This window comes from Dermacentor silvarum, chromosome 11 (genome assembly GCF_013339745.2).
Source record: "Dermacentor silvarum isolate Dsil-2018 chromosome 11, BIME_Dsil_1.4, whole genome shotgun sequence".
In the NCBI taxonomy this organism is placed as follows: Eukaryota; Metazoa; Arthropoda; class Arachnida; order Ixodida; family Ixodidae; genus Dermacentor; species Dermacentor silvarum.
The window spans coordinates 63740334-63884512 of NC_051164.1; the positions used below are offsets into that span (position 1 = coordinate 63740334).

The 144179-nt window shown below is 48.3% G+C and overlaps 2 protein-coding genes and 1 non-coding gene across 4 annotated transcripts in view; 1 reads left to right on the forward strand and 2 right to left on the reverse strand.

The window, feature by feature from the left end:
- Positions 1–3974: 3974 nt before the first annotated feature.
- On the reverse strand, positions 3975–100309 carry LOC119433876 (inactive pancreatic lipase-related protein 1). 2 transcript variants are annotated; one of them, XM_037701158.2, is made up of 10 exons: positions 99669–100309; positions 53602–53885; positions 36150–36296; positions 26450–26558; positions 25360–25479; positions 13210–13287; positions 10881–11141; positions 9354–9486; positions 6325–6555; positions 3975–4246 (listed from the first exon to the last, which is right to left on the reverse strand). In XM_037701158.2, the coding sequence occupies exons 1-10, from the start codon at positions 99775–99777 to the stop codon at positions 4144–4146; spliced, it is 1575 nt and encodes a 524-aa protein (XP_037557086.1). In that variant the 5' UTR covers positions 99778–100309; the 3' UTR covers positions 3975–4143. The 2 variants fall into 2 exon arrangements, with proteins under 2 accessions (XP_037557086.1, XP_037557085.1); XM_037701157.2 differs by having other exon boundaries at positions 13174–13287.
- Trnas-gga (transfer RNA serine (anticodon GGA)) lies at positions 65839–65913 on the reverse strand. The gene has a single exon. It is a non-coding gene; the product is annotated as a tRNA-Ser (tRNA).
- A 43537-nt stretch (positions 100310–143846) lies between the features above and the next one.
- LOC119433733 (inaD-like protein) overlaps positions 143847–144179 on the forward strand; it is a 233597-nt gene continuing 233264 nt past the window's right edge. Inside the window, 1 exon segment of the mRNA XM_049658330.1 lies at positions 143847–144006. The gene's annotated coding sequence lies outside the window, so the exon portion shown is untranslated.

Genomic DNA, 144179 nt, shown 5'->3' on the forward strand with positions numbered 1-144179 from the left:
AAAAAAAAAAAAAAAAAGATAAAAGTGGCGTATCCGAACATTCAGCCAACACCGCCTAGATTTAATACAAGCATGACCTGTGCATTATGACAGTCTACGTCACAGCCGATATCTCAGCAGCTACATAGCCTGATAGGTCATTTGATGTAGATGTGCGCGTTGATGTGAATTGATATCACCACTAGCGGCCAGTGACATGCTACAAGCTACCGTTTTGCAGCAATGATATCGAGGCGGGAGTGTGAACAGCCAGCGGAAGCGCGGCGCCCTTTCCAATTTGTTTCCAAAAGCGGCCGCTACAAATCGGCCGATGTAGGGTTCGAGGCTATTTTCCACGCACTCGCGTGTTCGAGCTCATATTGCTCACGATAGTACTTCGGACGAATTGCTGCATGAACGACGGAGGTGTATCCTTTGAACTGCAAAAGTTTTGGCAGCTCGAAAGCTTAGGGATCACACATGCTATTGAATCACCCTCCCATGATAAGCAATTTTGAAAGCTTTCAACGAAACCATTGCGCTGCGCGATAACAGATATGAAGTTCGTCTGCCTTGGAAGCAGAAGAACTTTATATCTGTTATCACGCAGCCCAAGCACAAGCAGACCTGCGTGATAACGGTGTGGTAGCTATCAAACGGCTTCGATGCCTCCTTCATCGGATATCTCAGAACAAAGACGTTCTGCTTAGCTATGATGCAGCAGTCAGACAGTATCTTAAGGATGGCCATGCCGAACGACTTCCCGTCATCGATAATGCGGCTGCCACGAAGTGTTATATGCCACATCGGCATGTAATCGGGGAATCGTCCACCACGACTAAACTCAGGGTCGTCTTCGATGCATCGTCCTATGGCACCGGAATGACTGAACGACCACCTGGAAAAAGGCCCGAACCTCAGAAAACGGTATGTCGATGTTGCTGCACTTTCTCCAGCACCAGTTCGGAGTCGCGGCTGACGCCCAGAAAGCCTTCTTGCACTTTGGATTTGAGCCATGCGACAGGGACGCCCTGAGATTACTTTGGTTTGAAACAGACATGCATCAGGTTCGCGATTACCGCATGACCCGCGTGGCCTTTGGAACTACGGCAAGCCCCTTTTTACTGAGTGCGACATTGCAGTATCACTTTCAGCGCGTATCCGAAAAACACCGTCGACCAGCTGAGAAGTTGGCGAGTTGCTTTTATGTGGATGACATGGTCGCCAGCGTTCCTAGAGCCGAAACATTCTGTGCTTTGTGCACGTGTTAATCTTCTCTCATTGGACGACTTAGTGTACGACAACTCGCTGTCCCTTCACGGGATGTTTTAATGCGATATTTTATTACGGATCATTCAAGGGCTCTCGGCGTTTGTGGGTTATGTGGCAACCATCTGTGATATTAGGAAAGCCAAAGAAGGAGAAATAGGTCACCCGATATCTTGAAGGCACATCATCATTCTCATCATGACGTCCAATATGTCAAGGGGTGACAAAACAACACTACCTAGATAGCACAAGGCTCCGGTCCATGACGTCATGCTACCGAAGTATATAATTTGAGGAAAGGTGGGGATTTCCTATAGTGCAATGCCTTTAGTGGCCCAAGCTATCGGGCAACTTGGGCCACTGAGTCGCCGTAGAAGGCGTGGCGACGAACGACGACATGACGAGATGCATATAACGAAGCTGGAATGACGGTGATCGAACGACCACGACGTCATCACGACCAGGAGCACATACGTATACAGTGGCCCTAGCTGGTAGACAACTTCGGTCACTGAGTCGGCGTAAGCAGATAGATAGATAGATAGATAGATAGATAGATAGATAGATAGATAGATAGATAGATAGATAGATAGATAGATAGATAGATAGACAGGCTAAAAGGCTGAAGTAGGCGAAGAATGCTAATCGCATTAAAAATCATTCTTAAAAAAAAGGGAAACCGTACTATACACGGCTGCAAATACGCTGTTTTAGATTATGTTGCTTGTCGTTGTTTATCTTTCAATGCAGCTCGTCGCCGCAGCCTCACGTGCGTACATGCTCGCGCGGCGCTTCGCTGTTGGCGCGAACAAGGAGGTTTTGGTCGCGCAGTGAAGCACAGCATAAACTTTTATGAAACATTACATCCAGGTCCAGTGGGTGGGTCCCTCAGTCCAGGCATAGACTGGACAATAGATACACGTTCAGTGGCAACGCGGAAAACGTGGCGGGAAATTTTTTGCATCAGTATATTTTCAATCTGTAGTCGTCATCGCGTGTAAGAAATCGTGCGCTGGAAACAGTGTTAATTAGGTGTGCGCGATGGCGATTGCACGCCGACAATGGTGGCGAGCGGACAAGTGGCGGCCGCTCTAGCTGTAGCAAATTAATAGGTAGCTTATGAAGCCGATGCTCATGCGATGGCATGTTGTATTTCACAGGGAGACCAGAGTACTCGAGGTATTTATTCTCAACATCGCGCGCGCACAAAAGCACTCGTGTACGTCGCCATGTAACGAGGAAAGCCACGGCTCGCCATTGTTGCGCAGTTCCACTGGTGATGACGATAACGATGATTTATTGGCATCCCCTTTGAAACGGGGCGGCGATAAATACTCACCTATAGCCCGCTTAAGTTAATAAGGTATGCTATAGTCGGGTACAACTTAAGAGGACAGGAGAGGCGCCGCCCAGATGACCGAAGCGCAGCAGCCGATTGCCTCCGCGACTAAAGAAATAGTCCCGCTGACGCGACTCGGCCCAGCTTGAAGCGCGGGCTGCCATGTTTTTCGTCGGCGGGGACACCGTCCGTCCGGCTCCATGACGTCAGTCTAGAGTGCGCGCCCATTGGTGGAGGCTCGTATGCATCCGCCTTTGAGGGGGCAAATGCCACTGCCTTCTAAAGTTGTACCCGACTATAGACGTGCTTTTCATTCTATAGCATTTGCGTATGCATCTCCTTAATATTTTTTTTCTCTTCCTCAAAACTAAACTATCTACCTTGTATCGCTACTTATGCCTGGGACAGTTCCGGTCGTATCGATCTCTTCCCTTTCTTTTTTTCTCACCGATACTCTAAACGTATTTCGTTTATCTCGGCTGCTGACCGGTTGATGCTTCCGTCCACTTTAAATCCTAGCGCTTCTGGAAGGTGTACGTTACCTACGGGTCTCATTAGGTGAATCCCTTCGCATTCCATTAGGATCTGCCAAATTGTCACCGGATTTTTGCAGCAGCGTACACATGCCTGGTCGCCGAGATGGCAGCGCCGCTTGTGAGTGTGAATGTTTTTTAGATCGTAATAAGGCATAGAGCAAAGAGCGCAAACGCGCACATAATCTAAATTGTGTGATTTTAAACATTAGATATCGTGCGGTTAATAACAGCCGACTTACGTATACTACAGTAATCTGTGGTTACGTGGTCAGCAACCGGCTCTATATAGAGTAGAATCGCTCGATACGATCTTCTCGGAAACCGGAAAATAAAACGTATCATCCGAAAATCGTATTATCCAACCAAATCGTATTATCGGGAAAGGGAGAAACGTATTATCTTGAAATAACGCATTATTAAGAATTGTAGCAACGAGATTTCACTGTGGTAACAAGGTATCCCCGTAAAGAGGCGCGACATACCGTTTTTCGCGACTTTCAGTGCCATATAAAATTATATTTCCTGCTCTTAAACCGCGAATAGCAGGCTCGATTTTGTCGTTATAAATCGCGGTCTTTTCATTTCACACCAAAATCTAGTGACACGTTGTGGGCGCTTGTCGGTCCATTTAATAGGAAATTTCAGCGACAGACGACGGTGGCGGGCCCTCGGGTCTCCCGGAGGAAACGGTGTCAAGACCACACGAGAGGCGGGTACTTCGTAACAATCGTTGTTTTAATTGGCGACGTTTCAACATTATACGGCGTAACAATTCAGGGGAGGGCCCCAGTTTTTACGGAGCCCATTGTTGTGTCCCCCCCCCCCCCCCCCCCTGCGTGTGTCATCTTTACACACACCCCTCCCACTCCTCCTCCCCCAAAAGCCCGGGAGCCTCGTCCCGAAGGTTGGCGAGGTCGTGTATGGCACGGCCGACGACTACTCTTGGTTGACTGTCTCCTCTCCTTTTCCTCCTCCGTCGCGGATGATGGCAGGCGAGGAGACGCGCCGGCGCGCCTTGCCTCAAGGGCTCGAGGAGCCGACCTCGAACTCGCAGCTGCCTCCGGTGAACAGGGTCTTGGCGACGCTGGGCTGCAGGAAGGTGCCTTCGCCGCAGAACACGAACCTGCGGCGGGGACGCGCGCAAAGACACGTGACTAAGGCGAGACCGCTTTCAAGTTATGAAATTGGCGGGGTTTAGGATCCCGGAGCTGGCACAGTCGTTTATCAGGGACACCCGCCGTGGTTGCTTAGTGGCTTTGCGCTGCCAAGCACGAGGTCGCGGGATCGCATCTCGGCCGCGGCGGCCGGCCGCATTTCGATGGGGGCCTAAATGCAAAACCGCCCGTGCGCCGTGCATTGTGTGCACAGTTAAAGAACGCGGAGTAGGTAAAAATTAATCGGAGTCCCCCACTACGGCATGTCCTCAGAATCAGATCGTGGTCTTGGCCCTTAAAACCCCAGAATTAATTATTTAATTTTTAGGTTTCTGAGTGACGCCGTACGTAGGCACAGGTCGGCATACGCACTCACGACTATACGCTGACTCATGCTCGTTTCGCACTCATTTCGCGGGTGTGATATTGAGCCTTAGTGAGTGACCAAAGGGGTCACGTGAGTGGACGCGAGTGTCAACGAGGGTGAGTGCGGGTTTAACGTGAGTGTGCGCGAAAGTTAGTGTCGATGAGTTTGAGCATCATCGTATATGTATATAGTATCAACATGGGCATCTGTAAGTGGACGGGTGTACGTATGTGTGATTGCCGACGACTGGGAGTATAGAACGCCAGCGTGAGCGTGAGTGACGGTTGCAGGCGACTGTGAACGCGAGTGAGTGTTCGTGAGTGTAAACGGGGCGCGAGTAGGGGACGTGAGTACCGACGAGAGGTGAATGCACGTGAGATGCGAGTGCGTATATGCATAGCCTGCAAAAATATTGGTAAGGGAGCATCCACTTATTCTGCCGACCTGTGTGCGCCTTGTATAGTAAAAGGCTGTAGATTAATTTTGACCAGTGCACCTATAACCTAAGTACGTACGAGCCCATCATCAAAATTTTGCCCCCATCAAAATGCTGCCGCCGCTGCCGGGATCGAAACCACGACCTCGGGCTCAGCGGCGAAACGCCATATAGTGACTGCGCTACCGCGACGGGACGGCGAGACCGTTTCTATCGGCTCGAGTCTCCAATGGCGACAAAGGGCGTCACCCTCCCATGACAGCGCACGAGCCCGCACATAACGAACCTGACAATTCCGAATTGTTGACAGCATCGATAAGCAGGAACGACAGTTTGAAAGCTTTAACACTGCGCGGTCAATGAAACGGACCATATAAAGACCAGCGTCCAGTAGTCGGTTACCATTGTCGTTTTGGTTTGTAAATAGGCTCTATGTTTGGTAAGCAAACAGGCATAGTGCAGGCAAAACGAGTAGACTGCCCTGACACTTTAATTCTTCGCTTTTCTCCACTTCTAACAACAATCTTACCAAAGTAATTGCATTTGAAAACTTGGTCACGTACGTTAATTTTGCCTGTCAAGAACATTCACGCCAATAGAGTTCACACGCTATACTTTCCATAGACAGCGCAATGAACTTCAAAAAAAGAAAAAGAAACTTTAGTGTGCTTAGCCATTTCTGGTTAAATGATTCCAGTAAGAATCGTATTGTTTTGCAGAAAATAGCCGACGTGGATGAAAACAACAATTCTGGAATGCGCGTGCCAGCAGTGCTGTAATTACATACTTTGTGGATTTGTGCCGCAGATAAACACGGTATCTCACGAATGTCCGTGCGACGCATCACGCTGAGGTTGTACACCTCTGCGCTCTATTTCTGGCCGTATGCCGCCCAATAGCAAATCACGCGCCGTGGCTGGCACAAAACTGGTCTTCAAATATTCTGTGGCCATGTTTTTTTTTTTCTCACACCATTACGATAGTGAAAGAAGAAGTCTGAAGAACCACAATGCTGGAAGACCTTGAGTTGTCGGCAATTCACGACAAAAACTTTCGATCAATCGCTAAGAACACCATCGGAATTTTTTTCTTTGTTCTTCCCCACCTTTTGTCGCTAAGATGCACGTAATTTGCAATTTTCACTTCATTAAAAAATTCGAACCAGCGAAGGTTAATTTCCCTTTCGCCGATTGGCTGTTTTAAAAAAATCCCGCGTCCCTTAATTCAATCGGTTCCACGCTTACTTCTCTCCGGTGGCGAGGTTGCGAACTTGGACGTAGTCGACCCAGAGCCGGGGCGACTCGAATGCCGGTGTGGCGGCGCCGGGTTGCTGCTGCTGATTGTAGACCTGGTTCTGGTCGGGGTAGAACACCTGGTCCGGCCTCCACTCCAGGTCCAGCCGGATGATGCGGCCCAGGTCTCCGGCGGTCACCAGGAACTCGGACTTCTTGCCCGAGCTGAAGTCGTCGTACTTCCTGCAAATCCGTCCCGAGAGTGGTTCGTCGTCATACGGGATTGCGATTAGACTGGAAGCACACATGTTAATCGTTCGCAAATCTCACTGGCTTGGGCCGAAGCAAAGCGTGAATCCACTTCGTGGCCACGGAGGTTAAAACTCTCGAAAGTAGAATAAAATATGAGAGAAGCAGTTACTCCCGCTATATAGAAGTGGCCAGAATTCTTTTGTTCTCAAGTGTATATATGAGTTTTGCATACATACTATCGGCTACAGGTAGGACTGGGAAATGCAGTAGGCTGGAAAAATTAGTAATGCAAGAAGAGCACGAAGTGAAACCAAGAACAGATGCTAAGGCGCGGGATAATCCCCCTTAGTGGGTAGGTCCCACTTCCATTAGGTTAATCATCATCGTAATCATCATTACTGATGGCGTCACGTTTGACGTTGTACATTGGCGTGCGTGCGTGCGTGCACGTGTGTGTGTGTATGTGCGCGTGCATGCGTTAATTCAACCAAAACGCCACCTTTACTGAACCTTAGTGTGATGTGCTCGGAAAATAACCGCCCCTTCAAATCCGTGAAGATGGTCGAACAGCGAAGCTGTGAACGGTGCTACTTGCGGGGGATGGGACGCGTCGACGTCCACGGGTGACGGCATTCCTAGCGCGTTGCGGGGGATGGGACGCGTCGGCGTTCACGGGCGACGCCGTTCCTAGCGCTTTTCTCACGCTTTTCTCCGACGTTCTCAGACAAGAGTCCTTGACCAAAACTCTGTATATACAACCAACGCTAAGGTGAACTCCTCTCACACCCCTCTCCTCCGTTGACCTGCTTTTTTCATACACCACCACTGGTTCGCGCGCCTCACGCTCTCCCCTTCCAACGCGAGTATTGGACGGCGCGACTTACGTCAACCCCGCTCCCCGTTCTCCTTTTCATCTGCACCCTCTCACGGCATTCTCACAGGGTTGAGCTCTTCTTTTCCTCTCCTCTCCCTCTAGGTCACGTGGGTTTTAGCGAACCGACGATGGCACAGGGTCCGCAGAAACAGCTACGCTGTAAAATTCGTGGGGCCGCAACATTACCATGGGGACGGATTACCAGCGAAGCTGTTAGACTGCATACATGGGTTGCCTACATTATGAAATCGTACATTTTTTCATACGCCACCACACTACACCGACGCAAGCGCCACCGCGGCCACCGCACCTCCCATGCATCTGCTGCAACCGCTGCTGTAACCGCGCCGGCACAACTTCAGAAACATCAAGCTGTTACTGCATACATAGGTTGAAACATCGTAGTGCTGAGACCACCGAAGCGTTCGCTGTCGGTGCGCGTTAGTGTCATAATGCGGTACTTCTCTTTTCTGCTTAGGGCGGCGGCACCGCCCCGAGCAAGAGCGCGGGTCGGAGTGTTAGATATATACTGTGTAGCTCTCTGCAAATGCGTTTGTGGCGCAATGGGTTAAACGCTCGGCGATCTATCGTCGCGGACCGAGAGGTCGTGGGTTCGATTTCCAGATTTTGCATGTTTGTGGAACTTTTTCTTCGTTTCCTTTGTATTATGTTCGTGTACATTGTAAGCTGACGTATTTCCGTGACGGAAATACGTCAGTGAAGTCTTGGTGGACCCCGGCATAAAACACTTTCGTGTTAAAAAACTGCTTTAGCTTTATTATTACACAAAAACACGTTTTGTTTAATTTTGAGGACTTACTACTGGATGCACAATTATATGAAACGTAAAAAGTACCAGCGACAGGATTACCAGACTGCAGGTAATAGGTGCCACATTATGAAATCAGTACATTTTTTTCATACGCCACCACACTACACCGACGCAAGCGCCACCGCGGCCACCGCACCTCCCATGCATCTGCTGCAACCGCTGCTGTAACCGCGCCGGCACCTCCGACGCACGTGACGTTATAACCACAGATGCGCAGGCCACGTGCACAGGCGCCGTCGCCATGCTCTTACTTCCTCTCCCCCTACCCGTCTCCATTGCTGCAGCTCTGTCTCTGTTATGGTGGCTAGAGGGCATCATAGCGCTGTCGCTACACTCTCCGTCTGCATTCCTGTCCACGCGACGTGTCCCCGATAGGGACGTAAGCCGCCCAGGGCACAACCCCCCCCCCCTAGGAACGCAGGCGGGGGATGCATACGGGGGCTAAAGGAAAACAGCTTCGCTGGAAAAAAAGAAATGGGTGCTTGTGCACGGAGAAACTATACGGGGCTGGAACTTCTAGGCTACGAAAGTTGAGAAGAAACTGAGTACAGCTTAATGAATAGTGGGACGGAAAACGTATAGGGCTGATATTTATTAGTCAGCGGATGTAGCTGATATTCACGCTGATATTTAAAAAAAAAAGGAGTGGAATTGGGCAGGTGATGTAACGTATGCATCGGATAGCTGGTGATATATTAGAATAACATAATGAGGTTCCAAGGGAAGAGAATCGCCGTCGAGGACGGCAGAGGGACAAGATTGTGCGATGGGATTAGAAAATTCGCAGGCATAGCACAGAGTCAGCGGAAGCGAGAGAATGGCAAATGGAGACCGCTGGAAGATGCCCTCCTCCTGCAGTGGACATAAAAGTGATGGTGGCTAAGAGCAGCCAACCCAAGTAGCCAACCCGAAAATTGTCCCGCCACGAGCCTTCAAAAGTAGCCAGTTTGGCTTAACGTAGCCAAACCTGGCAACCCTGGCTATGACAAGTTGCACGTGAGCTTATCCTTGACTGCGGTGTTCGCGATTGTAGTGGCGTGTGTTGTGACTCGTGAGGAAGCAGTGTGGGCAGCGTGTTGGCACCTGATGACGACGTTGGCGAGCGACGCCTCTGGTCTGGATCCCTGCAGGTGGACGTACAGGTTGCCCCGGTTGCCGTGCTGCTTGCGGGTCTCCTCCGTGCTGGCTACGCCGATCTGCACGTGGTACTGGTTGCCTGCAGAGAGGAAGTGGAGCACAGTGCTTTGTGTAAGTCCATTTACGTATGCACTCGATCGTTTATCTTGTTCTTTCTGTCTCGTGCTTTGTTACTTTTATGTGTAAAACTGCTTATCAGTTTGAGAATCAGCTTACTAGTTCGAGAAAAGTAGCTATACTGGACTCCTTGAAACTTAAATTACTGACGATAAGTTCGTTGAACGCTGCCACATCAACCTATTACACAATATCAGAAATAATTTTCATAAATTGATACATAGACAAAAATAACAAATCTACGTGCTTTTGCACGACGTACGTATACATATTTTTGTCTGTTTATTAGCTTAGCTGTTCGTATTTTGCAGACGATTTTACACGCACGTCTTTCCACGCTGAATATCGAGTCCTCGAGTCTACTAGGGTGGCCAGCAGCGTTAAATCATGCCCCCGATCAGGTGATCTCTTGGTTTCCGTTGATGACGTGAGCATCGGGGGTTTAGGAATGGCTCCCGTAGCTCCACGCATAAGGACAGAAGGCGACAACGTTGACATATCGGCCCATACCTTTGCGGGCAAAACTTAAGTGTATTGTTAAAAGAAGGACCATATACGCCCTCGCTGAGAAAACCTTGTGGAACTCTGCCTTGTTTCGGAGTTGTTTCTGGCAGGCACCTACGGGCTCTATTGAAATGAGTTATAGAGAGAATATGCAGGAGGCTTCTGCAGAAAGCTACTAGACTCTAAAACGAGGATTATGCAGTGCGGGAGGACACGACACAAGAAGAACCACACTCAGCGCTGCCTTGATACGAGAACTCTGCACATTTAATTTAGCTCGCCGGGCTGGTTGGTGATAGTGCGTCATTAAATAGAGCGAGTAGACACCGACACAAGAAGGATCGTTCCTTCTTGTATCGTGTATTCTCGTGCCGTTTGTATTCATCCCGAACAAGCCTGATATAGCCAACATGCTAAGATGCACTTATGTGTCCTTAGGTTTCAACATGCACGTCACATGACATTGTCGCATTGTCAGCAATTGGTCATGTGACCTTGCAACTTAAGGTTAATTCTTACTTGGTCACGTGACTATGTCACATGGCGGGCTCGAATTGGGCAAATTCAATTTTGAGGGGGGGGGCAACCAAATTTTGGGGGTGGGCCAAGTCAATTGTGGGCGTGGGCTAGGTCGGTTTGGAACGCGGATGAACTCAATTTTGGAATTAGGCAAAGTATAATGTTTTGGGAGGGGTGGGCCTGGTCGGTTTTCACTGACATTGAAACGTGACGTCATCACTTGGTCACGTGGGTTTTGGTACCGTCGGATGTTAACGCCGGACACCGGATTTTCCGCTTCATGGGGCATACAACGCATTCGCATTAAAAATCGGATGCCGAGGAAGGACTCACGGCAGTAGGGCGTGGTGCTGGACGTCGTGAGGAACATGCGGACACTGCGGCTCTCGTCAGCGAAGCGGCGCCAGTCGACGGCCCGGTAGCCCATGGGCGCGCACTGCATGCCGTCAGAGCCACAGCCGGATCCGCAGGCGCCCACGGTGAAGTTCTCGTAGCTGTCGCAGGCGAACCCGTAGAAGGGGCAGTCGCTGTTCACCGACTCGGTGAAGTACTGTTGCGAGCGCTGGTCGTTGCAGGTCACGTAGCGTCTCACGCCTGCCGGTTACAGGGGTGGGCGAGGATGGTGTTTGGGAGGGCGGGAAAAAGTGGTTGGTTTCAAAGAAAGTGGGTGGGCAGTGCAATGGTGGTACAGCCGGGGCACACGGTATAGGACACACGGGTAGGCAACACCAGTGCGTAGGCGGATGTGGGGGTTTTGTGGGCGTGGCGTGGTACGCAGTGGCCGAACATGAAGCAGGGAAAGAAGGAAGTGAGGGAAGCAGGAGGAGAGGACAGGGGGGGGGGGGGGAAATGAGGAACGATGGACAAGAAAGTAGGGAGTACAGACAAGGGGCACGTAGATTGGTTGTGAAGCGATCCAAGTGTTGATTGGGAAACCAATCAGCAGTGGACGGGGAGGGGTACGCATAGTGCGTCGAAAAGAATGATTAAGGTAGTCAACGTAAGAAGGTTCGGAAGTGTGAGAAGAGTGTTCCGAGAGAGTCGGGTTACAATTGTAAGAACAGTGTAAAAGAGAGGAATGGAGGTTGGAAACGAGGTGAAAGCGCCAGAGGGGACGCAGTCAACAGAAGAGGTGGCAAACAAGTAGACGAACAAGAGAAACGCGGTTTGTGAAGGGGGCAAATTTTGAAGGAAATTCGAGAAGAAAAGGGCGTCAAGGACGCACGAAAATGTTGTGGACGAAGCAGGAAGGGGTGAAGGTGTTTAAAGACATGTGGCAGGGGCACGAAGATTGCGTGGGTGGCAATGCATGCATGCAGGAAATAAAACATGGCACAGGGTGTGAGAGAGAGCGTGCACAATGATTCAGGGCAGTGCGGCGTGCAACAAAAGATTAGGAGTAGGGAAAAACAGGGAGTGAGGGAGACATGGGAAGAGTAGGGAAGATGAGAGTGAGATACAACAAAGGGTGCTGCAGAATGTATGGCTTCGCTGTGTGCTTGTGACAGTGTTAAGCATCGAGTGAACAATAATGGATGAACTTCTCACGGTATATATACATGGACGCTTCCCGCTGTGGATTCACGTGGTGCAAATCGTCGTTGACGTTCAGAAACTTGCGTCATGGGCGAACAAAAATATTGCGTGTAAACCAGTTATATTACTTGGTATTACAACCGGGCTCTCATTTAGAGGGATAAATGATTCCTCCAGACATGTGCTGACAGCTACGCGACAACGCGACATGCGCTGATCCTGGTTTCATATTACGCGAAGTAAAGCTTTCAGATCTTGTGACTTATGTTGGACACCATGCAATTTTACCTACGGACTCCTGTCTTGCTTACGGCAAGCATTTACAGTGGGCCGCAATCTCTCAACGAACTACTTATAACTGACTCTTTTAAAGGCGCAGACCATCCTACTTTAAGATCTCGGGAGAAAGATATGAGCTCCAAAGCTGGAAAGGATGCTTCTGCATCATGGGTGAGACCCTTATATTTGTGGGTATCGCTGGACATGAAAGAAATTTCATGCGCACCGCATTCCTGATATCACCGCCCTTCCACTGTTGACAGACCTGCATGGTTAACTCATGACGACTCCAAATAACCACACTTCGCCATTCCTGGGAGTTTTAAAAGAAACGGCAATTCAGGGAAGAAGGAATGCTGGATAATGTACCACAAACATTTAAAGTGGATCATCTTTCACGAGATGAATGAGCACTTCGTTTTCTCCCGTGTGGTTTCATTTTCCCGTGTGGCTACGGAGGTCGTCCCGGCATTTCAAAATTAATTTGCGTCCCTCCTTGATGTTCCAAACGTCACACTTCGCGTCATATTTAGCTCAGAGTACACCCCGTCCGTGCATTCTACCAAACACGAGTTATCAACTTTGATTGCCGGCAAACCGTTTTGTTAAAAAAATATACACGAACAAAAAGAAAACCGTGGCTTCAGCTGGCAACCAAAGTCAACGGTTGTATATGACCGGCACAGATGGAATCGGCGAACCGTCGATCCCTCCGTGATTAGCTTACACAGACGTGAGGAGCGTGCATTCTGAGCGTGAGTGTGAGAGTGAGTACAGAGCGCAGGCAGAAGCAGCAGCAGTGGCAGCCTACCGTAGACCCAACCGTCCTGCCTGAGGAACTCCTGACCTGGTTCTTGGCAGTCCAGGGGCAGGCCACCGTTAGGGTAGAAGTCCACGTGGCCGTAGTCCTGCACCGTCGGCCGGTCTGCGATAAAGAAAAGGACAACAGAAGCGCTTTAATGCACATACGAGGTGATCGTTACTTGCATTGCAGGCGATCAAAAAAAAAAAAAAAAAAGACGGCGCATCCATCCTTCGGAAATGTTCGACGACGTTAATATGCTATTAGCAATCTCTCTTATGATGTGTATGTAACTGCTGATATTATGTTTTGTACGTTATAATGACTATTATGATAATTACAGTATCCTCATGCCGTCCGTGAATCACGAAACCTTACGGGCGCATCGGCAGACACACCAAGTGGTCATCTCACTGCCATCCACAATGCAGAATGATGCCACGAGGCAGCACATCTTGCTGTAATCACAGCACTGCCAATTGAAACGCCGCGGCAAACCCCAGCACGCTCTCTCTTTACTTTCCTATCACTTTACCTCCCCTCTCTCCCCAGCGTAGGGTAGCAAACCGGGTCTTCCCCTCTGGTTAACTACCCTGCCTTTCCCCTTTCTTCTGTCTCTCTCTATGCTCGTCGCAAGTGCTATCCATTAAGCGGCCGCACGCGACGTGGAGTGAAACGCTTCAGACGGCGTTTATCGAGGGCGCACTCAGCCGTGTACGCGAGTCCTTGAGTGGTTTTGGCGGTTCCAAGAGGAGGAATGAGCATCAAACTGCAATTCTCATTTCGGTCGACCTTCAACCAGTCGTAGCGGCGAGATTGTCGAAAGGGTTCGAAAAAAAAAAAACAAAAAAAAAAAAAAAAAAAAAAAACGAGAGTCGTCGGTACACAATTGACAAGATTTCGGAAGCTGCTGGCGTGAGTTAGAACTTTTTAAAGTGGATTCTGAGTGCGTAATGAGGCATGAGATACGTTGCCTCGTAGTTTCATCACGCCTGCTCACACGAAAAAAAATAAAAAAAAGAACACTTGTTTGATTGTTTGCCAGTATTTGAAAAATCACATCGATCGTGACCTAGACCTCCTTTCGAAGTTTATCATGGGTGACGGTATCACGGTCTATCGGTATCACCCCCGAAACCAAGGAATTACGATGCCATATCGCCTAGACCGAAAATAAAAAAAAGATAGACAAATGCGCTCGTGGGAAGACGACTATCATCGCTGCTTTTCTGTTTCTTTTTATTCTTAAGCGTTTGTGAAATTCTCCAGCGGGAACTTGTTCCTCCTGAACAGACTTCCAATTAGCTATGTTAGCGGGAGGTATTAAGGCGACTGAGAAAAAAAATGTGCGAGGAAAACGCCCAAAATTGTGGAGTGCGGGTAATCGATTTCTCTATCGCGACAGCGCCGTAGCTGACACTACTATAACTATCACGTGTTTTTATTGCAATAGCAATTATATGGACACTCCAGGCGCATTTCTGCCGTCGCCGTCACCGTGAGGTTCCGTATAAAGTCGAAGGGCGATAAAATCGTCCCCGCGCGCCGTATGCGCTGTATATGCGAGAAAGGGAGGGGGGGGGGGGGGGGGGGGAGGTTCTATTTCGGGCCGGGCAGCCCGGACCGCTGTATCTTGAAAGTTATCTGCGGCGGGGACAGAGTCCGCCCTGCGCTGTGTTTTCGCGGTTTAGCTCGCGTTGACGCGAGCAGCAACACGAAGGTCAATTCGCTCGCTGCTGCTGCCGCCCTTCCTCACTCCAGCGTTTTGACAGCAAGTTTGCGCGGTCATCAAGTGAGATGTGTTCATGTTTGCTTGTGCGCGCGCGTGACACCATGCTTATTAATTTAGTTAGTATTCCTATGTTTACCCGTTTATACGGCCGATAGAACTACTATCCTTAATTCGTATATAGCTGTCCACTAATTTGCTATCGCAATCGATGCTTCGCCTTTCGGGCGAAACTGCGATATTTTTTTTAAGACTCTGAGACACGAGCCAGCGCTCCCCACGCATCCAGGTAAAGCCAACTTCGCAGGGGCCACTCAGCAGCATTAGGATTGAGGAGATCCAGAATTCCTTCGAACAGTGGGAGACCAAAAAAAAATGTGGTTGATCCCTCTTATATAGGAATCGGTATAGAACACGAAAGTGAAACGTGTCTTCACAGAAGTAGTGTAATGTTTATTGCACATTGATATATAATGTCTATTGGTGTTTTGTGGCTAAAGCGCCCTTAGGCGTTGATGCACCCACGCTGACGCCTGGTGGCACGTCTCCTCCATCACGACTACCAACGTCGATGACCATGAGCAACCGTCGTGCATATGGAAGCTGCACTACGCTGCACACGCTAGCACAACGCGAAAGACGAAGCACGTAACTGACACACTAATACAACGCGCAAGACAAAGCACGTAACTGAATCGTCACCGAGTCAAATCAGCGCGTACAGCGCGTCGTAATTGCAGCCTCCGCGATCAACTTCAGAAACATTTTCAGAGCTAATTGCGGAGGCCACGCTCCGCTGTGCTGAGTACGGTGAACGCCACCTAAGTGGCGTTGGTAGTGCTTCTTGATGCCAGCGTCCCTTCGAATGCTGGCATCGAGGCGTCGTAGTGCTGAGACCACCGAAGCGTTCACTGTCGGTGCGCGTTAGTGTCATAATGCAGTACTTCTCTTTTCTGCTCGTATGGATGGATGGAGAAAACTTTATTTCGTCAAAAAGCATGTGCGGACGATTCCGTGTTAGATGGCCATCAACCCATGGTTGACGGCGACCTGGGTGGCCCACTCCACGACGCTGGTCTGTACGACCGGGTCTGAGCTGGCCAACACGGCCTCCCACTGCTCGAGAGAAGGATCAGGCATAATATCCACCGGTGGCGACAATATGCTACATTCCCATATGATGTGGTCATAGGTTGCCAGTTCCTGGCACCATCTGCATTCCGGCTTAATCTCCTCCGGGTATATTTTGCTCAACACGTATGGATTGGGAAAAGACCTAGTCTGCAACCTTCTCCATATGCATTCCTGCGCCTTAGTCATCTTCTTGTCTGGGGGTGGGTAAATCCTCTGCTCGTAGGCGGCGGCACCGCCCCGAGCAAGAGCGCGGGTACACGGAGGAGTGTTAGATATATAAGGCGCGTCTGTGTAGCTCTCTGCAAATGCGTTTGTGGCGCAATGGGTTAAACGCTCGGCGATCTATCGTCGCGGACCGAGAGGTCGTGGGTTCGATTTCCAAATTTTGCATGTTTGTGGAACTTTTTCTTCTGGTTTCTTTCTTTGTATTATGTTCTTGGTGGACCCCGGCATAAAACACTTTCGTGTTAAAATATAATTTGAGCTGTATTAGTGAATTGTCTTTCTGCAATAAGAAAAAAAAAGAAAAAGAGAACGGTTTTATCGGGATAACAAGAGGCACACACGCAAAACGGGTGGCGTTGCCGCGTTGGAGTTCCGGCACCAGCACGCCGTGACGTCATTAATTTGGAACGGCGTCACGCTCGTGGCAAGTTAATTTTTTATTGGGAAAGTTAGATCTCATTGTATTCTAAGGCAGCTGAAAACTGAACTTAACAACCTTCAGGAACTGTTACTGAACCATAACGGCGCAAACACAGTAATAACCAAGGGCGGAAAAAAGCTTCGGGGCAGGAAAGAGCGACAGTAATATATATTGAGAAATCACGTGACAGTGACGTACCAGCGGGGACATTTTGGCACGAAGTTAAAAAAAGCGAAGAAAAATGGGCACTTTGACATTCCCCCCCCCCCCTTTTTTTTGTTGTTGTCTATAGTAAACAATCATTTACCGATAAATTAACGACGAGAAACTTTTGAAAGAATAGTTGATCAGTCTAAATTGGTTTATTGCTTTAGCTTTAGTGTGCCTCTAAGTACAACCAAAACAACACCATCTGGCGCTGTAGCGAGAACGGCATGAGCCACGAACGGCGACAATGATAACGTGCCGACGATGACGCCGCGATGGCTGACACGCCGCTGATCATGATTGGGCAGCATGATAACGGTAATTGTGACAAGGGGAACGAGAGTTGAGGAAGTATATGCCCTTGACGGATGTAGCTGTAAAAACGCAGGCGCATAAATCCGCCATTGATAATCTAGGGCAGAAAAGTGGCCGCGAGGTTCTAATTTCGCCTCGCTCAGGAAACCGGACACTGTCGTTACCGCAACTAATTAGGACTGCAAACTCATTCGCGCATCGATCACGACCGCAACACATCATCGTGATGTCACGTTAGCGTCATGTATGCGTTTCGAACGGTATGTGCAGAGGAGACACGTCACCGCACATTCACGTAGGGCGCTAATTGATTTCGCGCAGAAAGCAAGTCGAGCGCGGAACGGACGCAAGGAAAATGAAACAAGGCGAGAAGTAGGAGCCGAGACGAGATGCTTTCGCAATACGCGTTTGCGAGCGCTTGCCGTACGGCCCTGACACGCCTGTGCGTTTGCAAAAAAAGAAAGAAACGAACAGTTAGCAAGGAATGCGGGATTAAAAACACAATAATGAGCAACCGGCTGCAAGCTATCACGGCGCGGTACGCAACTGCATGCTGCAGTGCAATGAGACAAGATCGCTTGATGCGAGGTTGCTTATATGCAAGCTATTCGTCCACACCTGGCTTTGACTTTGTTGGCTTTGGACGCACAAAAATCAGGAAAATTAGCAGGTAATTCTGCTAGCTCGAACGTGGTGTGTCATGCAGTAGTTCAGCGTTCGTTCGTCACTTTGGGGGAGAACACCAATACCAGATCTGTTCCGAATGTTAGCGAAAAGCAACGAGCTCTTCGTATGACGGTTACCGAGAGTGTCATGCGCTACATTTCACCTGAAGTACAAGGAAGTGAAGCTGAGACCATCCGAGGCTGGCTGCCGTAACAGAGCGGGCACTTCCCGAAACCCGGACATAAGGATCCCCAAACAAAAGCGTGAATCAGCTACACTGGAGCGTTTCAGCGTTATCGCGTTCGCCATCAGCCGTCTTCGTTCCTTGCCCTGCGTGGCGCTTTGTCTTAGCCATCGACTAACAGTGGGCGCGCGTCTCTGCAGTAAGCTCGAAACGGACTACCTGGTCCGGAGCCGCCGCTCTTCCAAAGTAAACATTTGACGTTCTCCGAGGAGATGCCAGTTCTGAATGCTAAGTGACCTCTCGAATACAATTTGTCGCATCCTAGAAAGCATTTCTAGTGTCAAGCACGCGCCGATACCCCGTGACGCTTCTATTCTCGTTGTATAGTCTTTCCACTTGAAAGGTTCGCCTATTCTCCGGAGTTTGTTTAGCGCACTCGTGATCGGGCCGAACGCTTCCCCATAGTGACCTGGCGCCAGTACCTTTGCCGCGATGAGGAATTTCTTTTGTTTTACGCGCCGTGGGTTCCAGCGAGGACCACGTTCGGGTCTAATGAAGACATTGTCTCCAGCGCCTCGTGGCGGAAGTCAGCGGCGGCGTTGCGACTTTCCGTTCGCCTCGTGTGCAAAGCACGCGTATCGGCCCGCGTGCGACAAAGGAAACCGGATAGTGGTCCCCCGAGCTTTTGTTTTTCTCTTCCCCGCGGCGCAGATGACTTCCGCGTCATAACTAGGCTTCGCACCTCAGGGCCACACCGCCAGCTCACCCGCCCGCGACGCGCATCTTGGAGACAAAAACAGGCGAGATGAGGTCACGTGGTGGTGGCCGAGAGAATCTTGCCGAGTGGAGTATATATGTAGTTCCTCCGTTGGCCGAACGGAGCGGCAATCGGTCGATTTCTTTCTGTTTAATTGAGACAGTAAGTTAATTGTACTTAGTGTTTGCACTGCATGGTTCGTGAAAAAGTTCGTTGTCTGAAGCCTCTTGTGTATCATACGTGCCTCCGAGATGTCTGATGACGCAAAATTTTACTTGCGATAACAAGATATACGCATACTTCGACTTTGCACTAGTTCGTGTCAACTTGTCTGAAGCCTGTTCTGTGTCACATGTCAAAAAACGCAAGAAACAAAATGAAAAAAAAAAAAGACGCGCGACTTTCACCGAAATCTCTGAGGCCACTGCCATCATTCGTTCACGCTCCTTTGTAAGCTCTTTGTTTATTCAAAAGCCGTTGTGTGAATGCGTGCACCTGTGTAGCTTTTCTCGCAATGCGTCGCGTCTATCCCTTGTTAATATACATGGAGTTCGAAACATAGTCACTCACGGAGCTGCCGAGCTGGCTTTCACAGACTCCATGGAGGGGGTCCGGCGTGCTCGAAATGACCACTTGCCAGCCCCCACGGCCTCAGCCATCACTGAGTAGTTATCGTATCCCATAGAGATAGTATGGATATCAGACCACGCTGCAATGCCTACTCATGCCAGAACTGACCAGCTTGCCACGCTGCTCTTCACTGGGCGCCTGTCATAGTAGGGTCTGCACAGGGCCCTCCTCAAAGTTCCCTCATCCTCGGAATCGCGGAATAGACGGCGCATTCAGTGCCGCCTCTTAACTTTCCTCGAAACATTTCTCACAAAGTGGCAGGGAACACTCCTTCGACAAATCCGACAGGCTCAAGCAAACATGTTACTTACTCATGCGCCCGGCGCCGTACGTTATTTATAAGCCTCTTTACCCCCTTCGGTGTTTTTAAGGGTGCAGATGGGCCTATAACTCGCTCTCTTACACCCGTAAAGGGTGTGACTTGCACCGCAGTGTTTACGGTGCGGCGGATGCACGGAAGTTCTTGAAACGCGAAACTTGTCAACCCAAAGTGCAGCTATAACTAGTGTATAGAAGCTTCGCATTCGTTTGTTTCTGGTGAAAGGTTCCCGAATGGTTTCATTTTAGATGGCTTGCAAATTTCCATCTTGCTGTAGCACTGAGTTGAAGTGAGCCGGTGAAAGGGGCTGGGACTACTGGTCTACTATGCTTCTTTGGCGATCGCCTCTGTGCGCGCCTATGCCTACTACATTCCGAAACTAATCGTGCGACCCCTTAGAACACTCGGAAACGTGACGACGAGGAAGGGTACGACGAAAAAAGGCGACGAAAACACGAACACGAGAGGCGCGCTATTATTGTTAGAGCTTGTTTCGGAGGGACAGGCCGAGTCCACCGGTCATGACCGCCGTGGGGGGTATTTAATTAACCGCGTACAGCCGCTCCGGCTCACAACCTGCTAGACACTTCGCACGCACGAAAGGAGACGCGTCACCCGAGCGCCGAAGACAATGAGCTGCAGCCACGCAATGCTATCGGCGCCCGGCGACTCGCTGCAGGCAAATGTGGCGTCCACGCTGGCGCAGCGCGAAGCGGAGCTGGCCACGTGCGCTGCTGCTGCTGCTGCCGCCATAGGGTTTCCAACAAAAATTTCTAGAGGGATCTGCGGCGCTAGTGCCTAAATGGTGATAATAGGAGCAAGAAAGGTGACGAACTTGATGGCATCCGCCAACATCCCGTTTCGAAGTGTTCTTCTTCTTTCTGGGGTTTTACGTGCCAAAACCAGTTCTGATTATGAGGCACGCCGTAGTGGAGGGCTCCGGATTAATTTTGACCACCTGGGGTTCTTTAACGTGCACTACAACGCAAGCACACGGGCGTTTTTGCATTTCGCCTCCATCGAAATGCGGCCGCCGCGGCCGGGATTCGATCCCGCGATCTCGAGCTCAGCAGCGCAACGCCTTAGCTGACTGAGCTACCGCGGCGGGTCCGTTTCGAAGTGGATGCTTATAATATCCATACATGCAATATCTATCTATCTGTCTGTCTGGAACCGCAGCGGTGGCCCAGCGGTAGAGCATCCGCCTCGTATGCGGAAGGTACCGAGTTCAAATCCCGGTGCCGCCGGGAACCCACCGGTTTTTCTAATGGGTAGAGATGTCCCCTGGCTTGGTGCTCGGCTGTCGTGGGGGTTCACATCTCGAAAGAGGGCCCAATAGAGATTTCAGGACTTGTCTCTGGGCGCCTCTTGTCCAACCTGCAGACGACCTTATTGACGAGCATCCGCCGCGGCTGTGGGAGGTAATTGCTGCCGCCGGGTACCTACCGGCAAAATAGGTACGCGCGCTCCCAGCCTGGTGCTCGGCCATTATGGGACCTCAATGCTTGGAAACCTCAACCCGAAGGCGTCCCCACCTCAATAGGTGCTTGGGGCGCCACATGGGGAAATGGCCGCCATGGGAGCGGCCCAGACATCACTTTTTTCTGTGCTCACGAGGGTTTCGACGGTAATTCAGGCCGGGGCACGCTTGCGGCCATTTGTACCAGTGGATGCCCGGCAGCGGTGGGAACTGAACCCACAACCTCCCGCAGCCGAGGCGGGCGCTCTACCACTAGGCCACGTCTGTCTGTCTGTCTGATGTCGCTGCGCTGATAAATATACATCCGATGAGGATGGATATCCACCATATCCATATATATGATATAGAACACGCTACACACAATGCACGTCCAATGTTACACATAAGATTCCGGTGAGCTTTGGGCCCCAATATATAGGCAGACCGGACGATGTTTTAATGAAAGAGCAAAGGAACACAATTTGAATGTGCGCAACAAAACGTAAAGCCTTTTAGCAGAACATTGCAAGCGATACAGTCTTCACCCAGTTTTTAAAGAAAGAAAAAGGCAAAATGGAACGTGAGATAGTGGAAGCGTTCCTTATCAGGAAGGCGAGTGACAGTTGCGTCAGCAGGCCGTCTGTTTAACTCACTGACGCTAAGATCGACTATCTCAAAGGACATCTTTAGTGCACCTGCTTATCCCTGTTTCCCCTTGTTGGTCATGCACCATTTCTGATTCACACGTGAGGTCTTGTTCTGGTACGTGCGTGCCTTCATGAAAAAAAAAAAAAAACTGGCATGTTTGTCAAGCGTCTTGTTGATTTTGATCTTTCTTGTGTTAAGCTCCTGTTGTAAACCGTTTCCATAATCTTGAACGTAATGGTTACGTACGCAAAGCGCTATCAAAGATTACGTGCAAACGTTTGCGTCTTACCGTAGGTTCTCTGAACAAAGCAGGCTATTTTTGTCGTTTGAACTGTGATATGGCGTTGTGCACTCTGTATATAAAAGGCGTGGTTGCTGCAATAAAAATTCACTTGCAAGTCAGCGCTCGTCCAGTGATCCGTGTTTCCTTTGTCCCCGTCTTCTTTGCGGTGCATTCTCCAACTAGCCAAAGTTCCCTCTCCTTTTTATCTGCTTTTTTTTCTTTTTTTTTTTAACGAATCGCTGCGGCACGCATGCGGCCTGTTAATTCCACGGCCGCGTCCGAGTCGCAGGCAGGAAGTTCGGCGACGAACCCCCTCAGCTCACACGTTTGCCACGCCTGCGGAATCGGCGCGCCGGCTTCTGCTGCACCTCCGAGCACTGCGCTCGCAGGACACAATGACTCTGCGCGTAGGAACCGAGCCAACGTGAACCGTTCGCCAAGGCGGCTCACGTCACCACCCGAGGCATGCGTTGGCAAGGGCCACGACCATCTCCGCGTTACACGTCGCTTCCTCCCCGATAAGGAATATGCACCTGCGCTTCGCGTCACGCATACGCACACAAAGAATGTAAAAAAAAGCTGGATAGCGAAATTGCTACCTCCAACGAACTCATAGAGTCCGCACGTGTACTCGCGGTTTCTGCGAACGCTGGACGCGCGATGAATACAAAACAGGCGCGGTATATACACGCTTATAAAACGTTGCCGATGGAGAGGGCCTTGGGGGGGTAGCCGCGGTCTGTCGACACCCAGAAGCGAGTCGCTGTCGAAGAGAAAACGTCGAAAGCTCATCGAGCTTTGTCGCAGTCGTGTAGGTTGGTCGCTTGAGGCGGCAAGCGTTGCCAAGTATATACGCCTGTCGTGGTGCTCGTTCGAGCAGTTACAGCGCGCTCTGCGACATTTCCTGTCGCGAAGAGTCGAGCCGCTGCAGGACACTCGTTACCTTCGGCTCGATGCAAATGGGCGCCGACGCAAGTCGCAGCCCACAGTTGCTCACGAGGGCGTGCCATGAACAAAGGGCGACCACGTTTTTTTACCAGGACGCCGACGTTCGAGAAGCGCTGATACATTTCACTGTAGCCTTAATAAAGCTTTTGCATTGTTACGGGGTGTTCCACTTGTATACAATGTCTCTTTCTTTCGTTTTTTTTACCTGTTGATAAAGAAAGAGGTCGCTAATTTTGTACCGGGACAGTGTAAGAAAAAAAAAATCTATACAGACGGGAGGAACCGAATCAGGAAGGAGTACGCTCTGTTGCCAAATCCGGGTTTGTCTTGCGTCGACACCGAGGCCTGCTTAGTCCGGGTAGTCTATATACGCGGCGCATGCGAAATGCGCGACACGTGTGGGGTTTTTCTCTTCATTGCGCAGGTGAGGCCGAGAGTACCGGGAATACAGACTTGCCAATAAGCTCCTGAAGTGGAAAGACCTGATATGCATGTGCCGTTTCCGCAATCGTGAGGATGACCCCTATAGATTAGAATTCTTTCCAGCGCGCGACAAACTTTTCAATGTGACATAGAAGTGGTATGCGAGCCAGAATAAAGCGGCGGATGATAACAGTTCCACGGGATTTTCGTATAGTTCGTCGGAAACCGGAATAGCTTTGCTAGGCCTTAATGTGGCCGGCGCCCCTTCCGCCGTCTGTCTATCGACACCCCAAAAGGCTCACGGTGGTTATTTATTTATTTATTTATTTATTTATTTATTTATTTATTTATTTATTTATTTTGAATTCTGATGCACCGTACAGATATATAAAGCACTCTCGGATAACGCTGTCGGAGAACGATAGTTTGCCTCTTTGGGCCGGAGTATTCTTCGGCAATTTGAGGCTGTGCGGAATACAGCCGACATTACAGCGAGTTACAATACAATCGAAAAAAAAAGAAAGAAAAAAGTGTACAAGTGCCCCCAAATACAAGTTCGCGTCGAAGTGATTTCAAATGTTACATTGATAACAAATATTAATAAAAAATGTGTCGTGAACCATCACATCAGGTATAATGATATCTAGATCGTATTAAGGCAACCAAACAAGTGCGTCATCAGTACCCCTTTGAAAGCTGATAATTCAAAGGTTAGTTCATGGAAGCATTAAAAAGTATTTGCTTACTGAACAAGAAACTTGACCGTCTAATGCCTGATCGGGCCGTACGTGTTACGTGCGCGTGGGGTTATAATTTCATTTTGCCGAGGACTACATAGGTTGTTCCGTTGAGATAGTAAGGGCTATCAAGGTATTCGCAGTTCACTACTCTTTGTTGAAATGCTTCAACAGCGAGCCTATACTGAAACAGCACTTGTACTGGACGTATGTTAGAAAAATACACGTGGTACATACTGAGTGACCCAAGTTGCTCCGACGGTTGGTTTCCAACCCTGTTGCCTCACCACAGCAGCTCAATGCTCTACGATTAGACCACTGACTACCCAGTGAGCCAAGTTGGTCGTAAAACGGTCCGAGACCCAGCCAGAGCGAAACATAGTCCCCTAAAAGCGCGGGAAGTTCCCAAAGAATGCTAATCGCATTAAAACCCGTGTGTTCCCGTGTCTTATATAATCCCCATATGAAAATAGAGGGTCCCATATAAAGACTCGCATGTCCCCATATGTTCATATAGGGGTACGCCCAGTATTATACATGGGAACATGCAGAGTACTATTGGAACCCCCATATGTTGATACGAGATTATTGGATATAGAGCCTGTGGATTTTTAATGCGATTACCATTCTTTGGGAACCGTGTTGTGAACCAACCGTCGGAGCAACTTGGGCCACTGGGTATGCGCTGCTCTTCAATTACCAAAAAAAAAAAAAGCCTTGAAAATTTATGTTGTGCTGGGTCGAATCAAACCGACGTCATATATAATTCAGACAGGCTCCATGCGCAGGCTTCGTGGTGGTGCCATGCATAACTTCATAGCCACGCACAGCGCCACCGCTGCAAGTTGGAATGAAATAGGAGAAACACATTTGCGTATAGATGGCTTGCACTGACGTCATTGTAGCCGCCATGTTGGTGCACCAATACGATGATAACCTGGGTCCGTAACGTCACGTGAAAGCTTTCAATAAGATCGATTGGACTGAAATGCTCGTGGTCGCCATGTTGGTGCGCCAAAACGCTGATAAGGTAGGTGCGTGACGTCACGTGAAAGCTATCAATAGAACAGTATAGCGGCAAGTAAGGAATCGAGCAGAGGTGCGGCTTACTTGGACTGGAGTCGAAGCTGGAACCTCCTGTGTGGATGACGTCGACGAAGTCCGCGTCCGTAGGGTCCAGTCGCACCACCTTGTCGGTGTTGGCGAAGTACGGGTCAGCTGGGTCCAAGGCTGCGAGGAGGCGCGCCGCGTGCATTTTTGCATAAATGCGCACGCTTCACACGTACCCTATGTCTACGAGAGTTTACTTCTCATCAAACAAACAGAATCAGACAAACGGCGGGCATCTACCACTAACGTATAGGTCTATAAATGTATACTCAGTGGCAGCATCGCGCGATTATCATTATGTACGATTCTGTGCCGTTGCGTTTATTTTCGCACTTCTTCCGCGACTTTTTCAATGTCACTGACGTACCCGTACGTTATCCACTCTCTCCCCTCGGATACCAAGAGTGCATTGTTCATTAATCATGCCATTTTTTCCCCCTTCTGCATAACCAAAATAAGCAGGTGTGCTGATTTTATAATTACCCTACGCAGGGGGTGTGTCACCTCGAAAAAGAAAAAAACCGACCCTGTAAGGGCTAAAAAATATTTGCTGGGTCCATTGCGGACCACCTTGCTGCCCGTAACATGACGGCCAATGGAACAGCTGAAAAATAATGCTATTTTAGAGCAGGGAGACGAAGACAGCTTCTTCCGCGGACACCTACCGTAACTGTTTCGCTAAAGGTGGAAACCAGAACTATATACTGCGGCAGAAAGGAAGCCATCAGCTCTCGTTGTTCCCTGGTGTACTCGCTCCTAGCGACTGACCGACCCAAATGTTGCTTAGCTTCAGTGATCTGATGACGACCGACGCACCCAGCGTGGCATGACCAACAAAAGGTCGTTCTCATTCTTTCTTTCTGTATTTTTTTTTCTTTTTGCATAGAACGTGTGCTTCAGCTACCCGTGGTCTACTTTGAGACACTCAAAGCACAATCAGCGCTATGCGGACAAGCCTCTCTAACGTCTTCTAAAAGAGTTAAGTGACTCCTTCGTGACGTCGTGTACGCTTGTGAACTAAGCGAACGCGAGCAATATGCCCAGACGGAACAACGCTTTCCGAAAGGGAGATGTTCTCGGGTCGACTCACCGGTGATGCGTCCGATGCCCTTGACCCTCTCTCCGGCGTATCCCGCGATGTGGGCACCCACGTTGTAGCCGATCAGGTGGAAGTCGCTGCCGGCCACGCTGTAACGGTCCTGCGGGACGAGCGACATTTGACGACAACTGAATGTGGAGTTGCTGCTGGGATAAGCTGGCGCTTGTGATCATCATTGTCATAATTGTGTTGTTCGCTGCATGACGTATGTATCGGGGCGGTTACTTAGAGCACGTTTCAAAACTGCCCGCCTCTTCCTTCTCTCTGCACGTGCCTATTCTTTCTTTCGCGCCTCATTCTGCGGGAAGAAATTTGCGTTTTATGTGTGATTTGGTGCTGTAAGATAATTTAGTATGCGAAAATAAAAAGTAGTGCCGGTGAACGGAGGCCTCAAGAGATTAGTAGTAAACAAGTTTATCGAGGCACCAGGCTCCAGCTCTCGCAACGCCCTGGTTCCAGCTTTGATCCGCCTGGTTGAGCCTCCTTTTTTTGTGTGTGTGTGCATTGCATTGGACTGGCAACTATCCACATTAGGCTATTGTAACAAATATTTTTGTATGTGTCTTGTTTTTTGGTTGTTGAAGATAAATGCATATTGATTGATTGATTGATTGATTGATTGATTGATTGATTGAAGATGTTGGCGACTAATAGAGGATGGCGCCGGCTACTCGTTTGTTCCAACGTACAAAAAGTTAAAAACGCAACAAAAGAGAAACATCCCCAGAAGAACAAAGCCAGAGAGTACAAACGGCTCTTGAGGACAAGTTCCCGCGAATAGTTCACACAAGTCTTGACCACATAAGCCACAAGTTCACAATCCCTGTTGACAAGCGGCAACACAATCCCAATACGCAGTTCATGTGCAAAAAAAAAAAAAAAGAAAAAGAAAAAAGAAAAAAAACGAGGGGAGGGGAGGGGGAAGAAGGTTTGAAACAAAATCTGAGCTTATTATGTTGCATCGAACTCACACGTCCATAGCCTATTCGGACCCATAGTACCCAATAGGGTACATTTTAATTCTTTTCAAGCTTAGCCTCAGCAGCTATTACGTAAAATCTATTTCGAAACTATCTATTTCGCGTGCTACCCACAGTGGGACACTTCGCGGACATTCAACGGGAAATGGAAAACTGCCACAGAATATAATATTTGCGATTTCTTCATTACTTGCAATTATCCCAATTTTACATTGCATTGTGCTATAGGCTGTCGTGCAAGGTGTATTGTGTCCACAGCTTCTTTTAAACGACCTGAAACCGTGCACCAGACAACAAATCCACAAGTTGTTGACTGTCGCCCAGTCATATGCGTCTAGGTTTCTTTCCATGACTCCCCTTAGCGCAAACAAAGGCACTTAAAAAGTTGCATCTTCCTAGAAATGAGAAACCACGACCACAAAAGTGTTGCATTGTGGTTTCAAAGCATTAGGCATTAACAACTCAGGATGCTAACGGGTAATCTGAGTAAAGGTTCTAGCGCTTGCCCATCCTGTCCTCAACAGTTTAAACCGCAAAAGTCTGCATTATTTTGACCAGCGCTAAACGATCGAAGCAGAGCTGGAGGACAGCGCAGTGCCTTGCTCAACAAGTGGCAAAAAGCGCCGATGGGACATGGAACTAATGACTGTGAACACTAACCGAGCCAACCGCGATTGAAAAATTCGATCCCAATTGGGCTTGATCGCGATTGAAAGCGCCCCGTGGGACTGGGTTATTTGATGGAAGTCGTGTTGAATCTACACGCTCTGCTCCTAATTAACAATTCTCCTCACTAACTATTTAATCCATCCCACTCCCATACTAACCAGCAGGTGCACGATGAAACATCACGGATGCGTACGGACGCTTGCACATTGACTAACGAGCTTGCCGATAACTAGCGACGTCATTTGCATGCGTAATTCGCTACATATTCCTCATCGCGCGTGCAACAGCCCCGCGTAACGGGTCAAGCCGCTAGTTTGCTTCTAGGATGAACGCCCATCTTTTGCCGGTTTGCGACATGCTGAAGATTTTTTTTTTTTTTTTTTCATTCCCGCGTGGCTTTTTTCTGCGTTATCGGTGGGACGGCAGCCATAAAGCCATGCGGAAGAGCTGGCAGCTTGTCAAAGACTTGAAAGAATCGCGATTGTAGAAGAATAAAAATACGGAAAGAAAATGAATAAGGTGCGAGAGGCAGTCTTAGTAAGAGTTTAAGCTATGGTATCAGGACGCAACGCTTCTTGAATTCTTAAAGGATTCAGCCGAAAGTGCGTATGCCATTAGAAGGGAGTAGTATCCTCTCGACGCTGTTAAATGAAAGTTGTTTAAATTCGATGAATCTTTTGAAATCCACATTTTTTTCTTTTTAACATGCTGCCCTCTGAGTTACGCTAGTGAATTGCCGTGCATGCAGTTTGGCAGATGGCAGAAGGGGCAGTGACGAAAATTCCTGGGCGTGGAGCACTGAGGTGCAGACTGTGAATCTACACGAACGCCCCGTCTCTATCTGCAGGTTGACTGGTCGCCACAAACCTTGCCGCTTCCGTAATCGTGTACAATTCTGCAGCCGCTGGTATTGTAACACAACAGTGTCTTAAACACGACTTGTAGTCTTAACGTCGGTTGAACAAAAGTACACGCTGAACTCTCTTTGGTGCACGACCCGTCTGTGTACATCTTTTAAAATTTCTTTTAAACATTTTTTTTTGTGCCGGCATGCTGGTTGGACATTTCAACCATTGCTAATTGTAGGCTTTTCTCTGCATATTGCGCGTACCCACTTTGGGGAATAGGCCGAGATAAGGCCGATATATCGATTGAATTACAGAAGCCATTAGTCCTGTCTAGCAAAAAAAGAAAAAGTATAATTTTGAGCAAATCGAAGCGAAAGTAAACCATACGTAATGTGTTAAGAATTATCCAGGAGTTCGCACGGGAAGAGTTATACTCTTCAATTTCCGTGATTGTACCGCAGAAATGTTGCATTTATACGAGATACTAAAAAAAAAAAAAAAAAAAAAAAAATGGCGACACTTTGGTGTCACGTGGTAGCTCGTGGAACAAGAGACGGTGGGAGATCTTCAAGCGACCGCCACAGGCAGGCGAGATGACTTGTCGAGGTGAATTAAGCTTTGCAGGAACCGCGTATAGACCTTGCACGGATAATTAGAGAAAATTGTCGGGCTACAGCGGATGTCACACTCTTGCGCAGATACGTGTAAAAGCCCGAAATAGGGCGCGGTAATATTCTCAAGCATGCAATTAATTACTAAAGTTCCAATTAACGTTGTTAGAGGTGGCTGGCGCCGCGCCAGTCAGCGCTGTATCTTCTCAACGTTGCTAGCGGTCTTCAATGGAGCTTCTGCGCATCTGAGCGATCTTTGTAAACATTGTAGCATTGGTAAGAGAGAGAGAGAGAGAGAGCTGGTTAACTGAAAAGAGAACAGCCTTCTGACTTCACCGTAATTGCGTAGCGCGCGGCTGACACCTGAACATCGCTCAGCATTAGGGGGAAGCGAGAAGATGGAGACAAAATGCTAAGAGATATTGTAAACATACTTGCGTGCTTCTAGGGGGCCAAATGTCTTGACGTATGCCTGCTAAGCGCTTGCACGAGAGCTGCCTTTTCTTTTTTCTTTTTTTCGTCCCCTGGGCGGTTCACCTTGGAGAATTCCGCCAACGGTAAGTAATTATCCATATTATGTCGAGTTAAAGACATCTCGCAACCGATTACAACCGATGCGTTCCGAACGCCGTCTTTCGAGCTGCAAGCACTCTCCCGCACGCTATATAGGTTCACTCGTCGAGCGAAGCAGTCGACACACTGCCTCGGGCCGGGCGCCCACAGTGCCTCTTGTTCGGCTTCGAGTAATGACCAAAAGAAGAAGTATAGAAAAGAAACCGAACAAACTTGAAACGGAAATGAACGTCAGCTGTGGAAACGGAGGAACCCGCGAAGCGTATGCACGACTGCATTAGCCAACGACGACAAAAATAAAATAAATAATAATAACAATGAAGGATATACCGCCAGTTGGTGAGCGACACGTGGTTTCGGGGGTAGGTGTCGCAAAATTGGCAGTCCGTGCACGGACACTCGCGTGCACACCTTCCGAGCGGCAGGGCGTGACTTTAACAGCGCAGCGGCCTCTGCCGGCGGCGGTGATGACTCTCGCGTGGCCGCGAGGCAGGGTGCGGGTGCGATCCCTCATCGGTTATTTCAAACCGCTGTCTCACTTCCCACTGTCCCCCGCCTGCCCCTTCCCCCTCAAGGTCCACCCCACCTTCTACAACTGGGTGCGTCTCGCGCGTCTGTGAGGAACGCGGCCTTGGTTTCGAGGCGTGAGAGAAAGTGAGAGCTTGTCGCAACCGCGACTGAAACAAAAGAACGGGGACAGCGAAAGCTGAAACAGAAAAAAAGAAAAAGAACAAGATAAGAATCGAAATGCAGCAAGCACTCTTGGACTCTCGCGTCGCAAGGTGACCGCGACCTACCGCAGAATGCTGTTTAAACATACGTTGAACGGCAGGCGTGTTTACACGCCTGCGTGACCTTCTTGCAGCGTCTCTGTAAACTGCGAATTGCGGACTGTTCTTTATTCCCGCGGCATTCCTATTTAACTCTCGTCGGTGCTCTTCCACGAAGAGGTCGATGTAGCCGACTGCCAACACCGCTGGCAGACGTGGTGTCAGATCTCGTGATCCTGGCGCGATAAGCTGAACGCGTCCGACGGGTCTACAGCGTAACATTGCAGACGACAGGCTAAGAACGCAACGGCTTGACGGGCGTACTGGTGGTTTTGTCGATTGATTATTCACGACTTGTTTAAACCAGCTCACCTTAAAAAGCACCGACACTCGCGAACTGCGCGCACAAATCAATGCGCGCATGCAGTCAGCGCTTTATCTCCGTCCTTACTTAATCACTGTGCCTGCGTTAGTTCAAGTCTGCTGCTGCTGCTGCTTTAATACATATTTCCAGAATACTGCTCTACCGGTTAGCAGGAAAGCCGCGCCGCGCATCTGCCCACGCCACAAGGCGTTTCAGTGAACACTTTGAAAAAAAAAATTTAAAAAAAAAACGTTGCCTGCGACAAATAGCACAATTCTAATTCATGTGCTGTCCTACTTGAAGAGGCGGACATTACTTGCATAAAAAAATTGAAATACATAATTGACTATAACTGAAAAAAAAAAATTCAGAGCCCTTCCCCTGTCCAGAAAAGGGGAGTAAGCGAAGCTTGTGGCAGGACGACGCTGTCGCAGGCGTTCTGCTTCGTTTGTCCTAAACTCAGGGTCGGCGGCTCTTCGCTGACGTTTCGCCTATAGGCTTCGGAAGCCCTCACGCTGGAATCGGACGACAAGCTTCGCTTATACCCCCATTGTCTTGACAGGGTGGTAATTTTGTCTCTTTGAGTCCCACGTGTGACAAGGGTAATTCAAGGGCGCGTTACAAGTCCCCGAGACCACAGGGGCATGTGCCATCGAGCTTGGACCCTTTCTGCACTATCACCAGGATCGGCCCACTTTTCAGCGTGACACCACCACCACCATCTGGCAGAAAGAATATTGCGCTGCAGCATGCACAAATCAGATCCTCCGACAAAACATATTGTCTGGACTCCTAGTCACCAGGGTCTAGACGGAAATGAGGCCGCGAATGTGGCTGCCCGAGCACTCAATTCCCGGGTACCTCCCGCAGGCTCCATGGATCAGGATGAGGGCCAACTCCTCACCAGATTTAGAGAAATTTTAGATTACTATAAAGATAGTCATCGCCGATATACTATGCCCGCTAAGGGGCTCGGACGGGCGAACGAACGCGTGCTCCTGAGACTTTTCACAAACACGATGGTATGCCCGGCTATTATGAAACATTTTGACCCCATGGTCACTGGCAGGTACCAGCACTGTGGCGAGGTAGCAGATACCTACCACATGATATGGGCCTGCCAGCAAGATTCAGCCTTTACCCCCAACCCCAACCCTACACGAGGTGACTGGGAGGCGGCCCTGCTTGGCTGCTCAGACCTTCAAGCCCAAAGGGCCTTGGTCCAGAGAGATAGGACGGCGGCTTCGACCAGTGGGGTCCCGGACTAGGGACACCACCTAGTATGTAGGTTCCCACTAGGGGGCCCACACCTCTCTTTATTGTGCAATAAAAGCTTCTCACCACCACCACCCAACACCCACCACCCACCACCACCACCACCACCGCCGACACTTGTCAGCCTATAAAGCTTCGCTTAAAAGTCACTAATTAAGTTTTTAACTAATTACCGTATGGCCCATAATGCAATTTACAAATTCTAGCGTTGGAGCTCGCAAAGCGGATCCACTCGGAATGAATTCTCAGGATGACACCAGTTTCGAGACAATTATTCCCGAACTTTGCGGAGAAATGCATTGGAGTCCCAGTTACTTCCTTAACAAAACGTCGTTTCATGCATTGACGCACAAAAGTAACTGAAACGCCAGTGCATTTCTCCGCAAAGTTCGGGAATTATCTCGTAATTGGTGTCATCCTGAGAATTCGTTCCAATTGGATCCACCTTATGAGCTCCAAGCCTAGAATTTGTAAATTGCAATATGGGCCATACGGTAATTAGCTCAAAACTTAATTAGTGACTTTTTGTCAATTAGTCGATTATGCATTTCAATTTCTTGTGCAAGTAATGTCCCCCTCTTCGAGTAGACCAGCTCATGAACTAGAATTGTGCTATTTGCCACAGGCAACCTTACAATTTTTTTTTCAAAGTGTTAACTGAAAAACCCTGTATATAATGCGTAAGGCTGGCAGCTGGCGGAGACGGTGATGAATGTAACGTAGGTTTGCACCGGTAAGCTAAAACTCACTACACAGTGAGCGGAGAACGAAGTGAGCGGAGAGGAGCAAACCTGCATTCTCTTGGTCTACAGTCACCTTGCTTATCCCTCTTGCCAGCGTTAGTTATACATGACGTGTTCATAGACGTTATTAACTCTTGTGACATGTTTAACCCGGCGCACGTTAAAAGGAGACGTTCGGGCTGACCAACTGCCTGCACGCCTCGGCAAGGTTGCAGATCCGCCTGCAGCCAACACCCTCCCCCTCCACGTATATGAGGGACTCGCTACTTCTGTCGGATTTACCGCAGCATATGCGCTCCGTACACAACCGTTTTTAGACGCCCGAGGTGACGCACATGCTCGGTTTGATAGAGAAAACTGCCACGAACAAGAACGAAGCAAAGACAATGAATAATAGAGAGGGAACACCGTGACGCATCACAAGTGAGCGAGGAGCGCGCTATCTTGGCGCCAATTCGTCGACGCGCGGCTGAGAAACAACAGAGGCGCGGCCTTCTCGACGGCGGGCAGCTTGAAAGGATGCGAACCGAAGGCAAACATTGCAACATCGAAGGCTGGGCCAGCGAAAAAAAAAAAAAAAGACGCGCGGACTCCCTCTGCTATTGCACGCCACTTTGGAGCACCGAACGCCAGGGTGTTCGTCCTTCAAACTTGGGACTCTCTCGCACGGAGGACGGGGGGCCAGCCATGGCTTCGAGATGGCGATGGAAGCTGTAGTACAGCGCAGCATACTGCGCGCGCGGTGATTTTTTTTCGAGCTCACCTCCTCGAGGACCTTGGAAGTGTGTATACGCGGTCGCGAACGCCGCGCCGGTGCGCGTGTTTGCACTCCCGAGAAGCCTGTACATAGATTGACAGATGAAAAGAGAAATGGGCGAATTAAGAGCTGTTCGAAAGTGGCCAGACTGGGCTACTTGGCTGTTATATACCGTTTTTATTTATCTAGTTTTTTTTCCTCGGTCGCGTACAGCTCGACCTCTCATGGTCATTGTCAAGGGTCCGCGGCCTGCCGTGTTGGAAGAGAAATGTGCGATCCGGGCGTGCACAACTCTGTGGTGTCCTCGGCTGCTACGCTGAACTCCGCAAAATATGTGACATCAGCTGTATATCTGCGGCAAAAGTAGGGACAGATGGGCGAGTTGGTGTGGTAACATAGTTATAAATAAAGCAGCGCCCGGGACGCAGACAGAGAAGATGAACCACAGGACGGTGCGCTGGACCTGTGCACCTTCCTGTTGTTTCTTCATCCCAGGCGCTGCTTTATTTATTACTATATCTGTGGCGTTTATCTAATCGCAGTCTATCGGGCGTACGCTGCGGGCCAATCTGATCGGGGTAGGAGATCGTTTAGAAAATGGTGTGACCGAAATTGCGCACCGCTGAATCCTGGGCTTCTTCGTCAACAACAAGAGTTGCCGAGTGCGAGTCACCGAAGCAAAGCGGCCACAGACGCCTATAGCATATCTGCTATCCGCGGCTGGCGGCTGTCACGTAAAATGCAGCGCACTTTTCGTTATGCGCTTAGATACTTCTGCTGGTCCATCGAAACGATCGCGGGCCTCCTTTTCGAGTTCCCTCGTTTCGACCCGCAATGAGCAGCGTTCTCAGCCACACTGTAGACCAGCTTGACAAGCGCCCTTCTACGGAAAGTAAAATTCTTGTACACTGGCCTATACACGGACATCAGCGCGAGCCGCTATAAAAGGCGCGGCTGCCTTACTTAAGAGGTACCGAACTGTGTGACGAGTTGTGACCGTGCACTGTGCGACGTTTAATGCAGTGCTGGAACGTTGACGCTGTGCCTTTATGTGACGCCTTCGCGTACGGTGCGATAGCGCCCACAGAGACCAGTTCTGTATTGGTTTTTCTTCATTGTCTGTCACCCTTTGCACCCGTTTCTCCCTACCCCTGTATACACAGTAGCCAACCTGAGGGATCCTCTGGGTAACCTCCCTGTCTTTGCTTATGCCTATCCATATCTATCTCTCTGGACACAAGCAGACCGGTTGACGATTTTATGTGAGTTAGGTACATTCGCTTCGATGCACACCTGGGTTATGCTCGGGGCCGCAGTGGCGCGCTTAGGATTGAGATTGATTATTTGACAAATGCACCTATTCTAGAGAAAAGAATTAGCGCAGCAAACAAAGACGAACGAAGGGACGACACGACAAGTCCGTGTCTATACCTTAGTCAGTCTTAGTCATGGTGGTCCTAGTGTATGTCAGGCTGCGTATTTCCTTGAGTCTTTTGAACCAAATAGTCCAAAAACCAGTCTGGATAATGCACCTGGTACATCTGTGTACCAACGTTTTTGCATGGAACTTCCATCTGAATCCGCCCGATCGAGTGTGCCTGGAAACCATCCTGCCGGAAAGAGTGGTCTACAGGAGAGTAAATTCTCAGAGCTGTCACATAGGAACTGATCAGGCAGACAGTTATATACAGCAAATCAGTTCAGCGGAAGCCCGCGAGGTGAAGGAAAGTTCATAAAAGAGAAATATGTCACGCAATCGCGACTGTACCACGAAGCTGCAAAGAAAACCCAATACGGATTTCTTGGAAAATAGAGCTCCGCAGTTGAAGACATATTCGTCTCGTCCGGGAGAACTGCTTTTCGGGGTGGTCGTTCTACCATGTGAACTAACTAGGAGGATAGCAGATTGCCAGAGCGATCGAGGCCGAATTTATAGACAACTCAACGTACACAGGGAGGCTGAAAGTTACGGTATGTAGTACACGTCTGCCCATCGGCAATACGTTTCGTAAGGACCTTCATGATTTCTTCAAATGCCCACCGTAGGGCAGCTTGTCTTAGCAAAAAAGAAAGAAAGAAATGGTATGACGCGCGTTCTAACCTGGATGTGCATGATCATGTCGGCGATCAGGGCGCCCACCATCCGTGCGTTGGCCACCGCCTGGGTGTACGGGGGCTGAGCCGCCTGTGACCAGTCGACCACGATCACGTTGTAGTTGTCCTTGGTCAGCAGCTCCGTCGACATGTCCTGCGGATTGAGGAAGATATGACAGCGTCAACATAAATTACATTATACTGAACGTTGTGGGAATGCGCGACTCTCACGCGTCCCCTGATGTTGTTTTCCCCGCATGTCTCCTGTAGTCCGGCTTCTCTGCGTGGCTACCGGCGGTGGTTGCGGCGCGTTGCGAGAGATGGCGCTAGTGTCGCGATGCTAACGCCACCGAAACGCCGGGGTCACTTGGGAGAAAAAGGTCGGAGGCGCTCTCTTTTTGGCTGGGGATCGGCAACCAACACGCACGAACGCTTCGCGCGTGCGCCGGCCCGCTTCGCGCGACCGTCGCGCGAGGCTTAGAGCAGGACACCGGTATGGACGAACACGGATCGTTCGAGCGCGCCATCGTTAGCGTGACTGTACACGTGAACGACTAGGCGATGGTGTCATAGCATGGGGCGAACATATTCGCTCGCTATCGGGTCGCGGTGAGTCGGACTTCCTTGATTTGTCGCGCGCCCGTGTGAATGTTCTATTGGTAGCAATTCGGCTTGTATGTATTAGTGTATGAAAGGTGCAATAAATGCCCTTTTGATTGTCTGCACAACTGCGTTGTTGTTCCTTTGTCCCAAGAGCACATGTGAGACGCCACATCTGGCTGCCCAACGTGGACCTCTTGGGGCATCGGACGATAATTTTAACAGTTTTGCTCGGTTCGAGATGTTTCAACCGAAGCGTAGTCCTAGCGTGGATTTTGATCGCTAGTGTCGGCGGTGTGCTTTCTTGAGTGAGGCGACGGTTGCTGTAGCGTGTTTGAACTTTTCAACATGCTAAGCCTTTTCGCGAGTGTTTTGAAGTACACTCGTCGGTACGAGAGCCACGTGGTCTGCATCCTGGGAGAGCGAGGCCTAGCGCCCGCGGAGCATTGGCAAGCCTGAAGCGAGTGAGTACGGAAGCCTCGTGGGTGGTCCGAATTTCTTATGTAAATAGCTTCTTCTATATCTTTGACTTCGGAAGTCGAGGCTCAGGGAGCCGGGTGGCCGCGGGCCACGGGTGCCGCTACGGGCTGACTGGTATTGCGGCCTGGCACCGGGCGCTCCGACACCGTCTGGGACGGTGGGCGCCGTCAACTCGGATGCTGTGTGCACCGAGCGGAGTAGGACCACCTCACAGAGCTAACGTCTCTTCGCGGCTGCCTGTTCTTGTGCCCATTTTGGGTGTTGTTTTTTTTTTGGATGCCGGTTGTTGTCAAAGTAGCGACGCATTAGGCCTAAGGCTTAACAAAGCCGCCTGTCGCACGTTGAGGGACACAACCTGGTGGACCGTGGTGTTGAGGTGTCGCACATTGCTTCCCTCATTAGTTCGCCTAGCACGAATTGAAATTCTCGTTCGACTCAAGAAAGTAAGCTTTGTTCACGTGAACTTAGCATCTGCTATGCCGCCCGAAATTTTGCTAGCCGAATTGAACATCGTACCACGTGGGCGATGCGTATGCCGAATTCCTCTCCCTTGCACTACTTTAGTGTTTGTCGAGTGCGTTGAGTGTACGCAGCGTGAGCGGAGTCACTCCTGGTTTGCTGTCACCTGCACATCGTCAGCGCTGCTGCCCCGGACTACAATCGAGCTACCCCAGGCTTTGGAGATGCCTGTGGTCAACGTCGGCGCAGCGACTTCGGCGGCCGCCAATGTCCGGCTCGCAACCCTCGGCGGCTGGGAAAAGAGCCGGCAGTCACCAACGGCTACTGCGGCTCTAGTCAGCAGGGCGCGAGCGACGCTTGCTCGTGCCGACTTCTGCGTCGCCGTTTCCGGAGTCCTGGGCTGGAGTCGTGCCATCGAATCTGCAGACGTGGTGCTGTGACCAACGGATGCCAGCGGTGAACCCCAGAGTCAATGTCGGCTCGCACGTTGTGGATAATGCGTGGACATTTACTCGGCGGCGCCACTGTCGCATGTACTAACTTTTGTTCGCGACGCGCGCGTTGATAGCCCTTGTGACATGTTTCGCCGGCGTATGTGTAGTGATTTAAGGTTGGGGGGATGTGGGAATGCGCGACTCTCACGCGTCCCCTGATGTTGTTTTCCCCGCATGTCTCCTGTAGTCCGGCTTCTCTGCGTGGCTACCGGCGGTGGTTGCGGCGCGTTGCGAGAGATGGCGCTAGTGTCGCGATGCTAACGCCACCGAAACGCCGGGGTCAATTGGGAGAAAAAGGTCGAGGGCTCTGTTTTTGGCTGGAGATCGGCGACCAACACGCACGAACGCTTCGCGCGTGCGCCGGCCCGCTTCGCGCGACCGTCGCGCGAGGCTTAGAGCAGGACACCGGTATGGACGAACACGGATCGTTCGAGCGCGCCATCGTTAGCGTGACTGTACACGTGAACGACTAGGCGATGGTGTCATAGCATGGGGCGAACATATTCGCTCGCTATCGGGTCGCGGTGAGTCGGACTTCCTTGATTTGTCGCGCGCCCGTGTGAATGTTCTATTGGTAGCAATTTGGCTGGTATGTATTAGTGTATGAAAGGTGCAATAAATGCCCTTTTGATTGTCTGCACTACTGCGTTGTTGTTCCTTTGTCCCAAGAGCACATGTGAGACCCCACAACGTCAAATAGACACACTGTACTAAACACATATATACTGGTTAGGTATTTTGTTCAAAGTTCTGTAAACATTTCTCTTGAGAAAAAAAATGTTCCAACTGCACGCTTTGGCCTTCGCGCCCAAAAAGCTATGCAGATGGCGTCATGCCACGTCGCGGATTTAATTATATTTAAGTGCGTTTTGGCAGCTGTGCGGTAAAAGTTGCCACAAGTTGCCAGGTTTAGAGTTGTTTCGCGCGTACTTCCAAACCCCTCCAGCCTAATCTTGCTTTATTCATGAACGTTTGCGTAGCCCGGCCCAGACTTCGTGCAAATCTGTGACGTCAATGAGGTGTTGGTGCGGAGAATTTTCATGTGGGCTTCGGCATCCATATGGCCCGGTATAAGATAAAGTTTCCTTTCGCTTGGTTATATTTCCTTCTCGTCATCCACCGCCCACTGGCGGCCGATCTTGACGCTACTTTGGGCGGAACCAACACCACCTATAGATAGCACAAGGCCTGTCCACTCCGATCCATGACGTCATAGTACCTGGCCCGACTGCCATAGAATCTAACGAGGATGCTCCCGAGTAAGCAGCGGTGATGATTTCGACGTCACCACTTTCGTCACTGCAGGCTTTGCAATGGAAATTTCGGGCCTAGTAGCATGACGTCATGGACCGGAGTGGACAGGCATTGTGCTATCTAGACGGTGTTGGAGGAGCGCCGCCAAAAAAAGGAGAAGCGCAAAAGGAATAGCATTGGAATATAATCGTTACATTACCCCTGCACGTCTTCCGGCTTTGCGTCAATTCTGGCTTGCAAATAATCAATTTCTGGCTACCAATCTAGTTTAATCCTTTCATTGCCACTGGCATAGCGGTACGTTTCTGTCCCACCATGCCACTGACGTACCCGTACGTCCTACACCCTTTAGTGAGGACCATATACTAAGAATGTATTTGCCATTATCCGTGTCATCTCCCCCTTATGAATAACCGAAAATAAACCGTTGTGATCGTTATATAATGTCCGTGGAAAAAAAAACCTGACAGTGGGGATACGTCCCCTCCAAAGAAACCCGACACTCAAAGAGTGATCAGAAAGTCTGTATTTGACGTCCCCAAAACTTCACCACGCTTCCTCCGTAACTATGCTATAGGACATGTGACGTTTCGTTGACGTCACAGGCATACCTGTATACCTGTGACGTCAACGAAACGTTGTTCGGCCTCCTTTGAGAATAAATTTACGACGAAGACAGTGCAAAGAAACCATGACCTCCTCCTCCCGTTTATTAGTTGTAGTCCTCACCTACGTTAAACGTGTACACATCAGTTTATGACTTTCAAGTGGCTCCAACCAAAATAATGTCATATACAGTTCTGATGCTTTGCATTTCTCGTTGTTACGGCGGTCCTATAGCGTAGCCACTGACAACGCCCTTCCTTTGATAACCACACATTTTTTTCTTCTCCGTGCTGTAGCATAAGCCAATAAGACACGACAAACGGTTAACAGGACTAACGTATAGTTGAGACCCTGGCCTCGAGCGTCATGCGAGGCTAGTAAATCGCAGCTTCTGCTTAAAGCAGGTAACTCGACTGCGCTGCCACCTTTGAGTACGTAGCTATATCTGCCACGTGTGCCCGCACGTTTGCTTTTTGCCGGTATCGTTAATTCTACTAAATTTTGATGTCTCGTTTACCCACTATACAACGATTCTCCGACGTTTCTAAAAGTTTTTTATGCGAGCTAGCTAGTCGTGAAATTGAAGTATCTATAGAAAGTTTTTTAATGTAATTGCTGATTTGATTGATTGATTGATTGATTGATTGATTGATTGACGGAGTATAATGCCGCAAGGCAACACTGAAGCTGTACATCAGACGTCCGTGTGGTGGAGGGCTCCCGGTCAATTCCGACCACATGGCGTTCTTTTAACGTGCGCACAAAGCACAGTACAAGCGCGAATTCATTCCGCCTCCATTGAAATGCTCTCGCCGCAGTCTGGAGTCGAGCCTACGACCTCGTGGTGAGCAGCAGGACGCTGTAGACACTGAGTCACCGTGCATGGCGGGTCACGGTTGTAACGCAGGTAGACCCCTCCGCTACAGTCTGTACTCGAGGGAGCGATCACGCAGGATCTGCTCCATACTGCTCTGTATACCGGTGAGGAACCGAAAGAAGTTTAAGCCAGCGAATGATTGAAATGTTGGCGAGTTGGTGCGGATTCATAGCTGTGCCAAATACGCTGTGTATTAAAGAGGGAGCTTTAGCTCGGGGCCGACTGCAATTTCCCTTTTGAAATACACGTAAAACCCTGAAACGCTTTTGTGGAGCGTCACTTGGAGCGCTACAAGTGACTTTTGGCTGTTCCCTATACTCTGAAAATGTGCCTCGAGGGGACTCGTTTTGCAACCGTGGAGGATATCAAAGTGAATGCGACCGCTAAGCTCCGACAGATTCCGAAAGAATCCTCCTACCGCTTCTTCCAACAATGGCAGGAGCGATGGAGCAAGTGCGTGTACGCGCAAGGGTCCTACTTCGAAGATGATTAGGTAAGCATTGCCATAGGTCGTAACATTAGCACGCTGAACCACCATTCCGCGAACTTTTTGACTGCCCTTCGTATGTGCTTCGCAGAAGCTTCAAAGTTTATCAAGACAGCAGGAAGCGAAGCAGCATAGCTGGCATGACAGGAACTTCAAGAAGCACTCGGGGTACATTAGGAAACGTGAAACGTATAGCGATATAGCGGATGGGCAGATTACGCGCACTTTGACTTTGTGTAAAAGCCGCGCTAAGACGGTCGGTTGTCACGCGACGCATCAGCTCGGATGTACGACATTGCACAATTAGTAAAGACCCAGCTTCAGAGCGACTGCCTTCACCGGTACGTGTCTATTTAGCATGCCAAACCTCGTTCTTTGCAAAAACTCTAGCTCTTTCTTTTTTTACTTGCCTTGAAATAAGACAGTTTCAGCACGTTTTCCACGCCTCTGCATCTGGTATCCATGCGGAAACGGTTGGGCATTGTGCCAATAGCGCCACGCGTATTTAGAATGAAAGCTAATTAAGAACGCAAAAAGTGTTTCTAAAGGCGTGCCACAGGCCTATTTCTGTGGCGTGCTTCGCTGCCTCCAAAAGATAAAACTTGATCATTTTCTTTTCCTTCTATCTCTCTGTAAAAAAAAAAAAAATGTCCTTTTACCTGCGCTAACATCACTGATCATTTAGCGCGTCGCAATGATCAGTGATGAGCGCTTAGGTGTTGCGGTTGAGATCGTGCTCAACGTTGTCACTTGATCAATGGCCGTTGCCTGTGCCAATGACATTCGCGCCGCAAAGAAGTTGCCCTCGCAACACTTTAATTACAGTCGCTTTCGTGAGCAACGTTTACCCGTACGCCTTGGGGCAGACTAAAGCAAGTGTATGAACTTATTACTGGACATAGCTGAGGAATACAGCTGAAGCATTTCGATCTTGTTGCATATCGAGCACCGTACACCAAATGATACCAGCACCTCGTAAGATCACATTCTTGTGCAATTGCGTCAGTCTGAAGCTGTGTGCTCGACTATCTCATTGGTTAGAGGTACACATATGATAAATATCATAGGCCTTTTGACTCAGTGCTACTTCCCCGGCGAGCCTTTCCCCTTAGAGCAACCTCTTCGCGGACATTCGGGAGATGCGTATCGTGCCTTTCGATTCCTGTTTCTTCTTTTAATCGGTAAAACAGAAAGTGTGCGCTATGTAACGCCAAGTAGATGCCCATCGCTCTAAGACACGTTCTTGGCACTTTCGGCGATGTACTTTCCGGTCGCGTTCGCTTCCTTTTGGCTCGCCTTTCTTAGCCGTTTATGCCCATCCCCTTCGTGACACGATTGTTGCGAAGTCAGCGAGCTCGCGGCAGCTTCTCTCGTATGCATGTTTCGCCCATTTTCCCCGGGCCGTAATTTTCCTTTCAGGCCGTCACGCGTGTGAATCGTGTCAGTGTCGTGTCGTCTGCTAGCGCTCCCGTCGTCTGCTGGCGGTCCCAAGTCGCAGACGACGTCACGGGCCGCTGCCGCACCACGACGCCGCTAGGGGCAGCGAGCCTTTTTTTTTTTTTTTTTTTTTTGAGAAAGTAACTAAGCGCAAGTGGGCGCACGCAAGGGCGCGCCAGGAAAGCTCTTTCGGAGCGTCCCGCGAAGAAAGTGCACGCTTGGCACGTTCCCCCCGCGTTTCTCTTTCGAAACGAAACAACAGGACTCGCCGGGTAATTACTCGCCTGCGCGCGCCGCCGAGTTAAGCGCCGCATTTGTTTGGCTCGCGAGACCGCGAAATTCCGTCCCGGAGTGAACGGCGCGGAGGCACGCTCTTGGGCGGTGCTACAAGTAACGCACGCTTGCGTAAGCGCAGTGCAATGCTGCTTGTGTGTACATGGGGATTTCTTGAGAACCGCATAGGGCTTTCGCAAGGAAGCGTGCAATGTTGCGCCCTTGCTGTTCCTTTGTTCCGAAGGCATACAGTTTGCAGCGCGACACATGAACGATAGAAGGATCCGAAGGTTCTCCCATCCTTTCTCTAAACTTCTTCAAATGTGCAGCGGCTGGCAGTCAGTTTATTTGGTTAAATGAGGAAAAGACTTTGTCATGCCAGTAGAAGAAGAAACGGCTTTGTAAGCCAGCTGAAATTGTTATGCCGGAACTTATCAGCGACAAGAATAGATACTATAGACGTCTGAAGTTTATATTGTAGCATCGACTCACACACACTTGGGCGTGGCCCTGCAGGTGATTTTTGAAGTACAAAAACCGTTCAGCCAACTTAAACCGCAATGATCGTAAATTGTGTAAGCATGACCATTTTTAATGTTGGACAGTCGTGTCCGGGAAGATATAATCAATCAAAAGAAAACTGTGATGTGGCTGATCAGATTAAGAAGGCTTCAGAAACCCTGGTCCTGGTTTGTAGTTTGCATTCTTTATTGCTCTTCGTTAGGCACATTGCCAAGTCAGAACATTACTAATGACCACATCGATATGATATTATAGGTGGTATGATATATGGGCTAGAATAACGCACGTACGTACGTACGTCATCATTTCATCATCATAATCTTTATTTACCGTATTTCCGATTTGTGCAGTCGGAAGGTGTGCGCGTATTTACATCGTGAAGCAACACAGTGCAAAACAGAAACGCTGTACCTGCTAGAAAGCGTATGAAGACGGTGCACGTTTTGTAGGAGCCTAAAAAAAAAAATCCAGTGCAAGTAGTTTGAGCACGTCGACATGTGTTCTAGCAACCTTCGCGTATAGAAAGCATAGCCGCATAGCTTTGCTCAGGTCGGGACCACAGCAGTTAATTACGCGACTAAGCGTCTGATATTATGTAGACGCATACGTACTTGTTTCTGCTTCTTAAGTTAGGCGGCCATGCTAAGCACTAGATTGCGACAACACTTGTAGACATGATAGACTGCCGTTATTGTCGTTATTGTCGGCTGCCGTTATTGTCGCATGCTCAGGATGTGAGTGAGTGAGTGAGTGAGTGAGTGAGTGAGTGAGTGAGTGAGTGAGTGAGTGAGGAGGGAGGGAGAGAGTGAGGGAGGGAGGGAGGGAGGGAGGGAGTTCTTGCAGGCGGGTCTAGCTTTGCGTGCGTTGTAAGCGTCTCTTTCATGGCCCGACGCGCATATCTGCGCCACATCAACCGGTCTTATCGAGCGTCGTTCTGTCTCACTAAATGTCGCCGCAGCATTCCAGAAATGAGCGGTACGTTTGTCATTGTACGGTTCTTGCAGCAATGGCGTCATGCCGTGTTGCAACACTGTATACAGCCTTCTATTGCCACGAATGGAGCTCGGAGCGATCAACGAATGGCGATAGCATCTCCTGAGACAGCGTTCGACGACCATTAAAACTTGACGTGCGAGACTTTTTGACAAGAAAGCTCCGTGGGCACCATACACCATATCAAGCTCTGGTGACACGAGAAATGCAGCCGTATGCTAGCAACTGCACTTACGATTTCCGCTTAAGTAGGCTTGGTTGGCGGATCGATGCGAGGAATTACGTGCCGATTGCCGCTGGGAGTTTTTTTCTGAATCTGTTCCCGCTATCATTTCCAATCAGCTCAGCCAGCTTATAGCTGAAGGGTGTACCGGACGCACGGCTGGCATTTACGCGGACGTGGCAGTAATTTCAGTCGCAATTATGTCGGAAAGATGACACATGGCGAGAGACCGCACCGGGAAGCCGTGGCCGGAAAATTGCCTCTCAATTAACCATCTCGCAGGTTTTGTGAAAGAGCCTAAGGTGCCAAGAGCTCGCGGCAACCTCACGCTCGAAGCCAGCACTACAGATAACCAATTTGTCGAACTTGGGATAACGTAATGTAGCAAAGGGATCGAAGAATATTTTCGTTGTATCATTTTCAGCTGCAGAAGATCATGTTACGCAACCGGCAGGGGCAACGAATGGCAGATGATTAACAAACTTGTTCCGAGTCATTCACATGCATGTTTCGCGTGTGAGCTGTTCTTTCTTTCTTTCTTTCTTTCTTTCTTTCTTTCTTTCTTTCTTTCTTTCTTTCTTTCTTTCTTTCTTTCTTTCTTTCTTTCTTTCTTTCTTTCTTTTAACAACGTCCCTGCTAAAACTACGCGTGTTAATACACCTGTATATGCAGATATGGCTTATGGACTCTACCAGCAACAACTTATAAACTACCATGAAACTCTCACCTAAACTCCGACATTAACCTTGGACTCCGTTGACGCGAGGCAACTCTCCTACGTGGACTGTGACTATAGGAGCGGCACTCTCGAGAGCCTAGTTTGCCTTCATAACAATGACTGATAGCGGTGCTTGCGCTGTCTACAGTCGCGACGAGACCATTGATCACCTTTATTGCGACTGTCCTCAATTTGACGCGCAAGAGACAATCGCCCTCCTGTCGCATTAGCACGATTGAACGAGCGACCGGCCATTGTCTGCTCAGAAGATACCGGAGCATACCCAGCTCGACGTTCGTCGGCGCGCAAGGCCGGAAAGGCGCTATGTGTAAAGGTCCTTTGGCTTCTGTGATCGGGATTTGACTAATTGTGTTCCTCTCGCCCCCCCCCCCTCCCCCCCTCCCCCTTCCCATCCCCCCCACTAAGAAGTGCCAGCACTTCGGCGATGACAAATATGGGCGTGCAGTGACCCTGTCTTCTCTCTCTTTTTGATAACCTCTTTTTTATTCGCCACCATTTACTAACGTCCCGAGCTGGGAAATTTTTTTTTTACATTTGATTTACACATTACATTCATCCTAAATGTCCGACAGGTTGTTCAGAACAAAGAGGCTTTGTCTTAAGACAGATATGGCACTTCTGAACATTATTGCTTGGACGAGCGGTGAGGGAAGAAATGTAAATTACAAAATGTTATGCAGGAGCGCCCGTACTCGACTTCAGACACTGAGATGAGCCGGCCAGTGGTGTGGGGTTCATTCCTTGTGGTTGAAAGCGATGTGAAGGTGCCGCCAAGTGTGGAAACGTTGTTCCACTGTTGTGGAAACGTTGTGGAAACGTTGTTTCACTGTTGTGGAAACGTTGTGGAAACGTTGTTTCACTGTTGTGGCGGGGCGTTTGCTAAACACTTTTTCTTTAATAGAGAGTTTTGGATTAGGGGACGCAAGACGCTTGCGTCCCCGAATCCAAAACTCTCTAATATCCAGCGTGGCTGACGCGAGGACATGGCCCACGCGTTGCTGGAGTACAGCGCCCTTATGCCCAGCAGAGGCAACAGCTACGCCTCCAAATTGGGGCTCTGCGCAATCATCCATTGTCACTCGGGACGATGCTTGGACTTAGTGGTCTTGAAAGGGAGAGCTTTTCAATGCAGCGCAAGACTTTCTAAAGCGAAGTTTTCTTTGCCGTTTTTCGCTGGGTTTGGCATTCGTCGTCGTCGTTTCCTGGCCGGATATCTTTGTGTATATATATCAACTCGGACCGCTTGTTATCTGTTGGCTGCTGTCTTGCCGTGTAGACAACAACTTGTGCGGCTGGGTATGCGGCCGAACAGACGAACAACGTCGGCACTGGGTATGTTCAATATGGCTGTGAGCGACAGGGTATGCATGCGCTCATTCTTGGCCGATCTCCCAGTGGATGTGCTGCGGCGACATAAGGGGAACGAAACCTTAAATGTATTTAGATATATGCGTCTCACTATAGATACGCCTATCATCAACATTCTTATACTCGACAAGCCGCAAACATTGCCTCCGTCTTCGTCATGCAGACAGCTAACAGCTATGGGCTATTCGAAGCTGGGGTCGTGTCGTCCGCTATACCGTTGCAACCTCGCTAACTCAAACAAGCTTTGCGTCGTTTAGTATTGCGTTTTGGTTCTGCGTGTCTCTTAGCACGCGGACACGTGCTCAACATTCTAAGGAATATTTTAGGCGGTGACTCGCGTTCGTGTTTAATGTCTCGTCTTTTCTTTTTTCTTCGCTTTTCTTAGTGTTCGCTAGCGATAAATTGTCGTTTCATTATATATTTTTTTCTTTTACTCAATTCATTTAGTAAACAAAACTTAAACAGCCAAAGACTTGCTGCTTCCAACCTCAACAGTCAAGCCCCATTAACCCTATACCTGAGGAAGTGCGGTTTGGACGGGTAGGACTCGTCTTTTGGCCGGCAAAAACTGGTTATAACGAGTACAATTCGTGGGTGGGAGTTGAAGGGTTAAGCAAGTGCGGCGTCGGCCGGGTCACAGGAGCACTGATGTGGCGTCCTCAATGGCGTTAACCGCCCCCCCTCTCCCCCGCGTATCTCAGATGTAACAATTACATCCACTTTGCATGCGCACCGCTGCGTTTCCTTTAGGTAAGGCTCGCTTGCGTTCGGTTGCGAATTGCCCAGTTCACTACGGAATCACGCAATGGAACAACGAATGGTATACCTAGCTATCCTTAGTGTCTTGAAGCCACATGAAGTCACATCGTCTTGAAGCCACATGATTTCTTTATTGATCGATGCTCTAAATTTTCTATGCCCTAATTCTCTTCCGGGTTCGGCGCGTGTCTGCTCGGTCGGCTTCTTGTCCAGTAAGGTGGGCTAGTCCCTGCCATGGCGCGATGAAAAAATGGACCGATCCTGGATACAGCGGAACCCGTGTTCGCGTGGGTCACGTGGTGGGCGGGGTCTACGCGCTTCTATCCGTCTTGCCGGACAGGCACGAATGGCTATGCTGCAAGACGTGTCGCAGAAGATGAACGATTGTGCAGAATTTAAATAACCGCTTCACGAAAGATTCGCTTCACACGGATTCCACAAACAAGACCTCGCCAACCTCGCAAACTATAAACCTAAACACCGTTCGTCACTGGTTGTCAGTAAGAGAGAGAAAAACAAGGAAAGTTTGACAGTTGTGTTTGAGTTGGGCATCGAACCCATAACCTACTGCTTCCGAGACAGTTGCATATTCGACCAGGAGCGGTATTCTGTAAGTGTCCACCTAGTGGACGTGTCCACTTCATCTGCTGCTGAAGTGATGATTGGCTGGGGGCGCCTGTCTCCTTCTGACGCAATCCCCAGCCCAGCCAATCAGAACTTCAGCAACGGACGAAATGGACGTGTCCACTAGGTGGACACTTACAGCCTCCAAGTCATCGGCGCTATAGGATGTCTTTGAAGAAGCTGCTGCCGTTGTGAAAGGCGCAGAATGGGTTGCGAGCAGAGAATACGATGAAGTGAAGATTTGAGAGAGACTGCGGAGACTGACTGCCAAAGGAGCACTAAATGCTCCTGCTTAGGAGCGAAAAACGAAAACTCTGGAGGTGGTTAAATTTTCCACATTAGTGGACTCCTTGAGGGACCTCTAAATTTGTTTAAGTTAACTTTTTTTCTGCGCAGCATAGCATTCAGGGAGGCTTCAGAGCGACTTATACTCGCAGCAGCGACTATAGCAGAAAGAAACTTATTTTCTACTCGACGGCCTCGCTGAAAATCGTCTTATTTTTTGCGATGCGTTCAATTATTGTTGTTTTTTTTTCCTCATTTCATCTCATCTTTCTACAAACAACCGGTACTGTTCATTATAACTCTTCCTATTAGCAGTAGTTGATCTCGGTCAGTGATGTCCGACAACAAGGTTACTGTCGCGAATCTGCAACATATTCTTGGCGTCATCACCCTTCTAACTCTTATCTGACTTGCATGCTCTCTTTAGTAGCGCAGACCCTTTCCCCACGCTTATTTTGTCACTTTATTCAAATCGTTTCACACGAGTAAGTATATTTAGCTTCCAGTATATATACAGGATAACCGATTGGCCTTATTGGCAACCACTCTGCGTACACAGAGGCCTTATCTGTAGCTTTTACACTTTACTTCGTCTGCATCTCAAACGCCTCCTTCAGCTCATCACGTATACCAAATATTACTCGATCGGTATCTTCTCGCTTTCGACATTTCAATATATTTAACTGTAAATAAACTTCGTCGGTGCTTTATTTTAATTTAATTTTAGTTCGGGGCTTATGACTAGGGTCACGCTCCACTTCTGACTACTTGCGTTATCTGTTCAAAATTCTCCTCCGCTGTTGATTTAGTTCTTGCAGATTTCTCGAGAACGCTTATCTTCAATTTCTCACATTATTGGATACTTCGTCGTGTGCCTCCGGTGATTTGCAATCTTTGGGCGCGCAAAATGCGTGAACTATCTACTGTGCACCGACGCCATGGTCAAAGCCTTGAGAGCGGTTCATCCAGCCCTGAAACTGGGCGGTTTAGCCGAATAAGTTACACAAAGAACGGCCTCGATCGCGCCGCTCGTTACACTTCAAGTCCCTCGATATAGCTTTCAACGATATCCATCAGCTGAGACGAGGGTGTTTATTTTGCATAAGCCGCCGCTGTTAGTTCGAGCCAGATGCATCAATAATCGACTGTGAAAAGATCAATATTTGCTCGCCTAACTTGGCGCTAAAAGAGAGTCGGAGACGAAGTCAAGGCGAGGTCGGCAGCGGGCAAACATCGGTATACTGGTTTACTGAGAAGACGAGAGCAAACAGGCACCTACACAGAGAAGGACAGACAAAAGGGTCGTCTAGTCCATTCAACTATATATAGTTTTTTGGAAGAAAGGCATGTTTAAAGACGTCTGCTCCAGCACATATGGATTAACCATCCCTCTGTTGTCTATAGACAACAGAGGGATGGTTAATGTGTGGTGAAGTCCCAGCCGGTGTTCCGAGATACAGAGTGGAATTCAAGTTTAGTCCTATTCTAAGCAGATATACCGTCGGCAGCTATACGCACCTTTCTAAGCAACGCCTCTGTAAGTCACTCTATTCAGGTGTCGATAAAGTATACATAACGTTGATAATCTGTTCTTTGCTTAAATAAGTTCAGTACGACACGCTATACCGACCTTCGGAGAAAGTTGTATGTTCCTCCGGCGTGGTGTCACGTCGTTAAGAAAACGGGACGATGTCAGATTCCAGGCCGCATTTCTTGCACTGTCCACTATATCGCGGTCAGGCGCGTGCGCTCATGCGTGAGTGCTCTCGTGTGCTCCTTTGTTCTCCACTAAGGAAAAAAAAATGAACGATTGTCTCATTTACTGATAATGTTACACCGAATGCGGCGCCGTACCGAAAAGGGAAGTAGTGCGAAGCGGGAGCAGCCCACAGCGCGACTTCACGGAAAGTAATGTTGTACATGCTTCAAAGCCAATTTTGTATTCTACGCGGTCCAATGAGCGCGTGTCATTCTTGCATTAAAATTTATTGTGGGGTTTCCCGTGCCAAAACCACGATGTTCGCGTCGTATAGCAGGTAGAGGGCGCGAGGGCGCTTTTAGATAGAGGGCGCGAGCGGCTTGCATACGCAAGAACTAGGTGCCACGGTACTGCGCATGCGCAGACACCTACTTAGTTGTCTGCGCATGCGCTGTGCCGTGGCACCTAGTTGTTGGCGGCGGGTGTGTGAATTTTTGAATGTGTGAAACACGCTGGCGGATGTGTGATTTTATTGCGATAGCAATTATATGGACACTCCAAAGCAGATTTCTGCCGTCGGCGTCGCCGTCGTCGTCGCCGTCGCCGTGAGGTTCCGTATGACGTCAATGGAGATGAAATCGTCGCCGCGCGCCGCCGAACGCTGTATGTGCGACTGAAAGGGCGCGAGGGACGCGCGCTTTCACGGGGAGTGAACGAACGGCGGAGAACAAACGCGCGTTCTGTGCCGTGCTCCCTTAAGGGCTGCAGAAGTAGGCGTCTCTTTCCTCCTTTACAATCACCATATATGTAGAGCAAACGCGCCTTCTTCTGACGCACGAAGGGCGTGGGGGGAGGGGGAGGGAAGGGAGGCGACGTTGAGCTGCGGCACCAAGTGCCTATTTATATCAGAGGCTCCGGAAACAGTCACCAACGCAGCACGCAATTTGTGCGAACGCGGGCAAAACGCCGACGGCGTCGACAACAGTTCTGCGTGTTGCCGGTGCTGCTGCATGTCCAAGTTTATACAGCTGATAAAGCTACTATAGCTCTCTACAAATTTGCTATCGCAATTGATGCTTCGCCTTTCAGGTGAAACTGCGACAACTTTTTTGTATTTGTTTTTTTTTTATCCTCGAGGAAAACTGTGCATCGCGAAGGGCCGGCAACGCAGACAGTCCAGTCCTTATGTAGCAGCGGTGCGTGAACTTGGCCACACAGATTCAGTCCATTCATCGATATGCCAGTCACTATATCTTTGCCGCCAACTACTGCGCATATCCTCCCTCTACCGTTGCACATTTTGCAGCATAAATGGAGCACAGTGCGTTAGCGAACACCCAGTTGCATTTTCGACAGCTGCTCACAGGCTGAAGCGGTAATAGTTTCGTATTCGGGCGCTCTCACTGAGGCAACGTGTGGCGCGCCGCCGAAAGCGCCATCTCGTTTCTCTAACGCAAACTGTCTCGCGAAAAGGGTCTCTTGAAACGAAGCTTTTTTTTTTCTTTTCTTGCTTCTTTCCCCGCGCTTAGCGGAGGCTGGCTGTTGGCTGCTGTCTTGCAGAGTACACAACAACTTGGACCACTGGGTATGCGCCATTGAGCATGCGTCCGAATAGACAGGTTATGGTATGTGCATCTGCATGGGCGTGTGGCACCGAGTGTATATATATATATATATATATATATATATATATATATATATATATATATAGCTAATAGCTGGCTCCGTATAGCTCTCTACAAGTTTGCTATCGCAATTGATGCTTCGCCTTTCAGGTGAAACTGCGACAACTTTTTTCGTCACGGCGCAGATTCGCCAAGGTCACCGGAAGGTCACCTCCAACATAGACACCTAAGGCTTTCGCCTTAAAATAGATCACGCTTTTCTGCATTGCTTGGAAAGGGTTTATTTCTAGGAGCGCTCCAGTATGTCTCCCTGTCATTGTGATCCAGATAGAATACTAGCCTGTATGTACTTTCGGTACCATATTGTTTTCTAGATCAATGTAAGTAGAACACAGGATGTCACATAACAACATGATGTTGTTATGTGACATCCTGTGTCACATAACTGTCAGTGCTCGACCTTTCGGGCGAAAGTGGCGACACATTTACAGACGCTGTGGTCTCTCAAATGAATCGATGAGGAAAACGACTGGTCGAACATTAGTGCCAAAGCAATTGCTGAAGAGTACATGACTGGTACGCTTCATGACCGCACCAAACGCTCTGGCATCCTATCAAGCGTTCTTCAAATTTTTATGTGGCTTTCTTGCAGCCGAGAATTTTGCTCTGACATAGTCGAAAAGGAGCATCAATAGGTTATGCCTTTTAAGCTAATACGCTATCTACGATCGCAGGAAGTATTTTTTTCGCTGAAACTTTCCCCGTTAAATGTAAGAGTTCTCATTTCACGTTCTACCGGGGATAAGTGTCTTGGAGTTCACCGTGCATAATAAAGGATTTCAGGCCTTGTCAATGCCCTTTTTCTTGCAGTAAAACATTTTGAAAACTTTACAGTCAAGGCTGGCAGTCGCTACCAAAAACAAAAGCATTTCAACAACATTTCGATTGCAATTACGTAGACGCTCTATCGAGACGCATTCGCGCCGTCGCGCTTTCACGGTTTCAAAGCATATGTGCGGTGACCACGCGTGGAAGGTTAAAAGTTCTCCAGAGGCGCGTAGTGCTTTTGGCTGCAAAAACGACAAAGCAAAGCGGAAGCATATGCACCGCCACAAACTCCGCTCAGTAGGCTTTGCCGGATCCAGGGCAGCGTTCTGGATGGCTAGGCTCGCGTTCAACCTCACCTGCTGCCATGAACATTGTGGGCACACACATTAGCGTTCCTGCTGAACAGTTGTGCGCATGCGACACATGGCGCATACACTGGTCTGAGCTGAACGAACAACAAGTAACCGGTCAAGCTAAATCCACCTAATCCTTTCCTCGGCGCTAACAAATGCCGACGCTTATCCTTCAGTCTCATCTATAGTGCACCATCGATGTGTGACGCCTGCAACGCCACCGGCGACCCTCCTTCATGCCAGCATTGTGAGACGCCTGGTAGCTGACAGGGCGCTGTTTCTTCACCACAGGGGCTGTTGCCTTTCACGCTGCGCCCGCGCCCGCTTATACAATTTATAACGCCGTCCCAAGAGATCAAGCGGAACGCTAAACCTGACTCTCACTCTCAATGCTGACAAAACATTTCAACAAACTGTAGTGTCAACTTTGCTGGTATAACGCGCGGTGTACAAGCGGCCCATTCATTCACTCACCAGTATCCACCTGAGGTATCCGTGCTCGAGGTATCCGTGAATGATGAACATGGTGGGCCTCGTGCTGTCGAACTTCGAGTCGGCGAAGCTGTCGGCGTCGCCCGATTTGAGACGCTGGTAGTACTCGTTGTTACGGCGCGTGCGCAGGAAGAACTGCACGTTGAGCGTTTCCGGCGGAAGTGGGAACAGGTTCAGGGGCCGCTGGATGGACAGGAACGGCTCGCCAACAGAGAAGCAGCCGTACTTGCCGTAACACCGGGTCAGACTGTTGCCGCTTGGGGGCGCTGCGAGAGAGAAAGTAAATAAGCCGGAGTCAACAAAAAAGATGGTAATAGAAACCGAGACGGTAAAGTTAATGCAAACAATGGAGACAAGCAAGAAATTCATGGAGTTTTACGAAAATGGCAAGCAAGAAATCGGGAATGAAAATTTGCACGATAACACAAGTGGCAGCGGCTTGCTGTTTAAGGCCCGAGCGGGCTGACCTAGGGGAAAAAATAGAAAAAGATGAAAAAAACAGGAGGAAATATTCGCAACATGATGAGGCATGCATGCTGTTACTGAAACAGAAAAATTTGAAGACGACTCATCACGTTGTAATAAAATTCTAAATTATTCACCCAATCAGGACCGCAGAGAACGTGGACTTTCCAGAAGCGCTGGGTTTTATAGCTGAGGGAAGTATTAACTGGTCAGTGGTCGAGATAATAAATTCAAGATCAGAGTATTGGTAGGAAAAAAAAAGCAGAGAAGAGACTGATTTTTTTAGAGGCATAGGTAAATACTGAAGAGAAATTAAAGATGGGCAAAATGCTAGACGTCAATAGATAACTAGTAAAACCTGATTAGTTCAAGCAGGCTAGGTGAATATCTGTTGCCACCCCGTTTCACAGCGGATATGGTCCAGAAATCATTATCAATCAAGAGAGACGTAAAATCAGAAAACAGAACAGACAGACTAAATAGACATGTTACTTTTTATGGTAATAAATTTCTCCAAGGTCTGATGGTTTGTTAACAAGTGCCACGGAACTTATTTTGGTCAAATACACGCAGCAACGTAAATCAACGTGAGGCAGCGCTCCCCGTCTCAACCCGTCCTCCAGCACCGGTCTACGAGCAGCCGGATTACAAGGGCACGTGATTACAAGAACCGGGGACGACCCAATACAACAAGAGACGTCTTGTTCTATTTATATCGTCCCCCACTATTTTTCTTGATGACAAGGTGGCGCCTGTCACCACCCCGATACAAAGGGGCAGTATCTATCTATCTATCTATCTATCTATCTATCTATCTATCTATCTATCTATCTATCTATCTATCTATCTATCTATCTATCTATCTATCTATCTCTATCTATCTATCTATCTATCTATCTATCTATCTATCTATCTATCTATCTATCTATCTATCTATCTATCTATCTATCTATCTATCTATCTATCTATCTATCTATTTTGACCAATAACTAGGTGCCAAGCGTTTCATTTCATAGCACATCCTGTCGCGTGCAATCAGCTATCTATAGAGCATTTTGGTCAACAAGTCAGTTACTCGGCGTCACGCTTGTAGAAACACGCTAATGGGGAAAATCGTTATCGACGAAGTCGAGTCTAAAACGTGTCGTATGGAAACGAGAATCTTTGGCAGGTATCACTGTCGCATCCCGAATCTTTGAGGCTGTAACGATGGAAAACTCCGCCAAGCTTTAGGCTTAAAAAAAAAGACAGAAAGAAAAAAAAAAGACAGAAAGTGGGATGCACTGGCTTACTCCGTCTATTTCTCATCGGTCCCAAACTTTTTAACATCATACCGAGCCATCGGTATAGATATAAAAGTGACATGTTTGGTATTCTGCAATTTGTAATCTGCAAGCCTATAGCTCAAGTTGATAGTTTATTTAGTATCCCTCTCCAGCTCGCGACTGATGTAGCATGAACGATGTCTTCTCCTGGCTAGGTGCAGTAGTTTCTTGAAGTTCGGATCTTATTGCAATGGCAGTTTCACGGACTCTCGAGCCGCGTTTCCGCCGTCGCCGTCGCCGTGTTGTCACGGTATCGACGGCACACGTGCGGGGAGCTCTAGTGCTTCGGCCTTGGGACTAAACTGGCAATTTTTGTCATGGCGTGATGGCGACCACATTCGTATTCAGAAAAAAGGTATAAAAATAAAAGAAAGACAAAGTAAACTATGTGTAGGTGACGTTAATACCATGTACAATGACGTCTACTCCGTTTAGCTCAGCCGTACAAGAGGGCCGCCCTAAAAAAATTACAAATAGGACAAAGATGAGGAATAAAAGTGGAGATGCATTTGACGTATGATTCAGAGAAAGAGCGAAAGAAATGCTATCTTTAATGAAACGCTGCATATGTTTGCCTGGCCGACAGCCTGGCATACTATAACATACAAAGTGATCACACAAATGCCCAAATGGTACGTGATCCGCACACATGCACACGCACGCAAACGGCTAATATGGGCCTTTCGTTCTCGAAACCACTAGAAGCACTCACGCTGCACGCCAGTTCAGCGAAAGTTCGAGCAAGTATACACTGTATTAAAGTTGTTTAAAAGAAATGACGCAAGGAGAAAAACTTGTAATGCGTTCACAAACAATTCATACACAGTTCATTGTGTGCATCCTTGTAATCTCACCTTGTAGTCGCTTTACAAAACAATACTGTTGTTTTGAAACTTTTGCCCATCATTTTGGGTGCACGTTATATAACCTTCCAGCGCCCGCCGATCTACTTTTCTGTCTCGCTTCCAACCGCGCGAAAATCATGCGTCAGTTCGATACTTCGGTTCGTCGTTCCCTGCTTGTACGGCGCGAAATCGAGGGCAAATGCTGAGCTCGTTGGCATCATTTATTAGACGTTGTTGCATAACGCTTTCCGATTGTGCTCGACTTTAAGCAGCGCAATTAACGCAGAAAACAAAAAATACGTGAAAAAAGGGGTTACACAAACTGCGAAGAACGTTTCATCGCTGCTCCAAATCTCTCTCTACATCCACGTTCATCGCTGCTTCAGCTTTCGCAGGGGCAATAATTACTTCCCTTCTGCGGACAACTGCGCGAGCGAGTGATGATCGCTTCGTGATACTCGCTTCCGTGATAATCCCTTCTCGTGCTCTTCGTGCACGGAACTGTAGACTTTGTAACACTTGTACTTTCGGTAGCACGTTCGCTGTTCGAGCCAGAGATTTCCGCGCCACCATTCGGCATTCTCCAAAAAAGCAGGTCGCACGGCAGCCGCCGTTCAATGAACGTCCCGTACTAATCCCAAGCCTGTTAATTGAAGCTTATAGACAGCGACGTCGTCCACGCCCCCAACTTTCCGTCGATCGCTGGGGCCGTCTCTCGGGCAAAGGCAGCACCTGCTGCTGTCCTTGAATTCACGTACAGCTCCGTCTTATCTCGCCGACCATCTGGCCGTTCGATCTCGGGCACGTTCCTCTGGCCATGTACTAGCTGCCCACTATACGGAAATTTCTGCCCCGTCTGGTCTGGCGATAGCGAGCGCTCGTGCGATCACGTCTGCCCTAGTTCGTCGGTAACGTCATCCACGAGAGAGTCGAGGGGGGGGGGGGGGGGGGGGGACTATAGAGCGTGGCAGCATATAGAGAGATGACGGTGGGGGGCGTCTTAGCTCCCCACGACTGTGCACTTTTAGATAGTGTTTCTTTCCATGTGCGTCTCGTTTTATAATTCGTAACACTACGTGATATATGGAGGCTTCCGTCCCTGCTGACGGGTCGAGCTGCCGGAGCCAGACGACGTTCTGTTGGCGATCGCACGGGCTCTACTCGAAAGAGTCTTTGTCATTTGTCTTTTTTTTTCGGTACACCGAATCTCATTGTCTGGGAATTCTGTCAGTTGCCACACTTTCTTCTTTTCTTTTTCTTTCTTTTTTTTTTGCGGACAGCTGCACTGTAAACCGATTTACACCCTTAAGGGTCGTTAGGGGTACATTAATAAATTCATCATCATCATCAGCCTATATTTATGTCCACTGCAGGACGAAGGCCTCTCCCTGCGATCTCCAATTACCCCTGTCTTGCGCTAGCTGATTTCAACTTGCGCCTGCAAATTTCTTAACTTCATCACCTCACCTAGTTGTCTGCCGTCCTCGACTACGTTTCCCTCACCTTGTTATCCATTCTGTCACTCTAATGGTCCACCGGTTATCCATCCTACGCATTGCATGGTCTATCCAGCTCCATTTTTTCCCTCTTAATGTCGACTAGCATATCGGCTATCATGAATAAATTAATAGGGTGCAAATCGTTTTACAGTGTACTAGAGTCTATCGCCGAGTGTCTCCTTGACTGAAATAATAATAGTAATAATACCAATAATAATAATAATAATCGTCGCCGTCTTGTCGCCGCCGTCGTCATCATCATCATCATTACCGTCATTACACAAGAAGGATCATTCAGAAGTGTGTGATTAAATCAACTGTATAAGAAGCAAGGGCCAGTTGTAATCCATACAGTTTTTGCATTGCAAAAAGAAAAAAAGAAACAAAAATCACACACAATCGCGGCATAAAGCGGGCAGACAGAATACTTTAGGATTGTAACAAAAATGAAACTAAATTAGATTAGGTCTTACTGAGAAGTGTTCAAAATATGTTTTTTTTTTCATAGCAACATGGAGGTTGGGATTACATTTGACATCAACAGGGAGGTTGCCGGAAATGATGTCGGAGGTTGAAATCAGCGCCGCTGCAATTCATTTCGGAGGCCCGCGGAACGTATAAGTCGTTGTGACGTCATTGTCATCATCGGGAAACTCAGCGCTGTTTTGGGATGCACTTACGCATAGCTATCTTTTCGATATGACCGCCTGCAATTTCTTGTTATATGCTGTACTGATGAGCTATAGTGGACACGTTTCGTTTGCGCAAACATTTGAGTCTTCTCTGACTGACGTTTGTGTAGGTCGGCAAGAAAACCGAAGCACGCTCGAAGGAGAATGAATTAGCGAGAACAGGCATCGCTTGAACTAGCGATCAAACTGCGCTGAATACGCCATGTCGCTAAACATGCTGTAATTCTGAAGCCCATGGTGAGCTTTAACATTAACATGGTGAGCTTTAGCATTACTTTAACAAAGCAGTTCATATTGAATGCTCCATCAAGGCAGCATTATTTTTTTCATTATCTTGATTACCACTTTCTTCAATTACGTTTTTATTTTGTTCTTTTGTTGCAAAACAGAATTGGAGTCGCGGAATTATTTTTTATCTTATTTCTTTACATTAACCCATTAATAGACTATAACAGCAGTTTACTCCCTTTGGGGTGTACTTTCTTTTACCGGGCGTGCAGAGTTCAAGGAAAGGAAAGGCACACAAGATAGATGAGGATCATTAATTGTTGGGGGATAAACATACGCCCCAAAGGGTGTAAACTGTTTTTCGAGTGGGCTAGCTACCATGGGGAGAAGAAACTCTGTTGTACTGGTTGTGCCTTGGTGTCACGTTTACCAAGTCAGGCTCGTTTCTCATCAGATGGGATCGACAGTCGCACTTATGACGATTGTGGCTTGATGAAGTAATCGCACATCTTCTGTGCATCTGCTCGCGTTACAGTGAAGAGACCCAGTTGCTGGATACCGCGTTAGAGGCACTGGATACAGCCGGCCACTGTCAGGACAGAATATACTGTATATAGGACAGCGGTCACAATGGACATTCGTGCTAAAGGCAAACCAGATAACTATTTATTTCGCTTCCTGCGCTCTGTACACGCCTGCAAGATAGGCCTGCCTGTCTGTGTGTCGCCTGAGAATCTCTCGTGCTCCGATTTGTTGCGCTTCATCTTAATTCCTCCTTTCCTATCTCTTTGAATTCCTATCCTCCCGTGCATGCAGGTATAGCTGGTTAACCTGGCTGCCTTTCTTCCATTTCTATCTTCCTCTCTCACTTCACTTCATTTTATTTACTTAGACTCCGTGTATACGGGTATCACACAACGTGCGGGTATACAACGTATATAGTTATATTCAAGAACTTACCACACGAAAAAAAAAAAAAAGAAAGAAGTTGTGCTACATGTTGAACAAACTATCCTTATTTCTTTCTCTCTCTCTCGCAAAGTAGTGCTTGAGTCTGCATCTATACTCTTTTTCGTTCCGTTATGTCTGCGCTATAATGTTATCACAATCCTCCGCCAAACTGACCCAGAAGCGCGCGATTTTACACTCTCCCAAAGGAACCACGTCCGAGCCTATAGATCACGCCGTTAACGGCACGCTTTAGCAAACGCGGAAAACCCCCAACTCGCGTCGTATAATGACTTAGACTCGGCGGCGTTCGAGTTTAAGCCGGCGTATTACTATTCTATACGTGGTTAGACGGCGCACTATATACCGGGAAGATCTCTCGCGGCCTGGCAGTTGAGTGCACGTCGTTTTCTTTCGAGTATACCAATTGAAGTGTAGACACACACCCAACTTTCCATATCCCGATAGCGACTGCGATAGCCGGGTCGACGTGATCGCCGCTCTCTCGCATCGTCCTTCGCGAACGCTCGCGTTCGAAGCAGTTTGCGCTAAGCTACTGTTAAAAGACAACGCCTCTGCGGAAAGTACCGTTGATGGCCGAGGGCCGGGTTTTTACGTCCGATAATGAATGCGGCTCGCTATCGGACGGCCGCTAATGCGCGTGGCGCTCCCGCCAATAACGTGTAATATATACGTGCACGTTAACCCGTTCGGAGCAGCGCGTATGAAGGGTCATAATGCGCATGCGGGTCACGACAGGAGTATACGGCACCAGGAAAACCCCGTCGACCGGTCGCGAAATCCAGAGTCCTGCCTCGTTTCCCATTCGCCATTGCATGTTTGTCTGCACTGGCCTGCTAACACTCTGCGCTGGGGAAAGGGTAAAATGATAAGCGATGGTGATGATGAAGGGAGCGGTAAAATGTTCATTAGGCACCGTGGTGAAGCGCGCTGCTCGTGGCGTGCACTGAGGAACGCGGACACGAGTGACAAGTGAAAGTACCGACGACACGGACAAAAGGAAGCTCGAATTAACAAATGTTTGTTTTAACAACCGCCTTTTCTGACAACTGACGAACTATAACCGCTACGTGTGTCCGCGTCCCCCACAAGTAGCCCGGTTTATCATGAAGTAGCTCCGGATGTAGCATTCTACCTTAATATGTAGTTTGTTTCAGCAAACACTTTCAAAAATTTTTAAAGTTTGGCCGTAGCAGATAGCACAATTCTAGGTCATGAGCTGGTCTACTCCAAGAGGCGGACATTACTTGCACAAAAAAATCAAATGCATAATCGACTAATTAACAAAAATTCGCCAAGTACGTTTTTAACTAATTACCTTATTTATGGCCCATATTGAAATTTACAAATTCTAGCCGTGGAGTTCGCAAGTCTGATCCACTTGGAATGAATTCTCAGGATGACTCCAGTTTCGAGATATTAATTCCCGAACTTTGCGGAGAAATGCATTGGCGTTCCAGTTCCTTTCTTCACAAAACGTCGTTTTCTGCGTTGAAGCACGAGCGTAACTGCACCTGGAATAATGCCTAGTGAAATTCTCGCACTTTTAGGGGAACCTTAAGTAGCGAAGTGTCCAAGCGGGGCTGTCTGAACGGTTGTGCAATTAAGTGGCGAATGGCCGAGATGTATTTGGTCTGATGAACAGTGTTTATAAGGAAATGTGGCTGGTGGTGAAATCTACGTTGGCGTACTGTACGAGAATTTTCCGTGTGCAGTAGTTAGTTTGGCATCGCACTGCGTAAAATCCCATAACTCATATGTGCCCGCTCTTACTGCCATTCAAATTATGAAAAGACCTACATTGCGCGAAAATCAAAACCGACGGTTTGCAAAAACGACATCTCCGATGGTTCCGTTTCAGTTTCCAGCTGGCGCAGTAGTCCTGTATGCGCTTTTGACGCTCAACGACGGATTCTTCAAGCTCAACTCAGCATGTTAGATAGCAGAGTGCTCTCAGAGGAAAAGATTCTGGGACCATGGCCTATACGCATTCTTGCATGCGAAAGGCCACAAAAGCTCTTCTTCACTTCTTGAATTAGACTGGACTGTATCAGCGCTTGTGACAGTGGACCTTCCTCTGCGACTGACTGTGTGAATGACTGACTCTTTTTTATATTCTCGCTCCTTATCTATTCTTTCCCCTTCCCTCTCTCCAAGCGTAGGGCAGCCAACCGGGCACGTCCTTGGTTAACCTCCCTACCTTTCCCTTCTAGTTTCTCTCTCTCTCTCTCTGGGTTTCCGAAGTTCTTGTTTGCAAATGGTGGCACCATCAGTTTCTAACGGCTCATTAGCCGTTACGTTCAAGGACGCGCACGCTTGTTGGCTTGGACTCACATGCGTCAAAAGCAGAGGCACATATCCTTGAGTTGCTCGGGGAATTACTATAAGCGCACACGGCGGTAATGGCCGCTCCTGAGCTAGCAGTCTTTAAAAAATAATTATGCATTCAGCGATCAATTCTTTGCGGCTAAGTTGCAGAGAGAGAGTGTATCCTCACTCGGAGATCGAGCTTCTGTTCGCGTTGCCAAAACGTTTGGCACAAGAAACGCAATCACCAAAGAAGTCTTCGAGGAGCGGATACATCCGTTTTGGTATATCATAGAAAAAAGAAATCATACAGTGCTTTTTTTTTTTTGCCGTCTGCTTCATCATGAGCAGATGATGTGCGCATATAGAGTCGTCTGTCAAAGGCTCCTTTAACGTAACCAGAATAATTTGTTTTCCTAGAATAAAGAAAACCGGCATCGGGAGTGGCGTGGCGGCTTCGAAAACGACCGGAGACGTGAATGCCCGTCTCGGTTCGATAGTTTTAACCTTCACATGCGTTCAAAGACCCGCACAGAAAGGAGGCCCACACCCATGACTGGCGGCGCCGTTTCTCTTATACATACGATGCCCCGAAGACATTTCCTTCGGAGGCTGCAGTGTTCGCCGTTATCGCCTCGCGAATCGCCTGCAACTATCAACTAAACTGCACTTGCGGACCGGATCACTATATAACACAGCTGAACGGGGCACAATGCGTTCAAAGCGAGGCCGAGGTCGAAGAGCGCCACCGCTGAAGTTACGCCGATGCACGCCCGTCTGCGAGCCAATGATTCGCCTGTTTGCGGCGCTCCCGCAATGGGCTCGTCGTTATGCGCTGTCTGGCAACGAAGAAATCGAGACCTTCTGGCCGTAATTGATGGGAAGACGTATTGAGGCCGACCTGGTGTGTTATCCTGGGTGAGGCTGACACCGAGGCGACAGAATAGTGAGCACATTTGCACGCCTTCTTCTTTCAAGGACGTATATGAATCATCTGTCGTCGTAAAACATTTTACTGCGACAACAGTAAGAGCTGGAAGCTGGGTTTGCTGGCGACAACATCCGTGATTGTCGTTACCGAGTTCTTAGGCTACTTCGTCGGGCCTCATCCACGCCATAGAGTGAAGAAAAGCAAAACTTTCCCATACAAAGAAACGTAAAGCGGAACCTCCCTGAACGATAACTGTCCAATATATGCGTAGCATTATATGGCGGTCGACGTGGTGCGTAATGTGTAGTGTGTGGTAATAGAGACAGACAAAAGAAAGGAGAAAGGCAGGGAGGTTAACGAGAGGGTAAGGTCCAGTTTGCTACCCTACGCTGGGGAGAGGGGAAGGGGAGGTAAAGAGAGAGGAAAATAGAGGGAGAGAAAGAGAGCACAGATGCACAATCACAGTCGGTCGCTATCACCGCATAATATCACCGCACAGCGCAGTAGCAGTTGTGGTATAAACATCAATTCAGGCTACAACCGCTTGTCTAACAATCTGTTGTCCTAAAAAACTGCACCAGTGTCCTCGTTTCACTGTGCTGCGATGGCTTGCGAAGTCGCCATTCTAAAATGATTTCCTCAGTTAAAGGTCTCTGATCAAAGCGCGCTACCACGATTGATAGCGATCGTTCCTGTAAATTGTAGCGAGGACAGTCACAGAGGACGTGTTGAAGAGTCTCCTCGCTACTACAGTCATCCCACGAGGTGTCGTTGACCCATGTGTCGAAAGCAAGAGACTTCGCAAACGCCACTCCTAGCCATGTTCGACAAAGCAGGGTATCATCGCATCGGCTGAGTCCAGCTGGGATGCGAAGGCGGATAGAAGAGTTTATGTGGTGCAGTCGGTTGCTTTGAAAACTTCGGGTGTTCCTCATGGAGAACGTGATATCCCGTGTGAGCATTCGAAGTTTCCTAGCGGCATCTGTCCTTGATAACGGTATCGACTCCTTTTTGCCGCCTTGAAGAGCCGACCGAGCAGCGTTATCGGTGTGTTCGTTTCCTATGACGCCGCAGTGACTTGGAGGCTACTGAAATGCCACGTGTTGTTCTTTCTCAGCCAAGGTATGAATTAGTTCTCTAATTTCGAATACCAAATGTTCGCGTGGTCCACGCCGCAGGGCTGACAGTAAAGACTGCAGTGCTGCCTTCGAGTCACTGAATATTAACCATCTTCGAGGTTGTTCTTGGTTGACGAGACGAAGTCAAGTGCTATAAGAGGTGCAAGTTCCGCAGTTGTTGATGTCACACACGGTGCAGAGAATTTAATAGCCATATTGCTGCTACCACTCACCTTGAATGCTATACATTGCCCTCACGAACGCCCACTTGGAACGAACTCTCAGGATGACATCAGTTTAGCAATATTAATTCCCGAACCTTGCGAGAAATGCATTGGTGTTTCAGTTACTTGTGTGCTTCAATGCATAAAACGACGTTTTGTTAAGGAAGCAACTGGGACGCCAATGCATTTTCCCGCAAAGTTGGGGAATTAATATCTCCAAACTGGTGTCATCCTGAGAGTTCGTTCTAAGTGGATCCGCCTTGCGAACTCCACGGCTAGAATTTGTAAATTGCAATATAGGTCATAGGGTAACTAGTTAAAACATAATTAGTGAGCTTTTGTTAATTAGTAGATTAAGCATTTCAATTTTCTGTGCAAGTAATGTCCGCCTCTTTGATTAGACCAGCTCATGAACTAGAATTGTGCTATCTACCGCAGGCAACCTCTAAAAAAATTGGAGAGTGTTCCCTGAAACATCCTGTATATATCCCCAAATAGTTTCGCCATGACACCGCCATACCCATCAGCAGACACCGGCAGCAGCCACGTCAAACCCCGGAGGGTACAGTAGCCAAGGAAAACTTCGCTTTAACAACGTCGCACAGGCAAGGCTTGCAACGTGTCTCTCGCGCAGTGGCACAGACATACATATGGATGTGTTTGTCAAGAGGTGCAGCAGTTACACTGCATCAGGCTCTCGAATGTCTCGGGAGATGGTATGCATTATGGGTGTTTCACGCACCGCTTGATGTCGCGGATGCTTTCGCACGTTTATTTCTTTCATTTTCACATCGTGCATGCCAGAGAGGTTACGTGAACAAGTTCCAAGAAAGCTGTCGCGAAGCGTGGCTCTAATTGAATGGACGGCCGTGGCTGGTCTTATTGAGATATCAATCGGGAAAATGAAGACCATGCCTGGAATCAAACCTGCAACTTAATTATTGTGTTATGCTACCGCCGCCACAAACCCATCACACCAACCACTCTTCGTACAATAAAGTTTATTCTCTCTCTCTCTCTCTTTTCAGTTGTATTGTGTTCGGGTTTCGGGATTTGTATCATGTATACCGCCTCAGGGTATACTGTCCCGGCCCCGATTTTATTCCTTATTTTTTATTAACGATTTACCCTCATCTATTCAGACTAACGTAGGGTTGTATGCCGACGACTGCATCACATATAAAGAAATTAACTTTTCCAATGACCACAGCACCCTTGATAATCCTCTAAGATCAGTGTCAGAATGGCTAAGTGTTAAGGTTAAGTGTTAAGGTTAAGTGTGCGTCTCTCTCTCTCTCTCTGTGTGTGTGTGTAAGGCCGACCAAGCAGATGCGCCGAACCCCAAACCTTAGAAAAGTAGCCTTAGAAAGGGTTGCATTATAAAGGAATTTTTTGGCTCTTGAGGACGTGTGTTTGTTGTAATTAGGATATTTAGATATCATTTGTTATGTCACTGCGTAACCCTATAGAAAACAAGGTCAGCAGCCTGGACACGTGTAAGGGTATAGTAATGATGGTTAAAGGGAAACTGAGACATCCACACAAATGTAGCAATTTGCTACAATGGAAACCCAACCGGGTTCCTCGAAAGAAAGCCTCGCAGTTGAAGAAAAATTCGTCCTGGTCCGGGACTCGAACCCGGGACCACCGCCTTTCCGGGGCAGCCGCTCTACCATCTGAGCTAACCAGGCGGCTAGCAGATGGCAGGGCGAAGTCGAATTTGTCGACTTCGCTACATTTGGGTGGATGTCTCAGTTTACCTTTAATTACTTATCTCCACCTAGCGGATTTTCCGCTGAACTATTACGTAATGATGGTGCTGCCTTGTAACGTTCTGCCTGGCCTACGTATGAGCCAGTATGCGCTATTTAGCAAAAAAAAAAAAAAAACAACCAGCGGCACCCGCGGTCCGAAAAGTCTGGGCCGGTTCGCCAAAAAAGCTTCGTTGTAAAAATAAAATTGAAAGGACCCTGGAATGAGTGATCGAAATGAAAGGGGCCGGCTTAACGTTCAAAATAGGAATAGGACTAGATGTAGCTGATGAGATTAGAAAATTTGCAAGGCGCACAGGATCAGTTCGGTCGGTGAAGGACCGATGCCTTCACAGAAAGAAATTCCTGGCTACGCCACTGATCCCAGCTTTCGTACCTTCCGGTCCTACTTGGAAAGCGATCTGCGACCAGGCGGCCTTGCTTGTTTGTCCGTCACCGTGATCCAGCAATAACCGTGACCTGCCGTTCCTTCCTTTCTCTATCTTTTTCTTTTCTGTCCCCTTTCGGAGAGTTCTCTCGGCACTGCTGACAGGTCGCTGACGGCCCGTGTCAGAGGGCCTTTCCATCACACTCGCCAGCGCGCTCTCGCGGACAGGCTGTCATTTTCGACGTGCCCTCGACGACGTCTGCTCGCCGTCTGCGCTGCCCCCTTTCGCCCGCCCTCCGCACTTATTCGCTTAACGTCCGTCTCGTAGTCACGGAATAACGCCTACCGGCCATCAGAAGAGACTCGACCAACGACGTCACTGTGAATCGTCACCGCTCATTTTGCTTTCCTTTGTAACGATTCTGCGCTAGCTAAACGGCGGTGGTTTCGGTTAGTTGGTTAGGCTTCGTACTTGAAGAGAGCGCCTATAATCTGTACACTCGTCCCTGTCTTTCGCGCTTCTTTTTTTTCTAGTACAGTCGAACCCGGATATATCGAATCTGAAGGGGATCCCCGAAAAGTTCGATATATAGGTAATTCGATATTAAAATCAAAATTTTGCGCAAACATTTTCGAGGGGATTTTACTGCTGTTCGCTATAAACAATAATTCGTTATATATGTGGGTTCAATATATCCTGGTTCGAGTGTATTTATTAGTTAATTGTGGCTAGTTCAAACAACCGCCGCATTCATGTTCATTCATTCACAGTAGCTTAAATTCTGAATAAAGGCCTTCCATGGAATTATTCTTTAAACAGTTAACAACGACAATGGCGTTCTACATTCCCCCCACACGCCCAACCCTTCACTACAGCACTAGAGCCTTGAACGCCTTTACGTAGCCGGCTGCTGTCAACAGCGTCCTCTCTATATTTACGAATAAACTATCAATCCTCCGGTTTCAATCATTCATTCGGTCATGCACTCTGTTTCACATTTCCGTGAGAGGTGTCGTTGCGTCTGCGCCTCTCTGGTCGAGATGCTCCTTTTAGATTTGCCGGCTCACCACTGCTTCGTTTCGACACAACTACCAGCACAGTGCGTGGGATGTGCGTGATTGTTTTCGTTTTGTTGCAAGAGTTGTATACCACTGTCTAAATTGCAGGTGTGGCGAGAAAGTCCTCGCTGTGTGCGTGCAGTCATGACTATTTGACGTACACTGAGATCTTAATACACGGACTTTCTTGCATAGTTCAACCATATAGATGGCTCGTCTCGCCACCGATGTAAACGCTTGGTACGTCTTGCCCCGTGCTTCGGTGGCAAAGTGATGCCCTCGTGGACAGTCCGCGAAAGCGCGATGGAACAAGTGGTACAGTAGCAAAAGTTTATCGAATGTGATCCTCACTTCTTACAGAGGGCGTCTCAACTATCGTGCTCCAATATTTAAAAATATGCAAATGCCACGTAGCTGGACAGAACCAAGGTAATCTCGTTTGCCGTCGCTTGGAGGTACTCTGATTATTTTTTGCATTCCGACTAATTACACAATTAGTCTTAATTAATTAATCAACTTCTCAAGTATTGCAATTAGTGAAAAGTGTCAATTAGAACATTGCAGAGCAACACGGAAAAACTCCCGATACAGCTTTCTGTTGCTCAATAAGTGCTACATGAAAGTTTTTTTTCTTTTTTTTTTCCGAGCGTGAATAAAGCCCGCGAATACACGCAAAGTGCCTCGAGCGGCCATTCGCGCGAGAATTACACACTGGCTGTCCTCGCCTGACTTTAGGCACTCGATCACGTGTCACAGGCCGTTCTTTCCTTTGTGTCTTTCCTGCCGATTAAAGTATGCGAAAGTGGTGACGTCATTTCCGTTACACTTGTTTCGCGGTAAGTTGCCCAGCCATACGGCACTCGGGCGTTAAAGCGAACAAAACAAAAGACGATCCTGGTCGCGGGGTGCAAGCGGCGGCCTTAGCTGCCGGGTGCGCTGTTTTTTCCGCGCGCTGCCGGGAGCGTGACCTCCTCATTAAGACGTCACCCATCGATTGGGGTCGGGCGCGACCGACGTGGCCTCCTAGCTACCACGCGGCAAAGCGGTGTCCCTATTAACGGGGCGCGAACCCCTCGGGCGAACGATTACGGACTGCTATTATCGACCGGGGAGTCAACGCGGGAGCGACTACATGCGCATGCTGCCGAGAACGGTCACATGCTGTTTGCTTATATATACAGCGAACGCACGGGAGGAGGGTTTGCGAGGAGAGGACGTTTCGGTTGCAAGGAAGCAAGACGACGCCTGCCTGCGCTCAGAACCGACAGGAAGTGAAGGGAAAGGGTTGTAAATTGCTTTATTTGCGAGGCAACGGCTTGCGGGTGTAGGGTGGACAACCGTCCCGAATTTAGCGAGAAAGTCCCGACTTGACCGGGGCACTTTCGGATCTTTCGCTGTCATCGTGGTTATAGTTCCGTTTAGCAAGAATTCTTGCAATTCCAGTTGGACCATGGTGTAAAGTAAATTTAAGAGAACGCAAAGAAAGACACGGACTGCGTGGTGTTCAGTCTTGTCCGTCTGTCTTTTTTTTTTTTTATCTACGTTCGCTTTTTGGGGCGCTCTTCCAAATTGATTAGTTCTGCTGTAGGCGTTAACCGCCTCGACCATGCGATACTCTTAGAACAAGACGGCGCCATAAAAGCGCCGAGTTTTCTTATCACTGTATTCGACAAGGACTGCACCATTCCATTCTTCTGGTGTCTCTGTAAACCACCCTTCCTCCCATCTCGCCCCTCCCCCAAGGCCCCCTTTTTTGTTGTTCTTCGCGGTATTTTATAGGCGATGTTCTGCCATACCTTCCATCTCTATCCTTTAATCGTCACCGTCTCGCCCTATGCTGTGTAACGCCCTGCTGACTAATATCACCTTGCTTGCAGCCTTGACATGAGTTATTACTCCTGCAATCTCGCAACGAAGGTGACGTATTTTAGAGCAAAGTCTGCAATAAGACAACCATACGTTCTGCTCAAAACGTGCCAGAAACAACGTTGAGAACTAAACAAGCCTGTCTGGTTCCTTGTTTTGTTTCGCGCTCTAGATTTCCTGACCCTGGCGCCGTGGTAATCTCTCCCCATAAATTGCTGAATATAACGGTGCAGCGATCTTTGGAATCAACGAAACGCATTAAAAAATAACAATAATAAATTAAGTCGCCGAGTTTGCTGCGTTTTCTTGTGTGGAAAAAAAAAAGAGGAAAGAAGAACGCACGGTTGCAACATTTCTTCAGTGCGTCATGGCTGCTCATTATTAGCGCACTTACTTTTTCCTGAATAAAGATAACGTGGGACGCAGAATTACCAGCGAAGGTAATTCTTTAGATATACGTATATCGCTTGAATATTACCATTCAAAACGATTTTTTCCCTGCACGTGCGCAACGACTATTGTGACTGCGAGATTGAATAATTGTTTGATTTGTAACTGATTAATTAATTAAAAGTTAATTGGGTGATTGACCAATTTTAACTTCGCGAAGTTACACAGGAGCTGTAAGAGACGCCACAGAGCAGGGCCCTATACGGGATTTTCTGGCAAACAGCAATCTGATTAATAAGATTTGAAATGTAGATTTCTATATGAATTGACTGTTTGATGCCTGGATGCTACTTGAAAGGTTACGCTCGCGTGTTATGCGCGTAGTAGCGTTTTTATTGTGCAGTGTACACGAACTCTCAACGCGGGTGCATAGATGTCGCTTTTCCGGTATTTAGTTTGTTTTTCTCGTATTTACAGTTATTTTTGTAGGCTTAGTATGTTTGTGTGTTTGTGACGTGTGTGTTCGCGTATTTTTCAACTGTGTAATGGGATAACCGGCCCTTATGTGGCCTATACCTTCCGATAGGTGTGCAGTTATTAAACAAACAAACAGCAAGGGTCTATAGATTAATTTTGATCATCTGGAACTCTTTACGTGCACTTTGCGAGTTCTTATATATATACTTCGCTTTCATGAGAATGCCGCCACCATGGCCTGGAATGGACCTGGCGGGTACATTTCTACAAGAACATAAATTATCCGCCGGACGCGTAGTGAATCAGCTTCGTTCCCGGAAAGAGACGCTCGATCGGACCCCGGTTGCCGCCCTGGTCAGTCAGCCGCTGTGACCGTAATATGCTAACCATGATCTGCTGATCTGCTTGGCTAACCCTTATCAGAACCAGCAGCATATTCGTGAGACTGTACCAACGAGAGCTAATCGGACGTCTCCACAATGCCCTCTGGACTGTATATGTATAGAGCCGACGTGAGCACCTGCTGAAAAGCGCTGCATGAACAGCGGCTTTAGCAACCATATCAATCAATCAAATCAATCAACCAATCAATCAATCAATCAATCAATCAATCTAGATGTATTCCTTCTAAGGAAAGTGGGGTCAGTGCTGAAAGGTGCGCTTCGGCTTGACAGAGGTCCCTATCAGGGATCCATCCCTGTTACATAGGGCAACATTCCAGCGTGGTTGAAATGTATATTTTTATAACAGTCCCGTAGTATAATGAAACTTGCAGTATACAAGTAATATTCACACTTGGGAAATTTGTTCAAATGAAAAATGGGAAATACCTAAAATGCTCGCAGCGGTACTAATCTTGCAACGAATTGAAACTTTGCTCTGACAGAACGACTTGATTGGAGAATTACGGTTATGAAAAGGGTAATTTTCTTTAGGGATAACTTATAGAGTGTGTACAGAAGCGCAATGACTGTTAAATGCGCCCAAGTCCGGAGAGTAGGAAACTTCGTTATTTTCGTATAGACTCCGACCGGGTAAGGTACGCCGGATCACGATGTAAGATACACTCGCTGAAATTAATGGAATGAATCGTGTTCACTATAGGCACGTTGCACCAGGAAGATGGCCCTACGACGCTCTCATCGGTCATACCAGCATCGCCGACACAGGCTGCTACGAATGCGAATAGGCCGACATTAAAAACACCAAAGACCCACGTCCCATCGCTAGTCAGTGAATTACACACCGAACTTTGCACGAATGAAGCTCGGGATTGTTTTCGCTTCTAATCTCAATAGCAATTAAGCATGTCGAGTCATGCGGAGCGTGTACATTCGCACAGTCTTTTTTTTTTTCAGATTCTGGTATCCACTCTTGCCTGGTGATAAGCGATCGGAGATATCACGGCGAATGCTTACCGCGTCACTCCCATTTTTTTTTTCTTCCACCGCTCTCTATAGGCTAGTGTGTTCTCGTGCTGCTGTAATCAGCGGAAAGCTCTACAGCGCAAGGTGCTTCTGTAGCCTTCGAACAACTCGTCCGAGGTGAGTGGCCTTCGGTTGGCGCCTTCTTCTAATCGAGCGGGTCGGTCTGAAATTAGAGGAGCGGCGGCACGCGGAATGCGGGCGTTCCGGAAAGAACAGAGCGAAGCCGCGTCCCTGATTGATGTTTGATCATGAGCTATAAAAGAAAAAAAGATAAAGGAAAGGAAAGTAAATAAATGAAGCGCAAAAGTGTTCCTCGCTGTCGAGCGCGTATACACACACCATCTCCAACGAGCTTCCGGTTGTTTTCACCCCAGTTTTTTCTTCCGCTGTCCGGCGCGCTGTTGGACGAGCTCGAGAAACGTTCTGAAGTCTGTAGGCGTACGCGGGGTGGGGGGGACCCGGACTACCTATCGCTTTCTGTCTTTCTTTCCCCCTCCTCTCTCCACTCTTTCATCTTGATTTCTCAGCTGGGTGCCCCACGCGAGCGGTCTGGGAAAAGCTAGCAGCGATTCCGTGACACGCGGCCTCCCGCTTCGCCCGCAACACCTATAAACTAAAGCATCGGGCCGGCCGACTTGCCCTGGATATAAAACTGCGAGCCGCGATATCGCATCATCGATTAACTTTCGGTCGAAAAGCGCACGCAGAGAGCGCGGTTGGCGGTAGGCGGGCGAGGCAGTGGCCGTCGCGCGGTTTGTATACAGTTAGCCGCAGCCACGCGGCGGTGGGTGGTGAGGGGGGTGGCGGGAGATGATTTGTTCTCCCCCTTAGCCAACGGGCACGTCATTCAGCCGCGCCTTCCGACTGCCTTCAACCTCGCGGGGCTGCCTGCTACAGCGCGACGAAGACAAGCGAAACGGTCTCCGCGTTTGTGTATACCGAGCGCCCAGAAGCGGCGGGCGACCCATTTTTTTTTTTTCTTTTTTTTTTTTTTTTTCCCGCGCCGCGGCGACAGCTGAAGGGGGAGGGGAGAAGGGTTTGTTTGATCTCTGCAGTTTTTGCTACCCGCCGCGACTTTGATTTGGTTTTCTGCGGTCGGACATGCGCTCGTGCGTGTACCGAATTTTCCGGATTATAGCGGTGGCGGAAATGTTGCGCTACGGGCGGCGTTATAGCGATGGCAAACTTGGCCGGCAGTGACTGGGCTTGATCGTCTCTTTTTCGTGTCGTGAATATACAGTGGAATCTAGTTTATACGATCTTCATGGGAACCGGAAAATAAAGCGTATCATCCAAAAATCGTATCATCCAACGTATTTTCCAACCAAGTCGTATTATCGGGAAAAGAAAAAAGAAACGTATTATCACGAGAAAAACGTATTATGCGGAATCGTATTAACGAGATTCTACTGCATATGTGTTACCATGAGTCTCTCAGTCCAGCTCCTTCGTTTTGTTTTAACTAATGTATCGTAATGGGCTGGCTTAGTTTTCTTGTATGCGTGATATGGTTTCTAACATGGTTGGTACTTCTCATCGTGGGTCCCCATATACTGTATTCGGACTGCGGGAGCCTATAGTTTGTAAATAGATTTCTTTCTGTGCACTTGTACCATTATTCTTATGGTAATAAATTATGAAATGTGAGTAAAATTAGCGGGCACTGCAGTGCGGACACAATGCAGTGCGCGATATATACAAAGCTTGTTTTCCTCGCGACCCGATGGAACAGTCAGTTTACACGAACAAGCAACGCGAGCAACGTTCGCTTGCATGTCGAGAGCTGTGAGTAAATCAGCTATAGAAGATATTGCTCGCGCCCAGCCACGATCATTGCAGCTGATTTCGCGTAATGTCATTCGATGCGTAAATAAGTTTCAGACGCGGTCGAACCTCGTTTCGATTAAGCCTGCCCACGATTTTACATAAATTGAATCACATGTATAGGTTAGTACACATTGCATCAGGCGGAGAGTGCTACGACGTTTCCATTTACCACCCAGTATCGCCGACATCGGCCGTTAGGGATGCGACGAAGTAAACGGGACGCCATTCCGAACGAGAATGACCCACGGTATGTGGGCTCGTCTGCCCATGCTTTGCCGAGCTCACAAGCTCACAAATGTTAACGCTTCTGATCTCGATCGCAAGCTAGTTCAGAGCGCTGTGTGCAGAGCATACGTGCTTCGACATTTTCACATCTGGGATGACGTTCCTGTCTCACGATAAGCGATCAGAAGTGTCACGGCAAATATTTACGGTCCCCCCCCCCCCCCTCCTCCTCATTTTTCTGTTGTTGCTCGCTAGGCTGTGGGTATTGTTGCTGCTGTGAACTCTAGAAAGCGTCAGCGTAAGGTGCGCATATTGCATTGAGTTTCCTGCAAAAAATCCACTATAGAAGCAACTCTCGCGTTGGAATCATCCACCTGCTACGGGAATGACTGTTACAACATATGAATGTGTCTGATCTTCGTGCTTGTTGTTTCAGACGTTCTCGTGACTTCGTTTACTACGCATGTGTCTGCCTTGGCTGGCCAGAATTTCGAAGCGATCCTACTAACTTTTCTGGACGCAGAAGGCAACGAAAATCTGCACGCATGGACAATCAATCGCTGCGAGTTGTTGCGTTTGTAATACAATTATTTCGTTGAAAAAAAATTATCAGCATTGAAAAGTCACAAAGCCGCGTTCGAAGCCACAAGGCCGAATCTTAGGCAAATCCACGTACTAGCCAGCATTCCCGTGGTGGCTGAACTGCCGTACTTGCAACCTGTAGTACAGCGCCAGAGTATCTCTGTAGTAATTTTTGTGATGCACGCTATGACCCTTAACGGTGCAAATCAGTTTATAAGGCATTGTCTTCAGCTATACATAATCCACTCATGCACTTTCACTTTTTTTTTTTACAAAACTGTTTCCATCTGAGTGTCCTTTTACGCCATTACTCCTGTAACGGGCGTACGTCATAGACAAAAAACAGCCTTCACGGTGCAAATCGGTTTACAAGGCATTGTCTTCAGCTATACATAGTCCACTCATGTACTTTAATTTTTTTAACAACACTGTTTCCATCCGAGTGTTCTTTTACGCCATTGCTCCTGTAACGGGCGTACGTCATAGACAGAAAGCACCCTTAACGGTGCAAATCGGTTTACAAGGCATTTTCTTCAGCTATACATAGTCCACTCATGTAATTTCACTTTTTTTTTTTTTTTTTTTTACAAAACTGTTTCCATCCGAGTGTCCTTTTACGCCATTACTCCTGTAACGGGCGTACGTCATAGACAGAAAGCACCCTTATCGGTGCAAATCGGTTTACAAGGCATTCTCTTCAGCTATACATAGTCCACTCGTGTACTTTCACTTTTCTTTTTTTTTTTTTTTTTTTACAAAACTGTTTCCATCCGAGTGTCCTTTTACGCCATTACTCCTGTAACGGGCGTACGTCATAGAAAGAAAGCACTCTTAACGGTGCAAATCCGTGTACAAGGCAGTGTCTTCAGCTATACATAGTCCACTCATGTACTTTCACTTTTTTACAGAACTGTGTTTCGCCTCCGAGAGTCATTTTACTCCATTCTGTGCTCCCTTCAGTGCTTTTCGTGCAGTTGTATTTGTCCTGCGAAGAGGGCGTAGCCGGAGACGTGTACTATAAAGGCGCCAACCTCTCCTTCATATTCTCATCAATAAATATGCAGCAGTCCAAACCATGCGAAATTTAAGCTTTCAAGAATGTATACACTAGTCCGGCGCACAATAGCCTAGAAAATACGGTATATGCGCGTATAAGCGTTTCTCGGAGCAACCTCAGTCATTTTTGCGGCCCGCAGGTGTGTTTATATATACATACACCACCTTGCGCTGTAGGCTTAATTCGTAGATAAAGCGCTCAGTTTTTAATTCGTATCCGTGACCTGCTTCTCGGGGTATGTAGCCCGGAGACTGACGCGCTTTGCAGCAGCGGACAGGACGTTTTCGTGGAGTCCGACTCCTGCTTGCGACGCTGACGTTATCGATAAGGCGGGCAAAAAACACCGAAGAAAATGTCCGCTCGCTCACATTCCTGCTCAATTAAAGGTGCCCGCGCAGCGCGGCGGGCAAAATGAAATGGGAACTCTCTAATACGGCATCAGACGGAGTCGATCCTATCACGTCGCACATTAAATGTCCCGTAGTAGATCGCTCCTTATCTGTGTGCTGCCATTTTAGTCTTCACGGACGCAGCTGCAAAGGAACGCCGATGAAAGTTTGCGCGTTTAATAAAACGAAAGGAAAAGAAAATGCGTTGGGCTCTTTTAAAGTTTTTCAGTGTCCGTCTTGCGGAGCGCTTTCTGCAATCCCGCACCATGGAAGCACAAATACGCTCAGTTATTAAGATATCATGCCGTTTTCTTTCTTACTTGCACAAGATCGAATGCCAAGCACAAGATGCATCTTAATGACCGTGCATCGCGCGAGCATTGTGCGTATTCTGCTACCGTATTTGACGATCCAATTGCGTGAAGTAAATTCTGAGAAGCGTCCATATCTGTCCGGAGACACTTCTGGCATATGCAAGCTTTATATGGTAATTGCTGAATTGCCGCCACTCTCTCTTTAAGGCTATAGGGACGTTGCGACACCTGTCGACGCTATGCGTTCCGCAGCGATAAAGTAAAGGAATAGAAGAAGAACTTGTACTGGGTCACAAATTTCACCACTGCTTCCGTATAGATTCCACGGCTGTTCGGCATTGAGAGGTTTTCACATATGCACCACGCGTAGCTTGTAGATGAGGAATGGCGGTAACTTTAGCGAGCCGTTTAATTCACTTCGTACAAAAGTCGTTCGAGGAACACTGGGTCTTTTTACTTTACTTCGATAGCACTTCGCGTTTGCACTGGTTCGTGAAGCCTCTTCTCTGAAGCCATGCTTGTGTGTCAGACGTTTCTGCAACATTTGTAGCCATGAAAATCTTTGTTTGCGATAGCACACTTTACTAGTGTTTGCGCTGGTTGGTGTCATCTTGTGCTGAAGCCTATTGCGTGTCATATGACGAATCGCGCAAAAAGCGAAGCGGCGGGAAATGACGCGAGGGTGAACGCGGGTTACTCGTGGGGTATCATTTAATAATTGCGAGGGTGTACGTCTGCGACAGTGTGGGCAAAAGAGTCCAGAACTTGCTCTCGCAAGTATTTTACGTCACAGTTCACGTCACAGGATCTTGCAAGGCTAGATGTGCCTACAGCCTATAATATCCTTATCCTTCTCTTCTTACAGTTTCATGCAAAGAGCCTATCGATTTCTTTTTTTCGTACGCAAACGAAATGTGCTACAGTAAAGAACATCAAGAATGCATGTCTCAATTCCATATACAATTTCTCAATTCCCCCCCCCCCCCCACCCCCATTTTTACAAGATGCTCACAACAACTTGCGATATCTGATGAGGCCCCTCCATTGCCGGCAGATTGACTATAAGCAGCAGTTCCCAAGAAAAGAGTACCGCGTCCCCCCCCCCCCCCCCCCCCCCTTATCGCTTCCGATTTGACGTTCTAGTTACTCTCCGTGGCACTGATAAACGACGGCCCACCACGGTATGCATATACGCTCGCCGAGCCCGCTCATTTCCGGGCGCCCAACGCACGAAGCTCGGTGGTTAACGCTTAGCGATGCAGATGCGGCGCAACACATGTAACGTAGCGCTTCTCTCTCTCTCTCTCTCTCTCTCTCTCCCTTGTGTCCAGGCAGGTCAATAGCGCGCGTAGGAGAACCCACGCGAACGACGACGCGTTCTCGCGGAAGCGGTCGCTATGCGCATAGCCTGTATTACGTATATCCGTCCGGTCCGCGCTAGCTGCGGCGTCGCGGTCACTAGAGCGAGAGGACGTTGACGCTTGCGCAAGTTTATAGCGCGCGATGCGTTTAAGCGCGCGCCGCGCGCGTTCATATTGTTTGCTCCACAATCTAAGAAGACGCGGCCGGAAGGCCGGAGGAAGGGGGGCGGCCGACGCTGTTTATTCCAGTTTTGCTGGACAGCGCGGCAGTCGGCGAACCTGGTGTTCCTGTCCAACCCTCTCTCTCTCTCTCTCTCCATCGCCGATTCAGCAGTAGCTGATGAAACGCGCGATTGCCGCTCACTGGGTCGTCGTCTCGCAGGGAGAGGGGGAGAGGGGGAAAAACAAAATTAAACCACGCGAAGAGCAACAGACGCTGCAGCCAAGAGCGATCCCCGCCCCATCACGGCAGTGCCTCACCCAGTGCTGATCGCAGCGGTTCTCGAATCGCGCAAGCGACCGAGTTCTTCTTTCTTTCACTTACCCTTTCATTTTGGCAACGCGCTTGCTCCAAGGGACTCTCATGCGGTGACTCAGCTGCGCCTATGTAGAGGCTGCTGGTTCGAATCCCATGCCGCCACGACCGCGCATTCTGACGGAGAGCAATGCTACAGAACGCAAAGTGAGCTCGAGATTTGATCCATGTTACAGAATGACCCGTTGATGGGGATAAATCTGGAACGCGAAGTTCCAGCAACGAAATTGACTTCTGAGCGCATTTACGTTCAACAGAGTTAGGTATTTCATTTTATTTTATTTTTTTAAAACCAATAGATTCCTTTTTTTTTTTTTTTTTTCATTCCCTTCAACCTTGATCACTATCAGCCCGCACGAAGCCGCACCGTCGTTCCCGCGAGCGTTCGCTACTCGTCGCGACGAATGATACGAAAAGCAATCGAATGATCGGAACAATCGAAACAATCGTTACAGGGTGCGGTGACGGGGCATTGGGTGTATGTCTACACGCTTTAGTTTTGTAGATCCAAATCATCGTTGCGTAATGTCATCCGAGCCTCAAATCGGACAGTGCCTCCCCGATGCTCGCCTGTATGCGACGGCTATTCGGGATCAGAAGAACCACCTACGACATTGACAAACACTATAACTACCTGTATGATAGGTGGACGTTACCAAAGAGCCCCCCCCCCCCCCCCCCCCAAAAAAAAATGGAGGACGCTTAAGCTTCGCCTTTAAAAGAGGAACACGATAGCATTCAAAGATCCCTGGCTGCTTATCAGGCTTCCCGGCAACTGCAGCTTTCTTTTTTCTCCAACTTCGCCTCTGCATGCGGCTGCCGAGGAGGCGAGCGCCATCTGGATGGTGTTTTTGCAAGTAGCAAAACCGCGGCACGCCGCTGTATGAGTGGTAGAAATGCTGGAAAAGGGGGCCTCTGTAAGTTCTGTTTGACTTTCCGCGTAAGAGAATCATGTTTTCTCGCATATTCAAATTACAATCCGACACTATCACGTCTATGGGTTGTGGTTACGTCGTACTTTTGGATTTTTCTGACGCATTTTACTTTGAGAAATTGGATATTAGTTCACCAGCGCCTATGCGCCACGCGAAGGGCCTGCGTGGTCGGGGTGGTTCGGGATAATTTTCTTGGCCGCGGACGCCGACATCGGATTTTGTGCGACACGGGGCCTTTAACGCAATCGCGGTAAAATTAAGAGGAGGAACTCTGAGCTGCTAGCGGCGTAGACAAAGGGTGGCACACCGGGCCTGCGTCCCTGTGCACATTCGGCTCTACGAGCAACTAGCGCTCTCTCCCTCTCTCTTTCTCTGAGCTCTGAGAGAAGCAGTGCCGTCTTGAGGTGGCCGTTGCAGCGCACTTGACAGAGTTAAACCGCGGCTCAGAACAGAGAAGTCAAGCGAAGCCGCCACGGCGTCGTCAAGCGTGGCTCAGAGACAAAGTGGTTCAGCTGACAACGTAAGACCTCCGCCTTCGAGTGGGCGACGAGCATTTCCCGTGCTCTCCTCCTCCCCTTCAACTCCCTCTCCGTCGCCACTCGGTTAATTGGCGCGACTTCGATTTCGAGCGCCGTCCGCATTCCGCAAGCGGTCGCGCCTGTATACAACACCGCGATGGCTCTCTTCGGCGGCGTGTTCAACGCACTGGTGCGTTTTACGTATACGCCGGGATCGACTTGCACTCGCGCGTGGAGAGTTGGTGTGGCGAAGGAGGAGCATTTAGGAGATGAAACTTTCCACCGCAATTCGGTGCAATTGAATAACGAGGTAACAACGCCCGAAGAAAAAAAAGACAAATAATAATAATAATAATCGTAATAATAAAATAAATAAAGACGTGCATACACGCATTGTGGGTGACACAGAGCAGGAGCAAAATCTTGCAACGATTATTTTCTCAGTGCCTGTTATTTTGCCACTAAACCGTTTGCGTCCGAGAGCACATTGTATATAACAAGTTGTCCCACTGAACTTGGGACAGAATTGAGAACGCAATCCGAGCAACTAAGTACCCGCTGTTTTACTTCGTCCAGTCGAGGCCTGTATAGACGCAGTTTGATCGTTTATTATCTAAGCATGATCTTTTTTTTTTCTTGTCCATCATTTTCCACATTCCACAACCACTGCACCTTAAGCAAACAACAAGACCTGGATACAGCACAGCGGCCAACACCAGCTTTCGTTAAACTCACTCTCCCTCCCGCTACAGGCTTCAAGAACTCAAGTTTATTCACCTCACAGTGTATACACAGCCCCTGGCACAACTGCGCATGCGTTCGGGAAAGCGTGTGGCAACGTGCGTTTAATGCGCCCTTTTCTCGAGGTCAACGGGTCGAGACAATTTGCTTCCTAGCGAGTGCGCGTTTGCCATCAGATTGACAGCCCACAGCCAGCCGCAATGTCCTCTGCGCCTATTCCGTCCGTGACAGGTCACAGGAGGTCACGAGGGACGCCATCGCTTTACAAGCTGACGGTTGCTGAGGTTCACCTGGCACATGGCGGAATCGCTGATCAAAGGCAGCCATGAAAGGTCAGTCGCAGAATGGAAAGCATGAGCGGTGGCTACTAGTCGTTCTGGAAGCGCATTCCTCAGGTAAGTTGTCTTGGCCCAGCGGCCAATGGCATGTTGACGTTTCAAACGAAAACTCCTTGGCTGTCGCCATAGTGCTTTCTGAGTTGATGTAGCCCGCGTGTGAACTTGCTCCCAAAAGCACCAGCGGCAGCGGCAGCTTGGGCGCTTTACACTTACGCCGTGAACTGTAGGCGCCGAATAGACCATATATAGCTGGTCGGACTAATGAACTAATTGCGAGAAGATGCAACTTAGACAAAAAAAAAAAAAGAACAAGCAAGGAACAAGCACGGCCTAGTGTTCGATCACTGCGCCGTGGTCGACGTCTCTGCATGCTAAGGTCGAGTACTCAGGTGTAATTCTGGCCCACCTGTCCTTTTTCTTTTTCCTTCTTCTTCTTCTTCTTTTAACGTGCAAGCAATGCGCGGTTCACGATAGTTTCTGCGTTCCGCTTCGATCTGAACGCGGCTGCCGCCACCGGGCGTATATAACCCGCGTGACCTTGTGCTCGGGCAGCAGAACGCCATAACCACTACCGTGACTGTTCCTGCTGTCAAGGAAAGTGAGCAGCACGCTATTACGTGGCTTATAGAGCCTCGCAAACCTCTCGCTTTGTGGATTTAACGCGAGAACGGCGATGCCACGCCACTAAAAGCCAACCCCACTCAACGCGAAGGGCGGAGTCCCTTCGCGACTCAGTGTGAATGTAAAGCAGGTGTCGCCATCTCGTCCGGCTCTACTGCGGCAGTTTTGTTGCTAGCTCGCGGAAGAGCTCTTCCAATTCGGCCCGGGAAGATGGCCTACACGCGTAACTATCGAAGTGCAATCTGCCCGCCTGAACTGACTTGACTTCTCGTCCTCGGAAGATCTTTTCAGAACACGCGCGCGGCCTTCGACGAAACCGCCGACACACTTTCGATTCTTCATCCTAACGCTCTGTCGTCACATTCTTTCGTGTATTCTTCCGTTCGTTCTTTGATAGTCAACCGGGTGTAGTATGGACCACCACGGTACGCATGCGCGAGACGGCCGGGACCGCAATCGAAGCGAGATTCGCCACGCTTGTCGCTGCTCCACTTTCGTGGCCACTATACTGTCTGCGTGCGCGTACGAGTGCGATTAGCGTGGCTGACCGTAGCCGGTTCGTCAACACTTGTCGCGGAAGCAAAAAAAAGATAAAAGAATGCGACGTGCCTGGTACACCGGGAGGCGCAACGCGGAGGTGTTCACCGCCGGATAGCTGCTTCCGCCACCCCGATTCTCACGCGCCGACGGAGGATCGAGCGCCTTATCGAACAGACGCCTAACCCTAACTTCACCAGATGGTGGTGCATCGGTCGTTCATCGCGTCGAGCACAGATGAGGTCAACCCGCAGGCCAGGTCTGTGTCCCGCAGCGCCCTGCATATTCAGTGGGACTGCCTTCGGGGGCAATGTCGTCACCCCGCATCGTCAACGACCATTTACCACCCGCAACCATACGAGAGAACTAGGTAGACTGGATAGAAAGATGAGACAAGAGAGCCGCAGGAATACACGACATGGCGCAGAAGAGGGCCGCCAGGGCCGATGCGTTGGTTGCAACAACGTTACTAGATTAGCTAATGTAGCAACGTTGGTGTGCAGTGCTGACATCTGCAGCACACCGATTGGCGAGATGCTTTTAGTGCAGTACCTCGGGCAAAGAATTTGATTTCGGTATGGATCTGCTGTCTTAATTATTTCTTATTTCTTAACATATCCGGCGTATAGGTTGCGACGCACTTGTGTTCTGAATCAGGGAGGTTAATTGGTTTGCTGGCTACGAATTAGAGTGGCTGGGTAGACGGGATGCCTTTGCCGAGGTTTGTGAAGGGCTAGCTACGACGTGTATCGTGTTAAGTAATGTAGGAGCAGCGAACAAACATCGTTTTTTTTTTGCCGAGAATGGCAAATCAACTGCAGAAATCGTTGCAGACGATTAGACAAATGTTTATTTTTTTTTTTTCAGACGCTGAGACCGAACCATACGAAGAGCAAATTTAATGACTATGCACGACGAGCGTTGACTCGCAACAAACTATTCCAGCAAAAGATGACATATACGTATATCAGTCATACACTGTGAGAGCATACATATGTCAATGCATATTTAAAACAAAATTATGTAATTGAATGATAATGCCTGTGCAGAGACATTATCTCTGATCGGGAGTCGGAGCTCGTTCGACGCAGTTCTGTAGCACGTTGTCAGCATGTCGTTCTTTGAATGAAGAAAATCGGGGAGGTGAGCGACTGTACAACAGGCTATCTTCCATATGTACTACATATACAATGAAGTTCTCACGACGAGGCTTGCATAAAGTAAAATGTCGATCGATTTGTTAATTGGAAGGCTTTTTTTTTTGTTTACTTAAAGTGCACGGAAAACACGTGTATCAGCGTATAAAAGTGCACACCGGTGAGTTCTGATAAAAATAATAATATCCGCCCTGCCCATATATATATATATATATATATATATATATATATATTGTGTGTGTGTGTGTGTGTGTGTGTGTGTGTGTGTGTGTGTGTGTGTGTGTGTGTGTGTGTGTGTGTGTGTGTGTGTGTTTTCTCTCCTTCCTTTCGTGGCATTCATTCATTCGATGAAGGGCGCACATAGTTATCCTGTTCTTTTTATTTGCCTTACTTCTTTCTCACGCTTTTTAAGTTGCAATATTTAAATACATTTCTTTCACTTCTTTTTTTTAATTTCGTATTAATGTTTCCTTTAAGTTTCCCTCGCTTTTCATTTTCACTTTTTTTTTTCAGTGTTTCATCGCTCGTTTTACTTTTAATTTATTCTTTTTTCCTTCCATCTCCCCTGCCCGGCTCGCGGCAAGTGGACTCAAACCTTACGTATATCAGCAATGAGGTTGACTCGAAATGAAAAAAGAACATAGATCTGCAATGTCTTCGATACGTCCCTGCGACCTCCGCGCTCTGTCCACCGCTGGTAATAAAGTGCGATATTATACTTCGGCACTATAGCAAATCGTGACATCAGAGATGTATGCACGAATCCAGACATGTGCCTTGGCACATGGTTGTATTCTTCTCCAGAAGGTGTCAAATCCTCTCGAAAAAAAAAGAAAGAAAAAGAGAAAACGAAGGACGCACAAAGCAGCTAGACCCGATCGACGGCGCCGACTTGCAACTGCCGTTTATCAAAAGCCGGAAACGCGAAGAAACGGCGGTCCATAATTTCCTTCGAACACGTATAAGGAACAGAGGGAAAGTATCGCCTGACGCGACGCCATTTGCATGCCAGGCAGCTCTGGAGGCGCGCGTTCGTAATCTGGTTAATCTAGTGGCAATAGGTAATCGGCGGGCGGCTCTTGGAGAAGCAGCCCTGTTCGTTTGCACGCGACCACGTTGTCCTTGTTATACTTACGCCGCTAACTCGAACACCTATCGACCAGCCTGCTTGCGTGGTTTCGTCAGAGAAAGGAGCTTCTTCCCAATTTATTGATGCGAAAGCATCAAATGGCCCACTGAGCGTAAAGCCTGCTTCTGTGAGCTAAAAAGCCTGGAAAATGGCACCTAAATTCCCATTGGCTGCGACGCCACGTCATGAGTGACCCTCGATGGAGCGGAGCGGGTGAAAGGGAACACCGGCTGCTGCATTAGCGCACCGAGTGTTGCGTGAGGGGAGAGGGCATCGCTGCGACGCCACGTCACCCTCGCTATCGGAAGCCGGCGCGCCGTCCTTATCTCTCTCTCTCTCACCCCCACTGGGCTTAACTGCTGCGCGCGTCTGCCGGCCTTCGTGGCCGCTGCTGCTTCCTTGGTCTCTCGGTGGTCGTCGGAGGAAGTCGGTGATACGCGGCGTTGGCACCCCAGGCTACTGCTGCTTGCTGGGTCGGGCAGCACGTACCGCTACGGTACAGTGGTGAGCACTGTTAGGGTGAACACCTTGTTAGTATTCACGAGCCCTTAGCTGTTGATGTTTAGCACAAAATAAAGAAAACTGTTATTTATTTTATCGATCGGCATCACCATTAAGCGTCGTATTCGGCACATTTCCCCCTGAAGTAGAAGGTATGTTGAAGTTATAACAACTTGAGTAGTAATGAGGTGTTCACCCTAACAGTGTTCATCACTGTACATTACTCGCGACACAAAACTCGAACGACCACTCAGCGGCGTTCAAATGGAGATTAATGTTTTCACATTCATAACTCATAAGTGCTTAGGTGTTCGTGGAGCAATGGAAAGTAGCCTTCGCTACTTCGATGAAAAATTATACTTGGAATAAAACGCATATTTTCAGAAAGATGGGACTGAGAAAGCACAGTTAACTCTCTACTAGGTTTTCAGACTAAAGGTTCACGCATACTTCACGCGTACTAACAGAGAACGCCGAGGGCCCGAGGGAATACCCTCAATGATCAGCGCACTGAACAAAAGCTACACGCTCCGTAAGGAAGCAGCTTGCAACTGAGGCGCACGTCACGCAAACTCCTCGTAGGCTCCGGGATCCACGCTTAGTTCTAAAAAACGCATTAGGTCTTTCTTTTTTTTAATTATTTAGCATTGGCTTAGATACTGTGCAGGCCTTTACCGCAGTTTCCCGATTGCAAAAGCTTTTGCGGGCAGATGCACGTGCGTTTGGAGGCGGAAAAAGATAGGAAGGACTAACAAAAATCGGGCCCCTCGGTTTCTCTTCTTCTCGCTCGTTGCATAGCGAGCTCGAGCGATCAATTCGGGCAGGTTTGATGGCTTTCGGGTAGCATACGAGGGTTTATTGGTCAGCGGCCTGCTCTTATAAAAGTTCACGTGCTACGTGACGCCATCGGTCAAAATTATATTCCACATCCGCCGCACTGGCCTTGAGTGTCGCTGGCTAACCCTCAGCGAGTTAGGTTTAGTAGACATACTTAAGTACCCACGAATGTGGACGTGGGAACAGCCGCCGCCGTAGCGCAGTTGGGGGTGCAACGCACAAGTAAATTCGAAGGTTGTGGGTTCGGCCACCACCGGCCACAAGTTGTTTTTTCATCCACTTTCATTTCCTATTCTCTTATCATTTCTGCACTTCAATTAAAACTACAACTAATCTGCCCTATGCCTTCCTTGGTTTCATTTGCAGTTGGCTTCATATGGTTGTGGATAAGAAAATTCGGGCACCTAAGTTGCCCTTCTCGTACGCTGCCCTCAGAGTAACAGCGGGTAGCGCTATTTCTCAGTACAGACCCCGAAATCAACATGCGTACATTTAACGGGAAAACTTTCGGCGAAACACGTTTCCTGTAATTGTCAAACAGATGCTAGCTTAAAAGGCATAACCTACTGAAGCTCTTTGTTTCCCACGTTAAACCCCGCAAGCTAAGACTTTAATAGGTCTTTCATACCAAGGTCGTGGCTCTGGAATGTAAAACCCAGAGTATTCCAAAATTTAAAATTTCCAACCGAGCAGCTGGCTCGGACCGCGATGGCCGAAGCTGAAGCCTTGACGGCCATGACGGACCACATCCGGATATCTTTTATTTCCAAGGCAGCCCCTCCCCTCAGCCGCTCTCTCTCACTCTCTCTCTCTCTCTCGCTTATTAATGCGACATGATCATATGTCCCATGAGGCAGAAAGGCCGGCGTTGTCCTCTACGAGTGCTACCAAAAATCATCATCAGCGTGGATTAAGGTGTATTAAGGTTGGTACAAATGAGAGCAAGGCGGATTAAGGTGGATTAAGGTCGGTACAAATTATAGCAAGCTGGATCAAGGTGGAGTTGCGAAGGACACGTGGCAGTGTGTGACGTCACGTATCACGGGCGTAACCAATTAATTAGAAAAGTCATGATGCTTTCGCATTGAAATCATGTAAGGATACTTACGTGACTCAATTTTTTTTTGTCTCTCTCTCTCCACCGGCCGGACCCAGTCCGTCATCGCATTCGCGCGCTGGAATGCGTGTACTTCTCATCGAGAGTGTTTCGGCGAGATTTCCGGCTTGTCTTACGCCATTTCGGGCTGCCAAGGGCCCCTCCCCCCTCCCGTATGCGCCCTTTCTGAAATTGCATCGCCAGTTGCCTTCATTCGCGGCCGCATTAATGAGAGCAAGGATACGCGAGGCGAGCTGCCCGCAGCTGTTCGCCGCCGCACCGACCCGAAATGCTGCAGACTCGCGACGGTGGCTGGAAAGGAAAGGAGGAGCTAGAGAGGGAGAGTGATACAGACAGAAGTGAAAGAAACGGTAGCTCGAAACTTGGCCGGGCAGCGGAAAATTCTCTCCGGCGAAAATTTCTCCGCGTCCCACGACCTGGAACAAGAACGCTAGCCAACCGCGGCACTTCGAGGAGCGGCCATAGATGATGCTGGGACTGAACGCTGGGGCTACTCAATCGTCCAGCATAACATGGGAATCGTGGATCGAGACATGGATGTTGCGTAATCTTCGCGCTTGTGCTTTAGGGCGTTCTCGCGACGATAGTAATTACGCTCTATCATTCTTATATACGCGATGTTCTGTCGAAGACGATCGTTTCGTGAAATCAAAGTCGTTTCAAGCCGGAAGGACCGAGCTTATGTCAAATGCGCGTACTACACCCATCATTCCCATGCTGCCTGGAGTACCATCATTCCCAGTATACCCATCATGGATGATGGGTACTGGGAATGATGGTACTCTAGGGGTGTTGTTTTTGACATCACCAAATTCCGTCATATTTTCGAATTCTGTGATGGGAGGCATTTTGAGCCAATCAGAAAGGCCGTAATGGCCCTCTGGTCCAACCAAAGTTGACAAAATGGGGGATTCGACAATATGCCGGAACTTGACAACATCCAGAGCGTATAGCACATCCCCGTAAACGCTATCGCTCCGGAGTTCCCTCAAGTCATTCTTGTAGGTAACGCTGTGGGTGTACGGGATCTCGTGCAGGCTGCTTTGAAATTCTCGATTTGCTTACTTTATGGTTATTTATTAGCGTTAAATGAAGGTCCTGGACCTCGAAACCCCACGAAAAAAAGATACCGGCAGGCCTCAAAACGTCCTAAATAATTTACAGCATAGCGTTTCGGCGAGCCACCTTTGGTTTCGTTTCCCCGAAAATGCGTGTGTTTAATTAGGTGGGCCAGGGCGATCACGTGGGAGCAGGACATTGCAGCGACGTTTTGGCACTCGCTCCGGCTTACTCGGTGATCTGGTGTGCTGCTACACATCGGACCACTATAAGCTGGAGGCTCGCAAGCCTCGTGTGTGTATAGCGTGCCGGCCGGGCGCGCTTCAGTGAATGCCTTTTATTATTCACGGGAGAAGAACGTATAAGAGTGCCGCTCCATTTTTCTGCTTCTTTTTATCTTTCTTTCTTCGTTGTGCCTCCTTTGCAGCGTCCCACGGCGTCGGCGACCTCGTATCGCGCCCCTGTTTGCTCACGCATCGGCTACGCGCGGAAGCTTTCGTGGAAGGAGGAAGGAATGCGAGATGCTTCCGGTTTCTCGTCTCCTCTTAGTCAACTCACCCCCCAGCCCTCCCCGCCCTGCACTACATTATTACTCGCATCTCTAAGCGCCGGTACCTGTGGCTTCGAACAGCAGAGAAGTCGCAAGCCTTGTATACGCGACTACAGTCGAACCCCAATATAACGAACCCGGATAACGCGAATTACTGTCTATATCGAACGCGCGAAACTTACCGACCGATACTCATGTAAAAAACAACTCTCTGCTAACGAAGTGGACATTATATATATCGAACTCGCGAAGTTCGCTGCAACCCATGAAGGCGCTTGCATGTCAAGACCCAACGTTCAGGGGAAGTGTGTTCACAAGAAGATCTTACGTCAGGATGGTTCGTAAGAGCAAATTTTAGCCAATCCCGATTTTCGACATGTCGTTAGAGTGCGCTGCCGGCAAATGGCAACGTGCACTTACGAAATCAAAGAGAGAGAGAAGAAAGGGGAAGGCAGGGAGGTTAACCACATGGGAAGATCCGGTTTGCTACCCTGCGCTGGGGATGGTATGAACGAAAAGCTTTGCGAATTCGGCCCCAGGTCTACACACAATCTCTCGCATCGGGAACGCCATTCTTATTTGATGCCGAGAAAGATTTCAAGGCGCAGGCAAAATCTACTTCTTTTAATTCGCTCCTAACCTGCAATACCTCAGAGGGTGCGGGTTTCCCTCACATTTATTTAGGTTCTTTTTCGCATCGAGGGGCTCAAAAACATGCCTATATACTACGCGCAGATTTGTTTTTTCAACAAATGGATTCCTTGCTTGCTTCTCTTCTCCACTGGAGTTAACCAATCCGTATATGACTAACGCAGTAAAAAAGTTTATTTATCTTTGTTATAGGCGAGATTGGGTATACATGTACATACATGTGAAGAGAAGGCCATGGCGTTAATTAGCCCCAATTAACACTGGGTGTTACTTTGTATCGCGCGCACCTCATTCCTGCTGTCAACCTGTTGAATGACCGTGAACCGTTACCTACACGTGTAATTACTTGACATATCGAACTATCTTTAAATCGGAAGTCTTTTCCTTATAACCGAGTTCGACTGTACTTCGAAGAAGCCACACAACGATGTAACAGCAGAGAACGAAAGAAAGAACAACGTGATACGTTGTGATTCAGTTAGGTTAGTACGTAACGCACACCGTAGCCTCGTTACGTAAGGACGAGCGGAGCGCCACTTTGTGGCCAGTTGCGCAATGACGGCAAGATGGAAGGTCTGCGGCATGCAAGGCCATCGTGTCATCGCGGAAGAGCCCGTGGCGTGCATGTACGTGTTGCTCGGCACGCACTCTGACGCTTGTTGCACCGTACCGAGCCATTACTCATGGAATTCAGGGGCTTTTTTTTGCTTGTAGAGCGAGAGACAACTACGATTGCGTTGGAGGGGGCGGTCACGGAACAAATTCGCAGATAATTTAGAATGCTGTGAAGGGGGGGGGGGGGGGGTTATGCCCTGCCACCCATTGAAAGAGGGCAGTGATTATACCCTTCTGCAGGCGCATCCATTGGCGAACTTCTGACGACCGCGCTGCCCACAGGTTTCAAAAGAGACGTCTCTGCAGCACCGGCTCCGCTTTTGTTTGGTTATTTCACTTTCTTTGTGGTTTTGACAGCCGGCGTCATTGATGCAGTCCGAAAAGGTATGCATGTTTGCAACGGCAGATATGTTAACTCTCTGCAATTGTACGAACCGTGTCCTCTATAAGATTTCCTTAGTAGGTCGTAATGGCTCCCGCATATTTGCTGACTTACTGCTCTAGAGAGCCGACAGCTGCGGCTGGTCAATTGGTGACGTTTGGTAGTATAATCAAACCACACAAAGGCACATAATCAAGCGAGGGCCAAGGAGGATGTGGCACTAATCGTACGCCGCGTAGTGAAACTCCTGAAATGTTTGAAAAAAAAAAAAAAAAAACAGTGGCCGAGCAAGACACACCTCAGTCCGGAGGCAAGAGGATTTGTCTTCACAAGTCCTCACACTGGCCGGCGGTTCATTCAGGGCGGTTATCTATAGTAGATAGCTGCCCTTAATTATTGTAGTAAGTGCTTGTAATTGTTGATCACCTGTGGGTGCACTACGGCAGCCTCACCAGCCTCATCATAATGGCACTTGTCTTCTTTGGGTTAGTTCACTCCCCTTGTCGAAACGGCTCTACAGACGTCTTTTGTAAGACCATTGTTGATTACTTCAAGTTGGTGCCATCCGAGACAGCGACTGTCTCGGTCGGACGTGCGGTCCTTAAGGAAACCTACTACGTCACGCTTACTGTCAAGAGGACGCACCACATGGCACATCCGCCGCCATGGCCATGAGTGGTGCTTGCATGCAGGGCCAGATCCAGTACACATACGCAAATACCCAAAAAAGTAAATGGGTGGATAGCCGCAGCCATTTGCACACGTAATGCGAAAGATGTGTGTTCGGCTCCCCCCGAGCGCAAGTTATCTTTTCGTCCATCTTCACTTCCCGTTTTACTATTATTTAAACATTTGAACTAAACGCTTAGTAAATAGTTTCCGCTATGTTTCCGCTGGCTTCATTGTCTGCTTTCTGCGTGTGGTTGTAACTAACAAAAATAGGCCCCCCTCGGTTCCCCTCCTAACTTGTTCTTAAGGACAACTGCCGCGATGTGACGACCAGAGACGACAGAACGTTCGCGCTCTCCTGACGCCAATCTGGACCGACGAGTGGTGAAGTTACTGCGGCATTTGCCGTACCCAACCGTACCGCTGTGCACACCGACTTTGTCCTGTGATGCCGTCATGACGATGGCAGTTACGATGGTGGCACGAAGGCCAATGAAATCTCCACTGCACAGCGACCCAAGTTTTGGGAAAAGAGTATGGCGTCACGCTGCGTGATCTACTAGTCCTATCTAGCTGTTCCCGGTCGTTACGTTACCTGCCTCAAGATATGCAACGTTAAGAGAGACCTTGAAATCACCTGTCGCGGATACGGACGGAAAGGAATGGAATGCAATAAGATATTGGCTGGTACAAAAGATGGGTGGACACCATGGGATTATGGCGTCGTGTTGTGGTCCAGTATGACCACTACGCGCAACACTTACCGGCGCGCCAAGTGCTATACCACACGATGACCGCATTGGATTGCCCTGCCGTCACTCATGACCGACAAGGTCGCTCTTCGTTCGTTTGGAACTGGGTCCCACTCAAGCATCGCAATTATATATTCATCAGCTGTTGCAGAAGTTGAAGGTTCGTACCGTGACCACTGAAGTGACAGCTGCTTTTTTAAGCAAAACAATAAATGTAAAGGCGAGACAAGAAAGTTTGATGTTAATGCTCGCTCAAAAATAACGGATACAGAGTAAGAGTCACAAGCCTGTGATAAGGCCGATACTTGGCCTAGTTGGTTTGCACATTGCAGCCAACTTGGGCTTATTCGTCATAAGTCGTGATCCTCTAGGCTGACTGGAGGGATAAAGGAGGCCTCCTCGGTGAAGTTAGCCGGGCATGAAAACTTTCGCCTGGTGGCGGCAGCATTTTGCTCCCGCGCAACATTGAGTCTCGAGTCGCTTCTGGCCACGTTGGTTATGGTCGTTTGAAACCCGCAGGCCCGTGCAATGCTGGGGCACCACGTTTTGTGTGGCCTCTGTGGCAGTAGCGCTAGCAAGTGTGACTGCACTCATTTCGGTCACATGATGCTTCGTCAACTTCCAGTAAGGAGCCCAGTGTACCTTCCTCGCAGTTTCCTTCGCTAACTGACCTAGCTAGACCATAAAAAGAAAGACAATTCAGTGATCAGAACTGCGGTGGAGCACAAAACGTGGCTCGAAATGGAGCTCGCATACTGTGCTCGTGTCGTCCAGGGGCTTGGTTAATCCCGCCTATTTTTATCCTCGCTCAAAAATAACGGACACGGCGGCCGCACTTCGATGGGGACGAAATGCGAAAACACCCGTGTAGTTAGATTTAGGTGCACGTTAGAGAATCCCAGGTGGTCCAAATTTCCGGAGTCCCTGACTACGGCGTGCCTCATAATCAGATGGGGGTTTTGGCACGTAAAACCCCATAATCTAATCTGCACATTTGAATGGCAGTGCAAACACGGCTGCAACAAATACAAGAGGGACCACACGGGAAGACGGACCATCAGTGCCGCGTTTCGTGGGCCCTCTTCTCTAGCTGTGTTGCGTATGCGTCTTGAGCTGTCGTTCAAATATACAGTTGCGATTCTGTTTGATTTTCTATTCATATTAAATTTGGACAGAGCCAAAGAAAGGTTCAAGCAGCCCCCCCCCCCCCTTTTTTTTTTTTTTGTCTATTGAAAAAAGTACGCAGGTTGCCCTCGGCTCTTGACCTCAGGTTTTGAGCTCAGTGTATCAAATTCAACAGTGGCCAGCGACGCTTCGCTCTATGCTAAAGAACGTCTGCGCTCAGTTTGCTTCATCATCAGCGATGTGTTCTTTAGCACACATCACAGAAGCGTATACAAGCTGAATGTTTCGCAACAAAGAGCATTCTGGTACGCGGGGCGTAACCTATACACGCAGTGCAGGTAAAAATAGCAACGAATCCACTTACTACCCGCGTCATTCGCAACACACGGTTTATATCAACCCCCTCCCTAAGTCCGGTATCAGACCCTGAACAGTGAACGCTCTGCAACTGAACATTCACCCTGGTTTTCAAGAAAACGAATGCGTTTGGAGTTGATCGCGGTTCTATAGTGACCAACACCTGCTCATGCACCCACGTCATTCGGTGAGAGTAGCCATCTTCTTAGCCTATATATGCATAGATATGGCGGGTCAGGGTAAGGCTCCTCGTGCGAAGTCACAAATCACCCGCAGTCTTCTATGGTGTCGAGGGCGCTGTTATCTTCACCTCATTCACCGAAAGTAAGCATCTTTGCTAGTGCTACGCAAATGCGTTTTCTAAATGCACTGTTACAAAGTTACGCTCTTCTCCGACGGTTGCGCAAGGCAAGGCCTCGCCTAATCGCTCTGTCCGCCAGATGACGGCCGGTGTATTGCAGAAATAAGCGGCGGTCGCATCTGACTGCGTCCTTGAAGAGACGGCAACGGATAAAGAAAAAAAACAAATGACCGCGGAGATTCGGAACGACCGGCTCAGAGGCCTGAACAGTTCACGAATCGGTAATGAAATCGCAATTTTTTTCTCTGTTGCCTGGCTTTCCCGCACGTATACTATAGGCCCGAGGCGTGGCCCCCCTTGTCTGTCGGCGTGACTGATCCCGAAATGAGGACGTCTCGGTCACGCGTGACTTCGCTGAAAGGCAATCGGACCGCCGTGCATCGAGCAGGGCCTTTATATTGCACCCGCCGCGCCTTCCCATTTCCCGCGCCTTTCTCTGTGTCTAAATTGCTGCAGCGCCACCTGGACACGACAACGCCACCTGTGCGTCCTGTCGTGCCCTCTTTATTATCGTCGATGCCGTTCGCTCGATCGACCAGAACACGGCAATCTAAAGATTGTTCTCTCTCTCTCTCTCCTATTCTCTCTTATTACGGTTCACCTATATGTCTGCGGACGAAAAGAAAAGTGTGTGTGTGTGTGAAGGGAGGAGTTACAGGGGTGATGTCGCAAGACAAGTGTACAGTTTCTGTCGTGGGTTTGTTGGGTGCATGCGCGTGAATAGTTTCTTAACTTGCTTTGCGGTATGCACCCACTCTATAGAGTGCGTGGCGGTAAGATTGCAGAAAGTCTTAGCACTTTAAATCTGCTGCCGACATTTGCTCTGCCTGCGACGTCCCCGTTAAAAAAAAAGGAAGAAGAAAAAAAAAACATTGTCAGGGGATGCCCAGCATCATGTAGGAACCTTCTCGATGGTTGTTTATTACGCACCCGGGTCAAAATATTACTTTTGGTGCTGTCCCAATGAACACATGGCTAAATTTCGTGTCAACCTATAGTCGACTATACTCGATGGCAGCCTAACAATTGCGTGCGAGCACCTCCCACCTCTGCCTCCGCGCTTTATAACGTAACTCCTAAAATACGTCGCTACCGTGTTACGTCACGGAAATTAAACAACGCAATTGGCTGGCGCATCTGTACAGATTCTCTTTCATTCAGACGGCGGTGTATTTGCCATGCACTGCACTCTTACACTGTCACCGACTATAGTTACCGTAGCGTCCCGCGAAGTGTTTGCGTTTAACTCACGTAAGGCCCCATGCGCTAGCACTGTTTGTTCATTCAAGTCGACGGTCCTTTCTTTTAATGCGATTAGCATCCTTAGGATAGGTCGCACAATTTCAGGTCTGACTGTGTGTGCGTGTGCGTGTGTCCGGATCTAACCGTTTTCCCGCCAACTTTCATCACTGGAAAGTCCATGGTCGAATGGGTGGAGCATTCGGGTGCTTTGCTGAAGAATTTAACTGGGTTCGAAACCAGCCGTCTGACCAACTTGGGTCGTTGTCTATGTGACACTGGGTATTAACTTCTTTCATGAAGCCAAGCTTGGTCACTGTGTACGTGTAGCTCTCCAATTAACGTCTTTCACACAAACTTGGATCACTTGGTATGCGCCACGGGGTATGTACCACCTCTTCAATGGCCAAACAAAAAAAAAGAAAAATTAAATGTATCCGGTGTTGATCGGATTCGAATCCGCCCCGTATATATGTTCAGACAATCTTGTCGCAATATGCATTCACGCACGCGTCCAGCGCTGACTTCACGGCCACGTCGCTAGGTGGCGCGAGAGAGGAGCCTGTCTGCAGTAGGCACGCCTCACACATGGCACGCTTCGGCGGTGGCAATAAGGCGTGTCGCTACACGCTGCTTCAATGCTAATCGCATTAACGTCAATGTTCATCGTGAAATGCTTTCCACCGGCATTTGTAGATGCGTAAGCATTTCTATGGTTACCCAACGAGAACACTGTCCGACCGTCCTGTCCGTCCTTCGCGTAAGACGATCGCTTTCGAGATTCTCCAGATGTGGAAGAAGACGACGACGAACGCGCGAGCAGTGGCACGAGCGCGTATCTGTGACCACGTGACGTGTGCAACCAGGCACGCACTAGGCACACCCTTTAGTAAGCCATCATCAGCGCATCAGCACACGTCATCATCAACGTCATCAGCGCACCTGGTGCCGCCAGCTGCAGTAGTTTGCTTGCCTCTTCAGTTCACGATGCGCCGCCTTCCGCGGCAGTTCGTGTCGCCGCAGCGCTGTCGCATTGACCGCAATGGCGCCAAGACGACCGCAGCCGACGAGCAGTGCTAGGATTACCAGCAGTGTTGAGTGTGAGCACTCAACACCGCGTCGTTAATACGAAATGCTCGCGCACCAATGAGATAACTCCCTGAGGATATTCTACGTAATTTTTTTTACTTCGCACTTGGATGGGGCCCGGGATGTGTATATATGCTTCTCTGCAAATGCACTCCGAAGGCTTAGTCTTATGCCTCGGGTGTGCCGCCTCAGGCCGAGGTTACGAAGGACGCCGGCTCAACGTCTTCGTCGCGTGCGTTCGGCCGGTTACTGCATTCGGCCGACTGGCCGCTCAGAGTGGCCGCTCACAGGGCCAGTCTCTGTGGCGGCGCTCCGGGACGCCGTAATCGTTACGAAGGTCGTTGACGATTATTTGTCTCGGTTTTCGCGCTAATAGGGGAGAAACACACCGTTGGGCGTCGGCCTTCGCCGCACTGCGATATCGTCAGCGCTCGTACGGCGAACAGAAGACTTCGGCATCTCTTTTTATTTATTTTGCGTGCGTGTGTGTTTGTACTATGCGTTGCATATAAAGCGACTCTCGTTCTTTATTTCTTTCTATTCATTCTCGAATTCGGTTTTCGTGTTCGCTCCAGTGACCTTCGCTACCGCAGCAGAAATACGGAATCGTGGGAAAGCGGGCCATGAAAGCATAATCGGGGGGGGGGGGGGGGGGGGGGGCATGTAAACGAAAGGTGTCAAGGTAGCTGCAGGCTTGAAAGACACTAATGACGAGCGAATTGCATTGAGGGCGAAGAAACAAGCCCAGAAGCATCTTTCCTGACATGGGAAGTTAAGGCCATGGAATGGCGATGATGAATTCGAGTACGTGACACTACACCTAAAGTAGGTGTAGAAATGAAGGAAGATTGCACGATTGACTCCTGGACGGCGAATAAGCCGAGCACCCGCAAGTGACAGCGGCCGAACTGTAAATCACCCTTCACCTCAAGCCCCAAGAGAGTGTTACAGGGAAGTCCTAAGCAGGGAGGTGAATTTGACGGTTATACAGTCAAGGTCGATTATAATAAATAGGCTTATGCGCTAAATATAGTTCGATATATCGGGGGATTCTAGCAAACTCGCCTATAACGAAATTAGGCGAACAAATAGGATGGGTTCGTTATATACCGATTTCTTAATTACCTCCGGTGCAGATGACTATGGATTGTCCGAGCGCTTTTGACTGCGTAGTGCTGTCCTTGCACGTGTTCACATTGGCCGCATTCCTTTTTTTTCTCTCTCCCCTTTTTGAATTCCCCTTTTCCCTTATCCCAGCATAGGGTAGCCGACAGAAATCTCGAATGGCTAACGGCCCCGTATTCTTTTTAACTCACTCACTCACTCACTCACTCACTCACTCACTCACTCACTCACTCACTCACTCACTCACTCACTCACTCACTCACTCACTCACTCACTCACTCACTCACTCACTCACTCACTCACTCACTCACTCACTCACTCACTCACTCACTCCGGTGGAGAAAATGAGCAAGGAAGGACGCAATCCATTTATTGAAAGCATAACTCTAATTACGCGTAGTTGGGAGTAATTTCGGCTAGTGCCTTGAAGTGTTTCATAGCATCACTGAGAGTGGCGTTGTATAGATGCGCAAGATTGTGTATCCCCGCTCTAGTCGACTTCCGTCAATGTCCTGGCGGTACAGCACAGATTGTGGTGTTCGTCGTCGGATTATAATCACGGATTAATTCGGAAAAAGAAAGATGTTTGTGCTTATACCCTAAGCTATGGGGTGATCCGTCCGACCCGCCGTGGTTGCTTAGTGGCTTTGGCGTTAAGCTGCTAAGCACGAGGGCGTGGGATCAAATCCCGCATTTCGATGGGGGCGAAATGCAAGAACGCCCCTGTACCGTGCGTTGGGTGCACATTAAAGGTCTCCAGGTGGTCAAAATTAACGCGGAGTTCAACGCGGCTGAGAAACGAACCCACGACCTCGTCGAGCTCAGGGGCCAGATTCACAAAGCTTTTCTTTCGTAAGTGCTCTTTGCCATTGGCCTGCTGCTTCAGATAATATGTCTTGCATCCGGATTGGCTGAAATTATTTCTTACGAACAATTCTAGCGCAAGAAGTTTTCCTGAATTCGGGCCCAGAGTCAGAACTCCGCGGCCACTGAGCCGCCGTGACTTTGGTCGGATTAATGCAACGTTGCCAAATATTCACCAACTATCATCACTTTGAAAGGGAAAAAAATTGTCATCCACCCGAACGTACGGCACGAAGCCACAAACGAAACCTTTTGGGTGGATGACAATTTTTTCCATTTCATGATACTTCCTTCGCCTTGCCGGATTCCGCAGAAATGATTTGCCAACTATCACTTTCACAAATCACCTCAGAAATTGTGTCGCCAAACGGAGGATGAAGTGCAATGCAGATGGTCGCCGTATTTACGGCGCGGGGTGCATAGGAAGGTTGGCAGCGCCAAAACTGGCTATAATGTTGCCACGGCGTGGGAAATACCGCTGGATTGTTTGCACAAACGATAAGCCGGTTTGTGGGACCGGCACGTGTCTATAAGTAGAAACGTGTAATAAAAGTCCGCCTAAACTCTCACACAGGCCAAGAGTATACGCGTGGCATTGGCTGCGCGGCTCTCGCGGTTTCGCCAGCTGTAACTTGCGCGCTCACTTGCCAAACAGCTCAAGATATATGCACTTTCCGCGACAAAGGGGCCTCGAAGGCGCTAAGGACGCTTTCATGAATGCCGTGAAACGCGAAGAGCAAACCAAATACTGTCTTAAGCAGGTGCCTAACAATTGAGCAGGTATCAAAAAAAAAAAATGGAGGACGTTTAAGCTTCGCTTTTAAGAGTAGAACGCGACAGCATTCAAAGATCCCTGGCTGGTTATCAGGTTTTCTTTTTCTCATATATTCAAATTACAATCCGACGCCATCTCATCTGTAGGCTGTGGTTAAGTCGTACTTCACGATTTTTCTGACGAATTTTACTTTGAGAAATTCTCTTTTATTCACAAACGCCTTGCGCCAGGCGGAGGGCCGGCGCGGTCGGGCTGGTTCGGGATGATTATTTCCGCCAACGACGCCGGCGAGCCCGCGCCCACACCGACGCCGACGCCGTAATGCTTTCGCATTAAAAAGTACTGCAACATGAACTATGGCGAATTAAAACAAGCTCGCAATAGAGGATTTGCGAAGTACTGACAGTAGGCTTTTCCACGCTGTTCGCTGGTCCTGCACAAGATGGCCGACTTTCCACTTGCAGCAACATTGAGCCGAAGGTAATACAGGCTCCTGCTTTATTTCCACTTCTGCAGCGACGTCCGCCATCATGTGCAGGTAAAACAAGATGTATGCGGAAGCCCACTTCCAGAATTTCGCGTATCGTCTATTCATTTTTATCTCTACCATATTTATACGCCCCCGCATGTAGAGGATTTTTTTCTTTTAACTTCAAGATGTTTCAATAGCTTGTTTCTCTTGTAGCCGTGCTGCCCGTGCATATGAACGAATTATGGTGATCCGAGTGCAGAAAACGGGAGGGATCGCAGCCCTACTGCTAAAAAAAAAAAAAAAAAAAAAGAAAGTTTATTGTGTACCACTGCTTTTTCAGGTAATACAGAGATGCATAAAAAGCAGCTCGCAGAGTCCGTCGCTTTCAAAGCTCAGAAGTTCTTGTTTGCCCTTTGAAGACTTTAGGCGCTAATTTTTCACCACCCTTAGCCGCGGCAAGACTCATGTGAAACGGACTAACGGGATCCGGAAAAACGCCCTAATTTTTCTTTCTATTGAGGTGAATTCACATTTCCACCGGCCAATTAGTTCGTGAGGTTCTGAGACTAATAGCATTTGAGCAATATCGTATGCAGTCACGCACATGTTAAAAAAATAGAAAAAAAAAACACATTCGGCAGAGACGCTTATATAAGTCAGCTTGCGTGTGGAAATGCGAAAGCTTCATCGTGCATTTGGTGAAATGTTTTCGACTCACGTTTTCGACAACCCGCCGTGGTTGCTCAGTGGCTATGGTGATGCGCTGCTAAGCACGAGGTCGCGGGATCGAATCCCGGCCACGGCGGCCGCATTTAGATGGGGCCGAAATGCGAAAACACCCGTGTACTTGGATTTAGGTGCATGTTAAAGAACCCCAGGTGGTCCAAATTATTCCCGAGTCCCCCACTACGGCGTGCTTCGTAATGACATCGTGGTTTTATCACGTAAAACCCCATATTTTTTACGTTTTCAACGTGCATTAAAGTTCGTTCTGCTGATAAGGTGTGTGTATTGGTGTATACGGTGACCACAGACCGGCTTAATAACGGTCAACGGACGTGGTCATCTCAAATTGCCAGATGGCAGACGCTTTAGAGGCTTGCTTAGCGTAGCAACGGAAACTCAACTCTAGTTTAACGTTGGTTAATTAACTCCATGCAGATTACAGACGCCTAAGGCCCAGAATATATCGATAACTAGCTTCACGCAGATGACAGATATAGCCTAGAGCCAGGAATATTCTCTCGCGAGAGGAAGACACCGGGGAAAAAGGTCAACTCACTCTCGGTCGAGTCCACTTGCTTCTCAAGTTCCCGACCATTCTGCGCAGTGATGGCGGTGACCGCTGCGGCGATGACCATCCAACCGAAGAAACTCCTAAGGCACGACATGGCGTTTCGTTGCGTTCCGTCAGTGACAGAAAGAGTTTTTGTTTTCCAGGTGGATCAGATGCCCTTCGACGGACCACTGAAAAACGTATTCGAACACTGATCTAACAAGCAAGTTCCGTGCTCTCGAAGAGACGCTGTCACTCCGGATACCGGACGAGGAGTCCCTACAAGAACAGCACCTCCCGTCCCTGAAAATTCGCTAAAACGGGAAGAAGGCACTGCGCCGAAGCCTTCACCGGCAGTGCGCGTACTCGTTCCGACTGCGTCGGCGAAACGGAGCCGAGAGAAGAAAAAAAAAAAAAAAGGAAGTCTATCTCCCTCCTCCGGACTTTCTGTCTGGGTCAGTCCTGGAGCGGTCGCACCGACACAAGTCTAGCAGGCGCGGCTCTGTAGCACCGGGAGGACGACGTTGCAGTGGGAGAAGAAACGGGCGCAGTCGAGCATCACCGAGCGCGAAGGAGTTCGCGGGCTACGGCGTCCGGCGGAAGAGAAGCGCGGTCGACGCGTTCGTGCTTGGCGCGAAAGCGAATCTGACGGCGGCTTCTTGGGCGGCGGTGGTCGGCCAGGTGCGCCGGGCGACCGGTCCGGTAGCGGAGAAGGCTGTCGGAGACCGTCCCCCTCCTTTCCCACTAGCGGGCACCCGACAGACTTTCTCCGCCGTGTTCTCTCTCTCCTCTCCTTGGTATCGGCCTCGGCTACCGGTGCTACCGGGGGAAGGGAGGGAGACGCCGCCGAGGCCGGCAGAGGATTAGATGCAACGATCAGATTAGGACATTGGCAGCCGCGTAGGGTGGAGTCGTCTGACGTGGCACTGGAGGGTAAGTGGGAGAGATCGACTGGGAGAGCCCGCCGTCCTGGCAGTGGATTATTAAACGAGCTGGTGATCATGATGATGATGTCTGCAAAGGAGTTGGAGGTGTACCGGCTGTGAACTGTGCGACTGGCACGAAAGGCGCTGAGCCGTGCTCCCTCAAGGGCTGCAGAAGATAGCGTCAACCTTTCCCTTTCCTCACGAACCACTTACTAGCACGAGAGGGAATGACATATATGACCGGAATTTGTTTGTTGCCTTGGGCAACCAGGTCGTTGCTAGGGCTGCTCAACTGGTCGACGGGCTTCCCGACCGATCGGGTTAGTGCATCATTCGCAGTTAACTTTGTTCACTGGGTTAATCACTTTTAGTGCTCCTGGGGACACTTTGGCTAAGCATGCCCGTATAAAATTTTACATGTAGCCATGGCAAGCTTCCTTGCTCGTAAAGACTTACGGCGTGGTCGTCGTAGATGTTTGGATGGTGGTGCAAGTAAATATATCGCGATTCCGCATCTTACAATGTCCGAAGGTCCAAGGCAGCCGTACTACGCGACATAAATCGAAATTAGGAATCGCTGCTTCCCAGACACTGCCAACAGTGTACTCAGTGCGCAAGCAACCTTCGTCCTCGAACTTTTGGTACTCGTCTTTTTCGCGTTCAGACTCTCGATTCGCTTCCGTGCGCGCAACTTCATCGTAAAACCGATGTCGTAGTAGGAACTCCCATTTGCCTAGGCAGTTTCCCTTAATGCGGAGCGAAAACTCGGGCATATTTCAAAGCATTTGCATGCGTTTCTCAACCCATCAATCATACCCCGTCAGATTAAATGTCCACGTGCTCCTATACGACAACTATCTCCGCTTAATCGTTCTCCCGAGAAGCCACGGACGGGAACGACCTCGTTCCCCACCATGTTACCGCCATTACTTGCCTGGAGTTATTCATAAATGCGATCATTACTCATATTCCCACTTGAACATCTGAGTTCGCAGCATATTAATGCGTTTAATGTTATATAATAAATTCCTCATTGTGTTTCTTTACTACTTGATGATTTGTGCTCACTGGGCTATTGGTGTTCACAATAACCCACCCCTTATGTAGTATTCCGGATGAACGGTGTCTTTAAGGAAATCTAATGAAATGAAATAAATGCGTGAAAACATTGAAGCTCCCTTCACGCGCAGCGAGTGTCTGACCGCTGTCGTTTCCTTGCGTGGCCTCCAAAATCGGTTGGCGGGCCGGAAGCATTGTGTGCTTTCTGTTTTGTTTCTGACGGCGTCCGCGAAGTAGCGCCCCTCACCAAGTCAGACAAATTGCCGGCTAAAGTGCGCAAATATCTGTGCCTAAAACGCCGTGGACAGGGAATGGAGGAAGAGGTCAAGAAAGTTGGCAACCAAGTACAGGGTAATTGAAAGTGTAAACAAGTAACCAGAAGTCATAAAAAAAGAAACTGAGAGAAACAGAGACGGTAAATTGGATGCAAAGGATGGAAACAAACAAAAAAAAAGATCAGGAAGATTTACGAGAATGACAAGGAAGAAATCAGGAGGGAAAATCTGTATGATAACGCCAAGGGCAGTGCCCTGCTACTTGAGGCATACGCTGGCTGCCCGAGGACAAAAACACGCCGGAGAAAGTATGCGCCACAAGTTGAGTAACGTTTGTGCTGCAAAAAAATGTCCGGAAACGACTCGGCTCATTGTAATGGAATGCCAGGATATTGACCCAGCGAGATCCGTGGGGAGTGTCCGTCTTCCAGAAGCGTTGGCATTCAAAGATGGATTAACTGGTCAGCACTCGAGATAAGTAAGAGACGATTAGGGTACTGGTTTTTATTTTAAAAAAAAGCAGTGACGAGATTGATAGAACTAGAATCCTTGCAAGCGTATGTAATGGTGCAGTATAGTGATAAAGGTTTGAAATACGAAAGTTGAGATTGAAATCAGATCGGCTAAATGCTAGATAGCGGTAGATTTGGTAGAACCTCAATAAAATAAGCAGACCGGGCGACCAGTTGTCCCCGCCTCGTTTTAAAGGGGATGCCAATAAACATAATCAGAGTTCATCATCATCGTCGTCGTCAAAGAGAGAGAGAGAGAAGAAGAAGAAAGGCAGGGTGGTCAGCCATGCCATATGTCCGGTTTGCTACCCATTGCAGGGCGAACGAGAGATGCAACTAGAAGCTACACAGTGATTTAGTGCTGGCAACAGCAGGAAATCGCAAATAACATGAACGGTGAAAGTCATACACAGTTAAACGTAGATATAACGAAGTCGGTGAAATCGTCATATTGCTTCGTTATATCGAGAATTTGTTATACTGAAATTCGATCATTTATGCAAATAAATACGGTCGCCGATGGATTTTTCTTACGCGGAATAAGGGGCCGCACAATTTTCCGATTTATCGGCCAATCGGAAAGAGCGAATTTGAATGCGAAAGACATCATTTTGTTGAATTTGAGAGTCTCGTTGACGAAAGATGTGGTTTCAGGCCGTGTCGACGACATCTTCACATCGGCGGCACGAAGCGAAGCCAGCCACGCTTTCGCGTCCACTCAGCCCCCGCGACTGATAGTGTCGCCCTCAGCGGGGCGACGCTATCATGGAAAGCGCCGACAGCGAGGAGCGAATGCTTCGTCTGCCTCTCGCTTCAGCGCGTCTCCGAAACTAGAGATTACCCAACCTCGAGTACTAAACGTGCGGGAAGACAGCGCGCAAGATGCCACGCCAGCTCGGCACGTCCACTCTTTGCACACGCGACAGATTACCTATAAAACAGGGCGGTCGGGCTGCGTGTGGGCTTAGCCGGGCAGATAGCCATGCGCAGCCACGACTGCGCAAGAAAGGGGACGCGCGCCAATTGTCCTTGTCGTGGTCCATCGCACGTGATCAACCAGTGGTTACCTTCAAGTTGTTTCTCTTTTAAACGTTGTTCAGTTAACCGGAAGTTCATTTATGAATGGCGTTACATGTATCAAACAATGCAATTTGCGTGTGCAATGGCGTGCACAGTTGTGAACAAAGTGCCTGGAGAGATATCTAGCAAACACCAGGTTAATCCTCTAATGCATGCCCAACTTGTCATATATCCTTCGCTGAGTTGGATACCTCTAAATTCTGATTTCTAATCTCTAAACGCCAATACTAGAGTTTCTGATACGCTGGAGCGAATTTTCAGTTGCGGATAGTTCGGCAAGCCAATTACTAATGAATTAATTACTGTATTAAGTAACTGTTAACTCGTATGCCATTTTATTATTTTCTTTTTTTTTCGTTTTGGCAGGAATGTAATCTTCGTGGACAGAAATAAAGATTAGCTAGAATAAAGATTTTTCTTGATGTAAAATTGTGTTTGGGCATTGCAAGGTGAACGTTTTTTTTTTTTTTTCTAGAGTAAAGAAGAAAAAAAATTTGGAGGACGCTTAAGGCTTCGCCTTTAGGAGTGGAACGCGATAGCATTCAAAGATCCCTCGCTGCTTATCAGGCTTTCTTCTCGTATATTCAAATTACAGTCCGACGCTATCACGTCTGTAGGTTGCGGTTAAGTCGTACTTTACGATTTTTTTTTACAGATTTTTATTCGAGAAATTAAATTTTTGTTCAGGAACGCCTTGCCCCACGCCAAGTGCGCGCCCGGTCGGGGTGATTCGGGAATATGCGGTTCGGCATGATTATTTCCGCCAACGACGCCGGCGCTTACACCGAGCCCGAGGCCGGAATTTTTTGCGACACGGGGCCCGGCCTTAATGCTCTCGCGTTAACAAAGTCAACAATTAGTGTCGCCATTGGTGTATAGCTGGAATATTCTAGTACACTCTAGCAAAGCGTCAACGCTTAATAGCTCGTGTGCTGCGCGAACGACAAATATTGACTCTGGCGATACGTGCAGTTTTCTCCTCTATACGTATAGTTGTACGTATACTTGTAGGAAATATTGAAGTAGCTAATTAGCACATCATCATCATCATCATCATCATCAGCCTATTTTTATGTCCACTGCAGGACGAAGGCCTCTCCCTACGATCTCTAATTACCCCTGTCTTGCGCTAGCTGATTCCGACTAACGCCTGCAAATTTCCTAACTTCATCACCCCACCTAGTTTTCTGCCGTCTTCGACTGTGCTTCCCTCCTCTTGGTATCCATTCTGCAGTAGTAGTAGTAACAACTTTATTTATCCTTTTTACAAGAAAAGGGGCAGCGGGGTAGAGGGGGGAAGGGGTCTACTCCAGGTAGTCCTGCGCTACCCTCTCAGCCCACCCCAGGATGGCCTCCTGAACATCGGGCCTGGAGCTGCGCACGGCAGCCCCCCCCCCCCCCCCCCCCCCCCCCCCCACTGCTCCTCACTAGTAATTAAATTATTAAGGGGAGGGGTAATGAGTGTTGAGGGCATCCCCATATTATGTTGTCGAGATTGGCCTTGGCCGCTGAGCAGAAGCGGCAGGCCGGGGAAGGGTAGAGAGAAGGGCGAATGACGTGTAGAAAGTGAGGGGAGGGAAATGTGCGAGTCTGTAGCTGCCGCCACAGGATCTCGCGTTTACGTGGAGAATTACGTGCCAAGGGAGGAAATGTCAGGCGATCGAGTGTATCATGTACACAGATGTCGTGGAAAACGGCTTCTCGAGAGCAATGATTTGCGACTCGCCTAATGCCCGCGCCCGGTCCGTTAATTCTCGGGCGTTGGCGTGAGCCACTTCGTTTCCAGCGAGACCCGCGTGTGCTGGGGTCCAAATATCAGGCCCACGTCTTGTGCGGGAGGGCGAGAGAGGGTTAGGGAAAGGGTTTGCCTTGACACGCTGCCCGCTCCTAAATTGCTGATGGCTGCTTTTGAGTCGCTGACAATGACGAAGGAATTTGGAATAGCGAAAGCTAGGCTATGGCCGCCTCCTCCGGAGAAGAAGCATCGACAGACGCGGCCGTAGCTAACTGGCCCTGCGAATTTATTACTGAGAGGGCATATTTGACTGACGCCAGTGCTATATTCGCCGGCGTCGACATAGAGCACGTCGATTGAATTGGAGAATTTTCTGTGTAGGGCCTTGGCCCTATGTCTCCTGCGTGGGATGGGATGTATAGGGCGCATGTTTTTAGGAAGTGGTGGTATGTGTAAATTCGCGTGTATGTGGTGTGGAATGGTGTGTTTGGGGTGAGTGAGAGATGGTGGAGAAACGCCTAAGGGAGTTGAGAATGTGTTGTCCGGTTTTCGATTTGGAAAGGCGGGTGTGTTGGGAGGTGAGATGCGGTTCCACGAGCTCGTCGAGGGTGTTGAAGGTACCGGTCTGCATGAGCCGTTCTGTGGACGTGCGTAGTGGGAGGCCTAGGGCGAATTTATAGATTTCGCGAAGGAGGGTGTTGCCCTGCTCAGTCTCCTTTCTGAGAAGGTGTAAGTATGGGAGTGTGTAAGTTACCTTCGCGATGACAAAGGCGTGTATTAGTCTGTAACTCTAATGGTCCACCGGTTATCCATCCTACGCATTACATGGCCTGCCCAGCTCCATTTCTTTCTCTTAATGTCAACGAGAATATCCGCTACGCCCGTTTACTCTCTGATGAACACCGCTCTCTCAACGTTAGGCCTAACATTTTATTGCGATAGCAATTGCTCCAAGCGTATTTCTGCCGTCGGCGTCGTCGTCGCCGTCACCGTGAGGTTTCGTATGACGTCCAATGGCGATGAAATCGTCGCCGCGCGACGTATGCTGTATGTGCGAGTGAAATCTCGCGAGGGACGCGCGCTTTCACTCGGGTGAAGACGAGGAATAGACAAGATTCTGTTCTTCAGTTGAGCCTTGGAGTGCTACAACATGGGTGACGACGAGGAATAGACAAGATTCTGTTCTTCAGTTGAGTCTTGGAGTGCTACAACATGGGTGACGACGAGGAATGGACAAGATTCTGTTCTTCAGTTGAGCTTTGGAGTGCTACAACATGGGTGACGACGAGGAATAGACAAGATTATGTTCTTCTGTTGAGTCTTGGAGGGCTACAACATCAACTATCAGAACTGATTCAATGTTGCTTACTAGTGTCCCTTTAACCGGGGCCTCCGTATCGCTTAACAACACTGGTTCTGTGGCCAACAAACATTCATCAGATCCCGGACACCGTTATCTAGCTCGGGCCTCGTAAATTTTACTCACTTATATTGGCCCTGGTGCGCATAAGTTTACCAGCTATGGGGGACCATTACAGGCTCACAGATACTTGTTCACCTGCGCGTACGGCACAGCGCAGCGCGCTTGTCCGGGTCGTGTGTGCGCGAGGCACTTCCGAAGCGGGGTGTTGTTTCTGCTGCACACCCTCAGAAAGTGATCGTGACTCACGCGGCACGTGAGTCGCCGAGAGGAGGCACCTCGCGCGGCCCATCGTCGCCGCAGGGAACCCTGCGGTCAAAGCGGGCGTCGCTAACGAGCTGGCCACTTTGCAGCCAACGATGGTCGGGCCGGCGGTCACGAAGTGCACTGCCGTCGTGTAACGCGCACCTCAATTACAACTGCGCTTCTATTGTGTCCGTTTACAGCTGACAGGAACGGCCGAAGCGCGCCGCCCTCCAAGGTGCGACAAGAGAGCGAACCATAACGAAGCATGCATGTCTTACTGCCCACCCCGCCAGTGGCGCACCGACGGTGGTAAAGGAGGGGTGCTGTAGCCCCATCCATACAGCATTAAGGTCAACGACCCAAGACCCCTACCCTTCCCCGGAAGGTTGTCTTTCAGGGTTGCAAATACAAACACTGACGACATTTGTGTATGTTTCAAACACCCACGCACCCGCACGCACACAAGAGCGCAACACACACCCCCACACACACCCACATACACACACACACACGCACAACGCACAGCACGCACACGCACACCCACACGCCCACACGCACACACACCACACACACACACACACACACACACACACACACACACACACACACACACACACACACACACACACACACACACACACACACACACACACACACACACACACACACACACACACACACACACACACACACACACACACACACACACACACACACACACACACACACACACACACACACACACACACACACACACACACACACACACACACACACACACACACACACACACACACACACACACACGCACACACACACACACACACACACACACACACACATTTCGGCTGGAGACCGATCTTTCTCAAGAGCGCAAACAAGATAACTTTGAGGCAACCATCTATACATCTACCTCATATATATATATATATATATATATATATATTCACTGCGCCTCTACTTTCAATACTTATTGTTCTTCTATGTTGATCACGGAAGATCAGTCTGATCTGCCGGAATTAAACTACCAATATATGTCACCTATAGAACTATCAGTTGAAGGTGTCGCATGCCTGATAAATAACTTCAAGCTATAACCACATCCTGTGGCGTCGACGACATTAATTCTAAAATTCTCAAAAACACCGTAACAGTGTCTAGTAAAATTCTTTCTGACATCTTCAGGTAATCATTAGAGACTGGCCTTCGGACTGGAAGATAGCAAAGGTTATACCCATATTAAAATACGTGCCCGAAAACTACCGTCCAACATCATTAACATCTATATGTGCAAAATGCTACAACATGTAATTGCTTCAATGTCTACAGCCACTTAGAAGCCAATGAATTGTTATGTACTAATCAAAATGGATTTCGGAGAAACTTCTCATGTGAGACGCAATTATTCGAATTAACAACTGATTTACATACTAACATGGAAGCGGATGGATAAACTGATTGTGCCTCTCTAGATTTTTCGAAAGCGTTTGACCTTGTACAACCTTGCCGTTTGATTTTGAAATTATCTGCTCTTAACTTAGATTACCTTACAATAACATGGATTCGAAGTTTCCTATCTGATCGTCAGCAATTTACAGCAGTTAATTTTTCCTCTCCTCTTTCACACGTTACTTCAGGTGTACCACAAGGCAGAGTTCTTAGACCATTACTATTTCTAATATACATTAATGACTTACCGAATAACATTTCCTCACACGTGGGCATTTTTGCGGAAGACTGCATTCTTTATCGTTCTATCAAGAGTGACGATGATCATGCAACCCTCCAAAAAGATATTGAACTTATTTCTCTTTGGTGTAACACTTGGCTAATGAAGCTTAACGTTTCCAAATGTAGAATTATCTCTTTTAGCCGAAAGCTTACTAACTCTACGTTTTTGTATCACATAGATAACATCGCTATCTTGCATGATACTCGATATAAATATCTTGGTGTTAACCTAACTTCGACTCTTTCACGGTCAACGCACATCCCATAGATATGCGCCAATTCTTCAAGATCAGGCTCTCCGCCGAAGCGGCGGAGAGCCTAGGGCTCCCCGTCCCGACGTGGCAGGTGCCCTCTACACCTTGACGAACAGTCTGGTGTCCTTCAGGACCTTTTTTGGAAATAAAGTTTAACCACCACCACAATTAGGGTACATACGCTAAGCTACATAATTCTACTAAAGATATTCGTAAGCTAGCTTACATAACATTTGTTCGACCTCAATTTGAATGTGCTGCATCCGTCTGGTCTCCCCATAATAAATACTTGATTGAAAAACTCGAATCTATTCAGAGTAGGGCCGCGCGTTTTATATCACGTTGTTATGACTATAACAAAAGGATAACACACATTAAACTCGACCTCTCACTACAGACCTTGCACGATCGTCGTGATGTAGCCCTGCTATGCGTATGTCGTAAAAACGTCCATAACATAGCGCCATCAGTTCTGCCTCTTGAGACTCCTCATTACAGGTCACAACGGTTGTACAATCGGCTCAATTTCATGCGCATCTACGGAAAGGCTAATTGATTTAACCACTCCGCTCTTCCAAGACCCATTCTTCTTTGTAACGACCTTCCTAACACCATAGTTTATGAGAGTGACCAAGAAAACTTCCGGCTTCTCCTGACAACGCATTTTTCAAACAACTCTACATAACCTAACTTATTATTTTTGTCTTGGCCTTTCATGAACTACGCGTTCAATACTGTTTTGTTATAGCCTCATTATGTCTTGCTCGCTCTGTAATTCTATTGATTGTATCTTACTGTGCGAAATTTTGTTGAATGAGCTGTCACGTTCAAAAGCGTTCGGTTTGTTCCTTGTACATATTGTAACACTACATTACTGTGTATTAGCGCCTTTCTTACCCTATATTTTTTTGTATATGCATTCACATGTGTATTCTAATTATTGTGTAAGTTATCTTTGATTGCACTCTGCCCCCTTACACAATGTCTCTAGGGGCCTGTAAGGTATATTTAAATAAATAAATAAATAAATAAATAAATAAATAAATAAATAAATAAATAAATAAATAAATAAATAAATAAATAAATAAATAAATAAATAAATAAATAAATAAATAAATAAATAAATACGCACAATGCAGGAGAAACACGATGAACTATTCGAAACATGTCTCATTATCATTTCAGCTGATGGACCTGCTTCGCCAGAGTGCCAAGTAGCAAGGGTTAATTGACTCGGAAATGAAAACAGAATGCGTCAGAGCGCTTCTATACATATTTCTCTGCTCCTATAAACTCATGTTTAGCGAACGGCTGTGATCACGGGCGAGCTAGAGTAACCTCATAGTTTTGGTTTCCAATTTCGAAGCCGTTCGGAGGCACCTGGTTAAGTGATATTTCGCGACAGCCCGGCTTGGAGATGTCGTCAGTAAACTTCAGCAAGTAGACCCATGGGCCATGTTAGATAGCATCGCCAGAGGAAGTATACGTTAAACCATAGCCGGTCGGGAGCACGCGTAACCGTGGTTAAGCGAGCGCCTTCGAAACGAGCAAGAAACGCTGTGACCGCGCTATATAGTCACGCTGACTGGGACTATCGCCAACCACTCGCACGTCACTTTGCGATTGTTTTCGTTGATTTTGCAGCGCAAGTTACAGCCTCCGCTTTCGTGGTCACTTGATGCGGTTTAACATTTTCTTTTCTGTCATCAGATGGATCCCCTACTTGTGTTGTTTCGTAAAAATTCGCTCATTATTCGGACAGAGAGAAATAAAGCAGGGAGAGTAAACCCAATGGATTTAACCAAAGGTAATAATTATGGTCAACTCTTACGATAACGAGGGAGGAAGGAAAGAGCGATCGTGGGCGGGCGATCGCTCAACACAATGCAGTGTCTGTTAGACGGTCCCGCAGTCTTTAGGAAGCGGGAATGCGGATGTGGGTCGAAACTTCCGTGGACCGCTGTCCGTTTTGACCAGTGGTATATAAGCTACTGACCTATTTAGCCCATCCCCAGCTGGTCCTATATCTATAATCTTTACTGCTATACACTTCTTTCTGATGCGTGCACATGTCTTTTGTATCTATCTCCCTTTGTCTTTCTTGGCTTCTACCTTCTATTCTCAACACTCACAAGGCGTGATTAAACCGCGCTTTATTTTTATTCCTCTCTACACTGTATGTATCTGTAATAATAATAATAATAATAATAATAATAATAATAATAATAATAATAATAATAATAATAATAATAATAATAATAATAATAATAATAATTTATTGACTTTTTAGAAAGAACAGGGCAGCCGATGCGTTTGTGTTGTCTAGCTCTCTTGTGTCCGTGTCTGCACGCCTTCTCATCTTTCAAAATGCGCGAAATAACTTGTGGGGCAACGCCCAGCAGCTGAAGACATCAGCGTTAAGCACTGCTCCTAGGCCGACAAAAAGAAGGCAGAAATAAAAAGTAATAAATCAAATAAAAAAGGGAAAAAAGCCACAGCAAGAGCGCTATCAGAAATGTTAGATATGTTTCTAGTTACACAAAGTCAAGAGCCGCCACTTCGGGCAGAACTTTCTGTAGTCCTATTATATTAACGTTTAAGACATACTATTGGGCTAGTTGGTTAATAATTATGTAATTATGGCAGTGCACTTCGATTCACGGACGTAACACAGTGTTTGTTCACTGTGCTACGTCCTTGTATCGAAGTGCACTGCCATATTACATTATTAATGTCCGCTCTCCGTGCACCTGCCTCATCCGCAAAGCATTCAGTGAGCCACCGGATCGCAACGTTCGGACCGCCACGCGCTCTCACCGCCCCACCTCTGCTAGCTTTACGTCTATTAATAATTTCGAAGAACGACACCGGTTGGCGACAGGGTATATACGGCCAGGCGGTGCGCACGGCAGCGGCGGCGGTGTCAGCACACGCGGTCTCCCGGCCGTTCCTCGGAAGAGATAGGCATCTAATAGGGCCACGCGCCTGCTCGGCCTTGCTTCGGGGAGAGAGGTGGCGCCCCCCTTTCACGCCGCGGCGGTTACTCTCCCTTCCTGCGGGAGTTGCGCCGCCACGGACAGCCGCTACCGCCGGCTGCTGCCACGCGGACACAATGCGGTCCGGGGCGGCACGACCAAGCGCTGGGTGAGCGGGGGGGGGGGGGGGGGAGGAAGGAGGTGCACGCACGACGACGACGGGACAGAGGTCGGCGGCTCCCGTAGCCGGCGGCTTTAAGCCGCTGTCGTAATTGCTGCCGACACAGACCGTACGGTCCCCCCAGCCGCGGTCGCCGAGTCACAGCTCTCCTGCACCACTCTGTATACAGCAGCCAGCTCGAGAGCTGCACAATTAACCAGAACAAGACGAAACAAATTGCCCCACAACTTCGACACTATAGAGTCGGGCGATATGAATTTGAGATAGCGGTTGCGCTGAACGTAAAGTATGCGCCCTGCTCGACACCGATGAATTAGTAAGAGGCGTGGTGATTCATGTGGACGACGACATCGGGGCGTCAATTGCCCTGGGGCCTTATCTTGTAAGATTACTTGTCATCCGATACCATTCGTTTCTCACTGTCTGTGTACCGCCTAGTGGCCGATCGCGGAGATAGCGGGAAGGGGGGGGGGGGGGGGGGGGGGGGGGTTGCTTTGTGCGGGCTGAGGACGAAGGACAAGACTCAGAAAAAATAAAAATAATTGAAACAAAATACGGCGTATGCCTAACCTGTGATCTCTAGCACGATATGTATTGCGCTTACTCACGAGTATAGAGACTGAAACTTTCGGCAAAATGCCTTTTTTTCTCTTAGGTCCTTATCGTGCCTCATCGTGCGTATCGTGCTTATTTAACATATAAGCACGAACGATGGGTCTAGCAGAATTTTAGTAGCACTTTTATCGTCCCTATATATAAATGCCTGTATATCGATCTAGGTGCCCATATGGGATTTTCAGACCCTAAAATGCCCTTTTCTCGTGTTTTGTCTTAGCCTCATCGTCTTTATAATGTTATAACCCGCTGGAAAACTTGGCTGAAGGCAGCCGATTATTACCACAAACACTTGGTCGCTGTAAAGGTTGCTATTAACAGCTTTTGCAGCAGACAACAGCGTCGCTGTGAGATGGAATCGAACTGCTCTACGCGATGATACACTTGAATGTGACTTAGCATACTTGCGCGCTCGCTTAACGCTTTTAGCCGACATCATCAAGAAACTTGAATGCTCGGCCGCAACTCTGACTGGGAGTGTGGGGCTTATTTTGCATGGACGTTCAGGAAAGGTTGGCCACTTGTTGCTGATAAAGAACGTTTGAGACGTCAACCTGCCTTGGGAAAAAAAATCCTCGGTTTTCAGTGACAGAACTGTTAAAGGTTCTCACGGGCGAAAACTGCAATTTCAGAGGGCAGTTGATCATCGAACACGGCGTGCGCGAGCTCGCCGTGTCCTTTCTCTCCCCCCCCCCCCCCCTCCGCTCCTCTCTCTATCTCATCTTTCTATTCCCTCTTTCGCATCCCCCAGAGTAGGGTAGCCAACCAGACGCATTTCTGGTTAACATCCTTGTCTTCTCTTTCTCTCCTCCTCCTCCTCCTGAAGCACAAGTAAACGCCGCTAACTCCTGTGTATGTTGAGCGTTCCTTTTCTCGACCCAAACGAATACTCAGCGAAAAGAGGCAAAGCATGAAATCCGAAAATATTCGCTTGGTGCTTGCTTGCGCCTGCTTTCACAACTTGTCCCATGGTGTCCGGTCACACTAGATTTCAGATAAATCCTGTAACCTAAGCAACCTGCCTGATTCCGTTTTACTGAGAATATAAAATCAATTTCACAGAACAGCAGTTTATAGTGGGCTGCGCGTTCCTTAGAAAATCATAATTTATCCTCAGATGCACAGCAGCTGGAAGTTATTTTTAATTGAGTCTATAAATGCCTAAATGACAGTAATTGGCTCCCATATACCCCTTAAGTAGCAGCTTTAGTGCTTGTTATAGGCGCCTGAAACAGCCGATTCTAATGCCTAAGCATCCGGTCTCTACTCATGTAGCTTTTCTAAAATAGGTCTCTACTTTACAATATAGAGATGGAGGTTATAACGAAAAGATAAAAGATCGAGGGAAGATAAGCAAAATGCTTGACTGCAATAGATGTAGTAAAGCCAGATTAACTCAAGCGCGTTAGTGACAATTTGTCGCCACCCCGTTTCGAAGGAGATTCCAATATACAAATCACCGTCATCATTTACATATGTGCCTTAAGTGGCAGCTTCCCCACGCTGCGTCGTAGGTTCTCGAACCATGAGTTTGCTTCCGGATAGTGGAAGTGCGAGCGGCTAATGGAACACAAACGGGCAACTCTGCTTCCTGTGGCAGCATACACAGCAACTCGATTTCATATTCGATTCATGGGCGCCGCCATCTTGAGCAGCTTCACAAACAATTTCTCAGCTTTATGAGAAGCGAAGTCACGTAACATGGTCATCAAACGGTGAACGCGTTTATACAACTATATTTTCGTGCTTGCGAATCGACTGTATAGTAACGTACACCGTTCGTCGTTGAAGACAGAAAACAGCAGCGCTAACAGCCCAAGATGGCGGCACCTAAATGTTTCCGTAAAATAGTCTATAGCAAGCACTGTCGTCGCTATAACTGGCGTAGCTAAACGTGCACCTCTCGTTTCTTCGAGGGGCAGCTCGCAATCGAGGACCACGAGCGAGAAAGGAAGCCTCGCGCGCCGCTCTTCCATGATGGCAAAGTCGTGAAGATAACGCGAGAGAAACATTTCCGAGACGTGCCCGAAGTGTCGTAACAAGAAGTCACGCTTCTTCCCCGCCGAGGTTTGAAATAGTACTCCGCGCTATAAGCATTCATAATAGTTAAGCCTGCCCGCGACGACCGCATTCCGATGACGTCAAAACGCAAGAAAGCGTGCTCGCGTGTGGGGGCTTCCTTGGGTACGTGCGCGTGAAAGAGCCCCTTCAGGGTCAAAATAAAACCCCGAGCTCTCCAATACGGAGCGCCTTCTTTTATTATTTTGAATGTAGACAAATGAGAAGGTAGGCCTCTTGAAAGAGACGCCTATCCCGGAATCCTAAATACCCACCTCAGGAAAGAATAAAGAAGGAAAAGAAAGCAAGAAAAAAAAAGTTTACGGTAACTGTAGCATACGCTAAAGATGATGAAGGCGAAAGCCTGCGCGCTCGCGAAACATTCATTACATTACTTGACATTCTCATTCGAATTCGTTGTTACTTCATATTGCTTGTTTTCTCCCGCCAAAGGTCGTGGGTTCGAGTGCCTTAATTAACACCAAAGGGGTCGTGGCTCCAACCATCAATGGTGGCTACATCAATTTTGGTGCCATTGAATGTTGGTGCCATAACGCCGGACCGTCAATTTTTTTCGACCCATCAGCCACTTAAGGCTGTTGCCTTAATATATAAACAAGCACTATAGACGCGCGAACACGAGTCACAAGCGCACAGATATTATCACTGCGGCCTCCAGCGCAGGAAACATGTTCCAGTACTTGGGACAGCCACCCATCAAACAGAAAAGGAAGGGGGAAAGGGGCGACCACACAAATTATATTGCTTATTAACAACATGGGCCGTGGCATCAAAGCGTTAAAAAAAGGCAATGCTCAGCAGACAAATTAGGTAATGTCACTCATAGAGGTGCAGTCATGAGTAGAGCGCGGATTCTTAGGCGCTAAAACTGTGGGTTTAAGGCAGCTTAAGTATAGGCACCTAAAACTTCATTTAAGCACAATAGGTACCGAAATATAGATGCTATAAATTATTCACGCACCGCGACTTGCTTTCTGTATCGAATGTTCGTTGCCGGTTTTCATGGTAAGAAACCCGAAGTATAGCGTTCAATTGTGCGATATGGCTGCCTCATTGTGCAAGCAATCGATTACCAGGGCTTTGTTGGGCATACGAGATTCCGCTTTCTTGTCAAGCCGCGCATACTGCGACCAACGTGTTTAATACATCTGTTCTGACACATAGAGCAGGTATAGCGTATATTTAATGGACAAATTTTCCTGCTTACAATCCCATTGAGCGGAGCAAGCTCTAAGATCACAAAATGCGCCAGGAAAGCTGCTAAACAGTTACCGAGAGAAGCTAAAACTCGTAGCTGATGGATTGAAGTCAACAAATGTTCCAGTAAGAAAATAAGCGTTGAGTACTGTATGTTTAGAAATCCTTTTCGTACCTACCACAGTATCACATGATTATCATCTCTTAGTTTTCAGGTTCAAGACTGTGCCTCTTCTCACTGAATGAACTTGTCTAAAGGATGAAAACAAGCGGTCAACATCGACGCAGGTAAATTGGGCGCTTTCTTGCGTTTCCGTATCTTTGAGGGCATCACGCTCTTTGGGATTCTTGCATTGCATTCTGTGGTTTTACGGGCCGAAACTACGATTTGATTATGAGGCACGCCGTATAGTGGGGACTCCGGATTAATTCTAACCACCAGGGGATGTTTAACGTGCTCCCATTGCACAGGACACGGGCGCTGGGATTCTCGAGCGTTCCACCTTGAGCACCTAGGAAATTTATTTGAACAGCAAAAGGCGAATGTTGCTCAAATTTTTTTGACAGCTGCCGTGATACTGCGGCACAAGTCGCTGTAGCTGTGTCACAACTCGCGATTGCGAGAACAAATTAGTAGCCGGCTATAATAAGCAATGATAGCAGTTTTATCGGCCGTATCAATTTGCAAACATAGGCGTACTAACTAAATTAACAAGCATGGTGTCACGCGCGCACAAGCAAACATGAACACATCTCCCCCGATGACCGCGGGACTCGCTGTCAAAACGCAGGAGTGAGTAAGTGCGGCGGCAGCAGCGAACGAATTGACCTTTGTGCTGCCACTCGCTTCAACGCGAACTAAACGGCGAAAACGCAGCGCACACGAAGCTATCAGCATTCACACTCTGTCCTCATCGCAGATCGCTGTCAAAGGCCGCGCCATATGCCGCAGCTGCCGGAGTAGAACCCCCCCCCCCCCCCCCCCCCCCCCCCCCCCCGCGGTACCTTGCGCGCAAAGGAAAACGGGGCGCTTCCTCCCCGCTTTTCTCCCTTGCGCGCGCGAGATTGAGCCACCATCGTCGGCTCACCCTCGCACGCTTTCACGATACGGAAATGCGCCCGGATGTCCGTATAGTTGCTATCGCAATAAAAACAGATTAGAATAGGTATACGTGATACCAGCCCAAGGTTGATTGAGGCTATCTGGTTCTGCGGTGACATATGGTAACCCAGATTATGTTACAGCGGCGAGTGGACCGCATAATTTGAGGACATTCTTCGCTACCATCATGAGCGTCGGCCGCAGGAATATATAGTTCTATCATCGTGCAACCGCCGTTTCCGGCTTTACAGAAAAGCATGCACCGTGCCACCGCTCGACCCACTCTATATTCCAGTACGATAGCTACAAAGTGCGCTTCTACTACGCGCTTCGTTTAGGTTTACTCCGTGATTCGTCGTGGTTTCGAAGTGTGCTGCCATACTCCATGGCAGCACACTTCGTTGCGAGCCGGACACAGGCGGCCTGTGTCCAGCTCGCAACACTCGGTGGCTGGGAGGAGAGTCGGCAGCCACCAAAGGCTATATACTGCGGCTCTCGCCAGCAGGGCGCGTGCTCGTGCTTGCTCGTGCCGATTTATGCATCACCATTCCCGGAGTCCTGGGCTGGAGTCGTGCCGTCGAATCTGCAGAGCTGTAACTCTGACCAACGGACGCCAGCGGTGTACCCCCAGAGACAATGACGGCTCGCGCAGTTTATGGATAAAGTCCCTAGATATTTTTTTTTTTTTTTTTGCTTTCAGAGAGCAGAACATCTAGAAACTTTACTTACGGACAGCGCGTGGGCATTTCCTCGGCGCGGCCACTACAGCATGTACTACCTCTTGTTCGCGAAGCACGCGTTGATGTTAGGCCGTGTTGACACGTTTCGCCGGAGTATGTAGTGATTTAAGGTTGGGGGATGTGGGGGACGCGCGACTCTCACGCGTCCCATGATGTTGTTTTCCCCGCATGGCTCTCGCGTCTCCTGTAATCCCGCTTTTCCGCGTAGCTAAGCCGGTCGCTTAGAGATGGCGCGAGAGTGGCGCTGCTAACACCACCTAGCAGGGGGTTACGCGGGCGCAAAAGGGTGAAGGCTGTGCAAATTTGTATGGTTGTTCTGTGGCATGTGCCTCTTTGGCGTGGGTTCGGCGGGCGACGAACTCGGATCGTTCGAACGCGCCCCCGTTCGCGTGACCCTACACGTGAACAATTACGCGTTGGTGCCTAGCATGCGGCCGAACATATATTCACTCGCTATATGGTCGCGGTGAGTCGGACCTCGTTGATTTGTCTTGCGTTTCGGCGTATAGTAATTCGGCTAGCAGGCATTAGTGTAGGAAAAATGCAATAAGTGCCCCCTTTGATTGTTTGCACTACTGTGTCGTCGTTCCTTTTAAGGCGAAAGCCTTTAATGGCTCATACTCGCGGCGTCCGACCGTCCCTGCCCTGGAACGGTGCCAACTGTGGCCTCTCCCGCTCACACTCTCTCAGCAATCACGTGATGGCACAGCGGCGTATAGCAACAGCTGCACCGCCACAGCTGTGGCCTCTCCCCCTTACACTCTCTCAGCAATCACGTGATGAGCGGCGGCGTCCGACCGTCCATCCGTCCATGCCCTGGAACGGTGCCAGCTGTGGCCTCTCCCCCTCACACTCTCTCAGCAATCACGTGATGGCACAGCGGCGCATAGCATATCCAGACATATCCAACCACCAAAGATCTCGAGTACATATCAGTACATTTCAATGATCACAAGGCAGCTATCGTAGACGTGGACCCAGCCAAGCATAAGGAATTCATGGGGCATTAAAGCAAAGACACAAAGAATTCATGAATAAACAGTCCATCGCTTACTTCCAAATACACTTTGTCAATCTTTGTCAAAAAAATTGCACACTTTGTAAATTCCAAAGTGTGTTCGGCGAGAGCCTGTGCCCATTCCACGGGGATTGTCATGCACAAAAAAAAAAAAAAGACATGACATAGTCAGTCGAATGGCCACAGGCTTTCGTTGAACACACGAACACGCTTTGGAATTTACAAAGTGTCCTTCAATTTTCTCCCAAGAGCACGTCTGAGACCGTATAAGATGACGCGGAGCCCCGCTGACACATTTAAGAAAGCGCAGCTCATGGTTACGCCACCAAAACGTTTCTTGCATCAATCCACCAACCGTGGAGGACAGAAGCAGGCACTGCAGACGCTGAGCAGACGACGCGGCGCGGATGAACATATTTTTAGGGGCGTTCGGCCTTTCTGTTGGCTAAAATGTCCTTTAGCTTCCACAATGCTGCAAGAAGCTACTATTCTAGTTCACTATATTATGCACACGGCGTGTTGTGCGAATAGGTAGATTTTTGCCGCGCTAATTCAGTAAGCTGAATGACGGCGATGATGATAACGTCCTTACAAAATGTCAAAAATACGACTTTGGAAGGTGGGCAAAGAACATGTACGAAAAAAAAACGATAAATGCACATTTTATAAAGAAAAACTCCCGAGCCTCTTATTGTTCTACCGCTTCATTGTTTCGTGGCAAATGCCCAGATGTGGTCACGTGCCATTGTCTGGGATCATCATCAGCATGTGCACGCGAGTCGCTTCCACATCACCACCAGTCTGGTTCGGCAGCCATGCCACCGAAGCGTTCTGACCCCGCTCTGTCAGCTTCTGGAGCTCAAAAGCGGAGTCGTGGAAATGTAGCAAGCCAACTACAAGGCAGGCGTGAACCGGCATCTTCCTCTCGGACTCCAGGTGCGCGTCATCGCCACCCTCAAGCGGACGCTTCAACGGCGTCTACCGAGGCGGCAGACGCCGTCTCGGTATCGCTGTCCAGCGACGACGAGCCCGGACTCATTTCTTTGACCTACATCGATGATTCGGTTACCTATGTGTCGTCCAGTGATGAAGGGGACATCGAGACCGTGCGATGCTCTGCGTCCTTCGAGGGCAGCTCCAGTGTGGCAGCCACGGCGGGCTCCTTCGTGCCATGACTCTCCTCCTCGGGTATTCGTGGCACCACAATACGGTTCGCCAGGATATGGGCCCCTAAATTCCACCATGGTCGACGGCGGGGTGCCCATAAACAAGATGTCCTCACCCAGCACTTCCGCAACGCCAGTGCCACTTGCGCCTCCTCCCCAAAGCGAAGATGAACAGTCGTCGACGATGACTCAGGCGATTCCACCATGCCCTCTAGGATTGCACCGGCAGATGCAGCTGCGGGAAATGAGGCGTTGTGGCGTACGCTTCAGTGGGCTTCTGCCACGTCACAAGAAGTAACAAGATTCAACGTGCAGATATATGTGTATATTTTTATTTCGGTTGTACTACTCGTTTTATTCTCTCAAACACGACATCATGCTCTCAGTGTTTTGTAGTTTCTTTAAACGGCCCAGTTGTACCGGTCGTACACCCAATTTCTCCTAAACGTGTCGAGGCCACTCACTGCGCGAGCGCCTTATACAGCGCTTGTAGATGGCAGCCATCTTTTTGGGGTGATTGCGGAAACAGGCGAACGAGCGAGAGGGGTACCGCTAAAGATATGCTCCTCCCGCAGTCCCCCCAAGCGCATATTTTCATACAATAATTAACTAGAGGGAACTCCGGCTATAGTGTCTACGGGAGTTGCATGAGGGGCAGTTTTGCCAGCATGGATATACAGTGTGCTAGAATGGGGGAGTGGGTACAGTGGACGCCTTGGCAAGCGCCGAGGGTGATGCAAAAAATTTTGGGGGACGCTTAAGCTTCGCCTTTATTAAGAGCGGAGCGCGATAGCATCATTGATCCGAATCTATCACACGCGTCTGAAAAGCGAGCGCGCGCTCCGGCGCTCTATGTGGAGTAATGATTAAGCAAGTGAACGGAAGTTATAATGGGTACACAGAGGTGAATGAGGGGAATTAAGAGTGAATTGATGGTGAATTAAGGGTGTATTGACGGTGAACTAGAGGGGCTTGATAGGAGTCCAACGAAAGGAAATGATGAGATAGAGTGAATTAAGAGTAAATGAAGGTGGAATCAAGGGGTGATAGGGCGAATCAAGCGTGATGAAAATTCGAAATTTAGAGTAATAGAGCAAACCAGTTGTGATGGAAGTAATACAGGAATGTTATAGTGAATAAGGGTGAACCAAGCCGTGATAGGGTGAATGAAGAGTGAATCAAGTGTGGATTAAGAGTGAATCGAGGGGTTATGGAGTGGGGGAGTGACTCATCCATGTGCGCGGAAATCATCCATGTGCGCGTTCATCTCTCCCACTAATATCACCTGTCCCGAGTTCTTGAACTCATTATATCGCTTCTAAGGCAACCAGTCCCTTATTTTTATCTCTGCTATCACTACCTGTCCATAGGTAAGTGACTCGCAGCCACGTCTCGTTGCCTTGCGGTGTGCCGCTAATTCATAAATCCTCTTTCAGCAACCACGCCTAACCTCGCCTAATTAGCATGCCTACGCCTCCGCCTTTCCTTGACCCAGTCATTCTGTTGCACCCTTCCCATATAAAATTGTCGATAACAGGCGACTGCTCCAACTCTCGTAGATGCGTTTCGGTCAAGGCGTACATGATAATCGCTTCGTCATTCAGCTGCGTGGATATGGATGGATGGATGGATGTATGGATGGATGGATGGATGGATGGAGCGTCCCCTTTGGAACGGGGTGGTGGGTTGCGCCACCAATCGCGTTGTTAAATTGCGTAATGTACGTCCTACCAAAAAAATAATAAAAATAAACAAGTAATTTTTATCACTATACTTTATGAACACCTATTAGGAACTTTGTTTTGTCAGTTGTTTGTCGTTTCCCTACTTTTCTGCCACAAACTTCCAATCGCCTGTTACTAATCTATATTGCGGACATGTTTACTTTCCCCCTGCTCTCGCTGATCCCAAGGGTTTCAAGGAGACCAGAAGTGCCTAAATCGACCGCTGGGCAGATATCTTCACATTATAATAAAACATGCTCCACCATTTCCCTAGCTTTACCGCAGCAAGCACATGCTTCTTTTTCTTCCTTGTTGTATCTCGCTTTATAAGTGCGTGTTCTAAGGCATCCTGATCACGCTCCGAAAAGTAAAGAGCTTCCCTTTGAGTTATTGTAAATTGTTTTTTTTTCCTGATTTCATTTTTTCCTCTTGAGTAATTGCTCATAGAAGGTTTCTTTTCCGTTGCCGCCACCCATGAGATTTTCTCAGCCTCTCTGACTTTGCGCTTGACATTCTTTGTTGCCATGTTACTTACTATACCGGTCGCGTACTTGCTGGTAAGCTTCCCAGCTCTTTTGTCTTCCACTGTGAATCAATGTTCTTCCTGTACAAATATCTTAACACTCCCCTAGCCCATTTACTTTCTCCCATAGTCCTCAGTCGTTGTTCATAATCAATTATAATCTGCACTTCCCTGACTTCAAAACTTGTCCAGCCCATATCGCCCTGCACAGCCTCATTAGTAGTCTTCCCGTGAGCGCCCAATGCGAAGCGTCCCGCCGACCTTTGGTTGCCATCGAGTCCTGATTGTACCACTGACTTCAAGCAAACAACCGCATTTCCAAATGTAAGTCCTGGAACCATTCCACTTTTCCACATGCCCCGGAACTCCTCGTACCTATTGTATCCCCATAGTGCTCTGTGTTTCATTATGGCCGCATTTCTCTTCCCCTTTGCTGTTATTGTTTTTCCCTGTGTTTCCATGTATCTATTGCCTTCGTTTATCCATATACCAAAGTACCCGAGGTATTTCCTGGCCCTGTATTGACACTGTCTGTTCACTGTTTTCATTGAATACCATAACACCTGATTTTTTTAATGCTAAATTTCAGACCTAAATTCCTACGTTCCTGTCCACAGGTATTAGCCAGGTGTATTAGCCAGCACCTTATTAGCCACAGATATTAGCCAGCCTACGGTGGCCAGCCACAAATATTGGCCAGCACCTATTACCCGGAGCGCCATCTGACGCTGTGAGCTGAAGTTGGCGACGCGGGGCATAGCCTCAGAGATTGCGCGCGCTGCCAGTGCGTGCAGATCTCGGACGCCACGCGCGGGGATTTCAAGATCGTCGGTTGTGGCAGTCACGGGAGTCGTGCTTATTGCGTCCCCCAAAGAAACCCGCTTACGTGTCCGCCCGCGTTGAGAACTGTATGAAAATACGAGAATGTAATTGCCGACTGAATATTTTTAAATTTTCCTTTTTCCCCCACGATTGGAACTGTTTGCCGGATCTAATTGTTACTGCGCCTCCTGCATCTTTTTTTTTTTTCACGTTGTTACGTGACCATGTTTTTATAGCTCCACATAACTGAATTGTTGCATTATTTACCAGTTTGTGGATGCTGTATTTGTGTATTGTGTTATGTCCATCACTGTATTATCATTGAACTGCTGCATGTTTGTTTTTCGTTCGCAATCTGAATGTACTTGTATATTGCACGGCATGTCTACAGTCCATGTTTCATACCTTCCCCCTACACTAATGCCCAGAAGAGCGCTGTGGGAAACGGTATAAATAAAAAAGCACATATGCCGCAACGAAAAAAATACAGTTTACTGCAGATACACAAACTATCGCAACATAGAAAAACTGACACAAAACGCTGTTTAGAATGAAAATACCTGCAATGTCACACACACGCACATACATACATACATACATACATACATACATACATACATACATACATACATACATACATACATACATACATACATACATACATACATACATACATACATACATACATACATACATACATATACATACATACATACATACATACATACATACATACATACATACATACATACATACATACATACATACATACATACATACATACATACATACATACATACATACATACATACATACATACATACATACATACATACATACATACATACATACATACATACATACATACATACATACATACATACATACATACATACATACATACATACATACATACATACATACATGCATGCATGCATGCATGCATGGATGTACGTACGTTCGCGCGCGCGAGCCTTTGCGTTTCTCTCGTTTCGTGCAGCGCACGATTTTGCGCGCTGTGCACGAGAACACCTGACGCCGCATAAGCCGTTTAAGTCAAGGCTACACAAACACTGAGGCAGATGCACGCGGATCATAGAGCACGATCGCGCGCTCGAACACGGTATAAGATGACATAGTTTCGCTCTCTGCGCGCGCGACTGCACGACGCCGGAACAAGCAGACTGGAGCGAAAGTACATCTCTCTCGCTGCGTTATACGAAGTAAAACAAAAACCCGCAGACATTAGGTTTGTGCGTTTTATTATTTCTCTAAACTTTAATTCGTCTATTGAAGCAACATATTACGCAAATAACAGATGGTGCTTTGAATAATTCCCCGAGTATCACGGGTCACTATGAGTGACGTCACAGCATATACATGTTCTACGTAGGCGCACTTGCTGATATACATCCTCCCCCCTTCTTGGAGCGCGGCGCCTGCGAGGCGAAGGGCAAATGGCGTTTAGTTTCAAATTTCAGCTCTTTCACGCGGCGTATAGCGATGTAATTGTTAGCAGACGCGATCGTGAGCGCTCATTGCATGCACGGCGCTTATTTGTCAGCTCGAAATGGCCAGACCTGGGGAGGGGCCCTTTAATGCTCCTTTTCCTCTTAAGGTCGTGTTGCTGCTGTGTTTGCGGATTTCGTCCACAGTGCGAAGACGACTGCGCATTTGTAATGAGGAAGTCGTCCCTCTAAATATTTGGTGGTGGCGATGATGGTGATGGTGATGTGTCTTCAGAACACTGCTCGTGCCCACTATGGGTTACGGGCCAATAATCAGGTGCTGTTGTACGCACAGTTTGAAATTTAAGAAACATTATAGCTTGAAAAGATGAAACTGCAAATAAACGAGTAAGCGGTAATTCAGAAGTTAGACGAGATGATTGGGCGATCATAGCGTATTTTAAAGGAATTTCAAAGAAGTGAGTGAGTGAAACAACTTTATTTAGACCAGCGGATTGAGGCCTGGGCCTAGACCGCGCCAGGGGCGGTAGAGAGACCCTGTCTCCCGGCCGCCTCTCGAGCTCGCTTGCAAATCTGAGCTGCAATATTTGCAGATATATTTGATCTTGCAGATCTGAGCTGATCAGCGCGGCTTTTCACCGCGCCCCAAGCTGTTCTGGGGAGACTGCATATTCATCCTGAACATGTACGCAATCCCATAAAATGTGTTCTAGGGTGGCGTGTTCTGTCCTACATAATTTGCACAAGTCATCTGGGTATAGTTCGGGGTAGATGCGATGTCGGTGCACCGGGTTGGGGAAGGTTCTAGTTTGAAGTCGCCTCCAGTCAACCGCCTGAGATCTGTCTAATTTGGAGCTAGGAGGTGGGAATATGCACCTCGACTTTTGGTAGAAGCGGGTGACGTCGCAGAATCTGAACATTCTGTCCTTCTCCTTCCAGGTCTCCCTTCCCGTTCCTTCGGGGGAAGCTTCTTCGCGAGCGCGGTAAATGAGACCTCGCGCGACGCGGTGGGCTTCCTCGTTGAGGTTGGGAGCGGGGGACTCGCAGGAGGTGTGGGCTGGGAACCAAATGATGTATCTGTCTGAATTCCTCTGATGATATTAACTGTGCTTTCCCGTGGAGTATATTAGCGGCCTCGGGCGATATTCTTCCTCGCGCATAGTTTCTGATGGCTGACTGCGAGTCGCTGATGACGTATCTATATTTGGGGGAAATTAAGGCCTGAGCGATAGCTACTTCTTCTGCAATTTCACTGTTATTAGAGCGTATCGAGCATGCGATTACGCACTCGTGGTCGGAGTTTATTACTACTGCGACGTAGGATTCGTGACTCGGGTACTCCGCTGCGTCCACAAACAACGCCTCCTTGTCTCTACCGTACGCCTTGAGTAGAGCTTTAGCTCTGCTCTCCCTCCTTCCCTGATCAAGTTCGGGGTGCATATTTTTAGGCAGAATGGGGACCTGGATCTTTTGCCTGATTACCTTGGGAACCGACACTTTACATCCTTGTTGATTGTGATAGGTTATCCCTAATTTGCTGAGGATACTCCTACCCGTGCGCGAACCGGCTAGTCTCTCCAACTGAGCAATCTGTTGAGCCTCTATCAGCTCCTCTAACGTGTTGTGTACACCCAGTTGAAGTAGTCGTTCGGTGCTGGTGCTATCTGGAAGGCCCAGAGCTTGCTTGTACGCCTTTCGTATGAGTGCGTTGATCTTAGCTTTTTCGGTTGAATACCAATTGAGGTATGCCGCCACGTATATAATGTGACTTATGGCGAAGGAATATATAAGTCTGACGACGTTAGCTTCATTTCAAAGAATATTTATTGAACATTTTATAATGGACGGAATTTAGAACATTTACAGTAGGAATAGTGGGGTAAGTAAGAATTAGTGTGTTATATATTTTGTTGTTTGCAAAAAATTACGCACAGCGTCAAAGACGCCCATGTGGCTAAAACCCAGTGCTATTACCCCAAGGGAGAGTAATGGTACAGCACCTAAATTCGAGCCTAGTTTACTAAACGGCGCTTCAAGAAGTCTTTTAAGTGCAAAGCACTTTAGGGGCCCGGGCTGTCGGCGACGTCCGTCGCGCTCACGCTCACAAACAAGTGCTCAAAACAGGGTCAATACGAGTGCACAATTGATCCAAAACCCGTTCAAAATAAACTGACATGATTCAGAATAATTTAAAAGACAGGGATAATCAATCATTAAGCGCATTAACTAGCGGAAACTCGTGAAAATCGGTTCCGAAACGCCAGACTGGTACCAGCGCAGCGCAAGAGAGGGCGCCACCACCCCACAAGCGCTGGATTGCTCCTCCCTCCAGCGCTATACTCCTGCACCGGCGCATCACTGCTTCGCACTTCCCCAGCAAGGAGGTTTATTTAAACCTCCTTGTTCCCCAGGTTTCACGTTAGTGGAGCTGCATTAGCGCTGGATTTGAACTACACAAGCGCAGGATTTGAGCGAAATCGGAGCTACATTAAGCGCTCGATTTGAGCAGTACTTGAGCTGGATTGGAACTGCATTTCAGCTACATTTAGCAACTGCGCGGAGTTGCCACAAATCGTCCGACCGCAGCCGAAGCCAACGGTTGCGCGGTGCAACCGTTTCGTGCGAGTTTCGCACCACTTCTGTTTCGCTTCTCTTTCGTCCATCTGCCGAGGACTTCGAGCTTAATTTTTCTCCTCTCGTTTTATATGGCCAACATGTGTGACCATGTCCTAGGCCTATTTTTTGCGTTATAAACCGGTGACAAGTTAAAAGATAATCATCAAAAGATTCAATTTCCTGGCATAGGCGCGATATCATCAGACCAGACCTGTGTAAATATAGATTTAGTGGTAGAATACGGCATTGTAACCTAGTAATCATAATATATATTTTTATTTATGGGCACCAATGGTTTTTTCCATGGTAACCTGAGACGTTGGAATTCTGTCATGAAAGCGTTTGATGATTAATCTGTACGTATGAAAAACTTCCAGTACCTGAAGTGTCGCGACCGAGAAGCGGACTTCTCCGCACGAGCAATCTTATTGTGGGGAAGCCAGATCTGACGAAACATTTTCTGACACACGTGCTGACATAAGTTTGGTGTCGAGGTCGATATCTTTACATCGTACTTAAGATCAACGAAAGAAGGCTACACATAGAGATCATGACGCGAGTATACTCGAAAGTTTGAATTCGCTTTTCTTAAAGGCAGATTACTAGAGGACAGCTGTTTATAAAATTACTGACCGAAGAACGCGGCAAGTCCCAAGGATAACTATGCGGATGCAATTTAGGCGAACCGCAGACTACAATCGCCGCGTGTAAATCGAGCCCTATAAACAAAAATGGGAAAACTTTTCTTTCTTCTTGCTTCTTTAGCACTCGTCTCAATAAATATGCAGGTCAGAGTGTGACAGCTGATCCTATACGGCAGAGCTTGTAGTACCTTATCTAAGCTGTGGTAGGCCACGCTGCTTGCATATAAATTCGCCTTGAGCAGGGGCTCACAAAACTGGAAAATATTTGATTGCTGAAAACGGGTGAATGCGATACCTGGAGAACGAAGACCAGTTTGCTCGGGGAAGGAGCCACGTTGAGCCAGCAGCACGATCGGTTGCCGTCGTATTATCCGGACAGTCGGAATAAGAGGCACAAGAAGCTTTGCTTTAATAAAATTCTCCAGTGACTATACGCTGTTTAGAGTAACTGCAAATACTCCCTCTCGGAGCCTATAAACTGTCTGTAGGCTGGTTTAGAGTTACTCTATAGGGAGCCTATACGCTAGCCTAAGGGTAGCCTATACAGTTTCTCTAGGCTGGATCACCTCCGTAGCCACCCTCGCGGCCGCCAACCGAAGGTATAGGGTGGCTAGAACTACCGAAGCTTCAGCTATATAGCGACACTCGTTCGCGTCTCTTGCTTCAGGTAATAAGATAGCGGCCAAAAGAGCGCGCCGAAAGCGGATACGCTCGCAGAACACGTCGCACATTCACGTAGAACTCACACTCAACGCCACGGAGGAAGGAAAAGTTCACGCAGAAACTTCCCCGGGAGTTGTCTAAGTGTGCGTAAGCACTGTGCCACTGTGTTCTCGCGGCTGTTTAGTTTGCTTTGAAGCGAGAGTCAGCACGATCGAAGGTGAATTCGCTCGCTGCTACGGGCCCTATCTTGAAAGCGATCTTCTTATGGGACAGACGGACGGACGGACAAACGGGCGGACGGACGGTTTTCCTCGTAGGGTAAGCATGGCAATGCTTACACATTTAAAAACTGTGGAGAGGCCCTAACGTCATTCTTTGCGAAGCTCAATGACGCCGCAAGTTTGCGTTACTCCGCCATCTTGCCGGGACAGATTCTCCTCTCTTGTTCATGTTTCTCGCCTTCAGAGCGCTACCACGCCGGGCGCGCCGTGGTGGTCCGACCAACGGGTTCAATCGCGGTGTATACCGTCGCGATACCGTTGCCCAAGTCATTTCCTCCGAGTATTGTCCTCTAGACTTGAAAGGAGTTCATAATGAACTCCGCGAGATAGATCGACTGCAGGTGACGCCGGTCCCCCGCTATACCTTTGCCGGCAATTGTGAAAATAAACCTGTGCATTCTCAGCGCATCTGCAAGAACGCATAGGCGATGACCGGCAGCATTATTTTACTCACATCGCAGCCTACGACTAGCCCATCTGCAGCTTATGAGAACAAACACGTACGCTGGTCGTGGCTTTAAGGAATCGTTTTGCTTTGCTGAACAAGTTTCGGGCGGCCGCGCACCGCGGAGACGTGGCGAGCCACAGCGCGCCGACGAAGAGGCTAGGAGAGGAGAACGTCGTTACGCGTTTAAGTACACAATGACTGCCTCCTGAGGTATAGTGTTCTCACGGTGATTGAAGCTTCACGGAAACAAAGTTGTGCGGTATCTTCCGCGCGGTGCCGAAGTGCGGCTAGCGCGTTCACCGGGCTTATGAGCACACCACCACAACGAAACCACCATTGTGCCCCGACAACATGGCCGCTACAGCGAAGAATACCACGTGACTTCCTCGACACTTTTCTTCTAGCGCACGGACTATGTAGGGCCTCTCCTCAGTGGGCCTCTTCGATTATGCAGTCTCGGACTGTCCGCAAACCGTCGACGGCTCCCGGTCTGACTAGCCCTGACACATCGAGGAAGGAAAAAGTTAGGAGGGAGCATCGCACAACGCGATTGAAGCCAAACGTGTCGGCCCATCACGTGATTAGGGTGGCTAGAATGGCCACCCATTCCAGCCACCCTCACGGGATAGTCACGTTTGAATGTGCGGTAAATTTTAGGGCTCCCGCTCTGCATGCAGCGCTGCGGCAGGGCCCCCGAACAAGTGCGCATTGATTGAAAATCCACCGGGTACCAAACGTCGCGGCAAGTTTTGATTCTTGCTCCATGATCTCAACTCAAGAGCTCGCGCGTTGGGGTGACACTAAGCAAAGGTGCGGAGCGTTCACGGAGCGTTCACTTGGCAAGGCTGGTTGCCTGACGTCATACGCTCTCTTAACTTTCTTTCTTCCCCCATGTCCTAACCGAAGAGCGCGTCGCAGTCACGTGATCCAGCTGTCGGGGACTGTCCGAGGTTTCGTTCGAAAGCACCGTGACTGGAAGTCACTCTCCTGGCTGCCGTCGTCTGCTCTGAGCTACTCGCACATAGCCCCCTACGCAGCGAATTCAACAGCGTGGCCTCCGAAATGGTGCAGCCTCAGAGGCCACGTGGCCGACACAACCATAAAACTTCATAGTGGAATCGCAGCCTGAGCGTGTAGAACGCGTTCGCAAAGCGCAGTTTACGTCGAGCTCTGGCTCTTCTTGCCCCTTAACCATTGTATTTAATGTAGCTCATTGCCGGCGAAATTTAAGCGGAATTCCCACACGAGCATAAGCAAAATTGCGGTTGTGCCACGCAGAGAGCACCCGCCGATATACTCAAAGCTCGTGAGGCCGTCTACTAATTAAAGGCCCGACGCGTGTCTAGGACAGAGCTCGCGCACAACGTTAGCGGCCTGTAAGTGGTTCTTGAGGGAAAGGGAAAGGTTGGCGCTATCTTCTGCAGCCTGGCTCGCGCGATTTAGTGGGTGTCTACCTCTCCTCGTATGTCCCTCCTCCCCCACCAGCGACCTTCGGTCCTCCCTTTTCTTAATAAAAGAATTCATTCATTCACTCTACTAATCCTGCACCTCAAAAATCACAGGCTCGAACTTCGCAACAGCAGGGATCAGCATATATGTCGAAAATCTTTCACATATCTGGCCCCCAACTCTTTGTACAGGACCGCATTACATACGCTAGTTACTCCCTAAACAAATTAGAAAAAGTTTGCTTCCGAGTTGTTCCTAATGTTTCTTCGCAATATCGCTCAAGCTGTAACTTCTACTACGCTGAAGTTTTAATTGTTATTCCCAATAGCGACGTTCAAAAGGCAGATACAGGAGACCTAAGGCTGCACATTTGGAGCCGACCACTTCGATGCGACAAGAAGAAAAAGTGGCGACAGACGCTGAGCGCGTTGGACTGTTGCAAGAAGAAACGCGGTTGAAGGCGGCGGCACCACAGGCAGCAAAAGACGCCATTTTGGTTGCCATTTCATGCTTACATCTACTCTCGATGACGCAGTAGCACACCCAGGATCTCTGCCGGGGGGGGGGGGGGGGGGAGGGGGAAGCAAGCGCTAATATGCAATTTCTTTGTTTTAGCCAGAGGAATCGAACAGCAAATAAAATTCCTGATAATTATAATAATGACACCAAGGATGATAACGATGTTTATTTCTTCAGAGTTTTACTCAAAGTAATAAAAGATTGAATGAATAAATATAAGACAGCGATAGAGTGTTTTTGTTAATCAGGAAAATTCGACCTCATGCAAGCCACCCCCTGAATTGTAATGACAATGGGAACAGCGCGGTGAAGGTACACGTTGGACTGGTGGGGCTGAATGCGGGGGCGGGCGGTTAAATAGGCCTCAGGGGAGGGGGTTACAACACCCGAACACCCCCCCCCCCCGTCGGTGCGCCACTGCGATGACGGGAGAGCCAGCACTTTTTTAGAGCGCAGCTCTTAAGGGCTCAGTATCCGATGGTCGTGTCCGCGTGTAGAAAAAAAAAAAAAAAAATTGGACGTATGTTGTATGTGCGGGTGAAAGCGCGCGAGGGTGGGTAAGTGGTTCTTGAGGGAAAGGGAAAGGTTGGCGCTATCTTCTGCAGCCCTTGAGGGAGCACGGCTCAGCGCCAATGCGCGAGGGACGCGCGGAGACCGCATGCATGGGCACGCAATCTCCTCCTCGCCAGGTCTCCGCCTTCCCGACCCCCGCCTATCTTCTCTCCGCGGCGCGCTGAGCCAGGAAAAAAAAAAAAAAAGGCGAACGCTTGCACTACGCCGCGTAAAGCTCAAGACACAGCGAAGCTGGCCGATTGATATCGAGCGGCTAGCCTCCAACGCGTTCGGCGTCGGCAAGCAGCAGCGTTCTTGGCACTGTGCCAACCGGTGCTTGTAGCCTGCCTGCGTTTGTTGCATGCCAGGAGCGCTGTCGCTCGTAGGCGCCGACGCGTCCAGCGCTAGTGACGCGTAATGTCGCGAAAGGGAAGGTACCTCCAAAAATGATCGCTAGAGAATACCTTCCTACATGCATAGTTGAGTTAAACCAAGTTGAGACCTAGCAGCAACCAAGTTAATACCTAGCAGTAGCAGCCAGTAAGTTTCGCTGTGGCTAAGCTTTGCGCGACCGAGTGGAAACTTGCCCGTTTTTTAAATGTTGATCTAGAATAGTATCATTGACATTTTTGTCTAATTATAATAATTGACAAGTTGATTATTTGCTAAGACGTATTATCTAATTAGGCGGAATGCAAAAAATAATCTTAGTATCTCCAAGCGATGGTAAACGACATTACCGGTAAACGGCATTCCAGCTACAAAATGTAGCATTGGCACATTTTTAATGTCTGGCCTAAGTTAAGTGAAACACCCGGTACATTCGGGGCATAGTTCAATGGGCTTTCAAGATCCTTTTAATGTTGGCGTTCAATATAGCTCCAACTATATTTCAATGGGATTTCAATATTGGCGTGCAACACATTCCAACAATGTTTCAATAGGCTTTCAATATTGAAATACAACATGGTTTCAACAATGTTGCATTTGGTTTCAATGTTGGTTTCAACAACGCTGACACATTTAAATAAACGCAGGTTATGGTTACACCACTGAAACATTTGTTGCGTCTATCCACCAATCGTGGAGGAGGGAAGCAGATGCTACAGACGTTGAGCAGACGACGCGGCACGGTTGAACATATTTTGAGGAGCGTTCGGCCTTTCTATTGGCTACAATGTCAAAAAAAAATCGACTTTGGAAGGTGGGCAAGGAATAAGTAGAAAAAAAAAGAAAACGATAAATGGGCATTTTTTTGCAAAGAAAACCTCCCTAGCCTCTTATTATTCTACGGCTTCATTTTTTTGGGCAAATATCAGATGTGGTCACATGCCATTGTCTAGTATCATCATCAGCATGTGCACGCTGCCCCTATTCTAGTACACTGTAAGCAGCACCAACGAGGCAACGCGCAGAGGTGCTGCCGACGCCATCCGCGCTTTTCCGTTTCCCCGCGAACGCTCGCGGTGTCCGTGAGTGCAGCAGGCGCCTCTGGCGGCGGCTCGGTCGAGCTCTCACCCTAGCTCTCACCAGCTGCGCGCTACTGCGCATGCAACGTGACGTCATCCCGGCGTGTCGTCTGTTGCGCGCCGCCCGTACACTGTGCATAGCTTTCGCCCCACTTACCCTACGTATGCTCGGACTGCAAGTGCTTCGCGAGGCGTTCCCCGATGCCACGGACCATGAGGAAATGCTTATACACTTCGTATACCTTAATATCATTTGGCATTAATTTGTATAGCCAGGACCAGCTAGGAACCGATCAGCTCCGCTGTGTCTTTAGCCTTGCGCCACCAGTGCAAGCTACCCCGATTTTTTTATCTAGCTCTACAATTTTCTCATTGACACTTCGATAATTATGACGGTATTTTTCGAGTTAGATAGTTAATTACAATTACCTAACTAAATCTCAGTAACAGAACAATTACTGGCAGCTACTCCACTGTACTGGAAACAATATGCACTACGTTTTCTTCGAGTAACGCAATTGCTCTTTTCTTTTAAATCTTGGTGCATGATAAATGGAACATCCTGCATATATCACCGACGTTACTGTAACTGGCCTGTACGAGCTCGTCTTATCCTTATTACCTTGGCCTTTGTAGATAAGGTTCATCTTGCTTTCACGCAATCCAACCGAAATTTTCTCCGTGCTAATCACTTACTCTATGGCATTAGTCAGCAGTGCCTTGCTCTTTTGACCGAGGTTTTTGATTAGCTGTATTGAGATTTCATCGAGTCCTGCTGCAGTGTTATTAGGGAGATTTTCTGCTGCCTTTTTACAATAAACGCTATGATAAATTGTGACCTCTTAGACTTCTCTGTTATAGGTTGCTTGATCTGCTTGAGTCTGAACTACGCCTTCTTTCATGCCGAAGTTATCCCTAATAACGTCTGTAATGTAGAGCAGCGCATCGTTTCCTTCGTAGATGTTACCGTCTTCATCCCATATAGCCGTTTGCGAAACTTTAGTATTAGCTCCGAGTGTTCTTATATGTTCCTAGAATATTTTTGGGGCACCTTTGTTTCGTTTGTGAATGTCATGCACACAACGTTCACTTGCGCATTTAATTTTGTCTTGCATGAGCTCACTGACCACCCTTTTATTTTCTCGGTATTTGTTCCATCCAAGGAGCACCTTTCGTGTAATCCCAACATTTTGGCTTCTCGATGATCCCTAGATACCTGCTTACGCACTTCTATTGCTAGCTTTATTTCCTTGTTCCACCACTTACGTGGTTTCCTCTTAACAATCCAACAATTTTTCTTTTTGCCGTGTCTGTCTTATTTCCTGCTGCATAACATCTACCAGTTCCTTATATTCCCAGACTGCTGTAGGAAAAGTCCCCATTTTCTTCTCTTTGTTTTTTTTTTGCGATCTCTCTTATTTGCTCTTCATTCATTTCTAGACATTCTGACGCTATTGGTATGTGTTTTGCGTTAGTATCGTTCCCAAGCTTTAATGTTGAACATCTATTACCGCTACCGCAGGCAATTTTTTCCATGTTTTTTCTATTATCATTTGGTCTAGTTGTTCGTAGGCCATTTCTGAGGCTAAGGCGTAGTCGATACTTGACTGCCTGTGTCCGCATTGCCACGTTACCGCTCCATGACACTTATTCTCCCCGTTAACTACTATAAAGTTCTGTTCATCGCACAGATCCAGCACTAGAGAACCGTTGTAATCAGAATATTCGTCTAAATCATCCACGCGCGCGTTCATATCTACCACTAATATCACCTGTCCGGATTTCTTGAACTCAGTAATATCGCTTCAAAGGCAATCAATCAATTCCTTATCTCTGCTATCACTACCTGTCCATAGGTAAGCTACTCCCAGTCACGTCTCTTTACCTTGCCATGTGCCGCTCAACTATTAAGTGCTCCTCACATGTCCCTTTTACCCTGTACCCCTGGGTCAAGGAAAGGCGGAGGCGGAGACATGCTGATTACCATGTCTACGCCTCCGCCTTTCCTTGACCAGTCATGCTGCCCTGCGAAGCTGTATCAAGTACCACACATGGTCGAGCATTGTATTCACGCTGTTCTTCTGGTGTCTTAATTTCCATGGTCTACCCATGACAATCTTAGAATGAACTGAATGAGTAGCTGGACGGATCTCCCTTTTAAATATGAAAGCGTGGTGACGCGTCACTAAGTATATATATAAATGCTGTATGCCTGATTACAAAGAAAGATATGCCGTTTGCCTTCAGTTGTTAACCTGGCGTTTTGTGCTTACGCCACGAAATTTTCGAACCAACGAGAGGTATACAGCTTCGGTGCAAAAATTATTGTGGCTCTGGTATACCGCAAACGCCAGAGACCAGCGGAGCTGGGGAAAGCCTATAGTAAAGCAGTGGCAAACCACATACTTAGTTTCCTGGCGCTCAGGATTTCTTCGCGATGTTCTGCGTAGTATCGCGATGAATTCATCCGGCCACGTTCACAGGCCTCCGGATCTTCATTTCTTCGCCTACGCGAACTCTCGGCTTCCCTCAATCTAAACTCGGGATGTTCTCTTCCGCGACGCTCGGTTTCAGCTTCCCTAGCTCTCGCTTCCGTCTCTCGGAAGCAACTAGTGTCCCGTTGCCTGGTCGCAACCTGCCGAGCCGCCGCTATAGGCATCGGCTGCAGTCACGGACACCAGGCGCGTTCGGCACGAACGCGGGGAAGCGCGTTCGGCGACCGCGGCAGCTCTGGTGGTAAGTGGTTCTTGAGGGAAAGGGAAAGGTTGGCGCTATCTTCTGCAGCCCTTGAGGGAGCACGGCTCAGCGCCAAACAGCTCTGCGCGTCCCACTACCACATGCCTCACTCCTCCTCGCCACCTCGCATCCGCTATACTGCGCGCGATGCTATTTTTATACTCTGATTTCACTCTCTCTCAGCTCTCTCTCCCCCAGCTCGGCGAAGCTATCACACAGCTTGTATGGGGTATGGAGTTTTGTGTTTACGCCACGAAATTTTTCGACCAACGAGAGGTATGCAGCTTCGCTGCAAAAAGCTGCAGTTGCCGGGAACCCTGATAAGCAGCCAGGGATCGTTGAATGCTATCGCGTTCCAAGGCGAAGCTTAAGGGGCCTCCAATTTTTTTTTTTTTTTTGCATCACCCTAGGCGCTTGTCAAGGCGTCCGCTGGACCCATACCCCCATTCTAGTACACTATACTCATGCTGGCTAATCGACCCACTTGCAGCTTCCGTAGACACTATTGCCGGAGTTCCCTCTAGTAATTATTGTATGAAAACTCTATGTTTGGAGGGACTGCGGGTCGCGCATTCAGCAAGTATACGTATATCCTGAGTATACCCCTCACGCTCGTTCGCCTGTTTCCGCAGTCCCCAGAAAAAAAAAATGGCTGCCATCTGCAAGCGCCGAAAAAGGCGCTGGCGCAGTTAGTGGCCTCGACACGTTTAGGAGAAATTGGGTGTACGACCGGTACAACCAGGCCGTTTAAAGAAACTAGAACACATTGAGCGCATGATGTCGTGTTTGAGAGAATAAAACAAGGAGCACAACCGAAATAAAAATATACACATATATCTGCACGTTGAATCTTGTTACTTCTTGTGACGTGGCAGAAGCCCACTGAAGCGTACGCCATAACGCCTCATTTCCCGCAGCTGCATCTGCCGGTGCAATCCTAAAGGGCATGGTGGAATCACCTCAGCCATCGTCGACGACTGTTCATCTTCGCTTTGGGGAGGAGGCGAGAGTGGCCTTGCCCTTGCAGAAGCGCTGGGTTCATACCTCACACCTTGGGGAGGAGGTGCAAGTGGCACTGGCGTTGCAGAATTGCTGGGTGAGGACACCGTGTTCATGGGCACCCCGCCGTCGACCATGGTGGAATTTAAGGGCCCGTATCCTGGTGAACCGTATTGTGGTGCCACGAATACCCGAGGAGGAGAGTCGGGCACGAAGGAGCCCGCCATGGCTGCCACTGGTGAACCGTATTGTGGTGCCACGAATACCCGAGGAGGAGAGTCGGGCACGAAGGAGCCCGCCATGGCTGCCACTGGTGAACCGTATTGTGGTGCCACGAATACCCGAGGAGGAGAGTCGGGCACGAAGGAGCCCGCCATGGCTGCCACTGGTGAACCGTATTGTGGTGCCACGAATACCCGAGGAGGAGAGTCGGGCACGAAGGAGCCCGCCATGGCTGCCACTGGTGAACCGTATTGTGGTGCCACGAATACCCGAGGAGGAGAGTCGGGCACGAAGGAGCCCGCCATGGCTGCCACTGGTGAACCGTATTGTGGTGCCACGAATACCCGAGGAGGAGAGTCGGACGCGGAGGAGCCCGCCGTGGCTGCCACACTGGAGCTGCCCTCGAAGGGCGCCGAGCGTCGCAGGTTATATATGTCCTCGTCATCACTGGATGACAGATAGGGGACGGAATCATCGATACAGTTCGAAGAGGCGAGTGTAGGCTCATCGTCGCTGGACAGCGATATTGGCACAGCGTCTGCCGTCTCGGTAGACGCCGTTGGAGCGTCCGCTTGTCGGTAGCGACGACGCGCACCTGGAGTCGTAGACGAGGAAGCTGCCGGGTCACGCCTGCCTCGTAGGTGGCTTGTTCCATTTCCACGACTCCGCTTTTGTGCTCTAGAACCTCAGAGACCGGGGTAAGAACGCTTCGGCGGCATGGCTGCCGAACCAGACTGGTGATGATGTGGAAGCAGCTCACGTGCAGATGCTGATGACGATACCGGACAGTGGCATGTGACCACATCCTGCATGGGGATTTGCCATGAAACAATGAAGCGGTAGAACAATAAGAGGCTACGAAGTCTTTGTTTGGAAAATGTTCATTTATCGTTTTTTTTTCTACTTTCTTGGCCCACCTTCCAAATTCGTGTTTTTGCCATTTTGTAAGGATATTATCATCATCGTCATCATTCAGCTGACTGAGTTAGCGCGGCAAAAATCTACGCAATCGCGCGATACGTCGTGTGCATAATATAGTGTGCTAGAATATTTTATATTCTACAGTCTCTCTCAGTAGTTACTTGCAGTATTGTGGAAGCTACAGGACATTTTAACCAATAGAAAGGCCGAACGTCCCTCATAATATGTTCATCCGCATCACATCGTCTGCTCAGCGTCTGCAGCATCTGCTTCCGTCCTCCAGGGTTGGTGGATTGACGCAACAGATATGTTGGTGGCGTAACCATAAGCTGCGTTTACTTAAATGCCTCAGCCTCCTTAGCTAGTAATAATGCATGGCGATCGCCGTATAAATGCCACGTCGTATGCTCGGCGTCTATTTGGCTTTTGCTTGCCACCGTCATCACGTACCATACTAGAGCGGAGTAATAAATTAATGATGTAATGAACAAAATAGCCTTTTATGGAGTACCGCATCGCCAACGCATCACTAATGCTGACGCTGTGGTGCCATCTGCTAACTGAAATAAAACCACTTTTACGGCGTGGCCCTACCTCGGTAGCTCCAGCAGCACCAAAACAAACATCTGATCGCAATAATAACGACAAAACACACCTAATGCTTTGCCCTCAGCGTGAGATTACAGTAAGCGATGACTGATTTTACCATTTATTTCTTGCGGTCAGGTCAGAGAGGCCGCAACAAGCGCAAGTTTGGATCGAAGCGGGCGGTCTGGGCCAACATTTGTCTGGCTGCACTTATATAGTCATCCGTTTACTCATCCGCGGCAGTGCCTGCAAGAAAGAAAAGAACGAGAAAGATCGCATTCGTGCATAGCGTTCGCCGCCAGCGATTCCTGGTAAACATTACGGTAACATAATCTGCAGTTGTCGGGATCTTTGAATGTTATCGCGTTTTTACAATATAAAGTGGGCAACATCCAGGAAGATTGCGTTCTATAGCCAGAAATTCGCCCTCATCAACTCAAATAAAATTTTAGCTTTTGACATATTAGCAGAAATAAATATACATGGCCCACTCCCTCTTTTAGGGCGGTCTAGTCGAAAAGATGTCTACAATTTTAAAGGGAAATTCGTCTCTGTTGTCAACCAAGTTTGCTGCAATATCATTATGTCTGGATTAAGTTGGTTAGTAAGAGAAAACAAATCTACAGAAGCTGATAATATGGAGCGGCAGTTCCACTGAAGCACCTTCACCGATCTTACGATGAAGGAGGTGCTGCAGTCGAAAGGGGCTTCTTCGATGCACTGTCCTTCGAAGTAAACTTCGACTGGCATTTCATAGACTTCGTATGGGGAAATGATGTAGAATCCTCACTGATTGTCGACATGGCTCTTTATTGAGCCCGAACGTTATGTTCTGCGTCTTTCATTTCAGAATTTTGTATAGCCTGGTTGTCAGAAGAAAAGTGAGAGAGAGAGGGGACTATTAGATCCTGTACCATCTCCAGAGATAGTTGTCTCTCTCTTTCCATCTCCAGACTGTTGTCCCGAACCTATGAGCTGATTTCCTACAGAGCATAGACCAGTAGCTTGCATTAGCGCATTCATTTGCAATGAAATGACCTGTGCGATTGATGCTTTCACCAAGGTTCACCAACGTTATCTATGGCTGCAGTGAGAGATAAGTCAGGTATACTGTATTCCGCTTAGCTGCAACTACAGCACAGCCAAATGTTCTTTCCTTTAAAATATTTATTGCTTCTCTTCTGGAGCAACCTTCTTTTGGAGCACAGCCAAATGTTCTTTCTTTTAAAATATTTATTGCTTCTCTTTTGGAGCTACGTCTTTTGTCCATAACTTCTATTATCTGTATTTCTTGGGCCCGCACAGAACAGTTTGAGTAATCAGCCGGATGGTTTTCATAACAAAGGCAGAATCGCTCGTTTTCGGAAGAACAATCACTGGGAGCGCGACTTTGTCCGCATGTGCAGTACCGTTGGCTTGATTGACATGCGCCAATACTGTGTCCAAATCGCCATCAATTGCGACATTGAAGCGGACACGGCGCTTCACAAAGTTCCATATATACAGGTGATTCGATCTATAAAATAAAAGAAAATTACAAAAAAAATTCAATTGTACTTTACTGCTGTTCGTTATACACACTAATTCGTTATATGCGGGTTAAATATAATCCGGGTTCGACTGTACTTTCAAATAATGCGGTAGTAGTTATTAAGGGAAGCTGGGCTTTCAAGTAGTACCGCCTTGGGCGTTTCAAGCATTCAGACCTTGGCCCTTTCACTCCGGGTGCCAAGCATGCATTCGCGATTACGCCAAGGGGGGTTGCGATATGTTTGCGATGAGCAACTGCGGTCTCAGCGGCGCACGGAAGAAAGTGTGCGCAACTTGCTGTGGAAGACCGCATCTAGGCTCTTGTTTTCGAAACCGTGCGCCCGCCTGGAAGGCTGTGTCGCAAGCTAGTTGTCAGTGTGGAGGACGTTGCAGAGGTCAGCCGCACAAGTCCCTGCAAAACGGCTTCACGTCATTGCCGGTGAACTTGAGGATGAAACCAGTTGCAAGATACGAGTTCCCAGAGCGTACGACGAAATGCCATTGGTGTTCCGGTTATTTTGGAGCTTCGTACATAAAAAAGGGCGTTTTGTTTAAATAGTAAGCGGAAAAGAATAGTGCATTACAGTCGCAAGTTCGACGGGCGCTTATCTCGATGCTGGTGGTAGCTTCTAAATTCGTATATTGCAGCATGTGCGCTAAATTATTTAGTTAAGAATGATTAGTAATTTAACAGAAATTCGATTACGTGTTTTGACGTCTTGTGCAAGAAATGTCCGCCTGTTTGAGCAATCCATCTCAATGAGTAGATTTGGGCTATATGCCACAGGCGACTAAAAAAAAATTCTTTTAACGTTTAAAGAACACCTGGTATATTTACTGTATACTTTTTTTTAAATCTTCGGCTTGCCCGTTCAATTGTCTGTCAGCACGAGAAATCGAAACACATAGTCAACTAATTAACAAAAATTATTAATTAACTTAGTTCATCACTTTGCGACACATATTACAATTTAGGAATTGTAGCCAGTGAGCTTTCAGGCGTATCCACTTGAAATGAATTTACAGGATGACAACAGTTTGGAGATATGTGCCATCAAACTCGCTGTAAAAATGCACTGTTAATTGTTCCACTTACTTTTTTACAAAAATTCGTTTTTTTTTTTTTGCATTGAAGCACAAAAGTAACTGGAACGTCCATGTATTTCGTCCCACACTTTGGGAAATAATATCTCGAAACTGGCGTCATCCTGGAAATTAAATTCAAGAGGACGCGTCTTGCAAACTCGCCTGCTACAATTCGTAAATTCCAATATGCGTCGTAAAGCAATTAACTAAGAAGCTCATTAGTCAAGTTTTGTTAATTAGTTGAATATATGTTTCGATTTCTCGTGCTACTAATGTCCGCCTCTTCGAATAACCCAGCTCAATGTTAAGAATTATGCTACTTGCCACAGGCGATTTTTAAAAAAAATCCGTAAAGCTTAATTTTGTACACCCGGTCGAAATCGTTCAATGATAAACGAATGATATAGCATGAGGGTGACATGAAAAACGTTCCGACAATAAAGCACATTGTAAGCGGGCTTAAATGTCAACAACAACAAAACGGTTCGTTCTGCTCTTTCTGCAGTTAAAGACAAGTCAGACAATGAAATCTATTTAATTTTAGCAAATTAAATAAATAAATAAATAAATAAATAAATAAATAAATAAATAAATAAATAAAAGCACAAGGACATACCAAATATCACTCTCACTAACGAAGGCTATTAAAGTTTTTAGAGCTGATCGCTCTAATTACGCATTACACAATGGCCCAAGCAAGGTTTCGATGCCGGGAGGACGATCATCAAGGCTCATCATCATCAATGGATCGATCAATGCATCATCATAAATGGATGATGGCGAACAAAATTGTGGAACAATATAAACCCGAATGGTTAATTGAGGAGGACATATTAAGCGGCATTACAGCTGTGTACATTTAATTACGATCACGTGTTCTTTCTTTCTTTTCTTTCTTTCTTCCTGTTCTTTTTTTTTTTCTTTTAAGGAAAAATTGGGGCACGTTTATTTTCGTGTGTATCGATCTTTCTAAAAACAGAACGCCTTGTCGAGGTTCCCCGCGTCGGATGGTAGGAGCAGGCAATTATCGAGGGGAAAAAATAATTAAGGCAAGCTACAATAGTGTACAGAGAAAAAAAAAAGTGAAGTTTAATTTTCCCCCGTTTCGCATGGCTTAGAGAGGTCTCATCAGCGCATGCTCATCGATTCCAGTGATACAAATTTTAAAAAAAAAATGTGATAAAGTTTGGCGCAGTTACGAGCAGACGCACTTGTGGGCAGAAAGCATCAGAGAGGTGAAAATAAAAACGAATGAGTCGAGCGTTTATATTCAACATTGAATATTTTGAGTTTACAATGTGCTCATATGCCTATATTCAAATCAGCACATGATAAGAAACAATAGAAAGTTCCTACTCGCCTTAAACGAAGGAAACCAAGCTAACACAAACGCTGCGATCGTATTAACCGTGACATTTCAGTGAAGTTTGTTACGTATGACCGTTTCAACACGGAACTTTTGTTCTCCAGAAGAATGCTGGATTGTGTATCGCTAAACACCCTGAATATATAACGCATGGCGGTCCTATTTATAAGAGTCGATCTATATGTTTTACATTTTCCTTCTGCGTCATCATCACCCATCATGCTCCTCTTTCTTCGCTCTTTCTTTCCCTCTTCCCTCAGCACAGAGTTTAGCTGGCTAGAGGAATGTACTTCAGGCCGACCTCTCTGCATTTCGTATCATTAAACTTTTCTGTAGTTCTCTCTCTTGCGGTGGCGCAAAAAATAACAGAAGGACCGAAACCGCGTTTATAAATAGCGGAGGATATCGCCCGCGTGATGTGATCGATCGCCTAGTTTATAATACATATCTCCGATCTGGATGCATGCGTTAACGGCCATGCTGATATTCTCCGCTCTCAGAGCTGCTCTATTACGTTATCAGCAAGTGACAGGACCTCAAGACATCAACAGTTTTGGCGAATCTAATCTCCTACAGCCGTTTAGTCGCTTGGGTGCCTTGCGAGATGCGCCATGAATTTACATTGTGCCCCGAGGACAAACTATCGAAGTTGGAGGGAGGTTACAGTGGTGTTAATCAAAATTCTTTATAAGCCTTTGTGTTCATTAAGACACCAAATTTATCGTAGAAGCACAGTAAGCTGGGAGGGTTGGTACGATACTGCATCATGAAAACCAGCGCACAAACACACGGACAAATCAATGAGGACGACATTTCGCTGGACTCGCAACTAAGTTGGTTGGAAAACCAAGGAATATATACATGAAAACTCGTGAGGTGTGCACAGTTCACATGTAACTCATTGCCACTCTTTTCAGCGTTTACTGAACGCGAGTTTAAACATGAAACCATTGAAACTGTCAACGCCGCGCCGACAGCCTAGCAGACGACAAAAAAACAACGTCACGTGGGTACTGCAATATGTCGCTATTCAACATTAAACATTGCACAGAAATATTAAAAAATTGTTTTCTAACGCTTGTGTAGACAATATTGCACCAAAGCTCCTACATTGTTTTATAAAGCGTGTTCAAATAGTTCAAATTGCGTGCGCCAGTTGCGTTGACGTAGCAGTACGTCATTAAAGCGTTATTTTGACGGCAACATCTGCACTTTTGTGGGGCAAGTCGAACTCGCCCTCGACATTTGCCGTTTCTGCTTGTTTATTTAGGTTGTGCCCGCAGAGTAGTGTAGGTAGCCTTATTGTTTTCGAGTTCGCTTTTGTTTGCCGCTTCTCACACGCGCTTGTCTGCCGTGACACCTGTGCTATGCGGTGCCGAGTGCTGCTGGTACGTGCGCTCGGAACGGTGAGTCTCATCCTTTTTCTATCAGACCGCGCCTGTTCAAATAATGTGGCTGCCAGGCTCCCCATGACCGAAAATCTCGCATTCGCTCCGTTCTACCTGCCTCCGATTTCGACAAACCTGCCGGACCAGCTCGCCGCGAGCAACGCGCTCGTCTTCTTTTGTCGCCCGCCTCT

Coding starts and splice junctions, on each gene's coding strand:
- LOC119433876 (XM_037701157.2), bottom strand. CDS start 99,777: ATGTCGTGCCTTAGGAGTTTCTTCGGTTGGATGGTCATCGCCGCAGCG. Junction 26,559..36,149: donor ACATGATCATGCACATCCAG/GTTAGAACGCGC, acceptor CTCGTCCCGCAG/GACCGTTACAGCGTGGCCGG. Junction 9,487..10,880: donor CAGCACCACGCCCTACTGCC/GTGAGTCCTTCC, acceptor TCCTCTCTGCAG/GCAACCAGTACCACGTGCAG.